The following is a 108,760-nucleotide window of genomic DNA, read 5'->3' on the forward strand; positions in this document are numbered from 1 at the left end:
ATTCAGGAACCTAGGGGGTACCACTCCCTTTCTAACCCATCAACAAGTTCTGTTGAGTTTACCTCTTACATTTCTCAAGTCATCTACTCTTCTATCTTTCCATCACAATCTTAGTTCAAGCCACCATATCTTCCCTGGACTCTTCTCTTCCATTCCTGCTGTACTGAAGTCTTTCTCCAGTCTGCCAGCCACAGCAGTTTCAGCCCTTGCCTTAGTCACCTTTTTATTTTTGTGGTACTGGGGTTTGAACTCAGGGCCTAGACCTTGAGCCACTCTACCAGCCCTTTTTGGTGATTTTTTTTTTCAAGATAGGGTCTCACAAACTATTTGCCTGGGGCTGACTTTGAACTGTGTTCCTCCTGATCTCTGCCTCCTGAGTAGCTAGGATTACAGGTGTGAGCCACTGGTGCCTGGTCTGAGTCACCCTTTAAATGATTGTCTTTTGCTGTTACTCTACAGAGCTGTATCATGGTCTACAAGGCCTTGGGAGATGCTCCCTTCCTTCTACCACCACGTGGACTTTATCATTCCTCTTCTTGAACTGCTCTCTCCTCCTCCCATTTCTACTGTCCTCACTGCACAAACTCCTATCTTTTAGATACAGCATACACCTTCCTTTTCTACTTGTAACAGTTATCATTTAAATCTTGCTTAATGTGTATTGTTTTTGGGATTCAGCACCACAAGGGCAGGAAATTCATTTGTTTTAGCTCCATTGTATCTCCATCAAATAGTGAATGAATGTCTCTAGTTCACTTTGTAACATAAAAATTAAATACATAGAATTCTACATTGCAACCAATTCTCTAGCTGTTTGGCCTGAGGTTGGGAAATATTACATCCCCCCAAATATTTCACAGCAGACACATTTCAAGAAAGGCATATGTTGTTATCAATATCATGTAAATAAGTTAACTATCTTTCCTTGGACAGATGAAAACAATGCTATAGTTTTCCTGTGCTAAGCAGACCTCAACCATTTTTAAAAGAAACTATAACTAATATATTTGAGATATTTCATGGAGATTTTAGAATCCTTTTATTTTATACGAAGGTATCAGATCCGTAACTTGAGTGCTATGACATTTGAGGCAGGGTTAGAAATACAAGTACACCTTAGCGAGGCAGGAGTTCATTTCTATTTTAATCTTCATGCTCCTGATTATTAGTGGGATTGGCGCGTTTTCAAAATTGAGTGGCTGCTCTGGTTTCCTATTCTGTGAGTTGTCTATTTATATTATTTGTCTTTTCTTATTAACTTGTAGAAATTATTCCAATATTTTATATTCAAAACATCAGTTATAATTTGTGGTTAGCCTTTTCACTTTATGAGATCTTGTATGTAAGTTTATTTTAATATAGTTAAAAACTTACCAGTTGTGTTAGCTTTTTGTTGTTCTGACAAATACCTGAAAAAACATCAACTTAAAGATTTATTTTGGCTAACGGTTTCAGAGGGTTGGTTCCATTGCAGCGGGCCTGATGAGGCTGACCATCGTGGCAGGGAGCATGGGGTAGAGCAAAGTTGCTGGACTCAGGATGGCCCGGAAGCAGAGGGAGAAGCAGGAAGGGGCCACATCCTTCATGGGCACATCCCCAGTGACCTACTTCCTCCAGCCACGCCACACCTCTTCGTGTGTCCATTGCCTTCCAATATGCCATAACATTATGAATTTATCAGCAGATTAATCCAGTCATAAAGTCAAAGTCCACATGATCCAAACACTTCCCCAAAGTCCCACCTCTGAACACTGCTTGCTTCAAGAACCAAGCCTTCAATACTTTTTTTACTTCTTTTAGGGAAGACATTTCATATCCACACCATAACATTAATCTTTCCCTTTACTTTTTATCTTGCTTAAGTTCTTCCCTAACTCCCAAGTTCAGAAAGATGTTCCTTACTTTGTTCTAAAAGTTTTAGTTTTCCCTTTTACATTTAAGACTTTGATCTACTTGAAACAAAATTTTCTGGGTGGTATTAAGTACTGAGTTTTCCTTTCATATGGATAATCAATTGTCCTAGTGTTAGTTGTTGAATTTTTTTCACTTACCCACTGAATTGTAAGGTTTTCTGTCACAGATCAAATTTACATACATACACAAGTCTATTTCTAGGCTCCTTATTCTATTGCATTGGGCTATTAATTCATTTGTGTTCAAGGATACACTTTATCAATAACTTCAGCTTTATGATGTTAGTGTCTTCACACTAGCCAACTAGCTAGTTGTATGAAGATTGGACAAGTCAGTCACTTTGCCTTCTTTTAAATCTCTTAAATGGATAATCATAAAATATCTTCACTGACGGTTCTTAGGAAAATTTAAAGAAACAAGACTGGGTATATAAAACCCCAGATAAAAAGTAGGGATGATATTGAAGATGCAGACAAAAACAGAAAAACAAACCGTCCAATTCTTCTGGAAGCCTCCCTTCCACTAGCATACCATTTCTTGACCCTTTTAAAACTATGATCCTGGCACTTTGTTATCTAGAAACCAGGCAGCATAACATTATATGATGGGCGGTTGGGATAAAATTGACAAAGGTGCTATCTGTGCACAATGTTGAGTGGAATCATGAGCAAGCAAATGTGAAAACGCTAGGTGACACGACAGATAAGATTTGGGGCTGGGCCACCTGGACTGACCCTGACTGCAGAAGCAAGCTACTATGACCTTCATGGTATTTTCTGGCACGTGACCAGCCGTGCACGATCGTATGGCCCAAACTACGAACACCTCCGCTGCCTGTAAGCCCAGGGCCACCGGCCACCCTGCCCGTTGCCCACTAGGACCCACGATCTCAGAGAAGATTCCAGACCGACTGCATGCACCCGGGAAGAATGGGGCAGAGCTGGGTGCGCGATGGGAACTGGAGCAGTCTGCAACCCTCCTCGCGCTGCGGCGTTCCTGGGAAACGTAGTTCTGCGCGGCGCGCGGGGCCCGGGGCTGCTGCGCGCGGGACTACGATTCCCTGCAGTCTTGCGCAAGCTTTGTGCCGCGCGCATGCGCGGTGGGGCGGACGATGCCGCTATAAAGGCTTGTTTTGCTCCGGTGCTGATGCTCCGGAGTGTGTTCCAGTGGTCAGCGCTCCTGTCTAGGAGCTGGGGCGCAGGTAGGTGACTGCTTCTGCCTTAACCCTGCTGTGTCACTCGGTGGGTCACTCCCACCGTGTTTCCTCGGGGTGTGGCAGGCTGTGGCCGGGGATATGAACAGTTCGGGGAAGGCTGGAGATCTGAGAAGTGTGGCCTTGCCTCCCTCTCTTCTCCCACCACCCCCTCCTTCGGTTGCGACCCCGGGAGCGGGGGGTCATAGTGGGGTCCTCGCCTTGCCAGGTAGGCATCTAGGTTTGGAAAGAGTGGCCGGGTGCCGGATCCATCCCCGTTGAGGCCACCAGGGGGCGCGGCGCTCGCGGTCCGTGGGTGTGGGTAGCAGTCGCCTCTTCTGGCCTGGCCGGAACTGGCGTGGGAACGCCCTAGGGTCGGGGCGACCCGGGCTAGGCCGGCCCTAGGGATGCTCCTACCCTGAAGGGTGTGGGCTGTTGCCCAAGCTGCGGACGCGAGACCGCGCCGCCAGACATCGAGGTAAGTCGTGCTCTTCGTTTTTGCTAGCGGGTAAATGGAGGTACATGACATAAGCTCGCACAGCAAACCCAGGAATAGAGTCACCCAGTGCCTTTTTCACTTCTGTTCCACCGATCCGCGCATTGCTCTGTATTATCACTTTGGTCCAGCATGGACGTGGGCGGCTGGATACAGATGGGCACTGAAACGAACGGAAAGTTTCAAATGGCGAGGTTGTGCTGGAGTCTGGCGTAAGTGAAAGATGAGTTCTGAGGCATAAGGGGATTCCAGGGGGCGTGGCAAGTCTGTATCATTTTAGTTGCCTGGCGTCCTCTTGCAGCTTGAGGGCCTGGAGCTAGGTCCCTGAGGTTCTGGAAACCTATTCTGGAATGTTGACGATAAGGCGGCTTGGAAACTCTAGTCTGGCTACTTACTTCTCTAGTCCAGCGAGACTCCCCTCCCCCGAGCAGTTGAGTTTGTATCTCTGTGGAGGGTGATCATTGGAAGGAAAGCCTTGGTACAGAAGGCAGCTGATCAGGTGGCCTCAGCCCTGTCAAGTTTTGAGTCTGGGCACTTCCCCCCCCCTTTTTCTTTTTAGTATTGGGGATTGACCCCAGGGCTTCCAGCAGTTATAGGCAAGAACTCCACTGAGCCGCATCCTCAGCCCAAGTTAGCATTAGTATTTTAAAAAGACTTCCTACCAACTTCAAAGGAAAACACAAGAAAATAGTGTATAGTACCCCCCCTCCCCCAAGTCTGACTTAGTGATCCTTTAGTTACTTGCTTCATTTTGGGACTTTGTTTCTTTCCTGGACCTATCGGGCTTCCTAGTGCCTTGTCATATTCCTGAGACACAGAAGATGGTGTTCAAGGCCAAGAGATAGTAGCTTTGTGCCTAATCAGGTCTGCATACTCTCATGACTCCGCCTGTTTTCCCAGGAAATTAAAAGAGATAGGGTGTTCTAAATAATGACAGACGATTCCCGATGCCCATTGATAACTTGGTCCCTTAGGGTAGGATTAGTTGTAGGGTAGATGCTTTAGGATAGGTCACTAAAGTCCCTATCTTATCCTACCAGTGACAACAGGCACAAAACAGTTTTTTTTGTCATAACACAGTAGATGCTGTTCCTCTACTCATGCTTCCTACAGATTCTGCATCACCCTTTGAAATAATGATTGAAAGAATGTTGCTCTCACCAGTTCTTAACATCTTCGAGATGCTCTTCGTGTTCTTTCTGTGGTATTTGATATTGCGAATGGTTACCTTGGCCTCCTCTCTTTCAAGCGCCTTCCACTCCTTTCTACCTATTTCACCAATCTTTGCAAATAATGAGCTAGGCCGGGGAACCTCTGGAGGGGAAGGCTGGACTTCCATTATCCCGTAACAAGAAAGGCTCCTCTGATCTGCAGCTACAGTTCAACAGTGAGGACACTGGCAGATGCCAGGTCTGTTTATAGTTTAGCCTTAATGAGGTCTCAATGACGCGATCACTGTGCTCTTGCTTAGTAAGCCGATGTTCTTTATGGTGCACTTTGTCATTGGACAAGGTGATTTTTTTTTTTTTTAAAGATAAACAATTTAGCTATATCAGTTCTGGTACTTGAACCAGAATTCTGAAAAGCAAGAAGTCAAGCTCTATGAAGGATATTTAGTCCTTTTTATTTAGAGGATTAGTAAGTATTTTTCTCTTTTTTTCCTAATACCTTAAAAAGGAACTACAGTTGTTAGAATTTTGTGCTGCAGGAATGATACTTGTGATTTATGGATTCCAAAGGGCGGCACAGCTACACTTTAATATCTAGTGAGGCTGCTCTGCAAGGTTTTCTCAGCTTGTATTCCTGAAAATGTGAACCTTCTGGAGATGGGTGAGGAGTGTTTTTAAAAAGTGATCAGAACTGATAAAGAGTGTTAATTAGAGTTAGCCAGGCAAATAGTGGTGTAGAACAAGTGTTTCAGGAAAGACAGTAGTAAAGGGTGGGGAATTTTTTTTTAAAGCAACAGCTTTCTTAAGATATATATATCATAAAACTCACCCTTTTAAAGTTTATAAGTAAATATTGTTGGTTCTTTTCATGTATTAACAGAAGTGTGCACCCATCACCACTGACTGATTTTAGAACATAACCCAAGGGGAATCTGTGTTTGAAGTTACCTTATTGTTTTGTGTTTTAGCTCTGTAACTTTATGGAGCTTTAAAATAAAGTCAGCTAATGCATTAGTTAATTACAAAAATGCAGAGATGAGATATGTCATTGCTAGGATAAGTGTTTTGTAAGTTTTCATTAAATGAAGTTTGGTAGGAGAAAATATGTCCATTGTAAGATTATACTGTTTGTGTAATACTAGGAACAAACAGAAATTGTTTCCAGAAAGTCTTAACATTTTTTTTTATCTAAATGCTGTATCCATTGGATTTGAGCTTAATTGAAGAGGACATTTCTTTACTAGTGTGTTTATTTTTTTCTAGTTTTTTTCCATAGAGTTGGGAAAAGGTGATTTTTCTTGACACTATTGTGTTTTCTTCTAAAAAGTGAAATCATACTTGGAAATTTTTTTTGAAAAGTTATTTTTATAGCTATAATGGTAGAAAGCTTCAATGCTTTTGCACTTTCTTCCTATTTTAAAGCCCTTTGGCATATTATTAAGCACATGTCTGCTCTTGGTGAATTTTTAATTTTAGAAATTCTGAAGTGAAGAGTCTGTGAGCCCGGAACTTCTACTCTGCGAAGATGAAGGATATTGACATAGGAAAAGAGTACATCATCCCCAGTCCTGGATACAGAAATGTCAGGGAGAGGAGCAGCACTTCTGGGCAGCACAGAGATCGTGAGGAATCCAAGTTCAAGAGAACCCGACCGGTCAGTGTTGTCTTTCCTGAAGGTCCTTTTCTTATCTGCTTGTTGTACCAGACCACACCTGTTTTCTTTTTTTAATTTTTATTTTATTCATATGTGCATACAATGTTTGGGTCATTTCTCCCCCCTTCCCCCTCCCCCTCCATTGCCACCCACCCTGCCCCCTCCCTCTCCTCCCCCACCCCCTTGATACCTGGCAGAAACTATTTTGCCTTTATCTCTAATTTTGTTGAAGAGCGAGTATAAGCAATAATAGGAAGGAACAAGGGTTTTTGCTGGTTGAGATAAGGATAGCTATACAGGGAGTTGACTCCATTAATTTCCTGTGCATGTGTGTTACATTCTAGGTTAATTCTTCTCGAACTAACCTTTTCTCTAGTTCCTGGTCCCCTTCTCCTATTGGCCTCAGTTACTTTAAAGTATCTGCTTTAGTTTCTCTGTGTTAAGGGCAACAAATGCTAACTAGTTTTTTAGGTGTCTTACCTATCCTCACCCCTCCCTTGTGTGCTCTCGCTTTATCATGTGATCAAAGTCCAATTCCCTTGTTCACACCTGTTTTCATGTGATGCATAGCTTAAAATTTTATTTTTCTTCATTGACTTTAGAATTTATGGTTACTCGGGACTGGAATGTAACTCTGGTAGAGTGTGTGCTTAGCACACACAAGGCCCTGGGTTCAAACCCTACCATCACAAGAAAGAATTTATGGTTACTTATGAACTTGGAAAGAGAGGTCATCTCACGGCTTCTCACCTCTTTCTTCCTTAGAATTCTCCTCTTTTTCATTTACTCCATTTTGATGCCTTCTGAAAAGCCTTAGCTTAAGGGGAGACAATTTATAAGGGGGCAAGGGACAGAGGGAATGTATGAACCATTTAGCTTACTCATGTACTTAAAGGGTTCTCTTCCCCTCCACCTTTGTTGTCTGTGTCAGAAGGTGATTGGAGCAACTCTAGGTCATTGAAGGATTATTAGTAAGTTTTTCAGGTGAATTCATGAATGTAAGGCAGTCTTTAATAATAATCTAAGTTTCCTCCAATAGAAATAATGAAGATATATTTCAAACTGGAAGTTTCCTCTCCTCCCCTAGGAAATTCTTTTCTTGAATTGTAAAAGTAACTTGTAAGACAGAAGAGGGGAAGTTGAAATTTATATGTATGTATTTGCTATGTGAAAACTTCAGAAAAATTTGGGCTTTGCAGTTGACATGGCATTTCATTAGCCTGATACGGCCTGCTCCTCTTTGGTGCCTTAAAGCTGTTGCTGTCTTAATCAGTGTTTCCTCACTAATAGGTCTTCTCTGTCTCCCACTGGGTATTTATTTATTTATTTATTTGCAGTATTGGGGATTGAACTTAGGGACTTGTGCTTGCGAGGCAAACACTCTAACTTGAGCCACACCTCACTCCTTGGCTGTGTATTTTAGAATGTCTTCCCATTCAAGCTTAACCTTGAGGAAACAGATCAGTGTTGAGTAAATGTTTTTGGTGACAGTTTTGTAACTTCTTTGTGTCCTTTTGTCCTTATGTTAATTATTCTGAGTGCTGGACATGACACTATAAGTATAGCAGTTAGATCTGGAAAAGTCACAAAGGTAGCATTAGAGCAGGGCTTTGAGTGGTGATTAGGTAAGGAGGCTTTTAGGCAGTAGATATAAATAAAGACTCAGAGGTATAGAAAAAGTACTTGGCATGCTGGGATCTTGGATAAGCTATTTATGTCATTGTGCTTTAATGGTTTATGTGCAAAATGGTATTGGTAGGAGAATTAAGTGAGATATACATATAAAATACTTAGATTGGTGCCTGGCACCATTCTAGCTCTTAGAACCAGATGTCTAGAGTGTAGGATATGTAAAAGGGATATAGGTCAGGAAAGATTCACGTGCCATACCAAGGAATCTTTTACTATGGGCCTTAGGGAGCTATTGGGAATTAATGAGATTTTTTTTTAACTGTTTATTTTGAGATAACTAGATTTACATATAAAAAATAATACAGAAAGATCCCTTATGTACTTTATCCATTTTCCCCAGTGGTAGCATCCTGCATAACTATAGTTTAATGTTAAACAGCATTGATGTTGATACAGTCCATTGACTTTTTAAAGATTTCATCAGTTTTACATGTACTTATTTAGGTATGTGTGTGCGAATATGCATTCTATGCAATTTTTCATGTTTACATTTGTATGACCACTACCATAGTCAAGATACTGAAGTTTCATCACAAAGATCCCTCCTGCTACTTGTTTACAGCCACTGCCACCTCCCCCTGTCCCTGTAGTAACCACTATTTTTTCTCTGTCTCTGTTAAGAATGTATTTAAATGGAATCATATAGTATGTAACCTTTTGAATTTTTTTCCACTCAGATATCCACCTAAGTTGTGTACATCAATAGTTCTTTCCTTATTATTATTGTTATTATATTTTTCAGATCTAGGGCTCAAACTTAGGGCCTTACACTTTAGGCAGGCATTCTACCACTTAAGCCATGCCCCCAGCCCTTAGTTCTTTCTTTTTTATTGCTGAATAAAAAAGTGTTGTAGTTATAGCACAGTTTAACCATTTATCCGTTGAAGGACATTTGGGCTATTTCCAGCTTATGACAATCACAAATAAAGGTGCTTTTAACATTTATGTACAGTATTTTGTGTGCACATAGACTTTCATTTCTCTGGATAAGTGTCCAGGACTGCAATTTCTGGGTCATATGGGTAAGTGTATGCTTACTTTTGTAAGAAACTGTGGTGGTCTTTCCCAGAGTGACTGTATCATTTTACACCCCCAGCAACAAGGGTCCAGTTTTTCCTGCATTGTTGCCAGTATTTGGTCTTAATATTGTTTTCATTTTAGCCTCTCTAAATAGGTATGTCTGATACCTCATTGTGGTATAAGTTTTCATTTCCCTAATAACTACTGATGTTGAACTGAGAAGGGATTTTTTTTTTTGGACAGGGTCTTGTTATGTAACACATGCTTGATCCTTCTGCCTCAGCCTCCTGAATGTTGGGATTGTAAGTTTGTACCCCATGCCCATCTTGAGAAGGGAGTTTTAAGTGTAGATTTTTATCTTGGATAGACTAGTTCTGAAATAATGCAGAAAAATTGTATGGGGGTGGGGAAAGACAGAGAGAGAGAGAGAGAGAGAAAAGAAATGAAACAGGAATAATCAAGAGGCCTGTTTCCTAAGACAGGCCAGGGGCTTCAAGCCCTAGAAATGAGGATGGAGACTGGAAAGATTAAGTGGTATCTCTGGAAGGGGAGAAAGTATGGGTTGTCTGGGATTGGCGGTAAGAACTTAAAACCAGTAGTGGATATACAGAAAGAGAAGGAGAAGGTTTGGAAGAAAAGAGTGATTTTGATCACTTCTCATACTCATCAAATGATTATGAACATCAAGTAAGAAGAATGAGTGATTTTGAACATTCTGAGTTTGAAGTGCATCCAGGTAAAAATTATCAGTGAGTAGAACATAGACAAGAGGCTGAGTAAGGAAAAACTTTTATTAGAGTGATTAATGTGTCCATTTGGATGGATCCATGTCAGTAGTAAGTAAGCTTGCTCAGCAAGCTTGTATGGCTTGTAGAGAAGGGAAAGGTGGAACCTGTGAATCTAATGTGGGATCCTGGGAATTTTCTGAGCACAGAGTGCTGTCCAGTTTGTTGGAGTAGAACTGACCTTAGGGTGTGCAGTGGCAGCAGTAAGCTTCATCTCTAGGTAGAGAAGAATTGCAAGTAGAGTCACTGCCATTGTGATAGCAGGTTCCTCTGTGACTGAAGCTTTGTCTTTTTTTCTTTTTGACAGCACAGGGGCTTGAACTCAGAAGCTTGTGCTTGCTTGGCAGATGCTCTATCACTTGAGCCATTCCTTCAGCCCTGAAGCCTTGTCTTGAACAACAGGAAGGCTGATGTGTCTATAAAATTTTAGGTGTTCATATGAATTTTGTTTCCATTACTCTTTCATTTCCTAAACTTTTAAATTTGAGTGCTGTTTTCCTGATTTTACCATATTCTTTAACCCTCTGAAGATTTTTTACTTAAAATAGTTCTTTTAGTCTTCTCTTTTTCTCACTTCTTCACTGTTTTTGCTTAGCCTTGACCCAAGCAATAAAATCATAGTTTTTTCAAATATTTTTTTGTATAGACATCAAAGTGAATGCATAGCTGTTAAGTACTTTTAGAAGTTCACATATCATCCAGAATGTTCTTAAATATCACCTATCAAAAACCATAATTTCTCACATATGTTTATCTTGAGCTTGTCTTATATAATTTTGCTCAGAGGGAACCAACACTAAAAATTTTCTGGCCTGAGATGGTGTAAAAATGGATTATTTCAGTTGTTAGGCAGCAGAATACCTATATAAGCATACAGGGATTTTTTTTTTTAAGCAAACAGTTAATTGGGTAGAAATTGCAGTTTCATGTCACATCATCATAACCATCATTTCTCTAACAGTTGTAAGATCTGGGAAAGGACCTCCCAGATGCCAGGTATGCCTCTCACCCGTCAGAAATGAAAAGCAGTACCCCTGCATGATAAAAGATAAGGAAACATCATGTTTTCTTCACTGGAAATAGTTTCATTCACATCTATTAGCCTTTGGTAGGGCCATTTAACTTGGAAGCATGAAACAGATGTCAGAAGCAAAGGACCAAAAAAAAAAAGTTCTGATTTTAACAGTCCAGTGCTGGAGGAAAGATACAGTTTGCCCATTTCTTAGTATTGTGACCAAATCTTCTTGGACTAGTCTTTGGGAAAATTGCTTGAATCAGCCACATCTTTAAATATTTGTAGTTTCCTACATATACTTAGAAGTAATTAGGGTAAAAATAATGTGTATGCTCCCTTCAGAACTATAAAGTTAATGCCTGTGGCCACATACAATCTGATGCTTATCAGACATCTTTAATGGTCTGGTGTAGATAAAAATAAATTGGACTGGGCTTGCCTGCCTTCCAGTACAGGCTTAAACTCTTAGATATGTGTATGGATTACTGTAATTTAGGTGCTGTGGAAATTTTAAAAAAGAAAGTGCTTCTCTCAGGGGAGACTTCCAGAGAAGGCAGGATTTGACTGAGGCTAGAACAGGTAGAATTTGGAGAAATGAAGACCATTGCAGGCAGAACGAGTTATGATTAGGGACAACTAGACCATCACAGATACAGAGGGATTGTGTATCTTCTTGAGTAATAAGTCTAGGGATTTTGTTGCTTTAAATTAATATTTAGACAAAAACATGACAAAGCTATCAGACACTTTAATAAGATTTGTTCTGTTCTATGGTGGTTTTTCTTCTCAGTGATTGCAGGCCAAAGCTAAGGGTGATTTGTTTTTCACTAGCATGTCTAATTTAGAAAAGGAAGAAGAATGGAAAATAAGCAGAAGTCAATTAAAGTTCATGTGATATTATTACTGCATTATTTTTTTCCTTCTTTCAAAAGTAGTGTTAGTGAAATTTTCCTCCAAATTAGAATGTTCTACATCTAGGAAAGGCAACAAACTAGTCATAAAATCTGGGATTTTCATTTAGTACAGTTTTAGTTCCATGTTAGACTGTCTCTTTAACCATGGTAGGAGTTTTCATAATTGGCTGTTTGAAATATTCTGGTAAATTGAAGTTATGTCTTACGGATTAAAGACATGGGTCTAATCTCGTAACAGAAATGATTCTAAGACATATTATAGGGAATGAAATAGGAGCTCATTACAGAATTGTGTGCAAGATTACTGCAGAAAAAACAAATCACCCTTAAAACCCTTCTACTCAGACTATGAAGTTTTCATAAAGTTTTGTCTAGTAAATCACACTTTTAGAGAATTTGACCCTGAAAGCTTTACTGACAAAGGATATGCCAATTTGTTTATGCCTTTGTGTTTTTAAAGTTGAGACTATCACCTGTGAGTCGGCTTGCTGTTAGGAAGGCGGCAGGATGAAGGAGATTAGTATTTTGTAGCTCTGCACTATTTTTCTCTGGATTGGTACTGAGTGACTTAGCAGATTTTCTGGCCAGCTTCAAGATGAGTAAGAACACCTGCCCTCCCCCACTTCTTCCCTGGGGGCAACCATAAAGCTTTGCAAGGCTCAGTGGTGTCTTAGGCACTGCTTGGTGTGAGACCAGCTGTTGGTCTCCAGTCATAGCCCAGAGCTCTCTGGTGGAGATGACAACAGTGCTGCCATTGCTGCAGGGCACAGGTGGCTTTGCTGCTTGGGGATTGATTGCATCTACAGCTCCAGCTTACTGGAGCTTGAGGTTGGCTTGCTGCCTTGACCACAAGCTTCCTACATGGCCGGCTGCAGCAAGACTGCTGCTGCCTTCTGAGGAAATGCTGCTGAAGGGAAAGAAATACTGCCTATTGGCATGATTTAAAGAGCTTTCTGTCAGAAGAGAAGAAAGCTGTTGGAACTAGCTTCCTGTTTTCAAAGCAGTTTTAAGTATCTAAGTATTTTGTTAAGATAACTTGGAAGTTACAAATGGCCAATGAAAACTTTTTTGATGAAATTTGGTTCTATTTTTAGGTAGCGTTCTGGTAATGCTTTCTTTAACTTTCAGTGAAATTTGGTTCTGTTTTTAGGTAGTGTTCTGCTAATTCTTTCTTTAACAACTTAATATTATTTCCATTTCTCTTAATCAGAAATAAAATGGTAAGTGCCAAGGACAAGAAACAGGGTCTCTGGAAGTCTTTGCAGTGGTTGAACCTCTCAATTTCAAGACTAAGATTTGGTGGACTGAAGTGTACTAATTAGCAGAAATAACCTTGTCTAGCCTCTCCCTCCTTGTAGGTAGGGACTTAGCTGTTTAGAAGTTACAACATATGCCTTATTTTATTTTTAAATATGCTTTTATTAGCATATAGTAAGTGCTAATATATCAATACATGCACATTGTGAACTTTGATCAAATTCACCACCTGTATTATTCTTTTTTCCTTCCCCACTTTTTAAACTTAAAAAAATTTTTTTGATGGTACTGGGTTTGAGCTCAGAGCTTTGCACTTGCCAGACAGGTGCTCTACCACTTGAACTACTATATATCCAGCCCCATTTTTAGACAATTTTTAACAGGTTTTATTAGTCTCTTTTGATACATGCATATAAAATAGCTCAATCAGACTCACCTTCCTTTACCCTTTGTTTCACACCCCCCCATTGGCTCCCACCTCTAATAGGCCGCGTTAGATTCCACATATTAGAACATGCGACATTTGTCATAGTCTGGCTTGTTTCACTTAACATGATTTCCAGTTCCATCCATTTTTCTGCAAATGCCATAATTTCATTTTTCTTTATGGCTGAATAATACTCCATTGTGTATATCTACCACATTTTCTTTATTTGTCAATTGATGTATACATAGTTGGATTCCATAGTTTGACTATTACGAGTAGTTCTGCTAGAAACATGGGTGTGCAAGTATTAGGTGTCACGTTTTAATTATTTAAGATTGTTTTCTGAATTAGCTGTCCAAAGAATCAACTTATTTCTGTTAGTTTAATATCAGATGAAAACTTCTGTTGACAAAGCCTACTCGTGGAGGCAGAACGCAGGACTGACTTATAAATGTGTGCACTTTACAAAGAAGATGGTACTGTAAAGACATCCTGCCCAGTTCCCATGTAGCCTCACTGCCCTGTAGGTAAGGCCCAACAGAGAGGTTTGCTCTGCAGAGAGCTAGAGCTGCATGCTCCTCAGTGGTGTTTTCTTTAGCAGGTCTTGGCTTTCCTTTGAAGCATTATTTCTGTTGGAACATGGAATGGTCAGCACTGCCGACAGTACTGACAACTATACTTAACTTTGGAGTTCAGGATATGTTTGTTTGCTAAAGCAAATTTTGCCAAAAGGGATTCATATGTTCTATATCATAGAAATAGACATTTTCAGATTTTTCAGATTTTGAGAGGTAAGCTATACAGAACGGACCGCAATAAATAGCTGTAGTTGTTTGGCTTTTCTAAGAATCCCATGAACTCTACAACCTTCTGCTTGCTTCTAGTTGGTATTGTGTAGTTTTGGTGTCAAGAAGTCACTTAGTTTTCTTAGATGCTATGTCTGGTGGTAGGAAATAGCTCACTTGCCCAGTAAGAGTTAGAAACCTTTGTGTTTACTTCTCAGCAGGGTGAGCAGCTCTAGCTAGCTGTACAATGCAGTGATTACTTGTAGAGCCCTGACATCTGTACTAATAAGCATTTGACATTCACATACATTCTAATAGTCACTGAAAGGACTTCATTTGCAAATTCTGTTGTGGCTTTTTTTTTTTTTTTTTTTTGGTGGTGCTGGGGTTTGAACTCAGTGCCTCATGCTTGGTGGGCAGACACTCTTCCACTTGAGCCATTCTGCCAGACCTTTTTTGTGTTGGGTATTTTCAAAATAGGATCTGTTGAACTATTTGCCTGGGCTGGCTTCAAACCATGATGCTCCTGATCTCTGCCTCCTGAGTAGCTAGGATTACCAGTGACTGGCTAGCATTTCTTTTTTAAACTAAAGCCTAAAAATATTTTTACCCTTGTTTTATTTATTTATTTATTTTGACACAGGCTGGCTGGCTGGAACTTACTGTGTAGCCCAGTCTGGCTTCAAATTCTCGATCTTCCTGCCTCAGCCTCTGGAGTGCTAGAATTATAGGCATCTACCACCATGCCTGGCATAAACCTGAACATTTTGCTGATGGGATTTTGTCAAGTCCAATGGACCAACAGTCACTAGTTCCACTGTATAAATCAATGGTTTTCAGGCCAGGCTGTGTGTTAAAGTCACTTGAAGAATGCTTTAAAAAGTATCCATGGAGCCCCCCCCCCAGACCAAATAAATCAGTCTCTGGGGTAGAACGTGGACATTGGTATTGTTTCAGAGCTCCTCTGGTGGTTCTAGCATTTAACTAGTGCTGGCACCTCTGCTTAGATCTCATGGAGTAATGCTCCATTCCTTCAACCACTGGGTACCTCTGCTCTAGATTTCATGGGATAAAGGCTATTCTATCCTCTCAATCCTTGGGCTCAAAATATCTCCCCATCTTGTGAGTTATTTTCAGTCTAATCCTTTGAAACTTTATCATGGTATTAACAGAGCTAATCTCAGACCACCAATGGAAGAGGAGCTTTGAACAAGTTGCTTGGAATTTAGCTTATAAAACAATTGAAAGCCCTGAAATTCCTAGTGATTATGGGGTGATACTAGACATGATCTGCAGAAAAACACCTCTTTGCCATTGTGGTGGTATTGAGTTGTATTCATTGGCTTTATGTATTTATCCTTATGAATTATAATAATAGGTGGTCATCTGCATGAGTGAGCTCATGCCCACATTAATTCATGCCCACTGTGGCATAGCTGCCAAGTGGTAGAGCTGAGATTAGCAGGTCCCCAACTTTGAATGGTAGGTTCTTTCTTCTGTAATCTGTGTCTTCTCCATGAAGATTTGTGTTATACTTTTTGTTGCTGTGACAAACAAATATCTTAGAGAAACTGTTTAAGGAGGAAAGGTTTCAGCCCATAGTTGCCTGGGCCCATTGCTGTGGGCCTGTCATAAGACAGAGAATCCTGACAGGGAGGGTGTAATGGAGGGCATAGTGAAGAGCTACTCACTCTGCAGCTGAAAAGCAGAGAAAGAAGGAGCCCAGGACAAGATGCAGATCCCAAGAACATGCCCCCAGAGACTTACTTCCTCCAGCTAGGCCCCATCTTGGAAAGTTTCTACCACCTCCCAGTAGTCCATTCAAACTATGAATTCATCAATGCATGGACTCATTAATTAGGTCAGAGGCCCCATGGTCCTATCACCTCTCAATGATTGGATCTATCAGCTTGGGACCAAGCCTTTAACACATGAGCCTTTGGGGATACTTCATGTTCAAACTATAACATTGTTTGTTCTAAAATTTTACTGACCATCTAGTACTGAGGTGGCTGCTATTTGGAAATTCTGGGTTTTTTTCTTTTTTTTTTTCCTCAGTACTGGAGCTTGAACTCTGGGCCTCATGCTTGCTAGGCAGGTGCTCTACCACTTGGAAGTTCTTAAGGGAAGAGCTCAAGATGGTCAGGATCATGTTAATAACCCTGGGAGGAAGGATGGAGAGGAAATGTCTTAGTAGGTTTCTTTAACTCATTGGACATTGTGAGGATGGGAAAACCTGAAGTTAGCTAGTCCTGGTAGGACATCAGCTTTTTGATTTCTTTTTTTAATTTAAGAACAAACTTTAATTTCTTCTTTTTAATTGAATTTTTAATATTCTGAGACTCTTGAGAACTATATCTGATGGTGCAACAGTTCCTTTTAAAAGTTTATCTTTCTAGATGTTTGTTATAAAGGCAGCCATGGGACTGGGACATCTGCAGAAAAGCTTTTCTTGGGCTAGAAGGCTGTGTAAGACAAGGTCGCTTGTTCTGTGTTTGTGTTAGAGCTTGTGAATTATGGAGACTCGAGGAAGACTCTGCTATAGGAACTGAGGCCTGTCAATTCTGACCTTATACCAGAACTGCTTTCCCTGAGGGGTGTGCAGATAGGAGTACCACAGTCTGTAATCCCCCAGAATCCAAGTGGCGCCAAGTGGAGTCTCTGTTTTGCCAGTAGATGCTGTTATCTCTACATTTAGGAACAACTTAGATGTGCCCTCATCCTGGGGCTTAGAAAGGCTCCCCTCTGCTGTTGTGCTGCTGTCAGGAAGGGATTGGATTATTGAGCCTGGAGAATGCTCTCTGGTCCCTAATATCATGTCCTGGGGCCCCAGTGCAGGGGAAGCACATGGTTGCAGGGTCAGCAGACACTCTGCTCTGGCACCCTATAATCAGATGGGCAGATAAGCAGTGGCTCTGCAGTGTGACAGGTGCGTTAATTATTACAGGCACAAAGATGGCATTCATGCCCACAGAGGAGGGTGGAGGCTCTTGTGCAGGCAGCTCTGTTGAATAGGTCCTCTCCAGATGGGCCTGTGAGTATGTGATCCCCTGACCTTTGAACCTTGGTAGCCTGGACTTCACTGACACTTTTTTGGTTCTGTAGTGTCCCCACACCTTCCTCATCACATCACCTTGGCAGGAAAAAAAAAAAATGCTCATTATCTCCTAGCCACATAATCATAGGGAAGATGGGAATGCCAGTATTTCCTTGTTCAGTGTGTTTCTCACCTCCTGGATTAAGTAGTATTTTTCACTTGGGAAGAATCACTGTTGTGATGTCATCGAGCCTTTCATGTTGTTGTTCTCCTAAAGAGACGTAAAGAGAAATGGGTACCCTCATCTCATCCCAGGAGAATCCTTAAAAAGTTACTTCTCAAAAGGAATTAAAGCATCATGTGGTGAAAACACATGGCCTCATAAAATGCATTCCCCTAGATCTGCATATATAAAGCCCCATGGGATCTGTTCAGCAGGCTAGGGTTGCCTTAGTGTTACTGACATCTTGGGCCCACTGATTCTTTGTGGTGAGGCCGTCCTGTGTATTTTGTTCAACAGCATCCCTGGCCTTTGCCATTAGAGCTAGTAGCACTCCTCTAGTGGTGACAACCATGAATGTCTCCAAATGTCCTCTGACAAACAAAACTATCCTCACTTGAGAAGTGCTGGGCTACACCAATGTGAGCCCCTAGCCACTGTGGCTACTGAACGTTTAAGACGCGTCCAGTCTGAACTGAGCATGCTGTAAGTATAGAGCACGTGCCAGATTTCAGAGGCTAAGTGCAAAAACTCAGATACCTCATTTGTAAAATAGCTCATTAATTTTACAGTAATTGTGTTAAAAGAATGTTTTATATAGTATTAAATAAAGTACATTATTGAAACATTACCTTTTTTTTTTTGATGTGGCTACTAGAAAAACTTAAGCTGCGTTATGTGGTATTCATTCGTGGCTTGCCTTATTTCTTTTTTACAGTGCTGGGGATCCAATCCAGGACCTTGCATATGCCTGGCAGGTGCTCTACCCCTGAGCTATATCCCTAAGCCCTTGGATTATATTTCTATTGGACAACACTGAGCTAGAGTATTGATGTACTATACTTTGGCCAATATTTATATTGCCTATATTTATAGGCATTCAGAGTCCGATAAATAGTCGGTGTTTTGTTTTTTGAGAGGAGGTCTCACTATGTAGCATAGGCTGATCTCAAACTTTCATCCTCCTGCCTCAGACTCCTGAGTACTGGGGTTATAGGCATGCTCCATCACATCCAGCTAACCATTGTGTTTAAATGAGTTTTTCCTTTGGAAAATTTCCTTTCACACAGTAAAGTTACAGAGACATGGGGTACATATGGTGTTAAGTAGTGCCAGTTTTTTCTCCTGATGATGTGAGAAAATTGGCTTGGTGTTATAGTGTATGTTTGTTTACATATTCCTCTTTCCCATATTGGATTTTATCTCTTTTTATTAAGGTATATATTTGCATCTTAAAATTCAATTTATGTTCCTGGATTGGTGCATTGTGTTTGTTTTCTCTTGTACTCCTCTCCCCTAGAACAGTGCCTGAACACAGTAGGCCATTAAGAAATACTTGATGAAATAATGAATTAGGAAATATTTTTCAATAAAAGCCTACTATGTTAAATATATTATTGTATCAGATATATGGCTACTTCTTTAACTAGTCTCTTCCTCTAGTGCTAACTTCATTGAGCTAAAAGTTTTCCTTTTTATATTTAAAACCATCCAGCTCATCTTTGACAAGTTTTTGACTTTGTCTGGGAAATAGGTGTTATCTCCCTTCTCTAGCTGGGCTGTTTTCTTCTATTTGTTTCATCACTTTAATGTAACTTTTTAGGATCAATTCCAGATGGATTAATGTACTGTGTGAAACCTGGATCTCTTAATGCATCTCTGATCTGGTATTGATTTGTTTCAGCAATACTCATTGACTCACAGTTCTCTATCCTGCCATATTATTTATGCTTTCACATAGTAAGCTTGAATATATTAAGGCTTTTCTCCTGGTTCATTTCCATTTCAATTCATTCATCCGTAGGATGTTGATAATGTTGTAGAATGTAGAACATACTTATTTTTACCTTTAAACAGATTTTTTTTTTCTCCTGGCATGTTGGGCCATGGAAGCCTTTGCAGGGAAACTAGAGAGAAAGATAAGTTAGATCAAGTCTGAGACATCTGGGCAGTACTGGCAGGTTGATGTAGAAATGCCTTAATTTTATGTTTAAATATGAGTCTAATATATTTGTCCTCTACCATCTGCTCATCTTTGGTTTAAAAGCAATTAGAGATGTGAATTTTTGCAATTAAAAATAGTTTTAAATTCTAGTGTTCTAATTGTGTAATTGTGACTGACTTTGGAAACTTCCATTTGCTTATAATGAGGTTACTCAGGGGAGTTCATTTTAATCCAGTATTTACCTTGAGGAGAAGAGGGGAACTGTTTAGGAAGGTACACCTTAGATCATTTTGGACAGTTATGCTGTATTTACTTGTTTTTTTTCCTTTGAAAGGCACATGCATGGTGATTCAGAGCGATTTGAACCTGGATTCAAATCCAGGCTGTCATTTAATACCTGTGTGCCTCAGTTTCCCCAGTTGTAAAAGGGAGATAGGATACTGGATTAATATCTATAAAGCATTTAAAACAGTGTCTGTCATGCAGTAACTGCTGTGGGTTTTGTGTGTGTGTGTGTGTGTGTGTGTGTGTGTGTGTGTGTGTGTGTGTATGGTACTGGGGCTTGAACTCCGGGCCTACACCTTCAGCCACTCCACTGGCCCTTTTTGCGTTAGGTATTTTTGAGATAGGGTCTCACGAACTATTTGCCCAGGCTGGCTTCGAACCATGATCCTCCTGATCTCTGCCTCCTGAGTATCTTAAGATTACAGGCATGAGCCACCAGCACCTGGTGGTTTGTTTTAAAGTAATTGCAACAAAGCCAGGAGTAATGGTGCATTTCTATAATCTCAGCACTTGGGAGGCTGAGGCAGGAGGATCAGAGTTCAAGTCCAGCTTAGGCTACATAATGATTCCCTGTCTCAAAAAAAAAGGAAATGGTACAGATTTTCCTATTACCTCCAAGTAAACATTTTGCCTTTGTAGACACATGCTGATCATGAGATTTGGCTATAAAATTTCCCTAGCTTCCTCTATTTCTAGCCAGTGTCCCAGGGTAGATGGGGTAGAGGCACCTCAGGTCAACAAAGTAGAACTGGAAGTACCAAAACTAACAGCAGTTAGTTCTCTTTTGCAATAATACTAAAGTACATTTTCTAATATTCTACAATAAAGCTACTTGGGGCAAACTGGGTAGATGTTTAATTGTTAGGAGCCACACTTTTTTTTTTTTTTTTTTTGTAGTACTGAGGATTGAACCCAGGGCTTCAAGCATGCTAGGCAAGCACTCTACTTCTTGAACTATGCCCCCAGGAGCTGCACTCTTTAATCTTATAATCCTACTGATGGAGTATATCCCATTTAATTCAGAAAGAAAAAAACTAAAAGAACTATATTTCTTACACTATTAGTAACAAGCAAGGCAGCCAGAGTCTTTGACAGAAGTGCAGAGCTGAAGACTTCCTCAGTGGGTTGTGATGCAGCATTAGATGATAATGACAACCTGAAGGTGTTGTCATTGACATTTGAGGAATTGGTGCCAGACCCTCTGCTGGGCCAGGCATGCAAATAGGAGTGGGATGCTTGCCCCATGTGCCCTCCCTGGAAGTGTCCTATTGCAGTGGAAAGAGTGTCAGGGAGACTCACTGTGGGGAGGAAATCAATCTTCTGACCTTGACAGAGTGAGGGGTGGGTGAGCTAAAGGAAAGAGGAAGACAGTGGACTCTGGTATCTGAGGGTCTGGGGTTCCAAGGAAACCCAGGATGCATGGCATTCAGCGCTGTACTGCAGATGCTCCATCGTTTTCCCATAATGCCACCCAACTTCCGGTAAGGACATGCCACCTTCCAACAGATCTGAAATTTTCACTTTATCACTTCAATTAAGCACAGTCACTCTTACCTTGCTTTTTGGACACCTTTTGCTTTTGGGGAGGCAGATTTTCACACAATTAATGTCAAGGAAACACTCAGCAGATCACACAGTGATTTATACACAACTCACTGAGAGCTTCTATGCATCAGCTGAACTGCAGAATGCATGGGCAGGAATTTAATTTTTTTTTTTGGCAGAAATGAAGTTTGAATTCAGGACCTTGAGGTTGCTAGGCAGGTGCTCTGTCACACCCTCAGCCTTTTTGCTTTTAGGCAGTTTTTGTATAAGGTCTCACATTTTTTGCCCTGGCCAGCTTGGACCATGATCCTCCTACTTAGGCCTCCTACATAGCTGGGATGATAGGTGCTTCGCACCACACCCAGCTTACTGATTGAGATGGGGGTCTTACCAACTTTTTGCTGGTAAGGGACTGGCCTTCAACCTTGATCCTCCCAAGTAGCTGGGATTACATGCATGAACCACTGTGCCTGCCCCTAAAATTTTTGTTTTTGAGGGCTAGTGGAGGGGCTCAAGTGGTAGAGCACCTATCTAGCAAGCATGAGGCCCTGAGATGAAACCCCAGTACCACCAAAAAAAAAAAAAAGTTGTTTTTGACATTTCTTCTGATTTTTAAAACAGTATATATTATTTCCCAACTATTCTTAATCAAAATTAAATTGTGTGCAAGAAATCCACAGATAAGATGGACTTACTGTAGTTAAAATAGGCATAAGGTTTATCGGAAGGGTAAACTGGAGTAGTATAGTTAATGCCTATTAAGTGTTTGCTGAGTACCTCACATTACCTTCCAACTCCTCTCAATACCGTGTGTTAGGTATACGCACCATGGTAAATGTGAGCGAGCTGAAGCTGTCATTTGCATGTTGAAAGCTGGTGGTAGAATCAGCGTTCAAACCTGTGTCTCTCCAAAATCTCTGCATTTCTCTGTGGCCTCCAGCTATGGGAATATTCTGTCTGTGGAGATGTTAATACTCTAATCCATAAGAGAAAATGGTTTTGTGGAGTAAGAGAGTTCTTTCCTTGGTTTTATTTTGTCATTTGTTTTTCATTGTAGCTAGGCATCTGGTGCTTATTGTTTTGAGAGACCTATCTCTGGAGGAACTGCATTCAGACATGGAGCAGGAGCATTTCCTTCAAAGAGGCTCTTGTGTCAGATCTGCCTAGCTCAAGTGGGAGAGATTGCATAGTTTTCTGATGCAGACAGTATGTGAAGATGTGGTGGAACTGGTGATTTGGGGCACTGTTTAGGAAGGACCAGAAGTGTGATATGACTTGTGAAGGGTAATGCTTTGACAGACAAGTTTTGATTTTCTCAGATCAGCGATGTAGATTTGGCATGTCCTTACTGTGGGAATTCCTGCTTCATGTTTTATTATTATTGCTTGAAATTTGAGGATTAGTTCTATCTCAGCCACTTCCTTGGGGGTTTATCTTCATCAGAATTAGATTATACAGAGTGCCTGTTCTGAACTCAAAGGTAGCACAAGCATCCTCAGTCTGTCACATAACAGGCATTTGCTGTACCATACAGCACTTACACAGGAATCCTGGGAAATGGAGCCTTGCCTGCACACTCTCATTGGAGGATTTTTGTTTGTTTGTTTGTTTTTTTAAGAACCTTTGAATTTAGTATTCTTCAATGTAGGAAATAACTTATCAGTTTAGGAGTAGTAGAACATATTGTTATACATAATAAAGGAATAAAACCCATGAAATCAGTATTTTTTAAATTATTAAGTCCATTTACTTCTCTAATAATAGGTTTTGATGAAAACTGTCACTAGGCATTTTAGAGATGAAGAAATGAAATTAGTGTGCTATACAGATAAGAATTATCATGTTCTGTTCCTACCACCTGGAAGAATCTTCCACAAAGAAGGTGCTCAGTCCATTATTCATTGAAAGAATGAGGGACAAATACACTAACATGCCATTCTCATGTACGTTAATGGATGGCATACCACATCTTCCTTTGCTAATGCTGTAATGTCAGAGGATGCTTTATAAAACTCTCCTAACTTTTGAAATTGGTTCACCTGAAAGAAAAAACAAAACCCAAAACAATTTTGTAAAGGAAGAACACATTTCAAGATGTTATAGCTATAGTAATCAAGCCAGTGGCATCAGTGGAGGGAGAGACAAACGGATCAATGGAACAGAGTCTGGAAACAGACTCACAGACATGGCCACCTTTTTGACATAGAGGTAGGTGCAAAAGCAGTTTAATGGAGAAATGAAGTCTTTTTCTTTTTTTTAGTGATGATGATGGGGTTTTCTAACACAAGGCCTTGCACATGCTAAGTAAGTACTCTGCTTCTGAGCCACATCCATAGTCCAAGAAATGAAGTCTTTTTAACAAATGGTGTTAGAACAATTGGACTTCTGGAGGCAAAGAAATAAACTTTTATCTAAACCTTACACTTCACAGAAAAAATAAACTCAAAATGAATCATATGTCTAAATGTAAAAGGTAAAACTGAAAAATTTTTGAAGAAAAATTTTCATGACTGCAGGTTAGAGTTTCTGTGACATGACACCAAATACAGAATTCAAAAAAGAAAAAAATATCAATAAATTAGACTTCATCAAAGTTAGAAACTTTTGCCAGGTGCTGGTGGCTCATGCCTGTAATCCTAGCTACTCAGGAGGCAGAGATCAGGAGGATCGCGGTTCAAAGTCAGCCCGGGCAAATAGTTTGTGAGATCCTTTCTCAAAAATACCCATCACACACAAAAAAGGGGGCTGGCAGAGTAAAGGTCCTGAGTTCAAGCCCCAACTTTTGCTGGGTACAGTGACTCATGCCTGTAATATTAGCTACCTGTGAGGCAGAGATTGGAGGATTGTGGTTCAAGGCCTGCCTGGGCAATAAGTTTTTGAGATCTCGTGTCAGTCAATAAAAAGCAGAGCCTGGTGGTGCATGCCTGTCATCCTAGTTAGAGGGGAATCGTAAATAGAAGGATTCTTTGCAGGCCAACCTGGTATAAAAGTGAGATCCTGTTTGAAAAATAGCTAAAGCCAAAAGGGCTGGAGGCATGTCTCAAGTGGTAGAGCCCCTGCCTAGAAGCATGAGACCATGAGTTCAAATCCCAGTACTGTCAAAATAAAGCAAAAACCAAACTGGGCATAGTGGCTCAAGTCTTTAATCCCAGCTACATGGGAATTAGAGATAGGAGGGACACTATCTGAGGCTGGTCCCAAGCAAAGGCATGAGATCCTAGCTGAAAAACAAATGGAAACAAAAAGGACTGGGGGGCATGACTCAGGTGGTTGAGTGCCTGCCTAGCAAGAGTAAGGTCCTGAGTTCAAACCCTAGTACCACAGAAAAGAATTACAAACTTCCACTTTGTGAATGGCCCTATTAAGATGACAAAAACTAGGGCTGGTGGAGTAACTCAAGTAGTTGAGCACCTGTTTAGCAAGCGTGAGGCCCTGAGTTCAAACCCCAGTTACCCCTCCCCAAAAGGCAAAAACTTGCTATAAAATGGGAGAAAATATTTGCAAATCTCAACCTGAAAGAATTTCTAAATTCAATGCTAACAATACTCTTAGAATAAAATAATAAGAACCATTAAAATTGTTTCAAAAAGGTGAGGAGGTATAAGAAAGTAATAGGATAAATTTGACCAAATATATTATATGAATACATGTATGAGAATATTGCAATGAAACCTCTTTGCACAATTAAATAAAGAAAATATGTAAATAACAGCAACAGAAAAAGAAAATAGACAAAAGATTTGGACAGAAACTTTGCCACAAAGTAGGTGTGGGTGGGAGGTAAGTATAGGGTAGTACAAATTAAAACTACAATAAGATATACAATTCTTCTTAGAATGGCTAACAAAAAAATGATACCAATACCAAGTGATGGCAAGGATGTGGAGAAACTGGATACATTGCTAGTGGGAATGTAAAATGATATTACAGGAAAGAAAGTTTGATGACAGCTAATTTCAATTGTAAATATTATCAATATTATATTGATATACTTCTGCTGCTGTATATACTTCTTGTGCTGTCAAAAGTTAAAACTCCATTCCAATACACATTTGTACTGGATATATTTTTGGGACGCAAATTGTGGCTTCAGCAGTGCTTTTTTTGAACCGCATTGAAGTACAAAGGGAAATTCCATATTTTAAAACCCACTGGGCTAGAGGGGTAGCTCAGTGGTAGAGTGCCTAGCAGGTGTGAGGAACCTGGTTCTGTCCTAGCACTGCAAAGAAAAGAGGGATGACCACTTATTTTGGAAAAAGATAGTGCAATGGTTGTACAACATTGTGAATGTAATTAATGTCCCTGAACTGTACACTTAAAAATGGCTGTAATAGCAGATTTTATGTTACGTATATGCTGTGCCACAATGAGAAGTACCTATTTAACTCTGCCATTAGTAGTTTGCACCCTGCTTTCAGATGAAGGTGATTTATCTGCCATGTAATGACATGCAAAAGGCAAAGAGAAAAATGGAATATAATTCAGTAGTGTCTTCTGAGAAATGAATATAATCAATGAAAACTTCAGTGTTTGGCAGTGCCTGTCTTTGTGAAGACATTTTAAAAATGAAGTTGTGAAATCTCATTAAAAATCAGCGTTAACCAATGAAGATTTGCAAGATTTCAATGAAAGTGAAAGCAGTTTTAAACTTAAGTGAAATGTTAGTTCCCAGTAAAATAATTCTATTTTTCTTGTTAGTAGATCTGTAATTCAAAAAATTATACTCTATTATTATAACTTGAATTTTGTTAATAAATATTCTGTGGAAATTTGTTTTCTCTTATAATAAAAACACTTAGTAATATTCTTGATTTTTGTTTCTTGGCCCACCAAGTGTAAAATATTTATTCTCTGGCCCTTTATAGAAAATGTTTGTCACCTCTAGCTTAAAGCAGTGATGTATTGCAATTTCTTACCATTTGCCTCAAAATACTTTCTAGTTTCCATTTGATGTTCTCTTTACCTCATTAGAAGTGTATTGGATAACTTGTGAACATGTGGAGATTTTCTTTTACCTTTGTTCTGAGATCTAGTTAAATTCCAAAGTGGTCAGAATACGTACATACACTATAATGTCAGTGTTTGGAAATTTGTTGAGGTTTGCTTTATAGTAGCATTATAGTCCATTTTGACAGATATCTGATGTGTACTTGCTTTTATCTTTTGCATTCTGAAGCTGTGGATATCCAAATCAGGCTAGTCCTTGCAACTGTCTGTACCTACTCTGAACCGAGTCCCCGTTTCTACCAAGATATAGTAGGTGTGCTTATGTTTTTATCAATCCAGTAGTTTTTTTCCCCTTCCCCTGTTGTATTAGCTAAAAGGTAAGAAGAACCTTTGTAGGATTCTTGAGGCTCAGCAACCCTCACTTCATTGTTTGACATCATAGTTCTAATCACTCAGCTAAGTGTTCACTTACATGTAAGGGTTTTATGTAAGAGTGAATTCTTTTCTTGGCATTGACTCATTTGCCATTTTGTGCTGTTATTCTCTTGAGATCTAGTCTACCTTGCTTTTGACAGAAGGAAATGACAGTGTTTCCCAGAGCTGTGTACTTTCTTGATGCCAGTCAGTTATTTTATCTGAAGATAAGTAGCTGTGCTGTGAACTAAAGCTGTTGTGTGTGATTGGCCTATGCATGCAGGTGACCCTTACGCACAAATTCTGCCTTTCAGTTCTGTTAATATTTGAGTTGCCTCTGTACTTTGTGGAAAAGAGGTAGTGTGTAAAAGTAGGTTCCATTTTATGTTAGGTGTTATAGCCACTTAATTTTGTGTGTGTGTGTGTGTGTGTGTGTATCTATGGCTTGTTACTATTGCAATAAATTGCTGGAAATATTTGTGATAATGAGATTCACTGCTCAGAGCGAAAAGGAAAACAAGGAAACTGAGGAGCGTGAAACTTCTGTAACAGTAAAGCATAAACTTTGACTTTTAGACTAAATAGGAATATGGGTATCCAGACTTAGTCCACCCTCTTGTGCAATAGTCAGACCCTAAATTAAGTTCAGTTTCTATAAGCTGTATACTGTTTACTATAAGCTGTATAGTAAGTATATATAACTTTGTATTTCAAATCCCAAGACTCCCTGTATCTTGCCACAGGAAAGTATCAGAGCTTCTTAGCTGGACGACAAACTGAGAACCCATGCTTTCCTCTCCTGTTGCTGATGAGAGAGGGAGACAAGAGGCATGTGTGCATCCTGGCTCTTTAATTGGGGCTCATTGTGGAATTTTTGTCATAAAAAATGAGCAGTTAACAATTTGCAGTTAACAGTGAAGTGATTGCCTCCTAGAACCCACTGGGAAACAGAAGATAAAAGATTTTGGTGATAAAAATATAAATTTTGGAATGTATAACATAAACAGTAAACTTAATATAGTCTCTGGACTTTAGTTAATAACCAAGTATCAGTATTGGCTTGTCAGTATACAAGTGTGCCACCCTAATGCAAGATACTAATAATAGAAGGATATCTCCTCAGTGCTATAAACCTAAAAGTGCTCAAAAATGTTTATTTAAAAAGTTCCAATTCCTGGTTTAATGGTCCTGAGTGGGTTCATGTCATACAAAACTAGTGTTTAACCTCCTGGTCCTTGGTATTTCTCAGTTCGGGTGATGTATAGTTTCAGCTGTTGTCAGTTGGATTTGCCTCTCTTCTTTTTATCTTCTGTTTCTTAACTGTATGCCTATCTCTCCCTACCTGTGCAACAGTTGGAATGCCAGGATGCCTTGGAAACAGCAGCCCGAGCTGAGGGTCTTTCCCTGGATGTCTCTATGCATTCTCAGCTCAGAATCCTGGATGAGGAACATCCTAAGGGAAAGTACCATCATGGCTTGAGTGCTCTGAAGCCCATCCGGACCACTTCCAAGTAAGAGGCTCTGCTGGTTAATGAGTCATCTGCATAGCACCAAAAGCATTTTTCAACATTTGGGCTAAGATGAGGGCAACTGGAGAGAACTAGTTTTAGTCAAGAGCCTTTTTTACCTGAAGAGTGTATTTTAAATACTGGTTGGCCTCTCAGTGTATGTTGACAACTTTGTGGTTTGGGTTTCTCTCCTTAGACATCCACACCCAGTGGACAATGCTGGGCTCTTCTCCTGTATGACTTTTTCATGGCTTTCTCCTCTGGCCCGTGTGGCCCACAAGAAGGGAGAGCTCTTAATGGAGGATGTGTGGTCTTTGTCCAAGTATGAGTCTTCTGATGTGAACTGCAGAAGGTAGGCGTCTCTGATCCACCCTGGTCTCCCACTTACTGGATGTTAGGTCTGAGCTAGGAGGGTGGGCCCAGTAGTGTGAAGTCTGCAGCTCCATGTCCTTTAAGGAGCTCAGCTGTCCTGGGGAGGGTGGGTAGCCTGGGGATGCCTTTTCCCTTTGCCCTTCTGCTTGAACTCCTCTTCACTCTGATTCTATTTTAACCACGGGCTTTCTCTCTCTTTCTCAGCCCCGCTTCTCTTCCTGAGTCTGCAGGGAGATTATGTGGCTGCCTTGTGACAGAATACATTTTTGTGGTAGCTGATTGTATGATTAAAGTCTAGTTTACAACTTTGCATTTTACCATAGGATCCTTCAGGAAGGGTTGGGGGCCCTTGAAAAAGGAAGTTCTTATTCACAGATTATTCAGGGATGTTTTCGGGGTGGAAGGAAAGCTCTTGCTCTCATCATGTTATGTGCCTTGGAAAGCTCCCTGTCTGGGGTAAATATGCATGTCCCCAGGAAGGGAATTTTTCCCCAGAAGGTGAAGACTATGGGCATCATTTTAAAGGGAAGACTTGTGTGTATGGTGACAAAGCCTGGAGATAAAAGCTGTGGCAGGAGGGAAGCTAGGGTGTGCCTTTTCCCCTGGGGAGATGTGTAATGGAAGACATGTGCCCTTGTTAAGACTAGAGAGACTGTGGCAAGAGGAGCTGAATGAAGTTGGGCCAGACGCCGCCTCCCTGCGAAGGGTTGTGTGGATCTTCTGCCGCACCAGGCTCATCCTGTCCATCGTGTGCCTGATGATCACACAGCTGGCTGGATTCAGTGGACCAGTAAGTTTAACTGTCCTCCTTGACTGTCTCCAGGGGCCCGACCATGGCCAGCTCTAACCCTCTCATTCAGTTGCAGGGGTTATACTCACCTTTGGGCTAGTTAGCATCCTTCGAGATGCCTCCATGGCTGTTGAAAGGGGTCAGTAGATTTGGGAATGAACAGTGGCTTCTCAGCAGCTGGAAAGATGACCAGGAAGTGTTGCAAGAGAAGAAACAGAGCGGGCTTGCTTTCTTGGGGTGGAGTGAAACTGAACTGATCCCAGTTCCGCACAGGACCATGCTTCTTGGTTGTGTATTGACATGAAGTGACAGTCTTGGTCCGGGCAGATGTGTCTCGGCAGTACTGTGAGTGGGAGAACACAGCTTTGTGTGGCATGGGCTGGCAAGCCAGCACTGGTAGTATACCTGATGTCTGACAACAGAATATCATGACTGATACTCTTATGGTAAATGAACCCTGAAGAAGCTTGAGGACCATCAAGATTTTTAGTCTGACCTGGAATCCATTTCAAGTCTTGGTATATAGTGAGTGTAAGCTATGGCAAGTGTTAGGGCATCAGCCATGGTGTTTTCCTAGTCTGTAGTGAGGGAGCCTTTGACAGTCAGTTTTCTAGGCACCTATTTCTTAGACCTGCTATGCTGCCTTACACTTGAGATTTTGATTAAATCTATTCTCTACATATTTGCCTTGAGGCATCGGAGCAGTAGTACTGCTTATACTGTGCGTTTTCCATGTGTGGGTAAGCTGGAGGTTCATGGTTTGGGTAAGTATATGTGCCTAAGATGCATGGTGACTAGGTAAAACTAATGTATACTTTTTGTTTTGTTTTCTTTATTTTCTTTTTCTCCCCCCAATGTTTAATGCCTTTTTAAAAGTTTCCATCTTTTTTCTGAAACAGAAAACACTACATTTCTGGTATTGTTTCTATATTGATTGACCAACTAACACACTTTTATATAAGTTTTGAATAAAAGGGACCATGTAACGGAAATGTTATTTTATGTTATGCTATTGACCAAAATGGCAAACAAAATGGTTTTCATAGACCAGCTTCCCCCAAGAAGAGCTTCTGTCATTATTTCACTACAGAGCTAGTGGCTGCTCTGATCCTTTACAGAATTCTTTCATCTGGGTAACACACCATGAAGGCTTTCTTGATAAAGTGATAATGGGCTTTCTTGATGCCACTCTCCTAAAAAAAAAAAAAGTTCCATGGATCATTGGGATTGTTAATTTTTTACTTGAGAAAAAAAAGTACCTATGCATGTTGAGGTTGGTGGCTTTAAGGTCACTCCCTTGAGCATCTTGCGTATTTCTTAATCTTTGATTTATGAAGCAGTACACTGGAATACTAATCTAGAAAACTCTTCCAGATGCCAGGAAAAACTGAGTGCCTTCCTTTAACAGGAAAAGGCAGCGCTTTTCTCTCTGCCCTTTCAGAAAGAGCATCTCAAGGCAAGTGCAGTCTGCTGGGCTTCTGTCCTGGAATACCTGGGAAAGTAATGGACCTATCCATCATCTCTTTGAGGAAAAGTTAAAAGTGTAAATAATACAGACTTCCTTATGGAGCTCTAGTTATGATACATCTTTTTGACTGGAAATTGAAGAAGCAGTCTGGTTTTGAGATTAGTATTAGCAGCAAGCAAACCTCCTGTGAGTGGGCTTCAGTCCTTTGAGGAACATCCATTTTAGACTTTGGCACATTTTCTAATCTGGCATGATTTTCAAACTGGCTTGATCTGTTATTACCAAATTTGCATAAGAACAGACTCCCCAAATTATAGGTCCCCCAAATAGAGCATCATTCTTTCTTGTCCCTTCTTAGGTCTTATTGAGCCTTGGTGGTCAAACACAGAACAAATGAAACACAATGAAGTTATTGTGTTTTGTGTGTGTATATGTTTAAACTTGCTGGCCAGCTGATGCTGGATAGTCATGTACCAAGATGATCCAAGGTTCTGGGTATGCCAGCAGACCAGCACTCTGTGTAGGGCATTTAGGAAGTACCAGCATGTAAGCGTATAGTCCTCAGGTTCAAGATGAGGAACCAAATTACTAAATTTACAGAAACATTTGGGGGCCTTTTTAGACTCAGATAGTTTTAGAAGACCAGGTCTGATCTAGGATATATCTGTAAAGAGTTAGCATCTGCCCTAGACCCGTAAGAGAAGGCTGCCTCCTGCAGTGCTGTCTCTTGGCGAATGCTAACTCTACCCCAGGGCCTTGGGGAAAGGACAGTGAAAAAGCCTTGAGAGAGGTAAGTTCCCACCCCTCCAACCTCTCTCCAGCTGCAGCTTGCTTGATGCTGTCAGGATCTGGACTTGGGGGGAGTCACTCTGTAGTGGAACCAGTGACAGAAGCTGTTCTTTAGAATTTTCAGGATGGCTGTATTCTGCGGTCAGAATGAGAGAGTCAAGCGGGGCAGAATCTCTCGACGAGAGTTCAGGTAAGGTAATGTTTATTCGCTAGGAATGCTTTCCACAGCCAGACAGCTATGCTAACAGTCCCAAGTTTTCTCCCAGTTTGTTTAGACGTAAATGATAAAATTTGTAACTTCTTTAAAACTGAATTTTGTTTGGTTTTTTTCATGGAAACCTTTTTTTTTTTCTTTCTACCATATGAAATCATTTGCAATGTCACTGCTGTTTTAAAACCCTATGTGTTGGAAGTTCTTTAACCTGCTGTTTCCTCTTTCCCCCCACTTTGAAAGTTTTGCGTAGTGTAAATATTCGGTATGTTTTTTACCTTCCCTGCTCCTCCCCTCTGGGAGAGGCTGATGTTCTCGCCCAGTGCTGAAAAGGGCTCGGTAAAGGTATGGGAAGGAAGGAACCTAAACAACAACCTGCTGTCTTTTCACGCCTTCCTTGGAGACTGTTCCACAGTGCCGTGGTGTGTGAGAAAATGCTTCACCGTGCGCCGTCCTACTGAGTGCTTCACAGGAGGAGGAGGGGCTCTGACCCTGTGACTCAGTTCCACATTTTGGATGCATAATGGAAAAGAAGCCAATCTTCTTGCTAGTAAACCTGCAGGCCACCTGTATGCAGTGGGAACCCAAGCATAGGATATATGCGTAAAAAGTCTTGAGTGAGGGTAGAGTGGAATAAAGTAGTACTTAGAGTCTGGAATCTCCTATTTGATCAGATTATTTACTGGGGCTTGGCATAAATCTAATTGATGGGGATCTCCTAGGGGCTAGTGGACATCTGGTATTAAGTTACTTTTAGGAAAACTAAGAAATACATATTAACCCTGAGAGGATCTGGATTCCGAGATTCAGCATTAGGTTCCCAGGCGATTGTCACCAGCCTCTGTTTTTGCCTATTAAGTGCTGGCTTACAGTCGCAATAACCTTTGCTATAAGAAAGCCGGGTAGATGGGTGGAAGGGTTTTGAGGTGTTTTTTTTTTTTTCCCTCCCTTTAGGGTGGGGGATTGGTTTGGCTTTCTTTTGTTGTGGTTTGTTTTGTTTTATTTTTGCCAAGATCAATTTTAGCTGCAAGGACTTGAAAGGACTCCGAAGGATGCTAACACTTTTTCTTGAGGTCTAGAATTTTGTACTCTGTTCTGAGCAGAGGTAATACCTCATAGCTTAGTGCACCAACAGTACCAGCGACTTTAAGCAGAGTACCTCTTGCGGCAATTTTTGGTTTTGTTTGTTTTTTCAATTCTCTTTCCTTAACAGCAAAGTCTTTATTGCTAGAGAGTCTACTCCAGTGCAGAATCACTGCACCCTCAGCATCCCTAACTGATTAAGTGCCGTCAGCCTGATGTACTACTTCGGACTCTGGAAACAGATACCGGTTCTGTTCTGTATTTCCACTGTGTATAGTTAAAACGATGGTTGGACGCCAAATGGCCTGTTAGACGGCTGGCTCTGTGTAACTCAACTCTGTATGTTCCTACTGTATGTCACTGCAATGCTCCTGCTATTGTACAGTGTTTGTGAGATGCTCTTTATATTATTTTCATTTTCAATAAAAGTACATTACTTCCACTTCTTGGTATTTAATACTGTTGCTGAATGTGCCTGTGTGAGTGTGTGCTCCGGCGTTGCAGGATCTCAGAGCTGGAGGTGGCACTCGGTGGTTCTTGGGGCTGGCCGCCTTCCTTCCCTGCAGGTGGTGTTAGACATATGCTACCTGAGGTAACATGTTTTTGTTTTTGGGAGGGAGAGGGCATGGGGAGGATCTATGGGAGGGTCTCTAGAGTTTTGGTAGTCTGGTTTGTTTGCTCTCTTCTGTACTATTAAACTGCTGATGTTTATTTTCAGGAATGTTTTGCAAATGCACTTCTCACTCTTCCCCAGTACAACTGTAGGTACACTGTTCCTTTTTATCAAATAAGCACGTTTGAAAGGATACAAAGAAAGGTCTTAATTTCATTTAAAGAAATGTATCCATGTGTGGAACTATTGGAATAAGGTCAAATATATACTTTTGAATGACCATGTGTTTAGAATTAATTTCAGCTCATGGACAGGTTAATGTTACATTAGAAAGAGTAATGGTGCAGGACATGGTGACTCAAGTCCTTAATCCCAGCTACTTAGGACGTGGAGATCAGAAGGATTGTGGTTTGAGGCCAGCCAGGGCAAAAAGTTAGCAAGACCCCATCTCAACCAAAATCTGGGTATGGTGGCACACATCTGTCATCCTAGCTATACAATCAGGTGCCATAAATAGGATTGTGGTCCAGGCTGGCCCAGGCAAAAAAACATAAGACCCTATTCCAAAAAATGACGAAAAGAGGGTTGTGGGGGTGTGGCTCAAGTGGTAGAGCGCCTGCCTAGCAAGTGCAAGGCGGTGAGTTCAAACCCTAGTACTGCCAAAAAAAGAAGAAAGAGTAATGATCATGTTATTGTCCTTAAGGAAAAAAAGTTTCAAATTAGACCTCCCTCCTATACAAAGATATCAGTAACATTTGGTCCTCCAAGAAAGTTTTCCTTTTCTTGTACACTGATCACTGTGTCGTGGAGCAATCTACTCTTTCTAACCTAACATAAACTGGCATTGTGTGTGGGTGCTGTGGGGATCTTGAAAGTGGTATATGTTTCTCCCTGTAGGCCTTCGTGGTGAAACACCTCTTGGAGTACACCCAGGCGACAGAGTCTAACCTGCAGTACAGCTTGCTGTTAGTCCTGGGCCTCCTTTTGACAGAAGTTGTGCGCTCCTGGTCGCTTGCATTGACATGGGCATTGAATTACCGAACTGGTGTCCGCTTGCGGGGGGCTATCCTAACCATGGCATTCAAGAAGATCCTTAAGTTAAAAAACATTAAAGAGAAATCCCTGGGTGAGGTGAGTTGGAATATGTGCTCCATGCAGAGAGCAAGTTCTTAGCTTGGGCTCCTCCTTTCCCCTGGGGCCCTGTTTTGTCCTTCATCTTCTCTTGAGACAAATGACCTGGTCCTTGCAGGATCCTGTCATTGCTCTTTGTATCTTGTAGCTCATCAATATTTGCTCCAACGATGGGCAGAGGATGTTTGAGGCAGCCGCCGTTGGCAGCTTGCTGGCTGGAGGACCCATTGTTGCTATATTGGGCATGATTTATAACGTAATCATTCTGGGACCAACAGGCTTCCTAGGATCGGCTGTATTTATTCTCTTCTATCCAGCAATGGTGAGTAAGCCTCCTAGCTATGCCTTGGCAGCTTCTCCTTAGGAGGCGCTTAGTAATCTCTTAGGAGATTACTTCCACGGGCTATAGGAGACATCATCCTCTGATTGGAAATTCCTCAAAGCAGGTACCTGGTTTGGAGGCATCTGGAGCCACACAGTATGCAGAATTCCGACTTGAGAGAAAGTAAGATGTCACTTGCATAGAGGCAGGGGCTCCCAGTGACATTAAAAAGGAGAATCTGAGTGAACCCTCCCCATGTAGTGAGGAACATTGCTCCATCTCCACTTGGTGCTGACACAGCTCTCTTGCTTTGCTTTGGTAGCACTCGGTATCTGCCATCACAATGAGAGCAAATAGTTCTTTGTCTTCACTGCCTTATGAAAAGATAAGAATTAAACGATACTTGATTATAACTGAATAGGTCACTTTTTATTAAAGAAGAGCACAACTACACAAAAGCTGGCCTGTCCCGGGAAACGGGATTATATGCTCATTTTATTCAGTGACTTCAGGCAGCTCAGCTGAGGCAGTCCTTCAATTTGGGCAAGCTCTGATTTGGCATGGCATTGCTTTTCCTTTCAGATGTTTGTATCACGGCTCACCGCGTATTTCAGGAGAAAGTGTGTGACTGTCACAGATGACCGTGTCCAGAAGATGAATGAAGTTCTCACCTACATTAAGTTTATTAAAATGTACGCCTGGGTCAAAGCATTTTCACAGAGTGTTCAAAGTGAGTTAAGAAATATCTTAAATGCATGGAGTAGAGGATTTTGCATTCTTTGAATTTGATCATTCACCTACTTTGCTTCCTGAGCACATTACATACTAGGATTTCTCATTTTTAGGATCCTAATGTCATACATTTTTATGTTCAAAAGTGGTCTTAGAGATTCAAACTCAACCTCATCTCACACGTGAGAAACTTGAGATCTGGAAATGTTGATTTTTTTTTTTTTTTTAAGACAACACAGCTAGGTAGACTAGTTCCATTCTCTCCCTTCCTTTCTTCCCTCTCTCCCTCTGTTCCTCTTTATGTATGCCAGGCTGGCCTCAAACCCACTGTGTAGCCTAGGTCAGCCTCAAACTCATGATTCTCCTGCCTCCACCTCCCATGTGCTAGGATTATATGCATGAACTACTATGCCCGGCTGAGTAATTCAGCTTCAGAGACCCCTCTCACCCTGCAAATGATTTTCCTGCCTGGCCTTGAAGCTGTCACAGAAGACAATCAAATGATTTTTGAGAGTTCCACTTTTACCCTCTTTGCTCTGTGGCTGTAAATGCGCCAAAGGTAGTTCTATGACCCTGGTGAGTGAACTGGGCACCAGGATGCCTGGACTCTGCTCCTAGCTCTGCCACTCACTAGGGGCTTGTTTCTTTTTTTAAAAAAAAAGATTGATTTATGTTAAGTCACAAGATTATCAATGCCAGTCAATTAACAATGCTGATCCATAAATTCAGTGCAAGTGTAAACGTCAAGTATGTAAGTGCCACAAAGCTGGGAGGAATAATTAGCACAGATGGGCATTCAGAAATGATCTTAACAAAGTTGGACTGATGGATCTCAAAAAGGGTAAAATTTTAGAAGGGTATATTTAAAGGCACTTTAGAGTTTAAAAAAGAATACTTAGGTACATATAATCTTAATTTAAATAAAAGATACAGGTTTAATCTCATGGTGCACTGATTGAATACAATGCTGTTAGACAGTTCATGTGATTTTAGGTGGAATAGATGTACTCTGTTCAGATCTGGTTGGCAACTGGTTGTTTCATGACTGAATTTTAAGAAACTTATGTCCAGTTCTGAACTCTGCACTTTATTTTGAGGGGTTTTAGCTAGGAATCATCTGGAAGAGGTGGCCACTCCAGGGAGTCCAGCAGTAGATTGGGCTGCTTTGTTAAGTAGTGAGTTGATTTCCACAAGAAATGAACTAGTGGATTCTAAATGGACATTTGAGCTGGGCATAGTGGTCACAACTATAATCCTAGCACTCTGCCAGCTAAAGTAGAAAGATGAAGATCTTGAGGCTGGCCTAGGCTATATAGCAGGTTCCTGGCCAACCTGAGCTACACAGCAAGACCCTGTCTCCAACAACAACAGGTTAAACACCCATTTGCCAAGCGTGTTGATGACAGGATAACTGCTGATGGTCCTTTCTGGCTCTCAGATTCTGTGATTTTATGATTTTCCAGGCATTCCACTCATCCTTCAGACCCCGAGTTTGATTTCTTCACTTGTGTATGTTGATTTGAAAAGCGCATTTTTGTTTATTATACACATGGGTAAGGTATATGATCAGTGTTGAAGTTAGTGTTTAGGTTTTTTATTTCAGTACTGGAGTTGAACTCAAGGCCTACACCTTGAGCCACTCCACTAGCCTTTTTTTGTGATGGGTTTTTTTCAAGATAGGTCTTTCGAATTATTTGCTCAGTCTGGCTTTAAGCCAAGATCCTCCTGATGTCTGCCTCCTGAGTAGCTAGGATTACAGGCATGAGCCACCAGCACCCGGCTAGGCAGGCTCTCTTTCCACTTGAGGCATTCCACCAGCCCTGAGTTTAGTACTTTTATATGACTTACAAACTAGCTCTGAAGATACTTCTCAAGGTCGCAGGCAGTGGTAATACCTTAGGAGTCATTGCAAAGCCCATCAGAGGAGCTACATTTACATTTAAGAATACCTTACCAGGGGGACCAGGAACTAGAGAAAAGGTGAGATCAAAAAGAATTAACCTAGAAGGTAGCACACACGCACAGGAAATTAATGTAAGTCGACTCCCTGTATAGCTATCCTTATCTCAACCAGCAGGAGCCCTTGTTCCTTCCTATTATGGCTCGTGCTCTCTCTACGGCAAGTTTGGAAATAAGGGCAAAATAGTTTCTGCTGGGTATTGAGGGGGTGGGGGGGAGAGGGAGGGGGCAGAGTGGGTGGTAAGGGAGGGGGTGGGGGCAGGGGGGAGAAATGACCCAAGCATTGTATGCACATATGAATAAAAAAAAAAAAAAAAAAGAATACCTTACCATCTTACTGTCCCTATTCCTACTCTGTGGTCTCCAGTGCTCTGCAGTTGCTCTGTCAGTAAGGGGGTCAGTTTGCAAATACTTAAGGAAAATCATTCTGCTTGTAGGAGTTGTAATTCACCCATCTTCTTCTAATCATCTTTTCTCTTTTTTGTGTGGAATCTCCTATCCCAGTGCTAACATATGGCAGGCACTTTAATCAATCTTAGATCTTTTTATAACTCTTCAGTGCTTTTAGATAGTTTTTCGTATTATTTCCAAGACAAAGAATAAAGGACAATTAGGTAAGCAAATAGAACTGCCAGCTTAAGTACAATTATCACATTCATTTCTTCTAAACACGAGAGACTTACAGGAAGAACCAGAGAAAAGCAGATGATCAGTGTAATAATATATAGGAACTGCTTCCTGTTGGATTCTTTCCTGTGGACTGATCCATTTCAAACCTCAACTTTAATGGTTGAGTTGATAGTCATATTAAACTGATATTTGGGACTAGAGGTGTGGCTCAAGGCAAGTGCAAGACTCTGAATTCAAACCCGATAAAGCCAAACATGCAGAGAGATGTTAAAGGGTCACTTTAAAACTATTTGTAACTGAAGACTGAGTCATTTGGTGGTGGAGGAACAAAAAATCCCAAAGTTTCTTTTGACTTGTTTTGAATGTGGCTTACTTTTTATTCTTAGAAATCCGAGAGGAGGAGCGTCGGATATTGGAAAAAGCCGGGTACTTTCAGAGCATCTCTGTCGGTGTGGCTCCCATTGTGGTGGTGATTGCCAGTGTGGTGACATTCTCTGTTCACATGACCCTGGGCTTCGATCTGACGGCAGCACAGGTTGGGGCCCTTCAGGGATGGGGAACATTTTAAAAATACCATATATGAAGGTGCTCTGGGTCTCTTATTATTGCATTTGGAGATTCCCCCAAGAATTAGGTATTTTTTCATTCAAGTGATTAAGCTCAGAAGTGGAAAAGTGGGGAGCCAGCCCTTATATTCAAATAATGTGTTGGTTATTTTTTAATCAACCTGAGTTTGGGTTTAATTTTGAAAACACAGATTAACCTGTGTTCATATTTACTGATAATTTTAGTTGAAGGTCTCATAAAAACCCTACTCTTTAAAAAAATATATCTAAAAGTGTAGTAATATTTGACAGCCAAGTTGCAGCCTTGCTACTACCAGAAAGGAAATTGCTAGTGTCTGTTATTTTAGGTATGTAGCTTGATCAGGCTCACTTTGTCTTCTTTTCCTATTTTAAGGCTTTCACAGTGGTAACTGTCTTCAATTCCATGACTTTTGCTTTGAAAGTAACACCATTCTCAGTAAAGTCCCTCTCAGAAGCATCAGTTGCTGTCGACAGGTTTAAGGTAAGTCACTCCTTGCCCCTCCCCCATGTCAGGAGCTGTCTCTGGCACAACTCATTGCTGCCTCTATTCCAAGGAGCCCCAAAAGCCACACTTACTTGGCTTTGGCCCTCTTGAACGTTTTGGCAAGTTGGTAAGAAAAGGGGCAGTAGAGGAGACTGAATTAAGGGGTAAGACTAGTTATCATTTTAAATGAATGTGAATTTCACCTTCCCTGAATGACCTGGGTCAGGGTTCAGTGTTCCCTCCCAAAGCAAGCCTCTTCTGCCTGGCCCTGACAGGGATATGTGCTGTCACTAACTATGTGGATAAGTGATTTAAACCTAGAAAACCACTGGCAGGTGACTCCAGGTTTTCTTTCCCTTCATCATTGCTACTGTCATTTTCATTGGTTGATATGCTGAGTTCTTTTTGGTATTTCCTTTTCCTAGGGCTAGAGGCATAGCTCAAGTGGTAGAGCACCTGCCTGGTGTATATGTGATCCTAAGTTCAAACCTCAGTACTGCCAAAAAAAAATTCACTTATCCTTTTCCTGCCCTGTGGTTGCCATTCATGCTGCAGGGAAGGCAGTGGCATGGGAGTAGGCATAAACTAGATCATGTTGAGAAGTGCAGTTAAGTAAGTACCAGTTCTTTTCCTTGAAGGTGGTTAGTTGATTTCTTGACTGTGATCTTCATGTCTTCAGAGTAATATAAATTCAGGGAGAGTGGAGGGAGATAAACATTTGAAAGTGGTTAACATTTAATTACCAGAAAGGAATAGCACTGGGTGGGCTGGATTTCGCTGACAGAGCAACTCCTCTGTGCTCCTGCTGGTCTTCCATGGCCAATGAGAGCAATGCAGGAGCAATTTTGGTGATCCAAATTGGGTGATGCTCAGGTGTTTGAGCCTTAGAGGCTGAGGAGAAAACATACTGGGTCTCTCAAGAAAGATAAGGCTGGCTGTGGTGGTACACTGTAATCCCAGTTGCTTGGGAGGTAGAGGTAGGAAGATCATGGTTTAGGTTGGCATGGGCAAAATTGCAAGATCCTATCTGAAAAAGAAACTAAAAGCAAAAGGACTGGGGGCATGGCTCAAGTGTAGAGAGCTTGCCTAGTAAGTACAAAACCCTCAGTTCAACCCCCCTTCCCCTCCAAAAAAAAAAAAAAAGGATAGAGATTAGCTTCCTGGGATTTACTTATGTTGTTTCATTATTCAAAGTTAATGAGGTAAATTTTGTTGGGCCAAGAAAACTGGTCCTTCAAAGTGCATCCCTCCCAAAAAAGTAGTGTGTACCCCCATTCCCTTATCCTTTCCCTCCCCAGTCTAGCTCTAGTAGGATAAGAGCTAAAGTCACCTGAAAAGAAATGGTCTAATGGATATTGTTTTGCTAAACCCACAATATCCTGTCATGGAAGAGAGCAGATGTTTTGACCAGTTCTCCCTGTTTGTTTCTATATCCTCATTAGTGAATGGATTTGATTGGATTTTGGATGAAGAAATAGAGGGTATAGTGTAGCCTTGTTCTTCTCTTCATTTCTGAGGGCTCTCCTCATTTATTAATGAGGACTTGTATTAGCAGGTGGCATTTCATATCATAGTTCCTTCCTCTATCCAGGAAATGGCAGAGTTAATAATAGATTCAAATTATCTACAGCTCTGTTTTATGCCCCAGGAGATTCTATCTTATGTCTCTTCACAGGGTTTTTGTCACGTATATATTTATTTATTTGTTCATTCATTCATTCATTCATTCTTGGACCAAGATAATAAGTATTTATTTCCTGATCCTTTCCTGTTTCCTTCTTATTATCTTCAGGGGCTTATTAAGTAGAATTACATTGAGTTCATTAGGGTTTGCAGGGGAGGAACAGTTTTTTAGGTATAAGGCAACCATTTATTATAAATGTTTCTGAGTTCATTAGAGGAAATCGGCCATGCTTCCAGGGGGAACATCTGAGGCACCCTTTTGAAAACAGCTGCAAAGGTGTTCCTGAGATTGTACTACCCCTAAAAGCATCTGCTCTCCCATCATTTCTACGAGATGAATAAAAGAATATAGCGAGGATGGGACTTGCCTCTTTGGTTTATTTTTCAGACATGGAAATTCAGTGATGATGCTGCAGAACCCCACTTTTTACCCTGTGCCCTCTTACTTTGCCTCATCAACTTTCCCTTTTCAAGTTGGAATTAGAGACCTACAAAATTAAAAAATGTAGTCTTTTCCACATTTGACCTGCCCTGAAAGTGTGTCTTGCAGGAGAGCTTGTTGGTTCCTTTTGGGTAGTATGGATAGAAGAAGAGATACAAAATTTCTAGGAGAGTGATGACTTGGACACAGGCAGTGAAAAGTCACCTGTGGATTTTCTGTGCAGTGTAGTGGAACTTGCTTTTGCAAACAAAAAACATGATGTAGCCTGTGATCTCAACATTCTGGAGACTGAGGCAGAAGGATTGCAAATTTGAGCCTGCCACGACTATATAGAGAAATCCTGTCTCAAAAAAAGAAAGGGGGGGAGGGGGAGGGAAAAGAGAGAGAAAAGAAAGAGAGAGAATGCAATAATCCTACAAGAAGCCAATTAAATATTGATTGGGACATACAGACTGGCATCCCTATGAGTACTCCCCTATTCTTCTCAATGGTACATTTTGATTTGATTCTTTTGTGAATAAACGTGCTATTTGGATAGTCAGTGTCTCGTGGTAAAGTTGAGGCTTATGGTTCATGTACCTCTAAGATTCTGTTGTCCTGGCAGGTGCAAATCTAAGTAGATATAAAATCAAGTGTCATAAGGCCCCTGCCTGCCTTAGCATGTCAGGACAGGGTGACCTGAAGCTGAAACTCTCCTGGGAGGAGGGCAGGGCCAAGGGGAGTGGGAAGAAAACATGGGCAAAGAGCTGTGCATACTAATAAGCATCAGCATATTTATTAATTGTTCATTGAGTCCTAAACAGTCATCATCCCTTTAATAGTCCTTAGAAGTTTAGCATCCAAGAGAATGGGAAAAGGATACTATACTACATTTTATAGTACCTGTAAACTTTAAGCTAGTTAGAGGTTCCAGTGACTTCATTAGGGCTTTGGGAGGAGGAGCTGTTTACTAAACATTTATTATAAATGTTTCTGAGTTCATTAGAGGAAATCTGCCTCAATCCTGGAGGATCATCTGAGGCAGTCCTTAATGAAAACATAAACAAAATTGTTCAGAGTCCTGACCCTAAAAGTCACCTTTTCTCTAAGTACTTTCTAATGTTTTAAAATTAATTTTTAAAAAATCATTCTGGGAATTCCACTGGGAAAGCATTCTGTTGCGAAGATTACTGGTTTAAGAGGGTGGTCAAGTGGGTGTTCAAGTCTAGAAATTTGTGGGCTGTGGTTTATCATGGTCAGCATTTCAGATCTACTCTGAGATGCCTCCCTCTTCAGGGACTCAATTTCTTTCCCTTTGACATAACTCAGTGGAACCCTGGGGGCGAGTGGAGGGAAGAATCTTATTCTGCTCCCAAGGGATGTTTCTCAGGAAGATACCCTTTTCTTCCATGCGGCCCATGCCTTCGACTTTCTTTTCTCACCTTAGTTACTAAGTCTGGCGTCAGTCTTAGGTCACCCTCTCCTGATAGTGCCAGGCTGTGGGTAGGCTTTGGGATTCTGCCAGAGTATGGAGGGAGAAAAGGGTGGAGGTCAGTGTGCCCTTCGGTTTTCTACCTACTACTCAGCAAATTATGATTAGGAACAAGGGGCTCCATACCAGTTAGTTACAGTTCCTTTGGTCCATTTTAGGCTGTCAGAAAAAGGAAAGGGTAGCTTAGTATAGAGGTTGGGTCAGTTGACAAGGCCCCCATACATTCTGAGGTTGCCCCCATGTTCCTGAGACCCCTTAATGGGCCTGAGGCGAGGCTACACTAATGAGCTACCTTTTGCCCTTCAGCTTCCTTCCACTGTATAGCCTGATGTGTTTTGCTACGTGAGTGTACGCCCTAGGCTTGTCTCCCTGGTCTTGATCCAGTGTCTCATCTTTGCACCTCTCTCACAACTCCTATCAGAGTTTGTTTCTAATGGAAGAGGTTCACATGATAAAGAACAAACCAGCCAGTCCTCACATCAAGATAGAGATGAAAAATGCCACCTTGGCATGGGACTCCTCCCACTCCAGTATCCAGAACTCGCCTAAGCTGACCCCCAAAATGAAAAAAGACAAGAGGGCTACCAGGGGGAAGAAAGAGAAGGTGAGGCAGCTGCAGCGCACTGAGCATCAGGCGGTGCTGGCAGAACAGAAAGGCCACCTCCTCCTGGACAGTGATGAACGACCCAGTCCCGAAGAGGAAGAAGGCAAGCATATACACCTAGGGAACCTGCGCCTACAGAGGACACTGTATGGCATCGACTTGGAAATAGAAGAGGTGAGTTGTCCAACTCTACCCGTCCCTGCCTGCCTGCACCCCATCTGCTATGCCACATCATTCTGATCTGGCAAGAATAGGCAAAGTATTTTATGGCCGTGAGTGATGTTAGACCAAAGAGTATATTGGGCCAGCTCTAATTCCAAAAGAAATTACGCATTTAACAACAGAATTAATAGCATCTCATATGATGCTCATTTTACAAACACAGAATGAAGCAGGCAAGTACATTTCCAAGGTTCTGATTTATATTGGTTTCTGGGCTATTAGAACTGTCTGTGTGCTGCCATAATTATTTCTGATGTTATAACTCTGTGTGGCCTCCGCATTACACGTGGGCAGGCCATCACACAGAACCTGGCTTATAGTAGGAATCCTCAGTCTTTCTCTAATCAACTTATATTGTAATCATTTACTTTTAATATGATAGGTCATCTTGGTATATAATGTCACATGCCAGGTAGCACAGGGCTAGACTCTTATAGAATGGCTGGAACAGAGTCTCCAAGTTGAAGGTTTTTAAGATACAGACTGTTAGGGGTGTGGCTCAAGTGGTAGAGCCGCTGCCTAGCAGGTGCAAGGTCCTGAGTTCAAACTTCAGTACTGACAAGCGAAGACAGACAGACACTATTACTAGGAACCAGCACCATGTTCAGAGGGTGTGTATCATCCAGGGGCTCCCAGATGTATGTATGTTCATTTATCCAACAGCCATTTTTGTGAGTGCCAATTCTATGCCAGGTGCTATTATTGGGCTGGGAATAGAGTAGCAAAAACCCAGGCAGACAAAAATCTCTGCCCTCCTGGAGCTTAATTACATCCTAGTGGGCAAAGACAGTTAACAAGTGAAATATGTTATATATCAGATTGCGATAAAGGTTATAAAATAGGAAATAGAGAGTTCCAGGACAGGGACAGTTGTGGTTTGCAGTTTCATTTGAAAAGTAATGTTTGAGCAAATACTGGAGGGAAGAGGTGGGGTGTGAGCCATATGGACATCTGGGAGAAGAAGGCAGTCCTATCTGAACAAGAGAAGCGCAAAGTCCCATGCGGGTTACTGGAACAGGGTAAGCATGGGAGAAAGTAAAAGATGCTGAGGACAAAGAGCAGGATTCAGAGCCTCGCATCAGACTCTGATTTCATCCTAGAAGGGAAGAGAAACAGTAGGAGACTTAAACAGAAGTAGGTGTTATGAAGAGAGTCATTGTATCTGCTGGATTCAGAAGAGTGTTAGGGAGACAGAAGGAAGCAAGAAGTTACAGGTCTGTTACTGCAGTACAGGAAAGAGGCTGTCTTGGACCAAGGCCAGTGGATATGGAAGTGGTCAGAAATGCTCATTACATAGCTGGAAGTAGGTTCTAATAAACTGGATATCAACAGCAGCAGCTGACTAGAGCATGCCAGGCAAATTCAGAGCTAGACTGAGGAGAGAGTAGAGCTTTCTGCTTTGACAGCCATAAGCAAGCAAGAGGGAGTTTACACTCCACAACCACTCTCCAAAAAAAGGAAAAAAAAAGAATACACATACACATACTAAGTCTGGGAACCAGCACCACGTCCTTAGTGAGACCACCTGAAACTATTAGTGTGATTTGCTATTCATGGGCGCTCAAATCAGTTTTTACTCACCTTTGATAACAAGCTTCCTGTTTAACAATAATTGTATATTCATTCATACATTCAATCTTGATTACTGAGGCAGCTTTATTATATCACTAACTAGTAATATTAGAGAATTACTTCTGTGTCCAACTGAAACTTACTCTTGCATTTGTATCTCAATTTGACTCTGCCCTTTAGAACCCACACACACCTGACAGACCTTAAGGCATTTAAAGAAAAGTCCTGTAATTTCTCCCTAGGATTCCTTGTTAGGGAGGAGAAGAGATATTAATATTTGCTGAACATTTCCTGTGCATGAGGTACTGCGTTGTTATCTCATTTAGTCACTGTTTAGTCATCTTTGTGTAAACCAAACTGGCCTGTGCAAAGGTTGAACTATGATTTGGCCTCCTCAGTATCACCAGACAGTTACCTTTCCAACTCATAAGTTATGTCAAAACTATTTGTTCAACATACTTTTATTATGTACCAGATACTCTACTTGGTTCTGAGAGTAACTCCTTCCTCAAGGTGTTCAGAGTTCAGTGAGGAAGGCAGACAAACACTGTGTGTTTGAGTAACGAGGCCGTAGTCACATAGTTAGCAGGTGCTGTTGGGGTTGGGATTCTAGTCATGCCCTGTCTGCTTCCAGTATTTGTGTTCCTTCCACTGCTCTTTTGGCCCTTTTAAAGTCATCTGTCTGTCCTTGAAAACATTAAACACTATCTACGGGGAACTTACTATCTTACCTAAGGATATGGTCAGCGTTTTGCATCCATGCATACCAAACAACCACAACTAGAAAATACTTGGGGAAAAAAAATTTCACCTGTACTGAATGTACATACATTTTTTTCTTGTCATTAGTCCCTAAGCAATATAGTACAATAACTATTTACATAGCATTTACATTGTATTAGCTATTATATGTCATCTAGAGATGATTTAAAGTATATAGCAGGGTGTGTGGGGGTTATACGCGAATACTGCACTCTTTCATATAAAGGACTTGGACATCTGCAGATTGTGGTATCCTGAGGAGTCCTGAAACCAGTCCCCTATGGATACCAAGGGAAGACCAGATTGAGTTAATCATAGGCTTGGCTTTCTACTTTTATGTCGGATAACTATTTCTCATATTTTGGAAATAATTTACAAAAATGGATGCAGTAATGTACATAGTTTTATTGAAAATAATTTATAAACCCCGGAGAAAAATCCTAATAAAATAAATTTCAAGAGTCCTGTCTTGTAAAAGAAAACAACAACAACAAGAAAAACAAGCAAAAATCATGGATTATTAGCAAAGTTGGAAAGAGACTGGGACTTTCTACAAGTGATTATGGAAATACCATTTAGTTTTCCATTTCTGGCACCTGAGTGTATCTCTGCAGAAACTCTATAGAGTAAGCAGCAAAGAGATGAGAAAATAGAGGTAAGTGACTTGCTGGGTTATCAGGATGACAGTTCCAGTATTGATGGATGGAGTTAATGCCTTTTTCCTCAGAGAAACTGCAAGTCTTTAGAACGAGTGTTCAGTGATCTCCTAACGGCCTTCCTTTCTTCATGTGCTTTGGCCAGGGTAAACTGGTTGGAATCTGTGGCAGTGTGGGAAGTGGAAAAACCTCTCTCATTTCAGCAATTTTAGGCCAGGTAAGATTTTTGTTATTTCCTTGCCATTTTCTGCTTTTTATCTCAAGCTTTTTTCTCAGCTTTGCAAATATCTCAAGAAAAATGAACTCATTTGCTGAAGAGCATCAGGAGAGGGAAACAAAGGAACCTTGGGTCTGTCTGTGCCATGCCCCCACTTCCACCCTTGTGTCTGGAAGGGGGTCAGTAGACTTTTGTTGAGTGGCTGATTGGTGCCTTCTCTTTTACTTGGGTTGTATTTACTGGGTGTTGTAGGTATGCCAGATAGTGTGCTGGGAAGTGGCAAAGATGAGAGGTGCACAAACACCCACACTGCAGCAGAGAGTTAAACTGAGCTGCTGGGATTTGATCCAAGAGCACAGCCTCCCTTGATGCTCAGCCTAACCTCCAAAAGCACTGTGCCCTTAGGGAGCCCAGGATCAGTGAAAGACTAAACCTCCTACACACACAGTCACATCACAGGCAGTGAGTAGTGTACAGTGCACTGAAGGGCCTAGGGGATAGCTGTCAGCATCAAGTGTGAGGGACAAAGCACAAGGGCTATCACTGAGATAACTGTCTTAACAATGTTTTGGGCCAAATAATAAAAAACCAAGGGACCTATTGTGCTCTTTTTGTATATATGTGGGACTGGGATTTGGACTCAGTGCTTTATGCTTGCAAAGCAGTTGCTCTACTGTTTAAGCCACACCTCCAGTCCATTTTGCTGTGGTTATTTTAGTGATGGGGTCTCACAAATGATTTGCCCAGGCTGGCCTCATACCTCAATCCTCCCAGTCTCAGCCTCCCAAGTGTCTAGGATTACAGGTATAAGCCACCAGTGCCCAGCCCTGTGTGCTTTTAAACTTGAATTAAACTAGCTGACTTAGGGCTTGGGGTGTGACTGAAGTGGTATAGCATTTGCCTCCCAAGCACAAGACCCTAAGTTTAAACCCCAATACTGTCAAAAAAAAAAAAAAATGGATGAGGATAAACATAGGATTTTTACTAGCTACTGATGGGGGAGGTCCTCTAAATTGTTTAGCTATGTTGAAGACACGAGACAAGAAGACTCCAAAAAGACACCCAGGTGGGAGATTATTTCCTTGTTTTGTTTAGTATCAGCTATTGCAATTGCTGAGCTGTGGTCCTCTTGAAGGGCAGTAGTAACCTGGGCAGTCGAGGAGGGCTATGCTCTGCTTTCTAACTCATTAGTCCTTGGGCCCAACCATGGGCCTTTATAAAAAGTAAAACACCTTCGAAGTGATTTCTGACAATTAGCCACATTTGAGGGCCAGTGATAAGAGTTAGACAAGGATAGGGAGAAGGTCAGTCTCTACATGCTTCTCAGCAATCTAGCAAGATGCTACTTTTTTAGGGGTTGACTGAGCAGTGATAGGTTAAAAAGCAAGTGGGTTGTGGCTTCTGTATCTAATCCTAGCAGCCCCCTCTCTGATAGGGAGGATGGTAATGCAGGTCTGCCCTGCTTCTTTAGAGTTTAATTCTGTCAACACTGCTGGCTGTTTGTGCAGTTTCAGAGAACTTCGATATGCACAGTGGAGTGCTTCCCGGTCTGTAGGTGGTTAGGTGCTACTCTGTCATGGTCTGTGGTAGGTACCCGTGTGTGTACACTGTATTTGATGGTGTTTAAGAAGACAGGCTTATCTGTGCAAGTACCACCCAGATCAGTTAATGAAACTGGTTCAAAACTAGATCTACCCCAAGACAAATGCCTGAAAAGGAACCATGAGAAATATATAAATCAATTCATACCAAGCATTGTGACTGAAAACAATTCAAACCACTGGGGGTCATCATGCAGGCCTTTCATGTTGAAAGGAAAAATCCATCATCATAATTTGGAAACTGTAAAGAAGAGTTAATGTCTAACCTGGACTTTTTTTTTCCCACTTTGGTCCTCATTTTACAGAAGCAGCTGGTCTAGACAACATCCTGGATAAATTCTGTAGATAAATTGGCCTGCCCTCACCTTGAGGCAGGCACTAGCTGTAAATCCTTACAGATCTTCTTCTAGAGGAATTCTGGAAGGGTCTTCTTGCTTGTGCTTCCCATAGTGTACATAGTGCAGTTAGGAAGGCAGAGTGTAAAGTAGCCCACTGGTGGGTGAGTGAATTATCTGTTCACTCAGGTTGTTAAGCTGGGCTTTTATCTCACATAAGCAAGAAGAACTGATTTTCTTATTGTAGCTTTCTTTGTAATAAAAGTGGGATTTAGACTAGACTTTACAGAGCATCAAGAAATTGTCAAAACTCTAGGCTCCGTTGTAGAATGTGGGGGAATCTGCTGGCTTAGGATGATGGTTTTGAGTTCTGATGCCATTGGATGGTGTCTGTCTCCCTAGATGACCCTTCTGGAGGGCAGCATTGCAGTCAGTGGGACCTTTGCATATGTGGCCCAGCAGGCCTGGATCCTCAATGCCACTCTGAGAGACAACATCCTCTTTGGGAAGGAATTTGATGAAGAAAGGCAAGGAATGTTTGGTTTCTGTTATCCTTTCCATCTTGACCTTGTGAGATACAAGGCATCCCGTCAGAAGTCTGCTCTGACATGTTCCTGATATGATGTCACTTTGTGTCCTTCAGATATAACTCAGTGCTGAACAGCTGTTGCCTGAGGCCTGACCTGGCCATTCTCCCCAACAGTGACCTGACTGAGGTACACACCTTCTGCCCCTGATGGGACCAGGGTTCTAGGAAACAGTGGGGAGTGCCAGAGCCCCTCCTAGGAGTACATCCTAAATGCTTGAGAAAAGAACCTCTTGGGGAGTTTTCTTTCTTTGGGCCATTGTGCTACAAAAACATTTGTTCATTGACATGAGGATGTTAACACTACCTGTTTTAAGTATATCATATTTCATGTCATATGAATTTTAAATGAAATCCCATCACTGATTCAGTGGTTTTTTTTTTACTCTATTTAAATATTTTTAAAACCACAAACCAAGCACATCGAGCTTCTTCCCTAGATTTGTTTTGCTTAGCAAAACAGGCTATAGAGTCTTCTTCCATTAAAAGGAACTCTTAGAACAGATCATCATTCTTTAGTTCTCTGCCCAGGAATGAAACCTGTCCTAGAGTCTCTGGGACTGGCATTTTTATTCAGCTGACTTCAGTTAAATCCCTCAAACCAAATTTGGTGAGTGGTTTAATTACTTCAGAAGTCCTCAAATCATGATCCCCAGATCAGCATCATCATCACATGGGAACATGTTAGAAATACAGGTTGTTAGGCCACATCCCAGACCCAATGTATCAGATACTCTGGGAGTGAGCCCAGCAATTGGTTTTAATAAGCCCTGTATGCATATCAAGTTTGAAAACCTCTGAATTAATGGAGGCTTTTTTTTTTCTTTAAGGACAAGATTTTTTTTCTTTTAAAACACTGAGCCAGTTACCATTTGACAATTATTCATTTGTTCATGTAGTAACATTTATCAGGTGCTTGTTACATGCTAGCAACATGTGCAGCAGCTGCTTGGCACTGGGAATATAAAGGAATAGGACAACAACAACAATCTGCATGCTCAAGAAGCTTACAGTTAAAGAGGCAAGACACCCAAATACTAGGCACACAATAATCTGATGAAAAAGAGCTGCCTTTATGTGGTAGTAAATGAAGAGGTTGGGGGACTTTGATAGAGGAGATGGGCTAAAGCCAAGTAAGCACATTGTAGGAAAAGGCACAACCTGGTGTATGTATTCGTAATGAACACATTGTTTAAATGACTCTAATCCCAGGGTATAGAAGGGAGATTGTGCAATGGATGTAAGAGCTGCTAGGGAGCTGGGGGCAAAGGATTTGTTTTATATGCTTTGTTTAGGTATTATGGACTCTTAATGAGGTTTTAAGCAAGGGTGAGACATGGTTAGATTTGTGTTTTAGAAAGACCTCTCTGCCCTACAGGAATGGATTGGAGGGAGGCGCCCCAGGGCAATGACAAGGCCAGATAAAGGACTAGTTGGCGCCCAGATGCTTGTGGGCCAACTCTCCTGGTTCCTGGAAGGATCACAGTCACAGTTCTCCCAGGCTGGGAATTCAAGAGAAAGAGCCAGTTTGGGTGGGATAAAGGAGAGGTGACTAAGGTGACCACTAAGCACTGTTGTGGACTTGACCTGGAGCCTCCGCTGTGGTTTGGGCTGTTGTAGATTGGTGAGCGAGGAGCCAACCTGAGCGGTGGACAGCGCCAGAGGATCAGCCTTGCTCGGGCCTTATATAGTGACAGGAGCATCTACATCCTGGATGACCCTCTCAGTGCCTTAGACGCCCATGTGGGCAACCACATCTTCAACAGTGCTATCCAGAAGCACCTCAAGTCCAAGACGGTTCTGTTTGTTACCCACCAGTTACAGGTATTGTGTGCTCTTCCCTAGGCTGCCCACTTTGGTTTCAGAAAACAGACAAAGAGAAGTGGGCTTGGTCCAGCTATCTTTGTAGGGCAACTAGAAGTTACTGGAATTAACAGTTTCAGTTCCTCAGCAGATAGCCTCCTGGCACATTGAACCAGCAAAACCCATTATACCAGTGTATCAGATGGCCATCTAAATCAGAGATGCTTAGAGCATTTTAGATTCTGCATGTAGATCAGCAAGTAAAAGGGCTGACAGGAGTGGCTGAAAGTAGTTTGGGTATGAGTTATTCTGGAAAGCATTGTGTTAACATCTGCATATCAGTGGGAACTATTGTGGGAAACCGGCTCTTCTCCCTCTGTCATTCATTGATAGACAGTCACTTTGGAGATCTGCTCAAGGTTGTTGCAGATTTGGAGGGCTCATTCCTATTCTGCTCCTGGAAATCTGTAATTCTGAGTACTTCTGAGTGCAGTAAAAGGGTGTGAAATTTCATGAAAGGTTTATGTTGCCTCACCATCAGATTCATGGCAAAAACATAGGAAGTGCTCTTTGAACTGTATCACAAGACACAACAGACTAAGCAGAGATTCTTAGTCTTAGCATTGTTGCCATTTTGGGCTCATGGTTCTTTGTTGGAGGATTGTTCTGTACTTCGTAGCTTCCATAAACTAGATGTCTGTGGTACTCTCTCTCTGATTTTGACGACCAAAAATGCCTCAATGTTGCCAAATGTTGCCTGGGCAGCTGAATCACCTCTGATTAAGACGTGCTGTGCTGAAATATGGGTGTTTGAATGTGTCTGCATATATCTCAGCACTGCTGTGTTGCTTTGTCTCCAGTACCTTGTTGATTGTGATGAAGTGATCTTCATGAAAGAAGGCTGCATCACAGAAAGAGGAACGCATGAGGAGCTGATGAATTTAAATGGGGATTATGCTACCATTTTTAATAACCTGCTGCTGGGAGAGACGCCCCCTGTCGAGGTAAGTTTCTGAGTTTGTGTGTCTTTCCCGTGACAGTGATGAGTCATAGGAGCTCAGCTGAATGCAGGTCTGTATTGCTTGTCAGGGACCCTATGTTCCTGTGACCAGAGTGCTGTACTTTTGCTCACATGCTGATTCTCCTCCAGCAGAGCAGGATGGGGGTGGAGCTGGATTCTTATTAGTAAGTAGTGTGTGCTATTCTGTGTTCATCGCTTAGTCCCCTGAACTCCACCAACCCTGATTGAAGCAGTTTGAAGCTCACTCTTTTTTTTTTTCTTTAAATAATTTAATAAGGTGCCAGGGAAAGGAATATTGCATGCCTTTGGAAATGATCCATGGTATCTTGGTTGCTGACTTGGCACTTAACGTTAATGAATGGCTATTGTGTTCCAGTTGTTAGATTAGGAGTTAGATGACCAAAACATGATTATCCCTTGGCTTTACAGAGGAAGAAACTGAAGCTTAGAAAAATTAAACAGCTTGCTAATGAGGGCAGTTTGACTCTAAAACACTCTTCTGTTTGCATCCAACTCCTGTGCAGAGATGGTGGGTTCTCGTACCTTCACTCTGGCTCCAAGTTAGGTGTGATACATGACACACTTAGAGCTGGCCTCCAAAGCTGTTATTCCTTCTTGTTAGCTGCTCTCTCACCTGGTGTCCCTAGGGTGACTTAGGCTGTGTTCAAAGGTGCTTTCTTGGCTACCAAGTCATTTTGATATTGGAGTGGAATAAAAACAGAAAGTTATTTGGACCTTTTGTAGGAGTCTTATCTCAGTGTTTGGACTTTATCCCATTTGGTATCAGATGCAGTACAACTTAACTTTCTATGACTGGTGTGTTTTAGGTCTTTTGGTAAAACTCAAACCTTTTAGGAATCATCAGTAACTTCCATAGAGACACTGACTCACATTTAGATTTTATGTCTCACTTTTTGACACTCAGGGCACTTTGAATGCCTTAGATTATTTCCTCATCACTGTAGATATAGAGGGGAAAAGAAGAGGAAGAACCTAAGACATGGAAATGTCCAAAGAACAAAAATACCAAGGGTCAGTGTGTTGTAGTCAAGGAAGCATACTTTCAGAATGTCACTTGGCTTTTTCCTTTTCAGTTTCCTCATCTTAAAAATGGGGATGGAATATGAATAAATGAATAAATAAACCAAAAAAAATGGAGATGGATGGTATCAGCCTCAGAGTTACTGCATTGATTACATTAAATAATATGTTCTGTGCTTTTCCCCAATAAGAGGTCATCGAATGGTAACATCTTTTTAGACTCTGTATTTATTCACTCACTGCAATAAATACAGCATTTAGAGCCCTATCTTGTGTTCCAAATATAGCTCTAAATTTTGTATTTTTAAATTTTTTCCCTGTCCTTTTAAAAAGTCTTAACTGGAAAGCCTCTTGTGGGCATGAGGCTGGCAGTATGACATTAGAATTTAGTGAACTATGTTGAAGGATTTCTTGTATAAAGATATCACAAGAGCTTGGCAGTGATAGCATTAAGTAGTTTCTGTTGTCTCAGGTTCAATTTGATGACTGTTTAAGTCCCACTGTCCCTTGTTATGGGCAGTTCTTGGTAATAATCACTGGGTAGTAGATGATCCTTCATGAGACATCACGTCTGTCCTTGAAGGACTCCAAGTATTGTAGGGAAGATTAGTGCTATTTTGCTTCTACAGTAACTACAATGCCAAGTCATATACATAGTAGCAATGTGCTAACAAAGAGCTGAGGGAGAGGGGGAGCTTTGTTGTAGAGAACTCTTGAGTCCCTCACAAAGGATGGAGGATTTGAATCCATCTGAATGAGAACTACCGTGGCCAAAATTGGGACTAGGGAAAGGGCATAGCAATGGGAAATTTCAGTATTTTTAGGGAATTGTGTGAAAAGAGTGACTAGAGAGTAGGATCCATGGGAAATAGTGAAATGGGAGAGGAACTTGCATAACTAGACTAGGACTAGAATTGGAGGTCCTACAAAATCAGGCTAAGAACTTTGGCTTTATCCTGTGGTAGCAGCACAAAATGATCAGATCTGTGGATTTGATTTAGTGATGTGGTATATCGGGGATAAGGGGAATGGAAATAATTTCAGCTCTAATATTTTGGGCAAGCTAAAGAGTCATAAAACCTTCTGTGTTTGGAGTTTACATCTTGAATGACTTTGGGGAGAGCAAATATAAATGGACTAACAGGGTAGGGACCCAGATAGCAGAGATTTAAAGAGTTGAGAAGTATAAGAAATGAGTGTCAGTAGCCCTCTTAAGTTAGCTGTGTCCAGAGTGGTGGTACATGCCTATTACTCCAGCACTCTGAGGAATTAATGGGAGAACCATTAATTGGAGGCCAGTCTGGACTACATAGAGAGACCCTGCCTTAACAACAAATAAACAAATAAAAAATAAAAAACTGGGGTATCTCTTTTCAATATTAGTAGTTCAATAGCTGATTCTCTAATATGTATCATGTGGACATTCATCTGAATGACTATATCATGACTAGAGACACTTTTTTTTTAAATATTACTAGATTAATTCAAAAAAGGAAACCAGCGGTTCACAGAAGAAATCACAAGACAAGGGTCCTAAAACAGGATCAGTAAAGAAGGAGAAAGCTGTGAAGCCAGAGGAAGGTAATGACCTTTTTGAAATTTTTAAATTTGTCATTAAACTCTACCAGGAATAATGCCATGTAGTGTAATTAATGATGTTTGATAGCATTGTGTGGTATATAGAGAATCTGATCTTATATTTCTAAAGTACTAAGATTCTTATATTGGGAGACTATAAGATACCTTCTGTTTATGTAAAGGGTGGTAAGAATGACCTTTAATCTTCTTACCCAGGGTAGGGTCTGGTGTAGGTAATTACAGCTGAGTCTCCCGATGAGGAAAAATTGAAAAATTGATGAGGCGTATGTACATATACATATATATATATATATATATATATATATATATATATATATATATATATATATATATATCCTTCCTTCCCCCATTCACCTCTGCACTTCAGAAGTCAGTCACAGCCAAGGCAGAGGCAGTCTAGTTGTAAGTATGTGGAATCCTGGGAAACCCTGTGTATTACCAGTTGGTTCTGTGATGTTGCCTCAGGGGTCTGGAGGAGGGAACGCTTGCAGTTTTCCTTGACTTTCCCTGTCCAGAGCTTGTGGTCCTGTTTCTCAAATCCTTTGTCTTATCAACTAAAGCAAATCTTGGGAATTAGAGAAGCTATTTTTATCTTTGTGAATTTTAAACTGTATGTTAACTTTGAAATCAAAAGGAAATGCTGTTTGTCTTAAAGCTCTCTTTTTGCTGGGTCACCTTACCTAACCCATTTGAATCCAGGGACTTCCCTACACTTGCCACTCACTACACTGGGGATTGGCCTGGTCTCACTTCCTTGTCCTTAAAACAGCAGCAGACTGTTCAGTATTAGGAGTTGACATGTGATTTACATTCTCTGCCTCTTTCTTTCAGAAAAACAACTGTGAATTTTTGAACTCAGACATGATTTAAGATAACTATTGATCACACACAAAACGCATACAGCACTGAAAGCTGAGACATCCATTAGCTCCTGCTACAGGCAGCATAGATCACTGAGGAGCATTTATTCTCCTCTGTGTAGCCGCTAACCTGGCTACTTATAGCTCTCAAAGCGCTCAAGGCACATGCAGCTTAGTCTAAGATTATTAGGCATTACCTGTGATGAAGAGGCAGAAACTGCCTGTCAACGTCAATCATATAATCACACCATGGAGACACTACAAGATGTTCTTGCACCTTTTCTCTCCTCCAGCAGCCGATCAGTCACTATGTCCTACTGAATTTACCTCCTGAAACTCCATCCTCTACCACGACCCGTTTGGGCTTTTATTGCTTCTTACCTAGTGTTACAGCTGCTTCCTTTTACATCCGTCCTCCATACAGCCAGCTGAGAGACCTAGTTAAAAACAGGAGACCAGCCAACTTACTCTCCTACACAAAACCTTTTAGTAGCCTCCCGTTTTTAGAGCAGTGTTTTCTAGTCTTTCTCCTGGCGCATGTAGAAAATGCTTGTATTTGTAGGAAACGTGAGTCTTGGAAGAGGCTGCTCAGTACAGAGGCGGCAGTCTCGTACATCCCATGTCCACCTAGACCAGTAGGACTATGGACTCAAAGCTCCATGCACCTATAACTCATTTTCTTGAGCAGCTCTTATCTGCTGGAGAAAGATCAGATGCCTTTACTCCCTGGCCACAGCCTGCTTACCCAGCATCATCTCCCCTCATGCCATTTGCCAGGTTGTCTGTTCATACTGCTGGTCAGCTTCCCTCCTCATGTTCTTTTCTCTATTGTCTCCCCTCACAGTCATGCCTGGCTTGCAGAGAAGCAGTATAGAAACCTGCCTGCTGACTACCCGTACTTCTCCCTGGGGGGTTAGGCACACCTCCCAGGTGTTCCCATGCTGCCCGCATACAGCTCTGTCTGCCATTGCGTTCAGCACACTGTAGTCTAGAATCCTGTGAAACTATAGGCTCTCTTTCATTTTGCTGCTCTGTGGGTAACATAGCTTGCAGGGAATAGCTCTTGTTGAAAGGAAAATTCCTTAGACCAATTGAATGGAATAGGGTTTACTTGGCAAAACAAAATGAGTAGTTCTCAGGACCCAAGCAGTTTCTGTAAACTCCTATCAACAATGTGAACAAATGGCATTTATAGAAAAATAGGAGGTCATTGTAGAGAACAACTTAATTGGCTGTTACTTATTCAATTAACTAGTCAGTTGGTTACAGATTAACTCATTAATTATTTACACCTTAATTAACAGACTTTAGGGCTTCCTGCAACTCACCAAAGCTAAGTGACTGTGATTAAACTATGCTGGATTAGTCTGTTGGGCCCAGTGCTGGTGCCCAGTCAACATCTGTGGCTTCCTAAAAATTTTTATATCACATTCTTCCCCTTTAAGTTCATGTTTCATTTCTTCTTTCCTAGGGCAGCTAATGCAGCTAGAGGAGAAGGGGCAGGGCTCTGTGCCCTGGTCAGTCTATGGTATCTACATCCAAGCTGCAGGAGGCCCTTTGGCGTTCCTGGTCATCATGGCCCTCTTTATGCTGAATGTGGGCAGCACTGCCTTCAGCACCTGGTGGTTGAGCTACTGGATCAAGCAAGGAAGTGGGGTAAGGTCACTCATTACTGGGGAAAATTATGTGTCTGAGAATGTGGCCATCTTTCCATAGTCCCTAGCTGTGCTCCCGAAGACAACTCCAGTTTTCACTTAAAAGAAGCTATGGAAATATCACAGTACCCATTAATATGTATAATTTTTTTATGTTTTTTGTATCAGTTTTAAAAATTAATTAGAAAAATAAAAAAAGGAAGAAAACCAGCTATGGTGTTGCATACCTGAAATCCCAGCTACTTGGGAGGTGGAGGCAGGAGGATCTCAGAATGTGCAAAATTAGCAAGCCTCTGTTTCAAAAACAAAATACAAACAAAAGGGTTTGGCGTGTGGCTTAAGTTGTAAGGGCTCTTATCCTAGCATGTTTGAGGCTCTGGATTCAATCCCCAAAACTGCAAAAAAAAAAAAAAAAAAACAGTTGCGAGAAAACTGGCTATCTACTTGCAGAAGACTGAAACAACACCCCTATCTCCCAATTTGTATAAAAATCAACTCTAAATGGATCCAAGATCTTAATATAAAACTTGAAACATTGAAATGACTACCAGAAAAAATAAGAAAAACTCCGGAAGATACAGGCAAAGGTAACTATTTTCTGAAAAGGACTGCAATTGCCCAGGAAATAAGAGCAAGAATTGACAAATGGGACTGCATCAAATTAAAAAGTTTCTATGCATCAAAAGAAGCAGTTGCCAGAATCAAGAGTCAACCCACAGAATAGGAGAAAATCTTTGCCAGCTATTCAATAGATTAGGAATTAATATTCAGAATATACAAAGTGTTCAAAAAACTAAATAGTAAAAGAATAAATAATCCAGTTAACAAATGGGCAAATGAATTGAATAGACAGATCTCTGAAGAAACACAAATGACTCATTAGCACATGAAACAATGTTCAACATGCTTAGCTGTAAAGGAAATGAAAATTAAAACTACACTAAGATTCTACCTCACTCTAGTAGTTTGGCTATCACCAGAAAAAACAAACAACAAATGCTGGTGAGGATTGGGGGGTGGAGGAAGGAACCTAATACACTATTGATAGGAATGTAAACTAGTACAGCTACTAGGGAAATTAGTATGGAGGTTCCTGAAAAAACTAAGAATAGACCTTACTTTATGACCCTGCCATACCACTCTTGGGCATGTAGCTGAAGAGTGTAAATAAATCTACAAGAGAGATACCTATACACCCATATTTATTGCAGCTTTCTTCACAATAGCCAAAATGTGGAAAACAGCTGAGGTACCCAACAACTTGATGAATGGATAAAGAAAATACTGTATATATATATACATATAGAGAGAGTTATTTATATTTATATATAAATATATATATATATTCCATATATATATGGGTTATATATATATATGGAATACATATAAATATATATATATATATATCATATATATATATAGTGGAATATTACTCAGCCATAATGAAATTATGTCATGTGCAGGAAAATGGATAGAACTGAAGATCCTCATGCTAAGCAGGATAAGCCAAGCTCAAAAGGTCAAATAAGTATTGCATGTTCTTGTTCATTTGTGGAACCTAAACATAAAACAGTGCTGCTGATGATAATGATGATGACAATGGGATGTGAGTGTATATGCGAGACAGAGTGGGGCATCAGCAGAGGGACGGGGAAAGGAAAGGACACTGAAGGGTGAAGAATCAAAGTACGCTATGTATATACATAAGAAGACGGCACAATGAAACCCACCAGATACTATTTGAAAAGGGGGAGAAGGGAAGTGGAGGAATGGAAATAAAATGGAGGTGGACTTGTTCAATGTATGCATGTACAGGATTATCACAATAAACTCCCTTTGTATTATTAATATATGACAATCCAAAAAAAGAAAAAGAAAAAAGAAGCAATGAACAGGATTTTTCTGGGATGAAAAAGATGAGTTCTTATTATAGTATGAACAGGACAGGAAAAAAATGCGTGATCAACCCAGGGGCCTCCAGGGCTGGTCAGTAGGACACCTGCAGGCCACCTGCTCTCATACTTTAGAAAAGAAAGAAGGAAATGGCAAAGACTGCCTTGTGTTTGCCACACCGGGTCCCAGACTCATTCTCTATACCGTCCCCTTGAGCAGAAGGTGGCCCTGAGCAGGGGCACCTGGCTGTCTTCAGGAGTCTTGCTTCATGGCGCCTTGCCTCCAAACAGAACGCCACAGTGACTCAAGGAAACAGGAGCTCTGTGAGTGACAGCATGAAGGACAATCCCCTCATGCAGTACTATGCCAGCATCTACACCCTCTCCATGGCAGCCATGCTGATCCTGAAAGCCATCCGCGGAGTCGTATTTGTCAAGGTAGGCCATGGCGGGTGTCTGCTGTGCTGCCTCTCCCTGGTGACATGTGGTTGGCTTCAGCATGGCCTCTGGGTACAGCAAGATGGCCCTAGCTAAAATGACTTGCACTCCATTACCTTCAGCCTTTCTGCTTACTCACTGGGCCTCCTGGCCATTTGGCACTTCCCTAGCTTTGGGAGTGGACTTCTTGAAGGGTGGTGACCTGCATGAGTAGGAACTGAGCCTGTTCTGAGTTCCCAAGTCTCCAGGCCCTGACTACTTTGTCTCTGCTCCTCAGGGCACATTGAGAGCGTCCTCCCGGCTCCATGATGAGCTTTTCCGAAGGATCCTTCGGAGCCCTATGAAGTTTTTTGACACGACCCCCACAGGAAGGATTCTCAACCGGTTTTCCAAAGACATGGATGAAGGTATTTCTACTGGTCCTTTCTTTTATGCTCTGGAGCACAAACTGGAGCTCTCTGTGCCTCCAACTCTCCTGGATTATCCTCAGATATTCAGCTCTGTCAATCCTGATGTTCTGAGCACAGTGACTGGTAGTGTTTTCACCAGGAACCTCTCATGCAAGTTCTCCTTCTGCCTTTCCTGACCTGAAAAAGGGTCAGAGGGTTGAGTTGACAGAGAGCCTTTGGTCAGGGACACCGAGATTCCAAAGCACATGTTTACTTTGAAGTAATATATTGGTTCCTAGATACTTAAAACCTCTGATGGGTTGTTCAGATGCTTCATGAGCTGTGTCTTCTCCAGCTCCCATAGCCCAGGATGTATGTAGTACTGCCTCCTGACCTTTACCAGTGTCTACAGGACAATAAGCAGAGTGTTCTGTGCACTTTATCCTAATCTGCACAATAGCCCTGTGCAGATTAGGATGAGGTAGCTATTGTTTCACCCACTGAAATTACTATAAGGCTAATCAGAAAGTCCAAAGAACTTACCAAGATCATATAGCTTGGTTACAAGCTGGAAATTGAACCCAGACCTTTTTGATCCCCAAAACTAGTGTTTTAAATTACTGCATGGTGGTTGCCTCCATTGTAGAAGTTGGTTTCAGGGGTTAATAGCCCAATTTAAAGCCATGGCCAGAGGAAAACAAGGAATTAGAACCAATACTAGAACTGGTCTATAACATGTTCCACTTCCCCAACTCTCCAGGGAAGCACACATGCATGAGTAGAAAAAAGAAGAAAAGTCAGTGTGGAAAAGCATGCCTATAATCCCAGTACTCAGAAAGCTGAAGAAAGAGGATCATGAATTCAAGACTAGCCAGGGCTCCTATCTCAAAGAGAAAAAAAAAATCTGTGCTGTCAGCATATCTGCCTGCATGAAAATACTTTAGCTAAAAGGAAAAAGGGCTGGGGTGGGGAGCAGACAAAAAGATATGAAGATGTTGCTACTCTTTATAATTGCACTCTAACTTTTGTGTATGTTCCAAAATTTCCATGATGAAAAGGGTTTTTAATGTTAGCAGCAGCTCATCGGTATGGATTATGTTTCCTTTTTACATATTTATTTTCCAGATATTTTACAACCAGTGTAAAGTACTTTGGAAAGGAGGGAAATGTTTAAAGGGTTTCGAAAGGAGGTTGGGGATTTAGCTCTGTGGGAGAGTGCCTGCCTAGCAAGGGCAAGGCCCTTGGTGCAGTCCCAGCATAGGTGGAGTTTGGGGTTAGGCAGGATAGTGAATCCAAAGGAGGGGGTAGAGTAGGAAGATCACTTAAATGTTCTTGGATCAAGAAAAATTAAAGCAATCAGGCTTCTAGATTTTTCTTTGTCAGACTATTAAAGATAAGATCACAAACTTCAAATAGGAATTTTGTGGAACCTCTTGTTTTTTTGAATGTTTAGCTCTGTTTACCAGTCTCTTATTTACCAGTCCCGGAACTCTGACACTTGTTCCTTTGCCAATTCCCCAGTCGATGTACGCCTGCCATTTCAGGCCGAGATGTTCATCCAGAATGTTATCCTGGTGTTCTTCTGTGTCGGAATGATCGCAGGAGTTTTCCCGTGGTTCCTTGTAGCTGTGGGGCCCCTTGTCATCCTCTTTTCAGTTTTGCACATTGTTTCCAGGTAAGCATGAGGCATGGATGTCTACCAGGACCAGGGAGGAGATCAGAGGTACTAGTGTTCCACTGTGACACAGAACCCATTCTCTCGCAGGGTCCTGATTCGTGAGCTGAAGCGACTGGACAATATCACGCAGTCACCTTTCCTCTCCCACATCACATCCAGCATCCAGGGCCTTGCCACTATCCATGCTTACAATAAAGGGCAGGAGTTTCTGCACAGGTTAGTGCTACTGGGGGCCAGAGGCTTCCACGGGACTCCAACATCCCAGCAGTTGTTGAGTCTTAAGAGGCCACAGCTTGGATAAAGCTTAGTATAAAGGTATTAGTGATTTAATGAGGCAGTTGCTGAGTGAGTCTCTTCTGAGCACATGAAAAGACAAAAACATAGATTTGGAGTCTATTAGCTTTTGCTTCTCAAAAGCTACATTTGGTTAAGTTTTGTTTTTGGGTTTTTTTTTAGATAGTAAAAGGTAAGCATTGACACTATAGTAGTATTTTCTTTAGCCATCAAATATTATTCATTTATGAAATTTGTATGCATAGAAAGTTAGTTTGTAGATTTATATTAGCAAGAGTTTGGAACTAATCTTATTGTCCTGAAGTACAGGACCAATTCAGTGGAATATCACGTGGTCCCTTAAAAAGAATGAGGTAACTCTTTAGGTACTGACTTGACATGAGCTAAAGAGTACATATGTGTGTGTATGGTGCACTACCTTTTGAGAGTGTATTGTTAGCTGCCCCCTGGAAGTGGGAACTGGGGACTGGAGGATTGGCAGAAGAAAGACTGACTTTTGTGGTGAAGCTTTTATAACTTTTAAAATTTCTATCCTGTGTATATATTGCCTATTAAACTAAAAATTGTACTATTTTTTTAAAAATGGAAATTTAGAATTAAAAAGTTAGAAAAAAATAACTTAGAAAATGCTTTCTAACTTTAAAAGGGAACTATACTGAATACATGTGGATGTATATATGAATATAAGTATATATATATTTAGTAAGTGAGAGTGAAAAAAGCACTAGGAGGAAATGCAGCAGCGTGTTCACTCTGGTTTCAACTGGGTGATAAGATTATTGGAATTTTACATTTTCCTCTTTTATTGCATTTTCTAAATTTTCTCTAACAAATTCATATTTTATTGTAAGGAGCATATATACCCAGCAAAACTTTCTGCCTAGGCTTCGTTGTTCAGGTACCCTGAGCCTTCAGATGGGTCTGATCCCTCCAGGACCCCTAGCAATAGCAGTGACACTACCCTTCAGAGGTTGTCTGAGCCCCTCATGCTGTGGTTCTGCTCACCCCTCCCTCTTCTTAGCTCCACAACCCTGAGGAACAGATGCCATTCTGCCCATAAGTGGTCAGTCAGCACACGCTCGGCAACTTTACTACATTCACTGTACGAGTTTCTTTTTCTTGGCCTTGGGCTTCTGCTGTTTGCCTTTGCATCTTCTCTTTGAAAAATAATTCCTGACCTAAGGCATTGTTGTACAGGCTAACACAAGCCTCTTTGTTTGGTCTCCTTTTCCATGCTTCCCCTATGCTGCTAGGTAGATGTTTTTCCCTAACATCTTTAATGTGAGGTTTGGTTTTTTCAAAAGCTAGCTAACTTTAGAGCACTCCATGTCCTCCTGTATGAAGGCCTAGAATACCTGTGCCCCTAAAGTTTCCACTTCCTTCCTCAGTTGGAAATGGGAAGTACTTAAGCATTGCATACTTCTGAAGCTTTGGCATCATCTATGAGCAGGTTTGGGTGACATTTCATTTTCCCATGAGTTGTTTCGTGTTCTCCACAGGTACCAGGAGCTGCTAGATGACAACCAGGCTCCTTTCTTCTTGTTCACATGTGCGATGAGGTGGCTGGCCGTGCGGCTGGACCTCATCAGCATTGCCCTGATCACCACTACTGGGCTGATGATCGTTCTCATGCATGGGCAGATCCCCCCTGCCTATGCAGGCCTCGCCATCTCCTACGCTGTGCAGGTCAGTATACTTGCTTGTGTGAGACCTTCCTGTGCTGGTGTAGAAAGGCGTGATTGGGGCAAGGGTGGGGTCTGCACCCTGGCCATTGTTTTACCTCTGGATTCATAGATCTTCTGACCAGATCTGACAGTAACAGTCTGGATTTGACTGCAGCAGGTAGGGATGAGAGAGAGGTAGTAGTACAATGTAGGAATAACTCTACTGCATGTGTTTTAAGAAATAGATGCAATTTTTTTGTAAACATTTTATTATTATTTTGGTTGTACTGGGGTTTGAACTCAGAGACTTACTAGGCAGGCGCTCTACCTCTTGAGCCACGCCCCAGGAAGAAACATGATTTTAAAAACAATTTCGTAATTGTGTGTTCTACCATCGCATCTCTGATGTCCTTCTAGTCTTCTGAGAAGTATTATATCCTTAGTATGCTGGCTGTATGCACTTTCTTTTCAGGACGCTGATTTTCCCACACTGTTATGTGTACAAACCCTTGTGGGCCCTGCAGATACTTAGAGCTCTTCAGATAGCTCAAAGAACAATTGAGAACTTGACACTGACTAGATATTTGAAGATGTTAAGTAATTATTACTAATTTTTTTTGGAGGTACTGGGGTTTGAATTCAGGGCATTGTGCTTGCTAAGCAAGCGCTCTACCCCTTGAGCCATACCTCCATCCCGAAAATCTTAAAATAATGATATTGGAGTTACTTTTTTAAGGTGTCCGTACATTTTAGAGAGATATAAGCTGAAGTATTTATAGACAAAATAATTTGCCTCCAGATAGTATGGGAGCAGGAGGGGTGGGAGCATACATGGAACAGTATGGCTGTAAGTGGGTCATTTTTTAAAGTGGAGTTTTGGTACATTGGGGTTCATTACACTACTATCTTGTCTCTATTTGGCACTTTTCCATAGTGTAAATATAAAAATAAACAAGCCAAAGAAACTCCAGAGCATTATATCTTCACAGATACCCAGATGATATCTCATCTGGTTGGGGAAGACAGGTGTTGCATACACTGTTCAGAATCCCCAGTTCGAGGTGCACAGGGGCCTGCATTCACTTGTTTCTCAGCTCATACCTTTTATTTTAATTTCCTGGAAGTATTCTTACTAGTTACTCACAGTTGAAATCTCTATTTGTTGTGACTGCTCCTAATAGGCTCAGATACAAGTAAGAGATCCAGAAGTTAAGCAGCTGCCAAGATATGTTATTGGAAATATAGATGGATTGGGTTCTAGGTATGACTCAAGGGGTAAAGCACCTGCCTAGTAAGCACGAGGCCCTGAGTTCAAACCCCAGCACCATTAAAAAAAAAAAAAAGATTGCTAGAAGGCCTTTAGGTATACAAAAGTGTAACACCAGAAGGACCACCTGCATGCATCAAGCCCTGCAGTTGATGAGGGGCAGTGGGTGTTGTCTTAAATGTTAGAGAATCACAGGGCCCTTTAACCAGCTGCTGCATGTGCTCAGCTGGTTCTCTCACATTGCCTGCTGTGTGTTGATAACGATTCTGTCTTGCATTTTTGCTTTCTATTTTCAGTTAACAGGACTGTTCCAGTTTACAGTCAGACTAGCATCTGAGACAGAAGCTCGATTTACCTCTGTGGAAAGGATCGACCACTACATTAAGGTTCGACTGATAAAGGTCTCTTGCGAGAATCTAGCCCTTTCTAGTGTTGCTTTACCCCTCTGTGCCACAGATGGTGTGCAAGGGGGGAGACTTGTTTTCTCTGCCTATCTTCCCTGCTGGAAGAGGACCAGCAGTCTTACCAGCATGCTTGGAGAAGAGAATACCAAGGACTTTCTAAATACATTTATAAATTATGTCTAGTTGAGAACTCATGTTCATTGGCTAATTTCCAGAATGTCCAGAATCTTGTAATTTCAGTTCAGCTGACTAGTGTAACATTTTCCTTACACTGTTTAAAACCATGTATTATGTTTTGTTTTACTTCTTAGTCCAATCCAGTTGTTTTTGACCCAAGATGGCCATCAGGATTCCCTGTTGAACTTTTAGCAAAGACTGGCATGGAACCTAGGCTTCTGTGGTTGTTAAATCTCCATGGCTAATTCTAATCTGCATCCACGGTTGAGGAACCAGTAGATTAGGTGTTACTGAGGGTGTTAGCTCTTTCCACCTTCTCCCAGGAGCCCCTCAGTCTTGCTGGGAGTAGGCATCTTGCTGGTACCCTAGCTGGCACTGTAGAAGTAGTTTTCTGTAGAAAGAGCAGAATTCTGATTAGGATTCTCATGTTTAACTCATTTCTCAAGAGTCACCTACATTGTGAACTACCCTGAGACTTTACCAGCATTTACACTGTTGCTTACATGGAAGCATACGTTCTGAGTTCCAAACAATTGACTTTTACATAATTTTGAAAAAATACTCTTCCATTTGAGAACTGAGTGTGCATAAATTGCATTTTCTAGCAGACAATGTGCTTCATTGTTCATTTATTTTTAGAATGAACCTCATTAGTTACCAGATGTTTCTTAAACTTACGAATTATTTTTCTCATAAAGCGTGCAGGTTAACTGTCTAATGTATCTGGTAACAGCTGTTCTTTATGTTAGATATTGTACTTTGCCCAGTGTTGTGTTCTTTGGAGGACATGCATATGCACATGTGGGTGTGTGGCTGAGCTGATATTACTATAGAGAGAGTATCCTGCTAGAGCCGGCAGGATGATGGTCAGCGATATGCACAGTGAACCTTGCTCAAGCCATTGACGTTTCTGAGGACTACCTTTCTGCTACCAGTCCCCAGCCTGGCTTCCTGTCCCAGCACAGCTTTTCCAGCTGGGAGCCTTAGATGTCAGTGTCTGCTCTCCCAGAATACTACAGTCTTTGGCCCTTATTTCCCTATAAAGTTGTGAGCCCCTGGCTAATTGCCAGAGAAATTTAAAACATTTTGAGGTGTGACTATTGATGACAAAATTACCTAGGCAATTATAGGACAGTGTTTTAAAGCAGGAATGGATTCCCAAGGTCATCTAATCCCAGTCACCACAATTGCCAGATGAGAGACTTATGAGCCAGAGAGAAGTTGGGATCCAGGTCACACTGCTGTTAGTGACAAAATTGCAATTAGAACCATGCCTCCTGGAGTGACCAAGATATTTACATGTTCAATAAATGTTAGTTACTTTACTTTGAATTTATTTTAGTCCAGTGGTGTTCAAATGTGGAGACCCTATTTTAAGTTGAATATTTTCAAAGAATTCCAATAAAAACTGGTTCAAGGCCTCATGCCTACCCCTTAGGTTCTTCCTTGGGTTCCAAGACAGTGTTGTGGATGCATTCCTTAAAAGAGGTGGTTTGGAAACCATGGCCCCCCAGACTGCTGCTCAATAGCCATGTGCTCTGTCTCTGTCTGGCTTAGTGGTGGTAAGCATTGACTGCCAAAGGATTCTCTCATAGCAAGGGGTCAGGCTGGCAGCTGCCTTTGTGGCTGCTGTACTTGTCCTACTTTTCCTTCTTTTTTGACAAAGCCTTATTGCTCCCTGAGAATCTAAACTGCCACTTTCTCCCCAGACTCTGTCCTTGGAAGCACCTGCCAGAATCAAGAACAAGGCTCCTCCCCCTGACTGGCCCCAAGAAGGAGAGGTGACCTTTGAGAATGCAGAGATGAGGTACCGAGAAAATCTCCCTCTGGTCCTGAAGAAAGTGTCCTTCACCATCAAACCCAAGGAGAAGATTGGCATTGTGGGGCGGACAGGGTCGGGTAAGGATTACACGGGCCTCTGCAGGAACATTTGAAATGACCAGGATTTAGTTGTTAGTCAGCATTTAATAGCTTATTGAAGATTGTGTTCATGCCTGCAGACCAGATCTCTGTTAAATAAGTGATTAGTGTCTCAGGCCCTTCTGAAACCAACTTTCTGGTAGGAGACAGTGCTCAAGTGAAAGAGTGTCTGCCTAGCAAGTGTAAAGCCCTGAGTTCAAACCCCAGAACCACAAAAAAAAAAAAAAAAAAAAAAAAGAAACAGACTTTCTGGGTGTGTTTTTAACCCTGCTTTTATAACATTTAGTTATCATAAAAGTCCATATTCTCAGAATACTTGGAACATATGGCAAAATACAGTCAGAAAAGCACTCATAAGTCCACTGCCTGGAGATAAGCACTGATGGCATTGTTAGTTTTTCCTGTGAATATATGTTTACCAGTATATAGTCATTTTGCATACTCAGTTTTGTGACCTCCTTTTAAAAACATTAGTATTTTCCCATGGCACTTAATGATTGCTATATAGACTAATACACTAATTCTATTTTATACTCTTATAGTACCATAATTTGTATTTAACCAATCTCCAATTGCCAGGAAATTAAGATCATTATCAGTTTTTCTCAGTTATAACTAGCACTGAAGCCAGGTATGGTAGTGTGTGCCTGTAGTCCTCGACTTGAGAGGCAGAAGCCAGAGGATTGTCAGTTCGAGGCTGGCTGGGAGTATGAATCAAGTTCAAAGCTAACCTAGACTATAAAGCTAGACTATCTCAACAAAACAAGCCAAAAATAAGTGAATTAATAACTAGCACTGCATTGAACATGTGTGGAGAATCTTAAGGACTTTGTGATATATTGCCACAATTACCTCATATTTGTCAGAAGCTTACACAACTCTAAGGAATCCATGGTCCTTTGAAGACAAATTATTTTCTTGATCTGACATCAGTTGTGAAGAAATAGAGAATTAGCCTTCATTTTAAGCATCTTACTTTACTCTTAGAAATGTGTTACCACACGTCTTTTAGCTTTCTAGGCTCCATACTTCCTTGGCATCAAAGCTCTTATAACTTTTTTTCTTGCCATGAAAAAAAATTTTTTAAGAGATCTTTTATCTTTTCTGGCCAGTTTACGTTAAGTATGTCTTTAGGAGAAAAACTCATTGCCTGCTTTCTGTTTGAGGGAATTATTTCATGTCAAAATAAGATACTGCCTCCAGGTGTTTCCGACTGGAAAGGGAATCCTCAGCCAAGGAGAGCAGCTGTCTTAAATGTACTTTGCCCCTCCCCACCCAGCCCTCTTTGCTACATTGGTACCCAGGGGTGTCCTTTCCTGTGATTTCCGTTCAGCACAGGTAAGAGAGACTGAAACATGCAGCAGGACTTCATGACACCATAGGTAGTGACAGGAGAGAAACCAACAAGAAAAAGAAAGCAACCATAAATAGTCTGACTTACAAAGTCTAAACTCTAGTCCCAGTGTAGCTCCTTCCCCGACTCATAGGCCTTGCCCTGCCGTGGTCATAGTCCAGGTCACTGCCACAGGACTTTGCCTTTCTTTTCAGCGCACTCTCTCGGTGCTAAGTTAGTCCACTTGCAGAGAACAGTAGTCTTCCAGCGTGGATGGTTCAGGCATAGTACCTTTTATTTAAAGGGAGCAATTTGACATGTTTATTTGAGCATTATTCCTTCCTGCTTTTAAATCTGAAAGCATTGCCTTGACCCTAGAGTGTTTCTACATCAGGACAAGGAGTAACCAATCTCCCAGTTCTGAATAGAGTGATTAGTTTCTAGGAAGAATCTGTTCCAAGAAAATCATCTGAGGTCAGGTAGAGTTTGAGCACTACACTCTATGCCACAACATTATTGCAATAAGTTTTACATAAACTAAATATCCAGCATCAGAACATTGGATTAAGAAGTAAGAATATGTCCACATGATGGAATATGTTGCAACTACTGAATTGTATCTGGAAAAGATGGATGAGTGCTTGTTATACAAGGTTAGATGAGCAAAGCAACTACAATATTGTATCTCTAGGATGATCCCAACTCAGAGGAAGTGAATAAAAGAAAATGTACTGAAAATTTTGCAGTGGTAGCCGGGCATGGTGATACATGCCTATGGACCCAGCAACTTGGGAGACAGAGAGAGGAGGATCAAATTCTGAGGCCAGTCTGGGCAAAGTTAACACAGACCTTATCTGAATAACAAACTAAAAGCAGAAGTTCTGGGACATAGCTCAGATGGTTGCCTAGCAAGCTCAAAGCCCTGAGTTTAATCCCCAGTCCTGCAAAACAAAACAACCTGTCAGTAGTGAGTTTACCAGATGAACTTTACTTTCTCCTATGTCTCATGGCTTTTCAAATGCAGAGTCAATTAAGAAAAGCTATTCTGCCTGTCACTATTAAGACTGAACTCATTATGTCATTTATCTGCCAAGCCTGTTTCTCTGCTTTAGTTCCCTGACCTGGGATAGTCACCCACACCCACTCATCTTCTCAAACCAAAACCTCCTTCACCTGTGTGTATCCCACAACTTCCTCTACTCCCTGCTACTGCAGTGGCAGCAAGAGCCTTTGCCTTAGTCTTTCTCTTAGTCACAGTTTTGTCCCCTGGTTTGTCCCCATCTGCTTGCTATGAGAATTTTGTTCTCTCTACTGTGCCTAAGAAACACCAAACGCTATGTGCCTGTTCCTGAGGAGAAACAGAGGCAGGTTTCCATTTAACTATCATGAAAGTAGACAGGTTCCTCACACTTTGCACGTTGCAGCTGTGTGATTTAAATGTTTGTTTTGTAGCTCAGGAAAGTGAAAGGCTTTCTTTGGTTTCTATGGTGTTATGCATTTTTTCAGACAGTCAGTCAAAAGAGTGATTGACTGGAAAGGGAAAAAGATTTGAACCTCAGGATAAACCAGTTTTGTCTTTCTAGAAATTGCTCATAGAGCTACTGTTCTCCCTTCTGACTCACCAGGAAAGTCCTCTCTGGGAATGGCCCTTTTCCGCCTGGTAGAGTTATCTGGAGGCTGCATCAAGATTGATGGAGTGAGAATCAGTGATATTGGCCTCGCAGACCTCCGAAGCAAACTCTCCATCATTCCTCAAGAGCCAGTGCTGTTCAGTGGCACTGTCAGGTGAGGACCTGTGCACCTCTGTGTGCTTCCTGCCCCTCTCAGAAGCCAGGTCAGCACCACTTGGAATCAAGATCTCATGACCTCGAGTCTAGTACTTTCTGTTTCCCTCTACACTGTACTTTCTGTTGCAGAGGTGAGAGATGGCCCTGCGGCAGGTGATCAAAAGGTCAGATAGGTTTGTGCTCAAAGTTCTGCCCCATGAATGTGTAAGTTACCACTCATAAGCATGTTTCCTCACCCCTACAATGGGAATACTTTTAAGATCTGTTGTGTAGGTTAAATAAGTCCACATAAATAATATAAACTCTGAGCCTGACCAGTGGCAAGTGTGTAATAATAGTAGCTGTTACCATCAATCTCATCACCATCATCCTCTTATTTGTGTCACACTCCTCCCTGTCATCTTTCCTAGGCATGCTAAAAGTTGCAGTTCTAATGATGGCTTTCAGGCATTATGACCATTCGTAGTTTTTCATTTTCTAATACCTTTCCTTTTTTTTTTTTGGTGCTGGGGACTGAACCCAAGGCCTCATGCATTCTATGTTACCACAGTACCAATGAAAAACACCCCCCAGCACTGTTGGGAGAACATATTTATACTTGAATGAGGTCTCTTTATGACCTGTTAAAATAGTAACTGAGAAAGAAATCATCTTTTTTATGTGTTTCCTACCTTTATCCTTAAGCTTCTACCTCCTAAAAATTAGGGGTTTCCATAATTTGTGTCCATTTCCATTCAGGTTGCCTCTCTTTGGAAATAAAAATAGCCTTAACTATATGATCAAGATTGCACTTTTTTCAAAATCATTCTAAAAGTAACATTACATTTCCTCTTTAATTTTTAGCAGTTTCCAGGAAAAAAAAATGTTAGCAACTTCATTTCAGATAACTGTAGGCTGTGTTCTGATTTATCTTTAAAATGTAATGTTGCTAGGCGGGGGTATGGCTCAAGTGTTAAATCACCTGCATAGCAAATGCTAAGCCCTGAGTTCAAACCTGGTACCGCCAATTAATTAATTAATTAATCAACTAATTGATTAAGCATGCCCTCTCCTTTGGAAATGGCATTTGAACTCACTTACTCAAGGAGGCTCGATAGATACCTTTGTCTGCTAAGGCTGCAGACTGAGTGGCTGAAACAATAGAAATGTCTTGCTCACAGTTCTGGAGGCTGGGAACATATTTAAAATTTTACTGCACTTTGTTTGGGTTTGTGAATCAGGGCTTCTAGACTTGATGATTGTGAATGGACCATGGCATGAGCTCCTGGAATTTGTGGCACATTGTGGAGGAGTAGCTTTCATGGAACTGGGCTGTTTGTTACTATCTTCAGAGAGAGGTGTGTTGCCTTGTGGACAAGCTCAGGAATGGTGTGCTGCCATCTTGAGCTTGTGCTTGTTAAGCTCAGAGTGTTATTCACGCTAAAATTCCACCTCACCCCTGTTAGAATAGCCATCATCAGCAACACCACCAACAACAGGTGTTGGCGAGGATGCGGGGAAAAAGGAACCCTCTTACACTGTTGGTGGGAATGTAGACTAGTACAACCACTCTGGAAAAAAATTTGGAGGCTACTTAAAAAGCTAGACATCGATCTACCATTTGATCCAGTAATACCACTCTTGGGGATATACCCAAAAGACTGTTACTCCAGAGGCACCTGCACACCCATGTTTATTGCGGCACTATTCACAATAGCCAAGTTATGGAAACAGCCAAGATGCCCCACCACTGACGAATGGATTAAGAAAATGTATCTATACACAATGGAATTCTATGCAGCCATGAAGAAGAACGAAATGTTATCATTCGCTGGTGAATGGATGGAATTGGAGAACATCATTCTGAGTGAGGTTAGCCTGGCCCAAAAGACCAAAAATCGTATGTTCTCCCTCATATGTGGACATTAGATCAAGGGTAAACACAACAAGGGGATTGGACTATAAGCACATGATAAAAGCGAGAGCACACAAGGGAGGGGTGAGGATAGGTAAGACACCTAAAAAATTAGGAGTGGGTGGTAAGGGAGGGGGTGGGGGCAGGGGGGAAAAATGACCCAAGCCTTATATGCACATATGAATAATAAAAGAAAAAAAAAGTCAGAGTGTTTTTAGGGCAGTCAGCTATGTAAACTGAGAAAATTGTGTAAATTTAATTTCCTGCTAGCTAATTTTGACTTTTTAATCAGTAGTAGAACAACTGAGAAAAAGTTGAATCTCAGGACATATATCTTCCTTTTATTCCCCACATTTCTTCTTACAGATCTCAAAGAACATCCATCTTTTCTTAGTAGAAAGCCTGGGATGGGTTTCCCCAGGCAAGGGCAGGGTAGATCAGCTGTTTCCTCAACTGCCTCCTAGATTTGGAAACTTATTTCCTTCAACCAGCATCGGAGGTACCAGCAAGCAATTAAAATTTGAAAGGCTCTCTTAGAGAAAAAGCAAAGTAAAACAAAAGTGAAGCAAACAATACTCAGAAAGTCACAAGATAGGCATTCCTGAATTGTTGTGCATATAAATATAATCTAAGTCACAGACCAGATGACTCGGGGCCATATCCCTCCTGAAATATCCAGAATCTCAGCCCATTTCCATGTCTGCATCCCAGACTTCACTCCTTCAGCTGTCTTGAGTTTGAGTTCTCATACCTGAATTTCTGTGGCCCAAAGGTAAATAGCTAATAGTGGCAGAGCTAGAATTTGGCTGGCTGTGGAGGCTAGGTTCTGACTCACTATGCTCATTATATTGCTTCTGAAGTATGCATCATGACATCATTCATAACTACCACCTGAGGGCTATTCCATCTCTCCATAAACCAGAGTTAGACCTACCTCCATCATCTTCAAATTCTCTTGATCTATCTCTCCCAACTTCACAGAACTTTTCCACACAATCTGCTCTTCTCCTTAGTCCTTTTCATTTCTCTACTTTCCCTCCTTAACATTTCTCACCTGCTTTTACTCTTAACAACTAACAGTCCAAGATCAGCCCGTGTTTCTGAATAACTGCTCAGCTTTCTGGAAAGTTACCTGAAGAAGGTAAGTGAGAACCAGTCTCCCTCTCTGAGAACAGAGGCCACTCAGGAGTCTCCAACCCAGATGGAAGGACAGCATATTCAGTACCTTGTCTTCCACTTAATCCAGAGCAAATTGGCGTATTGTCTCATGCCCGAGGGGGTGTTCTGGGCTTAGATTGGCAGTGACCAATAGGTTAGCTTAGAATACTGCTGAACAAGTGCCCTTAGCTGGTTGTGGTTGCATGCACCTACAATCCTAGCACTCAGGAGACTAAGGGAGCTGGATTTTGAGTTTGAGGCCAGCATGGGCATGTACTGAGTCCCTGTCTCCAAAAAAAAAAAAAAAAAAGTGCCCTATGTTTAGACACTTCCTTTTTTTTTTTTTCCTTTGTTTAACAGTCTTGGGGTTTGGAATTAGGGCTTCATGTTTGCTAGTCAGGCACTCTACCACTTTAGCCACTCTACCAGCCCTTTTTTTGTGTTTTTGAGATAGGGTTTCACTTTTCACCTGGGCTGGCCTCAAACCACGATCCTGCTGATCTCTGCCTCTTGAGTAGCTAGGATTCTAGGTGTGAGCCACCAGTACCTGGTCCAACTGAGTACTTTTGAGGCACTGAATGTGGAACTGTCTCTTCATTTCTATCTGTGGGTCAAGCCCAGGGCCATCTGACTTCTCTAATGAGGGGTGTTTTTATTCCTGATTGAGCAACCTGATGAGAACAGTCTGTTTGCCTTAGTGTGTATATATGTAGACCACATACTGGTGTGTGTGAATATTCTTTATGTATCTGGAACCCATTGGTTTCCTTCTGAGGGTCCTTCAGCTGGTGAGGTGGACCCAAGGGTCTAAGTTGCAAGCATTTCAGGGTATCTGTCAAGTTTTTACCCATAGAAAGTATAGTGGGGCAATCCACTTAGTGAGCAGGCAGCTACCCCATTTTGTTCTTATTGCTTGTCTGATAAAAGAGGTACTTTCCTAAGGCTTCCATAACAAAGTGTAGTCAGCCCTCCAAATTTATGGGTTCCTCAGCTTCAGATTCAGCCAACTTCTGATTAAAAATGTTTCTTCCTCCCAAAAAATCACAAGTATATACATTTTTTTCCTTGTCATTATTTCTTAAGCAACATAGTATAACAATTATTTACATACCATTTACATTGTACTAGGTATCATAAGTAGTCTAGATGATTTAAAGTATATGGGAAGATGTGCATGGATTATATGAAAATACTACTCCATTTTCTAGAAGGCACTTGAGCAACCATGACTTTTGATGTCCTTGTGGGGGTTCTGGAATTAATCACCTGCAGTTAACAAGGGACAACTGTACCAAAAACTGAGTACAGAAATTTCTTGTCTCACAGTTCTGGAGGCTGGAAGTCTGAACTCAAGGTGTTAGGAGAGCCTTGTTCCCTCTGGAACTTTGCAGGTCCAGCTGCTGGTAGTTGGCAGCCATCCTTAGCATTCCTTGACTTTTAAATGTGTCACTTGGGTCTCTGCCTCCATGGTCACACCATATTCAGAAATGCCCAGTCCTGCTCCTCTGGTGTTATCCTTAGGTGTAGTTGTCCCTGCCCGACATGAGTCTGTACCTGTAAAATTCCTTCCTCCCCAGCTTCCCTTTTCTCTCTGTCCTTTTTCCTCTGCCATCTGCTTGGTCAGCCAAGCAGTTGTTGGGCAAATTGTCATTGAGCTTAATGACAGGGCTCCCAGCTGAGTGAATTCAGAAAAAAGAGGGCAATTTTCTATGTAGTTAACTTATAGAGAGATGTATAGGAAAAAATATAGATGGGTAAGGGACAAAAGGTTTTGTGTATTTTTAGGTGTATATCATTGAAGATGATTAAAATAAGTACTGGTTTCGTTTTGTGTTTTGCATTTTGCGTATCTGTTATCTTAAAGCTTTTCTATAACTTGTATTACTTACATAATGAAAATAATAAAAGTTAGGTTTTATAGAGAAGGGCCCAGTCTGTTCTCAAGCATCCTTCTGTTGCTGGTTGGGGAATGACTGTCAGGATTGGGGCCCTCCATTTTTCATGTGTGCTTTGTTTAGCTTTCCACAGACAACCATTGAAGTTTGGTTGCTTAAAGGTTGGCCTCTGAGAAATCCCTATCATATTCTCCCTAGATCAAATTTGGACCCCTTCAAGCAGTACACTGAAGAGCAGATCTGGGATGCCCTAGAAAGGACGCACATGAAAGAATGTGTAAGTGAAGAGCTGCTGGAAAGCTGTGCTGTGATTGTAAGGGTGGGAACACAGGGGTTCTGCCCTTCCTCTTCATTCTTCTGTAGCTCCCTGTCTCTAGCAGCTGACTTTCCCTCCTGCTCTAGGATGTCTGTGGAAGAGTGCTTCGAAGCAGGACTTCTCAGGCATGTCACATGTATTCTAAAACCTGGTCTCTTCCAGTCCCATCTCCCACTGCCTGTGGTAATATTGGCCTCATACTATCCATTTGACTGAGAAGATACTAATGACCACTACTCAGAATTCAGTAATGGTTTTAACTTCTATTAATCAGAATGGTGTAATATACTTTTGTAGCATCTCTGTATATGTGCAAAAGAACATGAAGTATGCACATGGATCACAGACCTTTTAGAGCAGCCAATTTGCAGATGGGTGCCATGGCCTGGTGTGGGGCTCTAGTGCCCCCGGTTGAGGCAGGCTTAAGATTCCCTACCCTGATTCAACTAGATGAGTCCTTCTTTCATGTCTTACATTGGGTGTCCTCAAACAATTTCATTTGAAAAGTAAGTTCTGCAGCTAACAACAAGAAATCTTACCCCAGATCTTTGGACTTCAGGAATGGAATTTGTGCCTACCCCATCTCCTCGTGCATGACCCATATTTTCAGAACCAAAAATGAGGGTACATCTGACAAGATTTGGAAGACATATAAATATGGCTATTTTGACATAAAGCTAACAGAGTCATATTTGAAACATGGACTGCCCTAAGAAATATGAGTCATGGTGCATGTGATACACATGTACTTTCTTTCACATGGGCAGGTTGTAGCTAGAAATTCTTCCATCTGTTTCAAAATAATCTATTTTTATTGTTTTGGCTTTGATTTTTGAGGCAGGGTCTCACTATGTAGGCTAAGCTATCCTCAAACTTGTAAGTATTGGGATGCAGGCATGTGCCACCACATCCAGCTCAAAATAATTTCTTTTCAGCATGGCGGGGGGGGGGGGGTGTGTGTGTGCGCTGGGGATTGAGCCTGGGTAAGTGCTGTACCACTGAGCTACATCCCCAGCCTGCCCCTCGGCTGGCAGTTTAGTTTGGGGCTTTTACCTTTCTAATCTCTACTCCTCTCCACCCTAGATTGCTCAGCTACCTCTGAAACTGGAATCTGAAGTGATGGAAAATGGGGACAACTTCTCAGTGGGGGAACGGCAGCTATTGTGCATAGCAAGAGCCCTGCTGCGCCACTGCAAGGTGAGATATATGGTGGGCACAGGGTGGGGGCAGGGGGAGCAGCCCAGAAGAGCCATACACACACATTTGGGTGCTGTCTTGCCCAGAGGCACTGGGGTACAAGATCACCTGCTTCTGAGGCCCAGGAGCATGACCAGCAATGATACAACTTGGTATACTGGTTTTGAGGGGTCTTTTTTGGAGGACAGAGCTTTGCACTTGCAAAGAAGGTACTCTACTGCTTAAGCCACAACTCCAGTCCATATTGCTATGGTTATTTGGGGGCTCTACCACTTGAGCCACTCCTCTAGCCCTTGCTCTGGTTATTTTGGAGGTGGGGGTCTTATGAACTGTTTGCCCAGGCTGGCCTCAAACCATGATCCTTTGGATCTCAACCTCCCAAAAAGGGAAGGATTATAGGTGTGAGCCACCAGTGCTCATGTTTTGTTTTGTTTTTGAACCTCTCAAGTCTTCTGAATTCATTAAGCAGTTTACAGGACTGCAGACCATAAACAAAAGATTTAAAGATATATAGCATAAAATTTAAGTAATGAAATACATTTCAGTAAAACTGGGATAATGAGAATTCTTAATTGGACCCCTCTTTCTCCTCTGCTTTGCTGGCAGATTCTGATTTTAGATGAAGCCACAGCTGCCATGGACACAGAGACAGACCTACTGATTCAGGAGACCATCCGGGAAGCATTTGCAGACTGCACCATGCTAACAATTGCTCATCGCCTGCATACAGTTCTAGGCTCTGATAGGATTATGGTGCTGGCCCAGGGACAGGTACAGGAGCCCTCAGGGACCTTGGGTTGGCATGTGGTCTAGTCTGGGAGAAAAACTAGCCCCTGCCTGTGATGGGCTGTTTGCCGTCTTCACATGATCTAGGCATTCAGGTAATCAACCATATCAACTCTGTTGTGGTTGCTGTTGGGTTGGATACGTCAAGACCTTGAGTCAGGAGACTTACTGTCTTCTCACTTTGCTTCACTACTCATTCTTTTGTTGCTTGTAATCTGACATTTTGGTGTAGGTCAGAGAGAACATGTACTTAGAGATTCATTGACATACACAAGTATCACCCAAGGCACATTGTAGCCAGTCACCCTGTGTTTGCTTTTTCCCACAATGTAATGGTGCCAGACCTCTTATCCTGTTGTCCCAAACTTTCCCACAGTCTGGGCCCTAGCCTAGCCTTCACTGCCCACTTCTCCCTTGCAGGTGCTGTTGGTTATAGACAGTCTTGCATCCTCTAAGCTTTGTCATTTCTGTCTTTACTCACTCAGTTCCATCTACCTGGTTGCATGAGCCTCCTTAAACTTTATGAGTGGCTCTCTTGGAGCTCTCCTAACTCCTCTTTAGTGGCTGACACCTTGTCTCCCCAGAGAGCTCCCTGTCAGTTCTCTAAAAGAAGGGTCATGCCTCACTCATCTTTGGCTTTCCAGCAGTGCTCAGTACTACATCTGCACAAGGAGTTGTTAAGTAAACTTTTGTTGGACAAATACCTCCTTTGTGTGCCCCTGCAATAGAATAAATGACTTGGCAGAAATAAGCCATGTATCATGGCTAATTGTCTTCTGTTATTATTAATAATAATACCATAATAACTACCTCTATTGAATGTTAATTACATATCAGACAGACACTATGCTTAGTGTTTTGTATATCATCTCTTAACATGTAATCAGTTCTCACCACAGCCAAGAAAGACACAGTGTTAACTCTGTGTTACAGATAACGAGACAAAGGCTCAGAAACTTGACCTACCTCAGGGCCACAGGAAATGGAAGAGCTGGCACTAAACCTCAAGCCAGTGACTCTGTGGCCAGTGCTTTTAACCACCACACCATACTGTCTCTTGATTTGTGGGCACATACAGTAAAAACACTTAGAAAGGTAGGTCCAACCTGGGTTTGAGAACTGAATTGAGAAAATACAGTGATAGATGATTTTTCTCCTTATCCTGGAATTATTTTAACATTAATGTTCTGGTGACTATTCTTGTTTACATTTTCTCAGTGTTTAGTGAGATTCTATCAGACGTTAGATACACAGAGCTACTACTGTGTGTTTATGTGTTAAATAGAACATGATAAAAGTGGGCAGAAAGGACCAAAAACACCTATAACATTCTTTCTGAAAGACACAAAGCCAGGCCATTTTGTTTGTAGGGGTGATTCAGTGTTGTTTGGAACTGAGAGTGATTGGGTCTTTTAAGAGGAATTCTTTCCTTCCTGCCCATTAGTATTGGGTTTTTGTTTTGTTTTGTTTTCTTACTAATTAAGTGATTTCCACTTCCTGGGGCCCTGCAGTAGGTCAGTTTTCTGAGCCTTCATCTCTTAACTTGCAAAGCAAAGTTCACACGTCGGTCTCTTTCTCGGTTATGGTGGGGATCGATTTCATGTTGAGAGGTAAGATGTAATAAGCTCTAACACAGCGCCTGATGCATAATAAACATTCTGTAAAAGTAGCTTTTATTGTCCCATTATCATCAATAATAGGAGATAAATTAGCCATGATACATGGCTTATTGTTTCTGCCAAATCATTAATTTTAGGAAAACCTAAAAAGTCACATAAAAAAGTACTAAGGCAAAAACAAGATTGCACATCATTGACTCCCCAGAGATGAGCTCTGTACCACATTGACTTATTCCCAATGGTAGATCTCGTTCATCAGTGATCGCAGACTCCCAGAATATCAGACGAAGAGAGGCTTAGCTGGAAGGAGTTTTGTTAGCCTACAGAGAGGCCTGGTTTCTCTGAAGCTTAGCTACACCAGACTCTTCATCGCTTGCCATGCTGCTTGCTTTTCCCCTCCAGCTGCAGGATTTCTGCTCTGGCACTCAGCACCATACTCACTCAATGCGTGCAAGGAAAAGACACTTCCTCCTCATCTCCGAAGGAGGCTGAGATTGCATCCCATGCCTTTGCTCTGAGGCAAGGGAGGCTGGGAAAGCAAGCACATTGTCCTCATCCTCTATTACTAGAGGCAGGTTCTACAGGCAAATAATTTTCTCTTCCTTCTCGTCTCGTCTCGTCTCTTCTCTTCTCTTCTCTTCTCTTCTCTTCTCTCTTTTTGACAGGGTCTCACTGCATAACCCAGACTGACCTGGAATTCGCTTTATACCCCAGGCTGGCTTTGAACTCTTAATCCTCCTGCCTTAGCCTCCTGAATGCTGGTATTACAGGCATGCATCACCACAACCCTGCTCTGTCATTCAGTTTTCTACTACAGTATGACTTCTGTGCTGCATAGAAGTCTAGCATAGGAATAGACAGTTGCCCATGTCAATCCCTTACTTTTTGTTTTCCCCTGCCAATTAGGCATCCTCATTCTTTTCCATGTTTAGGGTTAGATTAGCTTGCACAACAAAATGACATGTGTCTGTGTGTCCTTGATTTGAACTGCAGTCCCTTCCCCACCCCCCACCCCTGCCACTGCTGCAAGTTATAGAACCTGTTGATGGATTTCTTCATTCCCAAGGCTGAGAGGCCTGGGATTTATACCAAGGTGGTAAGGTGCTCTTCCTCCCTGCTTTTCCCTCCACCCTGCACATGGACGGCTTAGTGACTTGTCTGTGCTGCTGATTCTGTCTCAGGGCCTCAGGGGTCCATTTTCCGTGCTTCTCAGCCATGACTTCCCTGACTCACCCCAACTGTCCCATATTACATCCTGATGTGTCTTCCTTTTGCAGGTGGTGGAGTTTGACACCCCATCAGTCCTTCTGTCCAATGATGGCTCCCGGTTCTATGCCATGTTTGCTGCTGCAGAGAACAAGATTGCTGTCAAGGGCTGACTCTTCCCATTGATGAAGTGTGACTTCAGAGCATCGCCATTCCCTGCCTGGGGCGGGCCCCTCATCATGTCCTCCTGCCGGAACCTTGCCTTTCCCGATTTTATCTTTCGCACAGCAGTTCAGGATTGGCTTGTGTGTTTCACTTTTAGGGAGAGTCATATTTTGATTATTGTATTTATTCCCTATTCATGTAAACAGAATTTAGTTTTTGTTCTTAATTGCACTCTAAAAGGTTCAGGGAACCATTACTATAAATGTATCAGAGGCCTATAATGAAGCTTTATACGTGTAGCTATATCTATATATAATTCTGTATATAGCCTATATTTACAGTGAAAATGTAAGCTGTTTATTTTATATTAAAATAAGCACTGTGCTGATTAGCAGTGCATATTCCTTTCTATCATTTTGTACAGTTTGCTGCACTAGAGATCTGGTTTTGCTATTAGACTGACTGTAGGAAGGGTAGCATTTTGTTCTCTAGCTAGTTGTTTCACGGTGCTGGGCTTTCCAGATGTCCAAAGGAAGATGTGTGGCAATAGTGAGCCCTCTGCAGCCCCTCCACTACCTCCCCACAGCCACTCTGGGGACAGGATGGAGCGGGGCTGCAGGAGGCCTTGCAGAGCGCCGTGAATCTCAGGGCTCCTGCTTTCTGTCCTGGTGTCACTTACTGTTTCTGTTAGGAGAGCAGTGGGGCAAAGCCCCAGTCCTTTTCCCTCCCTCCATCAGGAATGACAATCCTGGGAGCATTCCTCGGAGGGGGAAGGTCTGTCCTGCCTTCCTCTTTTTGTTGTTGTTTCTGAACAAGAACTAGTCTGTTCACAGAGTGTCCCACTGCCTCAGGTTCCTAATGCTGGCCACTGCACAGAGCTCTCTAGCTCCCAGGCCGGTTGGTTCCCACCCTGGGGCCAACTGCTGCTGTTTTAGGTGGCATTTTCATTTGCCTGTTCCACACCTCCACAGTTCAGTGACAGGGTTCAGGATTGTGGACATCTGTTCTCCTTCCTCACTTATAGCTGTCACACAGTCTCCTTCTCTCCAAAGTCTGCAACTTTCAGCAGCTCTTGCTAATCAGTGTCTCACACTGGCATAGAAGTTTTTTGTACTGTAAAGAAACCTACCTCAGGTTGCTGATTGCCGTGTGGTTCGGTGTGTTCGTGCAGACCCCCTTTGTGCTCTGGGGCCCGAAGCTCAGGTGGTGTGGTCGCTGCTGTCATCAGTTGAATGGTCAGCGTAGCATGTCGTGACCAACTAGACATTCTGTCGCCTTAGCATGTTTGCTGAACACCTTGTGGAAGCAAAACTCTGAAAAAGTGAATAAAATTATTTTGGATTTTGTAAAACTCTTGATTGTATAAAATAGTTCTCTGGGAAGGGAGTGAGATGTCTTTGAATGGCTTTGGAGTACTGGAGCCTTGGATCTGACTATGCTGTTACATCTGGGAAGGGCAAAGCTGGTTGGTTGTAAGGGGCACGGGACCCAAAACGCTGTCAGCCATCTGTGTCCCTGAAGCCTGATTTCTGGGGTGTGCTCACCAAATGAAACTCCCAGGTTGCTGATAAGAGGGCAGGGGCTGGGAAAAGTGAGGGACTGTAGTGAGGTAGGTGGTTGTGGTGAAGGAGATTTCAACAAGTGTTTGTTGAGGACTCTTAGCAACTCACACAAAATAATTACCTTTTCATCCACTTCATTCAGTTTAGCCTACAAAGAATTAGTGCTCTTTCAAAAGAGTATAAAGTGTAAGGTTTCTGACTTTTGTGTCAGATGCAACCAGAAAAGGATTTAAATTATTTGATATTAGTTCTGCTGGAAATCATAAACTACTGTGTTGAAGATTCAGGGATGTAGCTACAAAGTTAAAAATTCAGTTTCTCACGAGGATACATGTCTGTAATCCCAAGACTTGGGCGAATGAGGAAGGAGGATCTCGAGTTGCAGGTCAGCCTGACCTTCCTGGTGAGGCTCTGTCTCCAGAAAATAATAAATTAGTTCCTTATTTGTGACACTTCAAGTGCCCAGCGGCCCCATGTAGCCTGTGACTACTGTATCACAGATGGAGCACATTCCCTTGTAGAAAGCTTTCCTGGGCAGCACTGGTCAAGACCAGAACTGCTATTGCTGAGGTACTGGGTTTGTCTCCCAAGGAGGGTAACACAGTCTGCAGACAGAGCCCTCGTGGTCCTTCTGCCCAAGCTCCCTGCTGCACATGATGTCAGCTTCCCCCTTTCCATCCTATTCTCTTCCCATCTCTCCATTCTCCCACCTCTCTCAACCTGTTTCACCCTTAGAAGAAAGTACTTCCCTCATTTCTGTGCACTCCCTTTCCTCTCCCTTCACTCCCAAAAGTGCAGGGGCAACTGACCAGCTGTGAGCATGGCTTCTCTTAGGACAGTTTCCAGCGGCCTGCTCAGTGCTCCCACTGGGCATCTCAAACAGCATTAAGACTTCTTGTTTTAATAATGCCACTGAACTCCTGGTCTTTCTAGCTAGTAGCCTCATCTTCAACTCTCCTGTCCCATCTTTCAAAAGTCTGCCCCTTGTCCTGGGGAACTTAGGGATGTAGCCAAGTGGTAGTGTTTGCCTAGCAAGGTCCTAGTCTCAGCCCCAGCACCAGAAAAAAAAAAAGTATTTTACTTAATTTTAGGTTAATTTAATTTAATTCTTTTCTTTTCTTCTCTCTCTCTCTGCCACCTAACTATACCTTCTGCCCTTTGTCCAAATTCGGTCACTTCCAGGTCCTGGTCCTGAGCATCACTACCACCACCCCTTCCCTCTGCCCTGGTGAAGGCCCACCTCCCTCCCTTTTCATATTGTACCTAAAGCTTAACTGCTCTCCCTCCTTGGAACTACCAGATGTACTGCTGCTAGAATAAAGACTAAAAATGCAAGTTGGCCAACTATTTTGCCCTCCAAAAGTCTTCAGGGAGCATTGCCTGAAGAGTTGCTCATCTTCCTTACCAGACAGGGAAGGGTGTGCATTGTCTGGCCCCAACTGCCCCGTTTTTTACTCGGTTTTCCTAAAAACAGAACATATAATTTCACACACTTTAAGTCTTTGTAATTTTTCCACCTAGAATTCCTTGATCCTCTCATCAAATGAAGCCATGATTTAAAACAAAAAACAAAAAAAACAAATACTCTCTCCTCAAAGCATTTCTCTTCAAACTGAGTTCCTACACCTTGCTGACAAGTTGATTTTAAGGGTTTTTTCCTTTTGCATGTTATAGCTGATTATTTTCTTGTATTTCTGCACATGAATTTAAGCTTGTCAAAAGCAACAAATCACCTCATTTTTGTATACCATATAATCCCTGCCTTAAGTATTATATTTTAACATAAATATGCTTAATCTGTTTCACAGATTCAGCTAACTTAATTAGTGTCTCATACATGGGTGCTCAGTAAAGTATTTGTTAACGTAAATCAATGTTGGACTTTCTTTTATTGCAGTCATGGGAAAAAAAGGAATTTAATTGCTTTGAAGAAGAGCCAAAACAAAACAAAACAAAACACCATTGAGGGAAAAAGCCTTTTATATGGAATGAATTAAGAAAGCCAGAAAATAGAATGCCCAGCATTTGGGGAATGGCTTCATGATATGCCAGCCCTTTTATATTCCCCTTCTGATTGATTACTCAGCATAGCGTTGAAAGTAACAAGCCACCAGGGTAGGAAACAGCTACTCTGATGAGTGCCTACAGTGTTCTATGCCACATTTAATAGCATCTTTTCTATTTACAAAAGCAATTGTGCAAAATTTGGAAAATGCAGAAAGGTGCAGTGAAGAAACCAAATATTGTTTGTAGCCGTGTTATGGCAGGGTATATTTTCCAAAGATGGCTGCCACAGTATCTTCCATCAGTTGCTGTTCTGCAATGTGACCTTGTCACTGTCCCATTGAGAGCTGGAGTTTGTTTCTGTACCCCTTTGGGTTTGGGTGGACTCTGTGTCCACTCTGGCCAGCAGAACACAGTGAAAGTGTTAACCGTGGCAGTTCTGCACAAAGCCCTTGTGTGACCTAGCAGCTGATACTCTGCTACTTGGAAGTCAGCTAATACATAGGCAGTGCAGTACCCTGTGACCAAACACAAGCCACTTGAAGAACCCTGGAGACGGAGACACCATGTAGAAAGTGTGAAGCCAAGAAGCATTGAGGCAGCAGATCTGTGAATAAAAAGCCATTTTGGAAGTGCAAGCTCCAGCTCCAGGCCTCTGGCTGATGCCACAGAGATCTCAGATAAACCGCCAGCTGAGCTTTTCCCAAATCCCTGAGCAAAGGAAAATGTTCTTTCAAGTCATTACATTTTGGGGTAGTTACACAGCAGTTTCAATTATCCCATCACCCAGAGATAACCAGTGTTTTATATCTGTATTCTTTCTAGCCTTTTGTGCTCTTCTTTTGAATTGTCAAAAATGTACCTGTAGCCAGGTGTGGTGGTGATCTGGGTGGGCCCTGTGCCCACTCTTGTCAGGCCAGTAGAACACAGTAGAAGTGATACCGTGGCTATTCTGCACAAAGTCCTTGTGTGACCTAGCAGCTCACACTTTGCTCAGGGATTTGGGAGGGGCTCAGCTGGTGGTTCCTTTGAGATTGTGTGGCATCTAGCTACACAGAAGCAGGGTTGGGAGAATTGGGGTCTGAGGCTAGACCTGGGCAAAAGCTTGAGACCCTATCTGAAAAATACACTAAAGCAAAAAGGGCTGAAGGTGTAGTTCGATTGGTAGAGGCCCTGAGGTCAAACCCAAGTACCTCAAAAAAAAATATATAACATGCTTTTTTGTTAGAGATAAAATAGTCCATAAGTGTATAAAATGTACAGATTGGAAATAAATCAATCACATCCTATAGAAGAGGCAAGCCCTGTTGATTTTGGTCTGTATTTTTCTAGACTTTTTTTCTAAACACATAACAGTATTATTTATAGACCAACTTTTTAAAAACAAAATTAGGCCAGAATGCAGTAGTGAAGCCGGGTGCCAGTGGCTCATGCCTGTAATCCTAGCTACTCAGGAGGCAGAGATCAGGAGGATTGTGGTTTGAAGCCAGTCCCAGGCAAATAGTTTGGGAGACCCTCTCTCAAAAATACCCATCACAAAAAGCTGGTGAGTGGCTCAAGGTGAAGGTCCTGGGTTCAAACCCCAGTACTGCAAAAAAAAAAAAATTGGGATAACTTGCATATCCAATTAGTATGATCTCAACATATTATGAACATTTTCTGGTATCATTAAATACTTGTCAGAAAAAAAATTTGTTGAGACAGGATCTTGTTACGTATTACAGGCTGGCTTCAAACTCACAATCCTGCTTCAGTCTCTCAAGTGCTAGAATTACAAATGTGTACCACCACACCTAGCTGTCAGAAACATTTTAATAATTTTACAACATTTCCTTGTAGAGAGGCATGTATGTTTTTCATTCAACAACTATTGAGCATCTAGTATATAGCAAGCAGTGTTCTAGGAACTAATAGTACCATAGCAAATCAAACAAAATCATCCTGCCCCATGGAGTTTACATTCTATTAGGAGAACAGGCAAGAAGTAAAGTATATGGTACATTAGATAGTGATAAGAGCAAAGGAGAAAAGAGAAAGTGGGGAAGGGAATATAAAATGTTGAGAGTGGAGGGTAAAATTTGGAAAGGTGTGCAGGACAGGTTCTCTGAGAAGGTTGTGTGATGCACTGTATGTAACCAATCCACTTTTGATGGTTATTGAGGTGGTTTTAGCTTTTCATTTTTGCATGTTGCCTTTAAGTTTGGTTTTAAGGCAATTTCCACACTGCCATTTCATGTTCCCCCAGCTCATAATTCTCTATTTCTGAGTAGATAGAATAGGCTGGCAGCTGTAACAACAGATCTAAGTTCTCACGTGGAAGTATGGGGTGAGGGTTCTGCTATGGAGCCATTCATGAACCCAGGCTCCCTCCCTTCTCCCTTCTGGTCGCTCTCACAACCCCTAGACTTGAGGTTCTCAGCTGGATCCTCTGTACTAGGCTGGTAGATCAGGGGAGATGGCAGGGAATGTTGGCTGCAAGTGTTTATGAGCCAGGCCTGAGGAATGTATGCATCATTTCCGTGTGGATCCTGCTGGCTAGTACTCAGGTGCACCTTGAACTCTCTGTCTCCCTGCCTCTGGCTCCTCCCTACCTCTGGCTCCTCACTGCCTCTGGCTCCTCCCTGCCTCTGGCTCCTGAGTGCTGGAATTGCAGCAAGCCTGGCCCTGGGCACTGTCAGTATGACCTTAGTTTTCTCAACCATTTTACAAAGTAGATATTATTAAGCACATTTTGCTGATGAGGAAAATTTCATGAAGGCCACACTTTCAGTAGGTAGTGAGTCACGCAGAATTCAAACCTCAAAAGCCTGATTCCAAAGTTCCAAGATTTTCTCTGTCATCTCATGACCTTGACTTCAACACCATTAGGAGTAAGTGTGTGAACCAGATGGCCTCTTTCAGCTCTAGTTCTATGGCTAATGTGAGTCAATAAATAAATCTGCAAAATCTGTCCTTTGCTAATTTCACTTGAATCATAGCTCCAGAACCATACCTGCTTCTAGGAGGAAGGAAGGGCTGTGTATTGGGAAAGGATTCTGTCTTCTCACAGAATCTTTCCTGTGACCCATTTCTGCCTCTGGCCCAGGCTCAGTGTGCTTGCTTGGCTCAGGCAGGCTCCCTGCCTCCCCCTCAGGAGGATTCAGCATAAGAGGAGCAACAGTTGGCTGTTGCCCAAGTGAGAACTGTCAGGTCTGGTAACTGGTCCCCCACAGCTTGACACAGTGTCTTCCTGAAGGAGCGGCCAATCACCCCACTGCAGCTGGCCCAGTGCCAGTCAGATAGGCTAGCAGGCACATAGTGGTTGGGGCAAAGACACTGACCTTGCCTAAGACTATTGGTTCCCAGGGCTGGGGACCAGGAACACTGCTCTGACCCATTTTCTGTATCCTTGACAGAGAATCTAGTGAGCCACTGTCCTGGAGTTATTCTGGTCACTGGCAAGAGGCAATGTGCTAACAGGCTCACTCTGGGAGTCCTCCCCCAATCTCAGCCCCATATGCCTATGAGAGTGACCTCCCTCCAGGCCACCACCCCCGTCTCCCCAACACCAGCAACTTCAGCTGCCCACTTCGCATTCCAGTCTTCTAGGCCCAATCATTCTCTTCCCTCCTACTTCCCATTACTGGGTTCTAGCGCCCTCAGTAGTTTTTCTTTTTTCTTTCCCCCCAAAATATTTATAGAGCATTCGTTAAGTGTTAGACATTATGCTGGGCACTGGAGACAAAAAGACAAACACATGGGGTTTATGGCCCAAAGAAGAGAGACCTTATATAATTTGTCTGTGCCTTTTTCTTGCCCTTCCTCCATGACTCTCTCTCTGCCTCTGTCCCATGCAACCTGTAGGCTGAGGGCACAGTCTGTTACCACTGGATTGGTGCCTGGACCAGTTCTGCCCTGAGTCCTTTCCGTTTCCTCTTGGCCTTGGGATTTCTAACCCAGGGTGGTAAAAAATCTAAAGGTCCAATAGAGACTCAGGAGCTGTAGCCAATGTGGCCTCTGGGCCTTGGGCCTCCTCCAAACCAACCACAGCATTTCCCGGCATCGGACTGTCCAGAACAGCCATCCAGTTTGCCTAGGGTGGCCTGTAGGAATCCTTCTTCTTCGAGCATGGCTGGTGGTGGATGCAGGGCTGGGGCCCAGCCATGTGTCATGTGATTATTTAGCTAAGCAAGGCGATGTTTGGCTAAGAGATGTAGCACCCTGAGAAGATACACGTCGTCTTCCATTCCTAGTATGATCATGGTCTGCCCTTAACTCACCCCACCCTAGCTGAGCCGTGTTGTCCTCCCGTCCTTTTCTGCCAGTACTTTATCCTTGGCCAACCCTGGAATCACTCTCAGAAAGAGGCACACAAGGAAAGCTGCTGTTTCACCTTCCATAAAAGCTTCATTGATGCTGTTGTCTACCAGATGATATGCCAGCAATAAATCCATTTTCAGATTTTGGTAGCAGGAACATTCTCTGCTTCTCCAGAAGATTCTGGAACACATTGTTCTCCCTTCTTACTCTGGCTGACAGGAAGCTTAGGCACTGTAAGGAAGTCTATCTCAGTGTGTTTCCCTTATTCTCTATGAAATTTTTGAATCTTTCCTTTTGACTGTCTTGAACATATTTAATATTTTAATATGTGTCATAAATCTTCTTTGGATAAAACAGATATACTAAATACAATAAAGGCATCATTCTGGTGGGGTGATGATTCTACTACCCACAGAGCTCTGTGACGGTAGACTGCACTAGGGTGTGGGTCCATCTGTGTGTCTGTGGGCCAAGGGTGGGGAGGATGCTAGTGGCTCTTTGCCACACCCTTACGACACAAAGCTTCTCCTGAACCCTGAGCTCATACTCTCTGGAGCCTGGTGCACAGGTGTGTCTTGCTGCTGTGTCCTTCTTCTTGAAGGTGTGGTTGAAACTCCACTGGAACATTCAGGAAAACTCTAGATGCTGAGTTTATTGCAAACTGTCAGGCACTATAGTATCGTTTCTCCATCTACACAACTGAAGACTCAAGAGTCGGTGTCAAAGGGTGTACATGAGGCACAGTCAAACAAGGATACATATGAGAGTGAAAGAAGGCACAATTAATAAAATGTGCAAACCAGCACTGATCTTTGACCCCTCTTTGTTCAGGGATTCCTGGGTCTCCCAACCCTCCCCAGAAATAGCACAGAAGGAGCAGGAGAGAAAGGAGTAGTCAGCCCCGAATAGGGGGTAGCTGGGTGCAGCATCAAACAGCAGGCTTGGCAGCAGTCTGAGCTCCAGAAAGAAGGCCTCTGTGACTGGATAGAACCTCAAGAAACAAGAAAAACTCTGGCTTCCTCCATGTGCTTTCTCCTAGCCTTTAGTGACCACCCTTCTGAGTTTTGCTTTCTTTGTCTGTAAAATAAAAACAAAACCATCCTTCACAGTATTGTAGAGAGAAGTTGTTTAAAAATTTGATGTGACTCTACCTTCTACAGGGAAGGGGCTCAGCCCAGACATCTTAATTGAATTGTGTCACTCTTAGAAAACATGGTCTGAGTTTTGCCCCATGGGCTGGGTGGTAATGATGGCTAAATCATAGGGAGAACACCAAAGGGGCAGGTGGAGCTTGCAGGCAGCTATCCTAGGGTCAACCACAGCTGCCTGAGGATTCTTTCTAAGAGGACCCCTTGTGGCCACCTCTATATAGTGGAGGATACACCTGGGTAAGACATGGAGGCTGAGCAAGGAAGGCACCAGCCCAGGGGCCTCCATGTCTCTGCCACCTGCCATCCCTAGAATCTGATCACACTATGGCCCAGTGTGCTGGGTGTGTCTGTTCCAGGAACCAACTCCCACCCTCAGCAATCAGAACATCATGATCCTTGGGCGAGGGAAGGAAGGGAAGAAGCTTGTCAGAGGTCAACACACTTGGGAAGGTTGAACAGGCTTGTTTCCCACTAGCGTGATAGGTTTCCAATTTAAAGAAAAGGCTCGAATGTCATATCTGATTTGGGTGAGGCTCTGAGGAACATGCCTGCCCCAAGTAGATGGATAACAGCTGGAGTCCAAACAGAATGTGGTAGTGAAGCTGGGCGCCAGTGGTTCATGCTTGTAATCCTAGGTACTCAGGAGGCAGAGATCAGAAGGACCACAGTTCGAAGCCAGCCCTGAACAAATAGTTCGTGAGACCCTATCTTGAAAATAGCCAAAACAAAAAAGGGCTGGTGGAGTGGCTCAAATGGTAAGAGTGCCAACCCTAACAAGCCTAAGGTCCTAAGTTCAAACCCCAGTACCTCCAACAACAACAACAAAAAAGAATGTAGTAATAAGTCACAGACTGATTACAAACCCATCTTTTCTATCCCACCTTCATCTCCAGAATCCTAGTCCTCATCTCAGCCACTGCCCAGCCACCTTCATCCACACTGAAGCCATGGCTAAAATACATGCCTCCAACACAGCCCATCACAGCCACCCCCAAACTGCCATCCTCAGTGGCAAGGCCATCTGGATTCAGTTGAATGCTGGAACTAGGCCTGAGCATACATACAAGATGACTTCAGTTGAGAATGGCACCTGAGCTTGAGTTGCTCTCACTGTGATGGCCACAGGAGGTGATCATGTGTGAAAGAAGCAGGGTATAGGAGCTCTCTCGAATCAAGGGGACTCAGGAATAAGCACTGACACAGAGGAACACGGAGCACTGTAGGACAGGGACCGTGAGCCACCAGGTCTTCTGTCATATCACTCAAAAGGCAACTTGGGATTCTGAGCAAATGCTGACATTGATGCCCTGCCCTTGAGCTGGTCGTGCTGTGGAAAGATGGTGTGGGCACCCAAGGTAGCTGATAGAGCTGAGGGATCAACCCAGAGCAAGGCAAGGGGCACTGGGAGACATGTCGGCGTTTGGAGGTGGTTAGAGATTGGTGGAGTCTGACACCGGTGACCTTGTATGCAACATTCTGATGAGGGAAGAACAGGGCTTGTTGGAGAAGGGAGGCAACTTATAAAAACAGAAGACTGAGATTTCGTGGAAGTTGCTGCAGTAACATTACTTGTACAAGCATAGTACACGATACATAGTGCTTCTGGGTCATATCAGCTCAGCTCACCCCCCAGCAGCCCTAGAGCTGAATGTTGGTGGCTCTTGTCACATCCAGCCAAGACACATCTGAAGACAATGGAACTTCTAGAAGAGGAGGCACTCAGAGACCCTTTCCACCCATTTAGGGACTCCAGTTTTCTCCCAATCTCTGTCTCTTGACTTTTTTTTTTTTTTGTATGTGTGTGACAGGATCTTGCTAAATTATCCAGGTTGTCTTTAAACCCGTGAGCCTTCTGACTCAGCCTCCTGAGTGCTGGGATTACAAGTATGCACCACCACTCGTGGCTAGCTCTTGATCTTTTAAAAAATGTAGTAAAATACTGTACACATAACATAAAATTTATAAGTGCACAGTTCAGTGCCATTAGGTGTATTCACATTGTGTGTGACCATCATCACCATCTGTCCAGAGCGCTTTCGTCTTCCCAAACCGAAACTTCACACCCCTTACACATGTCCCTTCACTCTGTGATAAACGTCGTGCTTGGTTCCCTGACTCCTGCCCATCCTGCCCACACACCACTTCCATCAGTCTCTTCACTAAGTATCCTTAACCTAGCTAACTGGAATGTGGCATCTCTCCACTGGTGGGCACTGGTACGACAGCTGTGTGAGGCAGTCGGCTAAAACAATTATCGACTTTCCCCACTAGACAAATGAGACACTAAGTCAGAGACATCAGCGTCTACTCTCAAGATGGCTGAAACAAAGGAAAGGCTCCAGAACTTGACCACTGACAAACATGGTGATCCAGGGCAAGTGAAGAGTTCACATAGTAGAGCACCTGCCTAGCAAGTGCAAGGCCCTAAGTTCAAATCCCAGTACCACAAGAAAAAGGAAGGAAGGAAGGAAGGAAAGAAAGAAAGAAAGAAAGAAAAATAGTTCGAGCTGACCAGAGGTTGAAGCAGGTGGATACTGACTGGGAGGCTAGAGAGATGTCACCTGAATATAGTATAGCAGGCACAAGAGCCCAGCTTTAATCATGTTCAGATGGAATGATGTGTCCTTAGAGGAGATACTGCCACTAGCAGTGGCTGTCCCTGCCCCATTCAACTGACCCATGCAGACAGCTCAGACTGAGAAGAGACACCCCAGGGTGGAGCTCCATGGGCCAGAGGGCAGGCTGATGCTGATGTATGAGTGAGTGTGTCCCAACCTGTCCCAGGCCACAACCCTGAGGCCCTGCTGAGCATCATGGCTCTGGTGTGACTGGTGTGACCAAATGGATTTACTCCACTGGGTTTGCCTTCCTCCATGTTGCTGCCTGAAAGCTCCCACATAAAAGCGAGGGCGGGCATTGAGGAGAGGAAGGCAGTTGGGCTGTGCTGGGAAAACGGGAGGAGAGAAAGCACAGGACTCCCAGAGATGTTCTCCCTGCTCAGTGGGCTGGCTTTCCTGGCTGGCTCCTTCCTGCTCCTGAAACTTGGTGCCTTCTTCTGGAAAAGGAGCTGTCTTCCTCCTGGCCCCTTCCCTTTGCCCATCCTTGGAAACCTTTGGCAACTAAGCTTTCAGCTGCACCCAGAGACACTGCTCCAGGTAGGGAGTTGTACTTGAGTTGGAGACCCTAAAAGTGTGGGCAGAGAGTCCTCTCTTCTCAGCCCAGGGACAATGTGGGTCGAAGGATGGAACTGTGATCAGATATGTGAAGGGAGTGGGGCAGGCTGATCCTGGTCCTTTCACTCACCAGCTCTGAGACCTTGAGCTCAGTTTCCTTACTTGTCAAATGCAAGAGAATTGCAAAAATGGAGTGCAAAGACTAAAAGAATTCAGAGGCTATAGAAGTCCACTGCAAATGTAACGTGACAGGGAATACTGTGTATGACAGTGCCAGGAGAGCACTGATGTGGCCTGAAGGCATTTTTTTGGAAAATCATCCAAGATGGGAGGCTTGGGACCCCCCAATGTTACACTCAAGTAACATTACTCAAGCAATCTCTGCACAAAGTCACCTTCCAGGGTAAATAAGTTCAACAGTTGGAAGGCTCCCGCTGTACAGACTGGGGTGTGAAGTCCAGCACAGCTGAGCGGCTGCTGACAACCATGGGAGGTGGGGACGTTGTCCCACCCGTGGCAATGCTCCACACTCCTCTCCACTGATGCTGCATAAGTATTCTTTAAATGTCTGGTTGAAGATCCCAGAGAATTGGAGTCCCTGGGCTCCTCATGCAGCAGAAATAGCATCAGAAGACCTGGGTCTATGGTGGTTTTGCTACTTTTGTGGGTTTCTAACCCACAAAATGGAAATAAAGATACTTACTCTCACACTTACACAGCAGATGGACTCAAGTAACACATAGGAAGCCCGCAGGAATACTAAGCCCTCAAGAAATTGAGGCTATTATTTGTGTCATCTGTACAATGGAAGAATATACCCATCCTCAGGACTGATGGGGTGTAGATACTAAGACCTGACTACTCTAAGTGCCCAGGGAGACTGTGACCCCAGGTTTGGCTTTCTGGGTTAGGAGGACTGCTCTGAGGAGGTGTGTTTTGAGTGAGTGTTGAGTACAAGAGGGTAGGGAATTCTTGTTAAGACAAAGGCCCCACCCAGGCATGGTGGCTCATGCCTATTATCTCAGTTACTTGGGAAACAGAAAAAGAAGGATTGTGAGCTCAAGGCCAGCTCAGGAAAAACATTACCAAGACCCTTTCTCAGCAAACAAAAAGGGCTGGGGACAAGGCTCAAGTGGTAGAGCTCTTCCCATGCGTGTACAAGACCCTGACTTCATCCCTAGTGGAGGGTGGGGGGAGAAAGGTTCTAGGAAATGGGACCAGTGGACATTGTCACAGCCCTGGGATGCCTGGTCTCTCTGCAGCTGGCACAGACTCATGGTAGCATGTTCACCGTGTGGGTGGGCCCCACACCTGTCGTGGTGCTGAGTGGCTTCCAGGCTGTGAAGGAAGCACTGGTCTCCAACTCTGAGCAGTTCTCTGGCAGACCCCTCACCCCGCTCTTCCAGGACCTGTTTGGAGAAAGAGGCAAGGCTGTCCTTCTTATCATGGAGGGGTAGTGGCTGGATGGTTACTGCACTCAGAGAGTCAGGGCTGGTCCAGAACTGTGAACAGACAGGGCCTTACCAGGAGGACTCATGTCTCCTTAAACACCTCCATGTGAGGAGAGAGGGTGATGTGGAAGGGAACCAGCTGTGGGGCTCAAAAAAACCTGCATCCAAGTCCCAACTTAACCCCTTGCTGACTCTGTGACCTTGGGCAAGTCAGCTTCACATGCTGCCCTTTAGTGCTCATAGATGGGCACTAAAGGCATAGATGGGGATAATGAGCCCAGGGATGTGGGGGAGGTTAAGTGAGCTGAAATACCTGAAAGGTCCAATGCAGTGCCCGGCTCAGCCAATGTCCTGTCCCCTCCTTTCCTTCCCCCCAGGCTTCTTCCTCCCTTCCCTTCTTTAACTCCTCCATTTCTTGTGGAGACAAAGGCACAATCAGGTTAGAGGGCTGGAGAAAGGCATAGCTGAGCCCACCCCGATGGCCATCCTCACTGACCATCACTCTATAATGCCCCCCATCCTCCACTCAGGGCAGCAGCCCCGAGTCTATTAGGGAGATCATTTTGTGATTTGTCCTCTAGGCCAGGTGGGGGTCAGATGGCGTTGGCCTGGGAGGCTGGGAGGGAGTGGTGACTGTTCTCCCTTTTCTTTTCCGAACCTGGGGCCAGGGCTTATTTGCAGCAATGGACACACATGGCGGCAGCAGAGGCGTTTCTGCCTGATGGCACTCCGTGAGCTGGGCCTGGGCAGGCAGGCATTAGAAACGCAGCTGCAGTGCGAAGCAGCAGAGCTGACCGAGGCCTTCCACCAACAGCAGGGTAAGGAGCAGGCTTTTGGAGGTCACCCCATTCCTGCACACCTCTATTCACATGCACATCCCAGCAGAGGAGGCTGAGCTTTGCAGTGTGTGTGTGTGTGTGTGTGTGTGTGTGTGTGTGTGTGTGTGTGTATGAAGCCTGGGATCATTAGTGGTAGTTTTGAGATTATCAATAGACTGGGAGTTTCTTCAAGGTGGTGGAAAGAGGCCACCAGGTCAGTGGGAAGCCAGAAGTCCTCTTTCTCTATGGCAAGGGAAGTTGCTCCATCAACACCCAAGACCTTCCACACCCCCAACCTTTTACAGTTGTTACAACCCCTCCTGAAATGTCCTAGCCTACATACCTTCCCTCCCTGGGAGAATCTATTGCTTCTTTCAGAACTGAAAGACCTGAGGTCCCCTGCCCTAAGGAATCCTCTGTGAATCCCAGGCACAGCTAGTCCCCCACCCTTAGGTCCTTCTGTCCATTCAGATACGATGGCTGACTGCATGAACCCAGCCTCTGCCACAGAGCCTGGCTCACAGAGGTGCTCAGGAAGCCTTGGGTGCATGAATGAAGAACAAGCATGAATGACTAAATGAGTGACTATATACAAGACTGGATGAGCGCCTTGGCAGAGCCCTGTGTGCCCCCTCACACTGAACCTGCCCCTCTACTTCCAGGTAGACCCTTTGACCCTCAGGTCCTTATTGTCAGATCCACAGCCAGAGTCATTGGGGCCCTGGTGTTCGGCCACCACTTTCTCTCAGAGGAGCCCATCTTCCAGGAACTGACTCAAGCCATCAGCTTTGGCCTGACCTTTGTCAGCACCAAGTGGCGCCGGGTAACTATCATTTGGAAGTCAAATGTACGGGCCATGGGATGACTGGGACCACACTGTCAGGGGCCTCCACCAGGCCTGGCAGGAAAGGCTGTAAAGTGGGCAGGAGGGGGAGGCTGCAGAGCCTGATTCTGGGTTCCTTGGGCAGCTTCTGCTCATAAGCTGACAAGTTTATAGCACGAAATCACCTTTGTTAGGGCCTGTTAGCATGGAAGCACAGGCAGGGGTAAGAGATGGGTTATTCCTCAGAAAGCTGTGTTTCTAGCTCAGCCCTTAACACAATCAGTGTCCCCATTGCTTTTATTTCTGTCTAGAGTATTTTGGGGTCTCCAAATGACAGGCAACCCTGAGTTGCCCATGTCAGAAGCTCCAGGTCACTTTGGAGCCCCAAGTATTGTTCTCAGCTTCCCTGATTCAGGGGCTGGCACCTGAGTGGGCTCTGGGTGGGCCTCTTTCCTCACAGCTGTACGACATGTTTCCCTGGGCCCTCCGCCACCTCCCAGGACCCCACCAACAGATATTTAGGTACCAAGAGGCTGTGCGGGGCTTCATCCGCTATGAGATCATCAGGCACAAGCTCAAGAAACCGGAGGCTCCCAAGGACTTCATCAGCTGTTACCTGGCCCGGATCACTAAGGTGGGCCTGCAACGGCTACAAGGAAGTGAGAGGGCTGTGCTCCTAGGCTCTACCTCATTTCTAGGCTGTGGTCTCTGTCTTTGACTCAGTCTGCAGGCTTTCAGAGCACCCTTAAAGCTTGGGTTAGGAAAGAGTTTTCCTCCCTGTGTTTTCCAAGCCAGGGCTGGTCTGCAGACAGGGCTAGGCTGGGAAGCAGAGGACCTGGCTGATGTCAGAGCCAGAACCTAAGAGCGATCCCCCATTAAAAGATGACACAGTCCTGGGATACAGGAACTTCTGAGGGCTCTGACTTTCAAGGAGTTCTAGTCCCACAAGTCTTGGGACAAGTTGAGCCCAGGAGACACAAGGGCTCATTAGGGGGAAGCTTTAGACTGAAAGCTACACTTCCCACCCACTGCCAACCAGGCTATGGACGACCCTGTCTCCACATTCAACGAGGAGAACCTGATCCAGGTGGTGATCGACCTGTTTCTGGGAGGCACCGACACCACAGCCACCACCCTGCGCTGGGCCCTCATCTACATGGTCCATCACGGAGCCATCCAAGGTGAGGGGCATCATGCCCAACTGCCCCATGCCCGTTAACCCTGATGGAGCCTTGGTTTTCTCATGCATAAAATGGAAACAACAGTTCTACTCCATAAGGCTCTTTGTATATGGAGTACCTGTGCATAGGAGGTGCTCAAATCTGGGTACTTTCCCTTCCCATAAATAAACCCTGTAGGAGCAAGCCCTCCAAATTGCTGTTCACAGGAAGTAAGCTCTGTCTTCCAGAGGTGGCAGGGTGGGGTGTTAGGACCCAGGGGTCATCTCTGGTTGGGGAGTGGGAAAGGTAAGCCTGGGCCTCAGGGGCATTCCCCGCACCCACACTGAGCCACCCTATCTGCAGAGAGGGTGCAACAGGAACTGGATACAGTGCTGGGCACTGCCCAGGCCGTCTGCTACGAGGATCGCGAGCGGCTGCCCTATGCCCGCGCCGTGCTGCACGAGGTGCAGCGCCTTAGCAGCGTTGTGGCTGTGGGTGCCGTGCGCCAGTGCGTGACTTCCACCTGCGTGCGTGGTTACTACATACCCAAGGTAGGAGGCCCTGAGAAGCCCAAGCCTGACCCAATACCTGCAGAAAGCGCCCTTACTGCCCAGCACGACTGTTTTCTCCGCTTCTGCCAACCTTCCACCTCTTTATCAGTCATTCAGTTAGTCATCTGTTTGTCTGCCTATGGTTTTGGGATGGGGCAGTTATAAAAGAATGCACTCACTGACGGCTATTGTTAGATTTTCCTATTCAGAAGTAACCCTTGCCGATGTTTTAGTGCACTTCCACCCAACCTTTGCTGTTCACATATATTTTACATAGTTGTAGTACTGGGGATGTAGCTCAGTGCTAGAGTGCTATGCCTAGCATGCACGAGGCCCTGGATTCGATCCCCAGCACCACAAAAAAATTAAATTAAAAATTGAAGTAAATGTACATAGTTGTGATTATACTGGATCTAGCATTTGGAATCCTTCATTTCACTTAACATAGTGTTCGATTCTTCTAGGGCAGTGGTTCTCAAACCTCCAGGTACAGCAGGATCCCCTGGGGGCCTGGTTAGAACACACACTTAGTGTGTCTGGGCAGGGCAGGGCTGAGCAGGCTCCCAGATTTCCCTGTTGCACATAAATTGCAAATGCCCTAAAGGTTCACCAATAAGAGCTGACAACCACAAAAACTTCAGGGGCCACACTTTGAAAACCACTGCTCTACATCACTTAGTTTCATCTGGTTCCACCATGTGGGTGCTTTGTGGTTGTCAGCTCTTACTGGTGAACCTTTAGGGCATTTGCAATTTATGTGCCTTAGGTCTGGTCTGCATTTTGTATTATTTTCTACCAGATATGCCATTCTCGTTTCTGTCATTTTGTAACCAGGTTAAGAGAGCAAGTACTGAATAAGGAGAGATAGACAAAGAAAATTGTATGAAAACATTTAAGTCAAGGACAGCTACTGAATGTATACCTAAAGCTTGGGTCTGAGCTTCCTTGAAGGAAATCCCCATTAGTTATGTTTCTCATTTATAATAAAAGGATATGTGCCCCAGCCAGGTGCCAGTGGCTCACACCCATAATCCTAGCTACTCAGGAGGCAGAGATCAGGAAGATTGTAGTTCCAAGCCAGCCGGGGTAAATAGTTTAAGAGACTCTATCTCTAAAATACCCAACCTCAATTATCAGTAATCAAGGAGATATTTTCTCTTTAAAACATTTTATATCATATCATGTCCATTAATACAGTGAAGTCTAGAGCTAAAACCCTAAGAGAGTGTTTCCATATATTTGGTGCTAATTGTGATAAGTTATTGGCTATCATTTAAGTGTATGCATGGATTTCTAAAAATCAGATGCTTAAAATAGCATATAAGCAGGGGCTCTGATGTTCCCACTTTTTTTTTTTTTTTTTGGCAGTACTGGGTCTTGAACTCAGGGCCTTGAGCTTGTTAGGCAGGTGCTCAACCACTTGAGCCACTCCACCAGCCCTGTTTTTATGTTGGGTTTTTTTTCAAGATAGGGTCTTGTGAACTATTTCCCTGGGCTGGTTTCAAACCATGATCCTCCTGATCTCTGCCTCCTGAGTAGCTAGGATCACAGGCATGAGCCACCAGTGCCCAGCTAGCTGATGTTTCCATTTTTAAAGCCTAGAATTTAACTGTAGACTGTATTACAGAGATGTCTTTTTCTTTCTTAGCATAATTCCAAGTACAATAAGTTCAATATGTACAGTAAGTTCTAATTTCTTAAACATGAAAATATTTTTATGCACAGAAATACAGATTTTTAAAAATTAACTTCCAACTTCTGCTCCTCTTTGGTATTAAATGCTGTTTATAAAGGATTGTGGTTCTTTTTCTATTTTAAGGTTAAGTATTTTGTGTTGATGTCTGCTTTCCACTCTCCATGTGAATGAGAAGTCTACCATGATTACAATGAATATTGAAGTTCACTGTTGTTTTCTTGGATGAAAACTTAACATGAAGTTGAATGTATTTCTACATAGAGCCAAGTTTGAAACCTTCCATGCAGGTTTTTGGCATGAGATAACATAAGAATTCCTGCCCTTTGCCAAGGCTTACTGTACTTAGGGGTTTGTGCTCACCATGCCATCCAGACCTCACCACAGCATCAAGAGGTACAATGGTATTTTTACTGTAGCTGAGCTACACAGATCCTCGACAAAAGATGTTGAGCTAATTACCTATCTTGCTGTGTAACAAATTATCTGAAAATTTAGCAGCTTAAAGTAAGAGCATTTGTAATTTTAAAGTTTCGAGGGTCAGGAAATTGGGTATAGCTTAGTTGGATACCACTGATTCAAGGTCCCTTGTGAGGTTGCCATCAAGTTGTTGGTGGGTTAACAGTCTTGCCTGAAGGCTCCACTGTGGGGGCACTCCACTGGAGGGATGTTTGCTTCAAGCTTACTCCCATGAGTCTTCCTGTCTCAGTTGCTCATGGACAGTTGTCCACCCTCAGTTTCTTGACAAGTGAATTTCTGCATATGGCAGCTCAAAACATGACATCTAGCCTCCATCAGAGAGAAAGTGAGAGAGCACCCAATATGGAAGCTACAGTCTTTTTGTAACTTAATCTCAATCACTGTCCCTATATTCCATTTGCTAGAAGTTTATTAGAAGATCCAGCCCAGTATCAGAGAGATTACATGAGGGTAAGAACATGAGGTGTCAAGGATCTTTCAAGGACATCTAAAAGGTTGGGTGCCACAGTTGTGTCGATGGTAAGATTGCCATTTTCATAAAACTGAAAGCGTCATTCATATTGGTGCCCGGGTGCACCAATATGTATGTATGTAGAGGTAGTGACTGGAGTCCTAAGATTTTCTTCAGAAAGGGGCTTTGGCTCTGCCCTGAGGTTGCAGCCCATCCATCCTTGGTGGAAGCCATAGAGGTACAATGATGGGGAGAGAGGACATGAGAGCCCAATCTTCTCCATCATGACAGACTTCATTTAATGCTTGTAACTGTGGTTCAAGGCAGACTCAGCCCCAATAGCCCTAACGGGATGACATTAGTAACTTACTACTAATTGATCAGACTTGAGATTTCCACTTCTACCCATTTTGCCTTCACAGCAACCTATAGAGATTACTTCGATAATCTAAAGGTAATTGCTTTAGATGTTATTGTAGTTATTGTTATTCCTTCTTTTTTTGGAGTCATGGAAACTTGAGCCTGGTGAGCTCAAGTAACTGCCTAAAACACACAGCTAGTAAGTGACTTAACTCCATTTCCAATTCATGTCTCTATGACCCCAAAGGTTATGTTTGTTTGTTTTTTTTACCACACTCCCTGATGTTTGTATTGCTACAAAACTGCCTTTCTAGCTAAGTAAATGAACCAATGTGTTAAATAGAGATATTTTTCATTGCCCGTTGGTCAGCCTGATTGGTGGATACTGACCTGTCCTTGGCAGTAACTGGCCACCAAGTCCACAGATTTGTCAAGTATCTCCTAAATGTGAGGTCAGGAGCACAGCATCGGTTCTCCTGCTGCTGGCATGGCAGGAGGGCCTAGACCAGGGTTGTCCAAAAGTTGTGCCAAATTAGGTCAAGTTAAAAAGAAGGGAACCAGAGTTCAGCCATTTGGGATTAGAAATTTCCTTATTAAGAGCCCACTCTTGCCAATTTGATTCTAGCAGTTGCTCTATGATAAAGACCCCCAGGGGGCCATTAACAACTGGGGATCAATACTGAGCTTTTACTACTTGGGAGAGAGATGTCTGCAGAGAGTGGAATCAAAGCTTGACAGGATATCATTAAATGTTACAGATATCCCTAAACTGTTCCCAACCATTTCATCAGTTCAGTGATAGGGACAATAGCGATGGTCCCTAATACAATGGTTGTACTTTAAATCTGTCACTGCTCAGACATTCTACCTGATTGTAAAATTCAAGCTGCCATTCCCTGAGGAGAAGTTGGCAGAGAGTACCCAGGAGGCTCCCAGCAGGCAGATGGCTCTGTAAACTGGAGGAGAGGGAGGACTGCCATTTTTGTGTGGGAGTAGACAGTGCTCTGAACCTGTTCTACAAGCTAAGATCTTGTCACCTTGCAAGGTGACTGACTGATCCCAGAACAGCATGGGATATAAATAATGGGTAATAAATAGTTCTGAAATAATTTAGCAGCTTGTGAAGAGCCCCTTCATCTGAAGGTGATTATTAAAAATTGTTGAGTGGAGCTAGGCATCAGCTCCTGCCTCTAATCCCAGCTACTTGGAAGTCTGAGATTGGGAGGATCAAGGTTCAAGGCCAGCCTGGAACCTCATCTCCAAAATAATTAGAGTAAAATGAACTGAAGGTTCACACTGCTTTGCAAGTGTGAAGCCCAGAGTTCAAACCTCAGTCCCACAAAAAAAAATTGTTGAGTGGGTTGGAAGTGTAACTCAGTGATAAAGTGCATGCTTAGCGTGTACAAGCCCTACATTCATCCCCCAGCACCACAAAAAGAAAGAAAGAAAGAAGACAAAGACTTGTTGCAATGTAGTGTTACTTAATCCCAGGCAGAGAAAGTAGGGAGAATTTTCCAAGGTTATCATGGGGAATGTATAGTTCACTCAGGCAGCAAGCATGTGCCTCCCCACTGCCTCAACTGAAAGTCTCTGAGAGACTGGGTCCTGGGTTTTATTGGGGTGGATAGCTAGGACATGATCACTCCCTAACAACAAAAAAAGAGAGAGAGAGAGAAATAAAGAAAGGAAGGAAAGAAGGAAGGAAGAAGAAGGAAGGAAGGAAGGAAGGAAAGAGAGAGAGAAAGAGAAAGAAAAAAAGAAAGAGAAGAAAGAAAGGAAGGAAGGAAGAAAGAAAGAAAGAAAAAGAAAAAGAAAAGTATCTTCTGGAAGCATTTATATCAGCTTAATTTCTGCATTTTTTATTGGCTTTTGCTTCAGATGCGTACTTCAAGTTATTTTGATGTGGGTTTTGTTTGTGGTACTAGGGATCAAACCCAGGGTCTTATACATGCTAAGCAAGTGCTCTACCTCTTGAGCCACGCCCCCAGCCCTTTTTTTGCTTTAGTTAATTTTCAGATAGGATCTGGCGTTTTTGCCTGGGGCTGGCCTCAAACTGTGATCCCTGATCTCCTCCTCCCATGTAGCTGCAAAGACAGACGTGAATCATCATACCTGGCCAGCACTTGTTTTTTGAGACAGGGTTTCACTGTATAGCCCAGGCTGGCCTCGCACTCATGATCCTCCTGAGTACTGGGATTAGGGTGTGCACCACCATGTCCAGCTCCTACTGAGATTTTTTTTTTTTAATTTCAAGCTATCTTTGTCAAAACCAAGAAACCAAGAATGCTGTCATCAGTCTCCTAGTCCCCGCAGGTGTTGGTTGAATTCTATAGTGTTTGGTAAATGAGCCACGGGGCAAGAGGCCTTCCCCAGAATCCTGGGGCTGAGGGTTCTGCATTTAGGACAATCCCACCCTTGCTCTACTTTGGCCTTCTGATGTTGTTCCTGCTCAGCCGAGGGTCCACATGGGAAGAAGCCAAGGTCAACCTGCTTGGCAGCCTTTGGCCTCTCTCTACTCCTATCTGGTCAGTGTGGTCCTCTCTCCAACCACTCACGTGCTTTACCTTTGAGACATGAAGGCTAGGGTTAGAGTTACAAGAAAGGTAAGGGTTAGAGGGAAAGTGATGGCTGGGTTGAAGGTTAGGACGAGGGTTAGGGTTCAGTCATGGGCCATGTTCTCCTCTCTCCAATCTTAAAGCATCAAGCTTTCCTTCTCTTCCTTTGTTGCCTTTCCAGCACTCAGTTTTTCTTCTCTCTTCTCTCTCTTTCTTCTTCTTCTTCTTCTTCTTCTTCTTCTTCTTCTTCTTCTTCTTCTTCTTCTTCTTCTTCTTCTTCTTCTTTTTCCTCTTCCTCCTCTCTTCTCTCTCTCTCTCTCTCTCTCTCTCTCTCCCCCCCACTCCCAAAGGATACAAAGTGCAAATCTTTCACTATTGTGAGCCTGGATCTCCCCCAACTCCCTCAGGCACCCTGGCCACTCCTACCAGCACACTGGGAGTTCCCTGAGCTCCTTTTGGGCCAGGGCTGGGTATCAGGCCCCAAGGCTCCCTGAGCCACACCAGCTCCTCTCTGCAGGGCACCGTCATCTTGCCCAATCTGGCCTCTGTGTTGTATGACCCTGAGTGCTGGGAGACCCCTAGACAGTTCAACCCTGGTCACTTCCTGGACAAGGATGGAAACTTTGTGGTCAACGAAGCCTTCCTGCCTTTCTCTGCAGGTACAAGACACATGGCTGGGTTCTGGGTGGGAAGGTGATGGGACAGACACAGGCTGCTGCTGTCCTCTCACCTTGCCCTCTGCTTCCAGGGCATCGGGTGTGCCCTGGGGACCAGCTGGCTCGAATGGAGCTCTTCCTGATGTTTACCACCCTCCTGAGGACGTTTCGGTTCCAACTGCCAGAGGGGAGCCCTGGACTCAGGCTGGACTACATCTTTGGGGGCACTCTGCAGCCTCAGTCACAGGAGATCTGTGCAGTGCCCCGCCTGTGCAGCCCCAGCCCAGGCCCTAAGGAGGGGGACCTGTAGTCCACTGGGAGTCTAGAAACCTGTGCCCCCCCAAAGTCCTTCCTCAGTGTTTCTTGGCTCCTGCAAGTTTAAAGAAGATGAAAGACAGGGTTCACCCAACTCAGCTGCTCTTGGTTTTCCCTAACACAAGCTCCAAGGTGACAGTGGAGAGTGTGTATTTAGCTCTTAGGTTGGTTAGTTGTGCTTTGGCAGGGAGGAATTTTACAAGGTTAATTAAGGGTTGACATTAAATCAATCATCCTGGTTCATTTTGGGAATCAAGTCTTGCAAGGTAGCAGCTAAGTAAGGCAGAGGGAAAGGCTTTCAGGCAAAACCATAAACATGCAAACGCTGTGGATGCTGGGGACTGATGAGCTAAAAAATTGGGCAACCTATTTTCTGCCTTCTCCTGCCCTCTTCTGGCCAGCAGGAAGAAGTGCAGGTTCCTGAAGACAACAGGGAAAGATATCCCAGCAACCAATGCAACTGTTCCTGGCAAATTCTCCACCAAGACCCCCTCTACTTTCCCCACGGGAATCTCCAATTTTTAAATATTGTGTTTCCACATAAGTCTTGCTTATTAAAAAAGAACTACTTAAATTAAGTAAATGCAAATTAAAATCAAAGTGAGATACCACTCCACATGTGTTAAAATTATGAAAACAAAACTGTGACAAGTCCAAAAATCGGAAAAGATGCACAGAAACTGAAACTCTTACATACTGTTGGTGGGAATGTAAACCATTATGGAAAATAGTTCAGCAACTTCTTGTAAAAGTAAGCATTACCATACAACCCAGTCATTCTAGTCTTAGGTATTGTTACCCAAAAGAAATGAAATGTATGTTCTCACAAATGCATATTATATGATTCTGTTTCTATGATATTCTTGAAAACACAAAACTATAGGGACAGAAATAAGATAAGTGATCGCAAGGTCTGGGAGACGGGTAGACTGTAAAGCGACATAAGGAGGTGAAAATGTTCTACACCTTGATCATGGTGACGGGTACCTGTGTATAAGTGCTGTCAAAATGCACATGACTGTACATTTATATCTGCTCTTAAGTATATCTAATATATATATAATGTTTCCATAAAGCTGACTTATTTACATGGTAGTTTGACCAAGAGTGATCAAAAAAATAAATCAAAAGAAATTTCAAAACCAAAAATTTTAAATTCCCATGTGCACATTCCATAGCTCAGCTGATGGGGAAGAAGCTCTCAGTCAGTCCCACATTATCATGGATTATGATTAAATCTTTGTGTGATCTGCTGATTGTTTCACTGCCCTTAATTTTGTGGAAATCTGCCTCCCATAAAGTAAATGGTACTCCAATACCACAAATACACACACACACACACACACACACACACACACACAATAACGAATGCAAAATACCTAGCACAATGCCTTGTACATAAAGCATTCAATAAGTAGCAAATAATAACCATAAATTATCCTTTGCCCAGACCATGGTCAACACCCTCATAGATTCTTCCAGGCATTGTCTCAGCTGACTCCTGGCTATCTGCGGAAGACACTGCTTCTCCTGTCGCCTCTGAATGGAGGCTCTCGTTCTTCTTGTATCAGTTCAGATTATGACTGAGAACAGCATCTTCATTCACTCAAATCAAGCAATAAAGAGAGGTTAGCAACAGAACACAGAAGCCAATGCGTGTGTCTCAAGGAGGAAGAGAATGAGAGAAATAAGTGCTCTAAAGTCATTCTCTTCCCATGCTCCAATCTCTTGTCCCTGCCTAGGACTGGCTGAGCCCAGCTGGAAGCCATAACGCTAGAGAGACCATTGATGTAGTCCATAAAATCAACTTCAGTGGGCCTGGAGCATCCTGTGAGAGTGATCTGGAAGGGCAAGCAAAGAATATTCAGTATGTCCCCGTCCCAGGTGCCTTGGGTCCTGGAGATGGGCCAATCCACTGACCCACATATTTTTCTTCTGTTGAAACTGCATTTTACATGTAGCACCTCTTCAGTACTGTTAATAATATCACCACTGCTTCTCCTTCACTGAAATCTTGGGATTTCATTCCAAGTCCTGCTCTCATCCTACTGACTCCAAATTCACGCACGCGACTTGGTCAACATTTAGGACTCAGTATCTGGGCTTCCTCATCTTTAGTGAATTCAGTTTCCTTTTCTTTCAGCCATCATTCCTATGGCCACACCCAAGAGAAACGCCCTCCCCCAGGAGAAATTGTGAATTCATAGATCCCTATTAAGAACTGTGAAAGGGCTGGATGCCCAGTAGCTCACACCTGTAATCCTAGCTACTCAGGAGACAGAGATCAGGAGGATCACGGTTCAAAGTCAGCCCGGGCAAATAGTTTGTGAGACCCTATCTCAAAAAAACACATCACAAAAAATGGCTGGTGGAGTGGCTCAAGGTGAAGGCCCTGAGTTCAAGCTCCAGTACCACAAAAAACAAAAGAACTGTGAAAGGTCTGATATTTTACCCTACTCTAACCCTAACAAATTTGCCTGTCATAGTTTTAGCTGTGCTGGTAAAAAACACAAGACTCCTGGGTCTTGTATAATTATAACAATAGCATCGGCCAAATTAGAATTTTTCTCCTGGTTCCTTGAGTTCCAATTCCCATGGAGCATGCAAAGAGGGCTAAATGACACTTGCATCCTCAATGGGTTGAATTATTGCAGAGGAATGAAGATCTTAAGAATCAGAATTGGAACTGGCAAAGTGGCTCAAGTAGTACAGCACCTGCCTAGCAAACATGAGGCCCTGAGTTCAAACCCCAGTTACCTGCCCCCATCCCCTGCCAAACACAAAAAAATCAGACTTTTTCATTAGTCGATAGGCCTGTGCTTTGTCTGGTGATACCATCTTTTTCTTCTAAGGTTAAAAGCAAATTTGTCTTTTGCTCTGGAGAGAAACATAATCTCAACCTTCCAAGGTTGTTAGCTGGTTTGCTACAAAAGCTTACTACAAACGGACTTCCCCAAGCTCAAGATTCTTCAGCTGAGAGGCAAACCCACTTGTATGTTCAACACCCATCCGGCCCATGGCACGGCATACAAACAAGATGCTCATCTTGCTTGCTGAGCTGTGATAATAGTCTTCTGTTTTTGACCTAGGAGTCTCTTTGTCTTTGACCCCGATAGTCTTTTGTCTTTGCCACCATCAAATCTTCCAGGTTATAAATAAGGTAAAATCAAATGCCAGACCTTACAACTATGAAATAGCCAGCGATTTTATTTTAGTTTCTCAAACAAGTCATACCCTAGGAGACATCACATATACTACTCTCTCTGGTTGGAGTATTTCAGCCTTTCTTTTCTTAGTAACCTCTGTCAGTAGGAAGCTTTCTCTTCCACTCTGTTATCCCCTAGCCCTTGACCCTGTTATAGCTCCTTTAAATTTCACAGAGCCTTATCTTTTCTGCCATAGTACTTTTCACAATGTATTGTACAATTCTGTAAGATCTCTGTGATGTTGGAGATAGTGTCTTCCAAATTATATTCCTGGAATATAATTAATATAATATTAAGCACACAGTAGGTGCTTAATATGTATTTACAGAATGAATGTGGTGTTGGTATGAGATTGTTTCCAAAGTTTGTTTTTATTTTTGTCGGCACTGAGTTTTGAACTTAAGGCCTCACACTTGCTAGGCAGGCACTCTTACTACTTGAGCCACTCCACCAGGCTGATACTGGATTGTTGATCCTGAGTTCCTGTCCTTCCTGGCATAGTTGATGATTGAAGACACTGGACCAGAAGTTAAAAGTAAAGCAAGCATAAAGTTTATTGAAAAGATAACAAAGCACTCTGCTGGGTGGGACTTAGTGAAAGAGCTAAGCCAAACAATGGCTGAAGTCTAAAAGATGACATAGGGCACAAACTGGCTTAGGCCCAACTATTCTATCTTGAAACTATATTTGTGATTGGTTGGTGCCAAGTCACCTTCTCACTGAACTCCTGTCCTTCCCTCTCCTTATTGAACATTCCAAGAAGGTCTGGTCAGCTCATCCTGGCCTTGGGGCTCACTACCCACATTGTGCAGCTGCATCTTGCTATTTTGGTGAGAGGCTTGTTATTTTTCTGAGAAGCCTGTTTCCTATGCCTTTTTACATGTCTGTTTCTAAACCTCCTCTCTCATCCAAAATGGAGTCACCACTGTCATTGCTTCCCCTTACAGTGTTATTGTAAAAGTATGTATAAAGCAATGTAAAAGTAAACAGAGGGACATTGAAATCAGATGAACATCTGGGAAAGGACTCTGGAAGAAGAGATATTTGAGGC

At 42.7% G+C, this 108,760-nt stretch overlaps 2 protein-coding genes across 5 annotated transcripts; both read left to right on the forward strand.

Annotated features, from left to right (window-relative positions):
* Positions 1-2,987: 2,987 nt before the first annotated feature.
* On the forward strand, positions 2,988-82,858 carry Abcc5 (ATP binding cassette subfamily C member 5). 4 transcript variants are annotated; one of them, XM_020175800.2, is made up of 30 exons: positions 2,988-3,115; positions 6,248-6,425; positions 28,067-28,224; positions 28,418-28,573; positions 29,236-29,383; positions 34,445-34,678; positions 34,827-35,000; positions 35,583-35,730; positions 38,708-38,856; positions 39,282-39,389; positions 43,410-43,766; positions 46,950-47,021; positions 49,360-49,484; positions 49,601-49,673; positions 51,164-51,367; positions 52,207-52,350; positions 54,887-54,989; positions 57,339-57,523; positions 59,706-59,852; positions 60,130-60,259; positions 61,763-61,916; positions 62,007-62,135; positions 63,713-63,899; positions 65,441-65,530; positions 67,435-67,624; positions 70,604-70,763; positions 75,911-75,989; positions 77,112-77,225; positions 77,832-77,996; positions 80,908-82,857. In XM_020175800.2, the coding sequence occupies exons 2-30, from the start codon at positions 6,297-6,299 to the stop codon at positions 81,007-81,009; spliced, it is 4,314 nt and encodes a 1,437-aa protein (XP_020031389.1). In that variant the 5' UTR covers positions 2,988-3,115; positions 6,248-6,296; the 3' UTR covers positions 81,010-82,857. The 4 variants fall into 4 exon arrangements, with proteins under 4 accessions (XP_020031389.1, XP_073929744.1, XP_020031392.1 ...); XM_020175803.2 differs by lacking the exon at positions 2,988-3,115 and adding an exon at positions 3,209-3,584 and having other exon boundaries at positions 80,908-82,858; XM_020175801.2 differs by lacking the exon at positions 2,988-3,115 and adding an exon at positions 5,122-5,240 and having other exon boundaries at positions 80,908-82,858.
* Positions 82,859-96,751: 13,893 nt separating this feature from the next.
* On the forward strand, positions 96,752-104,548 carry LOC109694104 (cytochrome P450 2J2-like). The gene is made up of 5 exons (XM_020175835.2): positions 96,752-96,916; positions 97,322-97,463; positions 97,806-97,993; positions 104,050-104,191; positions 104,281-104,548. The coding sequence occupies exons 1-5, from the start codon at positions 96,752-96,754 to the stop codon at positions 104,496-104,498; spliced, it is 855 nt and encodes a 284-aa protein (XP_020031424.2). The 3' UTR covers positions 104,499-104,548.
* Positions 104,549-108,760: the final 4,212 nt, after the last annotated feature.

Source organism: Castor canadensis, chromosome 5 (genome assembly GCF_047511655.1).
Source record: "Castor canadensis chromosome 5, mCasCan1.hap1v2, whole genome shotgun sequence".
In the NCBI taxonomy this organism is placed as follows: Eukaryota; Metazoa; Chordata; class Mammalia; order Rodentia; family Castoridae; genus Castor; species Castor canadensis.

What these genes read in the sequence shown, in the direction of transcription:
- Abcc5 (XM_020175800.2), top strand. Translation starts at nt 6,297, where the DNA reads ATGAAGGATATTGACATAGGAAAAGAGTACATCATCCCCAGTCCTGGA. An exon ending in TTCTCTTCTATCCAGCAATG is followed by an intron (nt 35,001 to 35,582) that starts GTGAGTAAGCCT and finishes TTTTCCTTTCAG; the next exon opens with ATGTTTGTATCACGGCTCAC. An exon ending in GAGAGACGCCCCCTGTCGAG is followed by an intron (nt 52,351 to 54,886) that starts GTAAGTTTCTGA and finishes AAATATTACTAG; the next exon opens with ATTAATTCAAAAAAGGAAAC.
- LOC109694104 (XM_020175835.2), top strand. Translation starts at nt 96,752, where the DNA reads ATGTTTCCCTGGGCCCTCCGCCACCTCCCAGGACCCCACCAACAGATA. An exon ending in CCATCACGGAGCCATCCAAG is followed by an intron (nt 97,464 to 97,805) that starts GTGAGGGGCATC and finishes CCCTATCTGCAG; the next exon opens with AGAGGGTGCAACAGGAACTG. An exon ending in CTTCCTGCCTTTCTCTGCAG is followed by an intron (nt 104,192 to 104,280) that starts GTACAAGACACA and finishes CTCTGCTTCCAG; the next exon opens with GGCATCGGGTGTGCCCTGGG.